This window comes from Mercurialis annua, linkage group LG5, assembly GCF_937616625.2.
Source record: "Mercurialis annua linkage group LG5, ddMerAnnu1.2, whole genome shotgun sequence".
Classification (NCBI taxonomy): domain Eukaryota; kingdom Viridiplantae; phylum Streptophyta; class Magnoliopsida; order Malpighiales; family Euphorbiaceae; genus Mercurialis; species Mercurialis annua.
The window spans coordinates 5753023-5890000 of NC_065574.1; the positions used below are offsets into that span (position 1 = coordinate 5753023).

Consider the following 136978-nt stretch of genomic DNA (forward strand, 5'->3'; position numbering starts at 1 on the left):
ACATGTTCTTACAGTAGGAAAACTGTAGGAAAATTCAACTAGTTTTCCTACTGTTTCGCAACAAAAACAGTAGTTTGAAAATTCAACTAGCCCTACTGTTTTCCTACTGTTTTATTAAGTAAACAAGTCTAGGTGAAATTCTTTTACTAACTTTATTGCTTCAGATAAATGTTCTTATTATAACTGAACTTTACTAAAAGTTTGAAAAAACCCAATCTTTCTAATGCAACGATCCACATTATTATATAATGTTTCAGTTAGTTTCAAAAAATAATAATATAATGTTTCAATTTTATCCAAATCAACGGTTTGTTGTTATCCTTTGAGTCCAAGGTTAAGGTTTTCCTAACGTTATATTGGATTACTACTGTTTTTAGAATCCTTACTCATGGGATTTCAGTTTCATATCTTTTGAGATAGTCTTTACTAAATCTCTGGGCAGCGGTTTAGTAAATGGATTAGCTAAATTATAGCTTGATCGTATATACATGACTGAAACGATCCCATCTTTAATCAATTTTTTCAGTAGATGTATGTTAGACCTATGTGTCTAGATTTCTCACATAAATGAAACCATATAGCCATATTTAAAAAAAAAACCTAAAAATGAAAAAATTCAAAAAATATAAGGTAAGCGGTCGTCGCCTCAGCCTATAAAGTTGGGTCAGCCCCTAAACACGAAAAAACATCTAATAAAAAAACAAAAACTATCAATTAAGATAAAAAAAAACATATAACTAATGACATAAAAAAAAGCTCGAAAAAATATATGAACAATCACTCCTTTCTTTTGTTCTTCTCCTCTATCATAGTTAAAAGGAAAAAAAAGAAAAATAAGAAAAAGAGAAGGCAGCAGAAACACATCCCAGCACACCTGTATCATATACACAAGACAAAATTAAAAGTAATGATCATTTAAAAACTTTGATTTAATAAACTAATCCAAATTAGCGAATCAAAAAGAAAAATTGTTAAACTTACAATCCTTTGCAAAGTCCTCCTCTTTGTTTAGTTTCGACTGGAGCAGAGGGTTGATTTTGTACGTTACATTCAGTTTCTGGACCATTTTTCATCGGGTAACCAACCGGAGGTGGAGATACAGCTGATCAAGAACGGCCCATCAATTTACATCTTAAATTATAAATTGCATAAATTTACTGAATTATTTTAGGACTTAAATGCAAATAAAATCATAAGGTATAGCATGTTTTGTAATTTCAATAAAATTGCAATTGAGAAATAGAAAGTTAAGTACCTGGAGATTGTTGATGGTTATAGTGACTCATTTTAATTTAAAAATGTAGAAATTTGAAAACAAAACTTTGGGAAGTGATACAATTGGAAAGCTAAATTTAGATAGTTTTTAAAGTTTGTCATTAAAATGAAAAAAAAAATGTAAATATATAGAGATAGATGGAGCATATGAAAGCAGGTGTAAAATTGTTGTAATAAATAAAAATGAATTAAAATTTGAAAATACTTTCCTTAACGAGGACTGCGTTTGATTTCATGCATACGTGTTTTCGAGTCTAAATTTTTGATTGGATGAATGCATACCGAATCAAAGACTTCGTCTTCTTTATTTTTCTTACTTTGATTTCCTTTTCGCATTTCAATTTTGCAAAAATGGAGAGTAGGAGAACAGAAGGTCTCTTTGCTTTATCATTTCTACGCACTGCAAAAAAGGTGAGCTAAGGGGACTAAAGTTGGGGAGCATAATATTTAAATGGTCCCTAAAAAGTTAATGTTCGAAAAATGGGGACTACTAAAAAACTTGTCCCAAATTCTTCTATTTTAAAATTATTGGGGATGAAATTTATCCAATAAACAAAGAACTTAAAAAAAGTGTATGAATACAAACCTTCAGAGAAAACCAGCGGCAATTAGTTTTTTTTTAGAGTAAAATTATACCATACACGTATTTTAAGAAAATAATAACACTGAGCATGTATAGATAATGTTTTTCACAAACTATACGCGTAAAAAATTTAATTTTGCAAAAACAAATTCCTATAAAAACTCATTAATTTATGGAAACTCATTAATTTAAGAAATTTAATAGTCGACTCAGTAATTTAAGAAATTTTTCCAGAATTTTCAAATATCTTTTATTTATTTTTTTCTATAAAAACTAGTATTATTCTATATTTCTTCTGATGAATAGTACTCCCTCCGATTCATAATATTTGTCGTATTTGGTTTTTACACCAGAACTAAAACAATAATTAATATGTATTAATTTGTAAATATTTTTACTAAGTTGATCCTACATTAAAACTTGTTTACATTTATAACTATTGTTTTTATTTGTTTATTATATTTTTTTAATAAATTAATGAGGGACAAATATGAAAAATAACATTCAATACTCTCTTGATTTGCCAAAGTGACAAATATTATGGACAATTTTTTTTTTCTCAAATATGACAAATATTAAGGATCCGAGGTAGTGGTATTCTATATTTATTGTATGTAAGAACGAATAATTCTAATCTAGTAATACATTTGAAAATTATAAGTCCAACTAATTCTTTTTTATAATTTTATCACAATTTTTCAATCTGGTATTTGCATCTGAGGTGGCTATCTGTCATTGGACATAATAAAATGACATGCTTTACGCTCAGAGGTGTAAACAGGCCAAGTCAAGCTCGAGCTCGAGGGTATTATACAGGCTCGAGCTCAATCAAATTTAATCTTAAGTTTGAGCTCGAACTCAAGTATATTATACAGGCTCGAACTCAATGAGGCTTAAATTCTTAAATTCAAGCTCTAACTCAAATAATATTCGAGCTACTCGAGTTCAAGCTCAACTTGAGATTAATGAAAATAAAAATAATCATTGAAAAAACATATTTGATGTATTTTTTTTTATTTTAAAAATATATAATTTAATAAATTTATATGAACATACTTAAATTTAAAGGTATAAAAGTTAATATAATAAAAACAATTTTATTTTTTTATTATAAGAGGCTCATTTAGGCTTGTAAAACTCACAAGTCTCAAAAATTGATACTCGAACTCAGTTCACAATTTTCGAGCCAATCTCAAAAGAAAATTAGTCGATTTTGATAACTCACGAGTGTCGCTCAACTGGTCTATGCCCCAAATAATACTCTGTTAGTCATGAAAAACACTAAAATTTGAAATGATGAATTGATGATATAATTGAAAAAAAAAAACTTGGTTTGATAAATATTTAATATGTAATTACTATTTCAAACAATATTTAAAGTCTAACTATATATATTATATAATAAATCCAACTTAATTAAAAAAATCATTTTTTAATACTGTTCTCTTAAGCAAAACATTGATTTCAATAATTGTAAGAAAAATTAAACTTAAACAGGTATGTATATGTTCTTATTTTACTTACTTTGATTTCCTTTTCGCATTTCAATTTTACAAATAGAATCTAATTCTGCCCCATAATTTAATTAAATTGTCAAATTATGTAAAAGATAGTAATTCTTGCGGAGACTCGACCACAGTCAAATAGAATCTAACCATGCAGCACTTGTTGTTCTATTGTCTAATGTTATAGTTACCTTCAATTTTAGGGTGAGGACACATCTAACTAGGAAGATGAGAAATTTGATGAACATAAACGGAGTTTGCTTTCTTCACTGATAATTTATAAAACAGAGTTTAGAATGCTTGTTGGACGTTGGTTGTCCGATGAGCATTCTAATGATAAAATTAATTTAAATTTTACGGATAGTTTAAGAGTTTGTAAAATAATAATTCAAATTTCCATCCCTCTCCTATTTGAAAATCAAACTATATGATTTTTTATTTTTGTTCTGTTAACAACTTATGAGTTCATTATATTTGTTATGTGTCATCCATTTAAATGGATTTGTGAAAATGAAAGAAATTTTAAAATTAAGGGGATCCACTGACTTCTTTTTTATTTCAGAAAAATTTATGTACTCTTTTGCATCTTTTCTTTATTTTTAATTTTCTGAACAAAAACTGTGAATCAAAACAAGTCGGTTTTAATAATTTATTAAATCATAAACCGGCGATTCCAAACTGAAACGCCCATTTATGAATTGTGGCCACTTTTTGATGAAGTTGTATTTAAAAAAGTCAAGTTCAATTATGCTTGAACTTCGGTTTATATTTAAAAGTTTAATTTTGTTGGACACGGTATAAATCTGTCAAAACGCAGTAGAAACAAAAAAATTACAACATATAACACGAGAAAATGTATTATTGTGCTTAGAAAAGAATAAAACTACAAAAAAATATCAATAAAAAGAAAAAAGAAAAACATAACACAAGCTCAAAATAAAAAAATATGAACAATCACTAAGTCCTCAAAAGCAAGCATCCAAGAGGCAGCAGCAACACATACCAGCACACCTGTATCATATACACAAAACAAAATTAAATTAATATCCATTTAGAATATAAATAAAAACTTTAATATATATATATATATATAATAAATTAATTAAAATTTGGAGAATTAAGAAGAAAAATAGTTAAACTTACAATCCTTTACAACATCCGCCTCTTTGTGTAGTTTCTAATGGAGCAGAGGGTTGATTATGTGGGTTATACCCGGTTTCCGGACCGTTTTTCATCGGGTAACCGACGGGAGGTGGAGCGACGAATTGAACTTTCGGTGGATGATTTACAGCTGATCAAGAACAGACCATAAATTTACAACTTAAATTGCATGAACTTAATGAATCAGTAAAAAGGACTTAAATGCAAATAAAATCATAAGGTATAGCATGTTTTGTAATTTCAATAAAATTGCAATTGAGAAACAGAAAGTTAAGTACCTGGAGATTGTTGTTGGTTATAGTAGTGACTCATTTTCTGGACAAAATTGAATGATAATGTAGAAACTTGAAGAAAAGATTGAGAAGAAAACTTTGGGGAGTAATAGAATTGGAAAGGTTTAGATAGGTTTAAGAATTTAGTGATTAAAATGGGAAAAATATGTAAATATATAGAGATAGATGGGAGCAGATGAAAACAGGTGAAGAGTTGTTGTAATAAATAATAATGAATCAGAGTTTGAAAATACTTTCCTTAATGTCTGCTACTTCTGATTTCATGCATTTTCTATTACGCGTTTACGTATCTATATTTCTTTATATATACCAAATCAGAAACTTCCTGGTCTTAATTGTAATTTCATCCTTTTCGCGTTTCAATTTTGCAAAATTGGGAAGTACGACTGAAGGTCTCTTTACTTCTAGATTTTTATTATTTCTATGTTCAAATATTAATCTAAACCGTATTTATGTGAAATGGCCAAATGCGACAAATATTATGGATCGGAGGGAGTATATATTAATTTAATACTATCATGTATGGAGTATTTTTTATTTATTACATCAATTAAGCCTAACTAAATGAACAATTAATAATTTTTGGTTAATCAAACAAAATTTTTTTGATATAAATATTTGGATATGGGTTGATTTTGGATTTTACTAAATTAAACTGAACTAAACTGATTCATATTCGTCCTTATTTTTGACTCGTTAATTTAAAGAAATTAATTAGGATCAAAATACGACACCATAATATATATTGTCGGTCACTTTTTTTAAAATCCATAGTAATTTTTTTTGAAAAGTTATTCGGTGTTGTAAATTGTGAAGATTAATAGTTCATATTTTTAAATTGTTAATTAATATTGAAAATTCATTCTAAAAATGTTAAATGCGTTAAATGTGATGATTTATTTTGTAATTATTTTTTTATTTAATGATTGAAATATGTGATTCACACTTTGTTGATAAAATTCAATATGCATTTACTATTTCATAAAATATTTGAAATATAAATATTCAATAATAAACCCAACTTATATAAAAAAAATACAGTTCCCTTATTTTAAAATCTGGAATAATTGTTCTCTTAAGCAAAACATTGAGTTCAATGGTAAGAAAAATTAAATAAATATGTATTGGAATTTGAAAGAGATGCATGTTCTTATTTTATTCAGAAATGATAAAAGTCTAAAGTCACTTTTGGATAACCATAATTCAATTCAACTGTCAAATTATATAACAGACTAACAGTTAAATTCTCTTGGAAACTCGACAATAGTCAAATATTTACAAATAGAATCTAATCAGCATTGTTCAAGTTGTTCTATTGTTTAATAAAACAATACTCTATAATATATACAATACCTTTTCTAGGTAACACTAATTTTCACATCATTTTGCTGTATGGTTTCATATGCCGACACATAACCAATTAGTTTTTTATTTTCATTTCCAGATTACAGTTTTTGTGTCATAGTTACATTTTAAATAAAAGGTATAAAAAAGTTCTCGTAATTTCTTCAAAAGGACATATTAACTCTCAAACTTTTTTAGGCACAACGTTACCCCTAGTAGTTTTTATATTGAACAATTAAACCCTTTAGGTAAACTCAACTAAATTTGGCATATGTGATAAATAAACCCTCTAGACAAGAATTTGGGTGAACTCAACTAAATTTGGCTATGTGATAAATAATTACAATTTTTAGAAAAAGTCAAGAACAGTAATGGAGCTCAATTACATCTTATTGGAACTGGTCAGCCACTGAAGATCTGCAGAAACGCAAAGCAAACTTCAAGTGACAACTGCAAATTGACAAAACAAGAAAAATTATGGGAATGATATTATTAATTGATGATTATTAATTAGAGACAAAAAAAACATAAAAGAAAATTAATTATAATGCCGACAAACTCAATCTTTTCAAATGGCTATGGTTCTGCTTATATTTGGACTCAGTTTGATGTTCTTGTTTCTTCATCGGTGGTAGTGGTGCCACTGCAACGTAAGCTTCTTGTTTGACATCTGCCAAAATCTCAATATATTAAATTGGTGAATGAGTTTAATGGCAATTTGAATTAATTTAATGTTTACTGGTTATTAGCAGTGATTACTGATTAGGTAGTAAAATTAATATTAGTAGTTAGCTACCTTCAATTGGAAGACCAGGTCTCTCTTACCACTAGAGAGACAGAGTCTTTCTCATTTCATGCATATATATATATCAACTCTGTTTCAGCATTCTGATTTTTTTTTGAAGGACAGCATTCTGAATTTAAAGGCTAGTTTTTACTTCAAATTATGTACTTATCCCAAAATTCTTCGTATGATAGAAATGTTTTTATTTAGCTTTGTTTAGATTTTGCCTCCTCCCTTGTATCAAAAAAATAATAATAGTTGTAATTCAATTTGAAAATGTTTTTATCTTTTAATTGTCCCTTTTATAACTAAAAAAGTCAAGTTTATTTTAATTTTTTTCGACAATTATTTCTCTAATAAAATTAAAATTGACCCCTCGAGTTTCCAAATAAGATGCACAAAATGAGCCAAACAAAAAACAATATTCCCTGGAAAATTTATTTTCCTAATTTACTTTGTTTGAACCAATCAAAACCTTACAAGGTGGTTTCATAAATTTTATATCAAATCTTCAAAATCAATACTTGTATTGTTCATGAAAAGAAACACAATACAATGAGGCAAGGATGTTATTATTATTATTATTATTATTATTATTATTATTATTATTATTATTATATATCTGCAATTATTAATTAATCAGCCTATTACAAGTTAATTAAATCTCCCTCCCCCATTTTCCATTTTCCATAATTTATAATCATAATTATAATTAGCTTCTTCCAATTCTTAAGGAAGAATCAACATCACTAGGTTTAGCAACTCCAGCAAAAAGCTTAGCAATTTCCAACTGAGTATTAGCAATAATTTCAGTTCTTTTCAAATCCATTTCACCTCTTTTAGCCTCAGCTTCAATTCTCATTTTCTCAACTTGTCTCATAGTCTCCATTCTTGCTTCTTCTGATCTTACAACAACTTCTGCTAGCCATCTCATACTATCCGCAATCTCCCATTCTTGATCTCTTCTTCTCGCTCTTTTCTTTTTCGGATTCTCCGGTTTCATCTTCGTCTTTTTTCCCTTTAGTACTTTCTCCTTTTCGCTGTACAATGCCGGTGTGCTACTGTCTGTCTCCATCCCCATATCGACGTTCTTGTCGTCCGAGACGTGCTCCAATAATTTGGTGTTGGTACCAACTCCATCTTCCTAATAACATCAAACAATGTTCATCATATCATCATATTCATTGCAGCAATTGAACGTGTGTGCACATCTAGGAGCTATTAATCCTCAAAAAAATTCGACATCATATGATATTATGATTATATGATACAATACAATGCAATGTGGAAAATAAAATTCATGTTATATAGATATCAATCCGTTTAATATTTAAGGTCAAACAAATCTTTAAATCTAAATTTTTGCTTCTTTTATCAATAATGGTCAAACTTTTTAATTATCCCATTTCATATCGAAATGTTTGTTGTAATTGTGTTCATCTTTGAATTTGAACTTATTTTTCTTTATATGCATGTATTGCTCAATTAGCAAAAAATGTTATTATTTTATTATTTAGCCAGTCTGTGCGGTCTTTAAAGTTGTTACTTGTTAGATTGAAATAAGATGTGACATGCCACGAAAGCAAAATTAAATCTTCAATTGAAAATGAACATAATTATAAGAAATCTCTCGATTTGGAACATAATTGTATGCATTAAAAATTTAATTATAATTAACAAAGGCCCCATTTGATTTTAATAAATAATTTATTTTAATTTGAGATAAAAAAAAATATAAAAGCTACCTATCAATTTAATAAGATCACATATTATTTCATGACCTTGCTATCAGACAATCATGTAAGTCCAATAAATCTCAATTATATAAGACAAGTAACCAACTAAACAATAGACTGACCAACAATAATTATTTGTTTCAAGAAATAGAAATAAAGTCTGTTCTAAAAATGAATATCAATTGGTCAATAAAAGAATCAAAACAAAAGCTATTAATTAATCAATTATTCTTCATCAGTCATCACTAACCTTAATGGTCCCCTTCTCAACACCATTGGACCCATACGAGTTCTGTGCTGTCACAACCGTCACAGGAGCAACGATCGCCGGTGGAGGAGGAAGAGGAGGAGGAGCTAAAGACACCACCGGCTGTTGCTGTGGCACAATATAACACGGCTCTGCCACCACCATCACGGGAAGATTATTCATATTGGTTACTGGTAGTGGCGGTGGTGGTGGGGTTTGCTGGTGGTTTATTGATGGTACCACGGTGGTAGCAGCACCAGAACCGCCACTTCCACGTAACAAAAGATCAAGACGTGGATATAACGGCCAAGAAGAGACATCAGAAGCAGCAGACTCCGATCTATACCGTTTCTTCATGGACTCAATCTTGTTCTTGCACTGAGTCTGAGTCTTAGGCGATTTAGAACAACTCGAACGTGACGAAACATACTGAGCAACGTCTTCCCAATCATGACCCTTAAGTTTAGCTCGGTTTCTCAGCACCCATTTACTTTCGTAAGCTTCAAGTAAACAAGAAACCGCCCCTTCGCTCCACTCATCTCTTTTAAGCCGATCTCCGCTGCCAAAACCACCGCCATTAGCACCCACTGGCTGTTTTCTTGATCCTTCTTCTTTGACGGAGTGAACAACCGGCGGGAGGAGAGGTTGGTTTTCTTGATTGGTTTCTCTATCCATGTCTAGACATTTTGATTAGCTTTTGTTAGCTGCCAGCATTTTTACAAAGGAATTCAAGAAAAGGAGAGAGAAAAAGAGACCACTAGCATTAGTGGAGAAAAAAAAGGGGTATAGTATAGAAGTAGTGGCCAACCAAATCAAAGAGACTAGCTAGAGAGTGAAGTGAACCACTAGCATTTGAAAAGTGAGAAAAGGGGTGATGGTTTGAGCAATAATCCAATTAAGTGGTTCACTTTTGTCAAATGTGTTAATCATACTAACCCTTAAATGTACGGGTAAGCATTCGGTACGTTCGGTTAAAAACGAGTAAAATTGATTGAATGTTTAAATATAAAATTGTCCGAATATAAATTCTTAATTAATATTAAGCCTGACCGGAAAAAAAAAATCAATCCTTATATAAATGACACCTTACTTCATATTGGGATGGTCGTTCAAACAAATTTACATTCTTTAAAATAGTTATAACAATTTTCTTTAAAGTGGGATATAGGCGGAAAGTAAGGGAAAAAGTTATTAGGAATTTATAAAAATTTCAAAATCAAACTGATTGATTAGGTCAGTAATTTGGTCGGTTCGGCTAAAACTAAAAAATAAAATAAAAAATTTCAAATTATTTTTTAAAAGTTGGTTAGGTGTGTACATAAGAATGTCTATAGGAGTTGATAGAGAAATAAATAGATATGAATTAATGTGTAGTTTGGAAATAGAAATTAGGTTAAGAATTTGGCAGTTAGCGTAGAAAAGAAGCGAACCAAGAAATGCATAGGATCGGAGAGTTTGGGTGGAGGATGGTGGTGGGACAGTCACGTGGGCGTGTCACCCACTCTTTACATATATCCAATCACCGTAGCAGCAGCAGCAGCAGCACCATCTTCACCACTCACATAATTTCTCCACCACTATATAATATATATGCTACGGTCACTTGACCCTCTCATATGGAGTACTTTTTATTTCATCTTTTTCTCTCCTTTTCACCTTTGTTTTTTCCCTTTTCCTAATTCATTACACCATTACAATATTATAAATATGGGTCTTTATAAAAATATTATGCCTTTTTCATTAGCTTTTTTCATCGGTCATTAGTCTGACCAAAAATCGAACCAGATTAAAAAACTGAATCAAACCGAACCGAACTTCGTTGTTTGATTTTGTTTTTTGGTAAATGATTTGTTTCGGTTTCTATTTTAGATAAAATTTGGTGCTCGGTGTTCGATTTGGTTTAGATGTTTAGAAACCGAAAAACCGAATAAATCAAACTTTAATATAAAATATAAATTTTTTAAAAAAATAATATACATATATATTTATATGTTTTTTATCTTTATATTTCAATTAGTATTGATATATGAATTAATAATTGTTATTTAAATATATGTGAAAGTTTATTAGACTCTAATTATTTAATATTTAAATTAATTTTAATATAAAAAATAAAAAAAAATCAAATCCGGTTTTAAACGAACCGAACCGTACTAAACTAAAATTTCCAATTCGGTACGGTTCAGCTTTTTGTCTTCAAAATAAAAATTGTTTGGTTCGGTTCGAAAAATTTTCAAACCAAAAAAACTAAAAGATTCCAACCCAACCAATCAAACCGAACCATTGCTCAGCTCTATTAGTGACAAATCATATTGTAGTAGTGGCATTCAGGACGAAATCAGGCTCTAGTCCAGACTGTAATTAAAAATTACATTTTTTTAAAAAAAATGTTAATTTTGTAATAGAATTAAGATGGGATGAAAATTAAAATTCAAACTGCCAGTAGAATAATGATAAGTTAACATTTAGCTTGAATTGGAAAAATATTTAATTTTTCCACTGGCAGCATTATGGGATTGATTAAGTGGTTATCAATTTTTTTTTCTTAATTAAGATTTGCATATATTGTCAAATTTCCATGACTGAACCGTAAACTGCCTAAAGTGAGTCATTGTTTGTTGTTAGTTAATTATATTAAAAAAAATTAATAAACTAAATTTCAGTTTAATTTTTAAATTATTTTTCACATAAACAAAAATTTACATTAATTTTTTATAAATTCAATGATTTGATGAATTTAATTTATTTGTTAAGTGGTTATTAATACTTTAAAATTTTAAATTTCTTTTTTGAAAATAACATTTTTACTTTTATTCTTTTTACTTTCAATAAGAGAAGTTGAAAAAATAAAAAATCATTACAGTAATTTTTTTAAAATTAGATTTGTTAAGATGTTATAATATCTCATAAAAATTTAAAAAATGTCCTAAAATTAAGTATACATGCAAAAAGACCAAAAAAAACAAAATGATTAGAAACCTTGAAACGCTAGAAGGAGGGGTTGAACCTCCGACCTTGTGGTTAACAGCCACACGCTCTAACCAACTGAGCTATTCCAGCTTGTTGATTGCTTATTGAAATATAAAATAGAATATACCAAGTAAATTGTGACAATATTATCCGTCATAAGCAGATAACCAATTACCAACTGACTCTCTGTACCTATTAAATCCCAAAGAAATTTTAATTGACAGTTTTCAATAATATTTTTTATATATTCATTGCGTATATATATATATCATTTGTTTCGCTAATAAAACTTTAACAAGTATTTTACTATTTTAATTTTTTTTTGAAGGGTATCTTTATAATTAAGACAACCTTGTACATAAAAAATTACTTTAGATCAGAAAGCAAAAACACTTTGGAACTAATTATTTTCAAAAAGAAAAGGACTAATTTGTTTAAGCAATTCCATCTGGTTGTACTTTTCTTAAAATTTCAGCAATTCTCTCTTTAATTTTTACTTTGGTTATTATGGATTTAAACAACAATAGAGAAATTAGTAAAAAAGTTGGGTAACTAATAAAGTTTACAAAGCTTTGAAAAATCTATGACAGCCATCTAGAAAGTTGACATAAATCGGTATTGAAATAACAAAAGGTTATAGAAACTTTATAATAGGAATCGAGAAAAAATAAACTAAAATGCATAAAATGTTATAAGCAAGCGTTTGAAAAGTAGTTGGCAAAGATAAAAAAAAAGCTTAATAATCGAAAAATACTTTATTTTTTTGACTTTTTTCATTTAGGCTCTCGAACTTTTAAAATCGTCAACTTTAACCAATTTTTTAATTTTCAGTTTTAGTTCTAGCCATTGGATTAAATTAGAGTGGAAGAAAGTACAAATATGTAGGGTGTACATTTGGTTAAACCGAACCGACCGAATTTTTTGTCTTTTTGAAAACCGAACTGAACGAATATTTTGAGGGAAAATAATTTTTCAAACTGAATATGTCGGTTCGGTTGATTTTTTGGTTCGGTTCAGTTTACGTCCAAAACTAACTGAATTTTTTTTAAGCTCCAAACTAAATTGAACCGAGCAACCGAAATTATTCTATAATTTCAAACCGAATCAAACCAAATTTGTCGATTCGATTTCAGTTCAATTTCTGGCAGTTTTTGCACACCGCTACAAATATTCCCTTAACGTTTAAAATTCTCGATGGTAGAATAACAAATTGAAACAAAATGAAGCAATATGAAGGACAAATTTAAACCTTTTTCTCACTTTAATTTGAGCAAATGTCTACAATTAAAGCTGCAAATCGAGAAATTGGTTAAAATTGATGGTTTTGAAAGTCTAGATCATAAACAAAAAGAGTAAAAAAAATGATATCTTTTTAGATAATTAAGCCAAAATATGAAATTCATTGGATTTAAACGACATTTCAAGATAATGATATACGTCCTCTTAGGGTTTAAGCTTCCACGCAGAACTAAAATCGAATTATTTTATTTTATTTTTTAGTCGAGCCGGGCGAACTATTTAAAAATAGATTTAACCCAAATTTAAAAAATGAAAAACCGAACTGATTGTATAGTCAAGTAATAGATTAAATTGATAAAAATATAGAGAATAATAGTTAAAAATAAATAAGATATAAAAATATTTGGTTAATTTGATCAGTAAATTTTTAAAAACTCTTAACCGTAACTGAATCAAAATCTTTCATTAACCAAAGTGAACCGAAATAGGTTGGTTAAACTGGTTTTGAGTCTTTTGACAGACGAAGTATAACGGTAGCTAGCAAGTATTGGAGAAGGTTTAGTGGTTGACAATTGTGGGATCTGACTATGCATTCATCGAATAAATTCCTAGCAAGCATAATTCATCACCGTTTCCACTACCTTATATAATGTAATAACTTATCTAATTCTCGAATGGACATTTCGAATATGAATTTCACACTTTTGAGACTTTAATTCACACAAAAGCAAATTATTCATTTCAAATGTGTCTACAACTAGTTTAACACATGATCATAGATGAACATAGATGTTGCATTGATACCTCAAATTGAGGAAATTTTCACTAATGATACCCGAATTTTACTTGCTCTCTACTATATAATGGGGTATTTAAATTATATTAATTAATTAAAAAACTATAATTTCGTTGTGGCAAATTAGTTTACATGAATGAATAGTTATTTTTACCAAAATATACTGATCTGACAATCACGTGAATGTCTATCTTATATAATTCTTTTTAATATGCCTTTTATAGTTTAGAAGAAAATGATGATGACATGTAGCAATTGTATGGCATTCATGCTGGATCTTATATGACGCCACGTGAAATTTTGTGTGATGTGTGTTTAGTAAAATTGAAAAATATCATATATATTGATATGACTATAACACTTGTTCATTTTGATAATAATAAAAAAAATTAATATAAAATATCTCGTGTAAAATCTTATATGACGTGTATTTATCACATTAGAAAAGAAGAAAGTTAAAATACTGTGATGAAATTTTTCTCTCAAACTGAAATGAATTATAGAATGTAAAACAGAGTTTATGTGGGAAATTAGAAATAGAATGTGGTGGAGTGTGTGTATTAAATTTTGATGGGCAAGTCAATATGGTAAAATTGTTTCTTATCTTCTTATTGCACTTGCAACCTTTTTAATGCTTTGATGAAAACAATTCTGTTTTGGGCAATACTGAAAATGATTTCCCACCTATTAGACAAATAAATTTATAGCAATTTCGTAAAATATTACCAATTTACCATTAATCGCTGCTTCCATATTTACCTCAATACGCCAAAAAAACAAACTAAATGAGGTATAAAAACAGAAAAATGAGAATAAGGACTCAAAAGGAAAAACTTTTTTTCTTTCAAGGCCTTGTATTGTGCTTACCAGCTACAAAATTGTCCCACTAAAATAAATCATAAACTAAATCTAAATTAGGATTGCTACTGCTTAATGATTTAGACAGTTACGGTTCACAGAGTTTGAAATGAAATTATGTGTTGGACCCAAAGCATAATCTTTATGCATCCGAAAGCAACATAGTGGCCACTATTTCTTACAGAAATGTATTGTATGACTGTCGTGTTATCTGTCAGTCGTTTAGTTCGGTAGTGTTCAATCTTATTAGACGTAATGGTAATTGGGAGGCTCACTCTTTGGCCAAACAATCCCTTAGTGATATTTAGTCTGGTTGTAACCTTCTAGCCCATATTGAGTGGTTAGAATAGTCGGCTTTTTCTCAATGAAATCTTATCTTTCGACAAAAAAAAAACTAGCGTATTCACTATTCGTGAATAGCCGAACTAACCAATCGAACTAAACCAAAATATTTAATTCAGTTTAACTTTCGGTTAATTTAGTTTCATTATGATTAATAATTTGAAACTTTTTGATTAATTTGGTAGAATTCATTTAAATAATTGAACCGACCGAATTAACTAAATTATATATATGATATTGTTGTTTTAGTTTTTTTTTTGTAGAATTTAAAAATCAATTTACCATCTATATATATAATTAAAAATTAACACCAATTATTTCTATTTATCTAATAATTAATATTAATGAAATTCAATTATTCGGTTAACTGAAATAGCCAATCGAACCAAATAATTATTTTAATTCAATTATAATTTAATTATATTTATTGTGGTTTCAGTTATGGTTATTTCAATGCGGATCAGTGGCTAAACTGATAAAATGCACAACCCTGCTTTAAGGTAGCCAAGACTAAAGACCATGAACGCTTTCTGACAAAAACCGAAACATCGGACCGGTCTGTTTTACAAAATAGAGAGCATAGAAGATAGTGGGTAATTGATTCTAGGGGTCACTGTACTTTTCAAGAATTGCAAAATGGTGACCAAACATCAAAACGTAACAAATTGGTTACTAAACTTTCAAATATATGATTTTGGAAGGTTTTTTAGTGTTTTACGGTCAAATTATACATACGTAGTAATCAAATCTTGATTATTTATAACAAATAATATTTTTTTTAGGGATTAACAAATAATATCTTATATTTCATATATACACTCAATCAACAAAAAATCGACTTGAAATAATTTTCTTCGGTAACCAAAAATCCTTCTATCTTAACATAACCAAATAGTATAGTAACTAAAATGTTACGTTTTGAAATTCGGTCACCATTTTGCAACTTTTTAAAAGTACAGTGACCTCCAAAATCAATTACCCGAAGATAGTAGAATCAAGTTTGCATAGAGAAGTGCAAAGAAATTGAACCAAATTCAGTTTGATTCCATTTGACATTATAACAAAATTCAAATTTTCAACTCAGCTTGATTTCGAACATAAAACAACTTCAGTTAGATTTTAACACAGAATTTTTTTTTTATTTTTTTTTTAGAATAGATTTTAACACAGATTGAACAAAAAGAATCAAACTAAAACGAACTAAAAAACCAATTAACTGGTTCAAATCAGTTCGTGATTATTTTTATTTTATTATAAATTCAGTTTGGTTTAAGAAAAAAATCAAAATTTCAATTTGGTTCAAACCGAATGCACACTCCTCTCCACATCAAATAAGGTACCTTTTTGAGAGCAACTCACTATTTGCAGGTAGCTGAAGCCAAGCTGGAACTGCACAACATTACATGCATTAACCGCACACAAAAAAGACGATAATTATGATTACATCAAAATATATCACTTCTACAAGACTCGCTCTGTTCTATTTATCTTTAGCATCAGTTGTCAAATGATTCAACATCAAAGACAGAATCAAGATTAGGGTGGCCGTACATTCCGATGACAATTCAATTTGCAATCCACAGATTCAACCATTTCCATGACAGTAAAAATAACCTAAAATTCTGATTTCTTAATTTGAATAATGCAATACACTACACTTTGATAAATATTCAGTATTTTCACAGACTTGCAAAATAAAACAGAAAGCACCAACTCAGGAAGAATCAAATTGGGAATTAAAAGGGGAAATTTTGAAAAAGAAAAACACTTTTGAGTTTGACGATTACTTGTCATTTAAATGCAATTACTCGTCGTGGAACAACGAGCAAGCTGCAAATCTATCAAACCTGAATACCTAATCAGCTATGACTATACTGAAAGTTCTCAAGTCCACTTATGTTTTAAAGCTACTATAGACAAGATCATCACATAAAACCAAATTATTTGGAACACAGCAAAACAAGAGAAGGATAGAATCCGACATAGAAGCCATAAGATTCCTTACAGTTAATGTCAAATTATACTCGCTCATAAAGTCATAATACCCCGCTTACTGAATCCATTGTTTACCCGATTTAGCCCTCACAGATCTCATATTGAAATTGTTTTATGGTTCAATAGTATAAATGGCTCTAAGATCCAAAAAGACAACGTGTGGAACAAAACAGAGTAGCCATAGAAAAAATAGTAAAGTTTCAGCAGAAAGCTTGTAGGATTATCATCCACTTGGTCAGTGCACCAGCATATCCTTAATTCCTTAAGATTAGATACAAAATGAACCGCCTTTTAGCACCATAAAAGAAGTGCATCATTCTAGGAATTGGTCAGAAAATTTTCTACTGCTCGTACAAATCCAGCATAAAGAAGTGCATCATTCTATGCAAGAAATTTCCCTAAGACCAAATTCGACAATCTTTAACAGGTAGTGATTGTCGACAAAAACAATTATGGACATTTGAAAAAACCACAAAAACATCACCCAAATTGCAGTCAAATGATTTCACCATACATACAGGACTCAACCGGTCAAATGGTTTACCACCCTGAAAGTTGTAATGGATCAGTAGAATCAGGCATGTTAAGAATAGCACAAAAAATCCCAACATTATCAAAACTCGGATGCAAGAAGAGCTGAAACAGGTCAAGACCTGGATCGATACAAATGAGAACTGAATATCACAATGCATTAAGTTCTGATCCTAGGACCCCAAGCGCTTGAATTTCTTTATCTATTATCTAATAAGCATAGGTCGAAAATAAACACATAACGAAATAAGGTAATTCTTATTAAAAAGTCAAATGATTTCTCACATAATAAGACCTAAGAGCAAGAGACAACAAGATGATCACACCATTAGAATGATTCATCAATAATCATATTATCCTAATGTTTGCAATATATTTCAAGAATTGTTATTACTTATTAGTAACACATTATGAATCCCTATTTCTCTATAATCATACAATTTACACAAAACAAATGTACAAAAACAAAACCCTAACAACAACAACAAAATCAAATATTTAACTAACAAATAAACTTATGTAGAATTTTCAAACTGAGCATCATTATAATAACTATTATGAAAACTTTCATTACTAAATTCACCTTCAATAACTTTCAGCAAAGCAACACCCTTAATTTTACCTTTACTGCCGCCATTCTCCGCCACATCCTTAATCCCTTCCACAACAACCGCCGCCATATCCCGAACATCCGCCGCAACATGCTCCCCTCCACATCTAACCAAATTCAACAAAGCCGACACTGCATTCTCCTTAATTCTCGGACTACAACCCGTCGCCAAATCTAATAAATCAATCAAAATTCCGATCCCGGAGAATCTCGCAAACTCCGCCTCACTCTCCTCACACCCCGCAATTTGCGCTATAACCGCCGTCGCGTCCTCCACTATCCCAACCCTACCGTCTTTCAACACCAGAGAAAAAAGCGGCGCTACCGCTCCGAGATCGATCAACGTTGATCTGTTCAACGGATATAAGGCGATTCCGAACATCGCTTTCAACGCGTCTTTAACCGATCGCGGCGGCGAATTAGGAGATTTTATTATGTCAATTAAGGAATACACAATCTCACGTTTCGATCCGATGATCGGGCGGTAGGAATCAACGACTAGAAGCGAATGCAACGTGGCGGCGGCTGATTGGACGGCGAGAGGAGACGTGGTGGAGGAATGGTGTGAGAGCGAGTGTGCTAGAGCGTCGAGAAGGCCGCGCGTGGACATGAGAGCTTCGCGTGAGGAGAGCGTGAGGTTGAGGAGAGTGGCGGCGGCGTTTTCTTGGGAGGAGTGTGAGGAGGAGTAGAGTGTTTCGGCTAAGTATGGGATTGCACCGGCTTCGGCGATTATCGGACGGCTGTCCGGATCTTGTTTGGTTGTTAAACGGAGCTCCGATAAGGCTTCGGATCGGGTTTGTTCGGAAACGGAGCTTAGCTTGGATACTAAAGAGCGCGCTGTTCTCTGTTTTACATCCATTGAATTCAATTGGTGCGATTTTGAAATCTGTTTGTGAATTCTGCAAATTAGGGTTTGGTTGAGTAGTTTTAGATAAGATTTGAAAGGGAAAGAAGAGCAGAAATGGTGGAAAAATCTGGGTTTTTTAATTAACACAGATTTGACTTTGAAAGCTTCGGTTTTATTATTATTTTCTTCACCAAAATGGAATCAAAGTGGTAACTGTGGCTTTCACACTGACTGTTTTCGTAAATTAAAGGGCAAAAAAATATCCTTTTATAGTTTCTTCAAAAATATATAAAAGTTTTTAAATTAATTTTAGGCACAATTAACTTTTTTTAATTTTAAAATAGAATAAATAATTCTTTTATTCCAACACGGTTAGAAACATTACTTAATTGCTGACATGTCTCTCATAACTATATAAAAAAAATTCAAAAATAATTTTAATTTTAAATTTTTTATCAAAAATTTGAGATACTAAGGGTCTAGTTGGATCAATGTTAATAAATTCATTTCGTTTCGTTTTATTTCTAGATGAATTTTATTTGAAATGGATTTTTTGTGTTTGCTTTTCCAAATTTTAAATATGAATTTAATTTTAAATAAAATAAAATAAATTAAATAGAGTATAAATATAAATTTAAATTGTGAAAATTCATTTGAACCAAACAAACCCTTAAATGTCCGAAAAATAACTTAATAGGGTTTAAATGCTCTTTTCAAAAAAAATAGAGGACTTTTTTTGCATAACATGGAGAGTTTAAATGGTCCAAAAAAGACTTAAAAAGCTTATGTGACCATTTGTTATTCATAAGAGTAATTTAGGCAAAAGGTAAAAAAAATATAATAGTTTATATTTAACTGTTTTTGAAAATAATTAAGCCACTTTATTTTTAAAAGAGAACAATTGAACCCTCTAAAATTTTAAAATTCACACAAATAAATCCATCCTTTAAATATGGAAGTTAACAAAGTTAGATTTATTAAAAAAATATTCAAAAATATCCTTAATGTATTTATATTATTTTTCAAACGAAAGGTTAAAATAAAATATAGGAACCTTTTTGTATTTTAACCATTAAACCCTAAAATCATTAAATCTCATTCTTCAGTTGCTGCTCTTCTCTGCTTCTCCACCAGTGCACCATCTTCCCCATCTTCTCCACGTCGTCACTGTCACATTGCTACTGCAACAGCTCTGGCGGACAAAAACACATATAGCACGTGTTGTTCTTTCAACAAGTTTTTAGGATGAACAGATGGAGATTTTATATGAAAGGTGGTGATTTAAAAAAAAATAAAAAATGGTGATTTTATATTACACTTTTTAAAAAACGTGATTGAAATAAAAAAATGTATAATTCTATATGAAATTAGCCTAATAAAAATGACATTTATTTTGTGTTGAAATATAAAGTAATTAATTTATTTGAAAATAAATATAAATAGATAGGTTATTAGATTTTAAATTTTAAATTTGTTAATCTAAAATAGAATGTGACTTATAATTTGAGACGTCGAAAAAAATAAAATAGCTTATCAATTTAGGACGGGAGAAGTAATTTTTATTTATTATAATTAGAGAATTTAAGTTCTTTTAGAAAAGAAAAATAAAATTGAAGTTTATTATTACTATGCCAGCAGAGAAGAAATTTTAAATATCAAAGGTGAAAATTCTTCTAAACTTCGATTTCAAATCTGCTTTGGAAATTTCTTATCAAATTATTGACATTCTTATCTATATATTTGCATAAAGTAATTAGATACTTGCTTAATTTTTTTATTTTTTTTAAAGAGAGAGTTGGTTTATTAATCTAAAGAAAAAATAACAAAGAATTAGGCATATTGAGTTTTTTTTTAAACAGAGACATATTTTATTAAAATACAACATAAATCAATTGAAAAACAAATAAAAATAATATAAAACCGACTCCATCAGAGATAAGAAGAGATAAGAAGTAGAGTCCCAAGGGATCTGCCCATTGAAAAGGATTTTCTAGTACTCGCCAAGTAAAAACCGGGCCCCACTGGGCTCGGCAAGGGTCCAATAGGGCTCGAAAAGGCCCTCATAGGACTTGGCCAGAATACACTCCGAATAAACAACATAAATCATATAAAATCTTATCTTTTCCGAATGCGGACTATTTATCCGTATGCAACTCTGCATATATTTAAAAGGTTATAGCATCATTGAGAAGGATCTTGAACCATTTCCTTACTCAAATTTAAACTACATCAACTGTAATATAAGAGTCTTAATCCTACTTGAATATGAGAATTTTAATATTACTTGAACATTACTAGGTGCATCTTCACCCTACTACTATAAAATGAGGTATGTTTTAACAACACAATCATTACAAGATTTTAAGCTAAAAACTGACCTAAGTTTTAGTGTGCTTGTCAAACAACAATCGTTCGATCAGCGTTTTAATTTCTGTTTTGTAAATTAACTCATCGAGAAGGCCGACTCCATTAGTTGATAACATAAACAAAGTAATTGAAAAATCAAACTTTATTCAGGACATAGATGACAAGTCTTTTTATTTTGCACCGTAAGATGGCAATACAATGGTGATAAGGAATATTTGATAATCTAATTAGGAAAAGAGTCCCCCTAGAGTCAATAATAACACTTAATGTTCAATATTCTTATTAATGGCACTTTTGATTTTTTTTTTAATATATTAACTGCATTCTTAATACACGTGCTTCATTTTATAACGTCGTATATTTAGGAGTGAGTGAAGTATCTTTTATGGTTAACAACTCTCTAAATTGAAACGACAGTTGTACTAAATGATAATACATCCCGTGATGATTGTTTTTGTGATTTATCTTATAACGTTTTTCAATATGATTCTTGGATTCTCCGTCCATTCTTTCTCTTTAGCCTTTAAAACCTTAATTTTTTTAGTGTTTTGTATGGACATATAAATAAATGCAAAAGTTTTCAAAAAAAAAAAAAAAAAATGCAAAATCTATTTGTGTAAGGGATAATCAAAAAAAATCCAAGCCAAATCTTCTTTTTTTTGTTCCATCTTTACTGCCATTTATGCATTTTTGATGTTTTGATTTATTTAAAAAATTTGTTCCTTTTTGATAAAAAAAAAAAATTGTTCCTTCATTTTCTTTGCATTTCTAGTCTCATTTTGCCTTTTTGTTACCTCTAGAGAAATTTATAGGACCCAAGGTAGATAAATCAATATCTGTTTTTACTTACTTTTTTATTTACTCTTAGAGGAAAGATTTAGATATGTATGTACTATATGCTAGTGACAAGGCTGACCTATCTATTTTGTTTTCTTTTTAAAAATAATTACAAACACTCTTTCTTTCATTTTATCATTCTTATTAATAGGAAAGGATGCAAAAAAATCCTAATATATAACATGCTTGTAAATTATAAACACTTCATATATTTCTATTTACACTGGTCCAAAATATTACTGTGTGCGTGGATCATGAGCTGAGTTGAGCTTATTTGGGCATGAGGCCCGTTCACCAAAGTAGATTACAATTTCTATTATTTAGTTCTTATTTATTTAGAGTTTTAGTCATATTATAGGTCTTCCTATTTTAGGAGGTTGTCCCTATAAATAGTTAATTTTTCATTTAATAAAGGTGACACGTCAATTATCAAACAAACCAAGTTCAGACTTTTTATCTTAATCTCCGAATTAAATTTATCTTAGGAGTAGATTTGACATTAATTTTGCTTGAGTTTTTTAGCCTCCGAATTAATACTTGTAACTTGACACTGATCCTATTTGAACCTAGATTCTCGGATTAATACCTACTTGCGAGTAAATCCAGTCTGAACTTTAGGTTCCGGATTGACTTATACCTGGACGTGATTCTTGGGTTACCCCTGGTGACTCGTGAATTATAACTTGTGACTTTTCAATCGAACTTAAGCACAACCAATTAAAGTATCAAACCTAAACGGAACCTACCTACAAATTCAAAGATTCGAGCTTGGAATTATTTTCACGCAAACATCTTTTGGCGACTCCACTGGGACATCAGTTTATAGTTAGCACAAAAATCGGTGACTTAAAAGACGATCAAAGGTATACCTGATCAATAAGCCGTTCATTAGCCGAAAGGAAGAAAATACTTTTTGACGGCATTGACCCGAACATTGAAGAGATTATGGCTAAGGATAAGAACGTACCACCATCAAACAAAAATATCGGGGGGTTAAGTTCCTCTAATCCTCTAAGCAAGGACTCGTCTCACGGGTTTGAGGACGATTCGGCCGATTATGTGAGGGACCTACCTCCAACTCGGCCATCTCTCTCTCTTGTCGATTTTACTCAGTTGAGGAATGAGATTGCCTCAGAAAATCGGCTAATGTTCGATGGAGTCATGAATCAAGTAGGGGTGACCTTAAAAAACTTGATGACTGACCACTCCATTGTTCAAAAAGAGATCAGGGAGAGCGTGGCTAAAATGGATAACTCCATTGATACCTTAGCCAAATTACTGACCGGGCAACACATCGCCGAGACAGCCAACAAAAGGGTTGATATCGGCGGAACCCCAGCTCGGATCGGCCATCGGGTAGGAGCCGATCAAGCTCCACAACATAACCGAACCAGCTTGCAGTATGGGACGGTCAGGATTTTAAACAGGTACGAGCCGAAGTCAAGTGCTGTAGGAGAATTTCCAGCCCATAGGCCAGGAAAGGAAGTAGTAACCGAGCCTCTTATCAACTTACAACAAAATCCACAACAAAATCCAACTCAAGAATCTTTCACGGGAGTGGAAGAAATGTCGAACCGAGATGAAGTTGGGGACTATGATCGTTCTAGGTTAGCTGATGAGCTAGAGAAGTTGGGAGTTGATGTACGACCTATACAAAGGCCGTCATATGTGAAGCCATATGTGGATTGGATTGACAAGTTGTACCCTTTTCCAAGAGGATATAAGGTACCTGAGTTCAGCTTGTTTTCTGGCGAGGAGAAGAGCCAGTCAATTGTAGAGCATGTGGCAAGGTTCTCAGCTCAATGCCAATAAGCTGGGACACATGATTTTTGGAAGCTGAGGTTATTTGCGAGTTCACTAACAAAAATGACTTTCACATGGTACTCCCATTTAACACCGAACTCAGTCGGCTCTTGGAAAGACTTGGTGAATAAATTTCATGAGGAATTTTATAGAGCACCGCCTGATGTTACTTTAGCCAACTTAGTTCGAAATTCACAGTTACCTAGTGAGACTGCTGAAAAGTACATAGCAAGGTTAAGAAACCTGAGAACTCGTTGCATGACATCTATTGCCGAGTCAGACTGTGTACTTATGGTAGTAAAGGGAATGAATTTTGCTATGAGAGAGCACTTTGAGGGACACCGATTCAGAGATTTGTTCGAGGTTACAAATAGTGTAATGAGCTACGAGAGGTTGCTAAAAGAAAAAGAACAAATGAGAGGTGCCTCAAAGGGAACTTATTATCGAGACCAACTAGATATAGCTGTGGTAAGTGACGAAAGTGATAGTAACGAGGAGTCTGATGAAGAAATTAATCTGGCCAAATTTTTGGGCAAAAAGCCTCAAGAGTGTGTAGCATTGAGGAAGCCTGGCTTTTCGAAGAAAAGTAAGAATTCGGCTATACAGAAAGATTATACTTTTGATCTCACCAAGGCAGATGACATTTTTGATGCTTTGCTAAAAGATGGTCAAATTGTCTTAGGTGAGGGGCATGTGATTTCACATGCTGACTAGAGAGCAGTCGAGATTACTGCAAATATCACAATTCATGGAGGCGTAGTATGAACAATTGTGTCAATTTCAGAAACGTGATACAGAAGGCTATAACCGAAGGAAAATTGTTGTTTCCAAGCAAGAAGGAGGCCGAAGCTAAATGCATTACCATAGGCATGGTTCGGCCAAACTTGGATGGAATGTTAGGAAGAGGTCAGGTGATGGAAATATGGAATCCAAAAAGACCAAGGCACCAGGTAGAGAATGAAGCTCATGGGAGGAGTAATGACCCAGTGGAAAGGGGTCGAAATCAAACACCTGAAGTAACTTGCCCTGCGTGTAAAACCTATTTTACAGTAGGTCACCCTCGAGAAGATGCAAAAACATTTAAGCCTAGGTCACCTACCAGAGAATGGCAAAAACATTAACCTAGGCGAGAGGTTGGAACTACTGTTTTAGGAGAATTTTTCGGCCAACAGAAGATCAGCCTCGAATGAGTAAAACTCAAAAGAGTAGAATGCAAAGGCTGAGACAAAGAATCTCGGTAGCTGGTCGATACACCAAAAGCAGAGAGTAAGAAACCGGTGGTGGAAGTCACATCAGTTCGAAGGCGTTTGGTGTTCCCAGGCGAACCTATCAAGCAACCAAACCGACTGGTATCAGTAAAAGCTGATAGGTCGCGATCACCACCTAAGAAGGTACGCAAGATCTGGGTTGAGAAGAAGAGAGAGGTGACAAAAGTTGAGGATGATCAGGTGAAACAAAACCAGGTTGAAAAGGAGGCACCGCTCCCTAATGTTGAAGTGATAGATAAAATTTAATATAAAGATGTAGTGGTCTCTAATAACAATGGGCAATTAAAGGCTAAAAGTTACGAGTGAGGTTAATGTGGTTACACTGCCCGATTCTTTTCGCAATAAGCCTGGCCAGAAATGCATGCTAGATGGTGATGTAGTGATGCCTGATGATGAAGAATCAGGAAGCTCAGATGTGGTGTCACTTAGTAAACCGCCAACTCGAATGACAAGACATATTCGACCATTATATATTAAGGCTGATATTAACAAAGTACCGGTCAATCGGATCTTGATCGATAATAGAGCAAGGGTAAACATTATACCTGCCCGTATGTTGAAGAAGCTCGGAGTTGAACGAGATCATTTGGAACCTACTGATGTCTACATGACTGACTTTGCTGGCGGAGAGATTCCAGCTGAAGGGTACATCACCCTAAAGGTGAAAGTAGGCCGAGTAGATACTGAAGAAGATTTCTTTGTTGTTAATGCAAGAAGTGGCTACAACATCTTACTCGGCCGTGACTGGATACATTCAAACATGTGCATACCATCCACTATGCATCAAATGTTAATAATATGGCATGACGATGGTGTGGCAGAGGTAGTACAAGGTGATCCAAACCCTTTTGGGGAGGATAGTAACATGCTTGAAGCTCTGCTGTACGATGGGCAAATCAAAGATATTCAGTCACTTAGCTCATAGAACCGCAATACTTCGCGACTCGTAGTCACCGCAGATCGGCCAATAGCAGTAACCCTTGGGGGCAAAGGCCGATCCACTATACTTTAAAAGTCTGATGATCAGTAAACATCAAGAGATTAGGAGTAAGGTTAGGGACCTAGAGGGTAATAGCATGGTGCTTTCAGCTGAGTGCATATATGAGGATCAAGAACAAGATCCAACCAACTTGTTGAAAGTAACTGACTTGCGAGTAACCTCAGGAAAATTGGAGGATGGCTTTGCTCGGGTGCAAGATGAGCTCAGATCACGATATGTAATTTGGGAACCTGGTGGTCTAGATCGGCACTTAAGTGTGCATTTTCAAAATTTGAACTTAACTTCGCCCAGGGATGAGTACCATATGCCGATCGCCGACATGCGAGTAGAAGGTGTGGCTGGACATACATCCTTAACGTCTTTGGATGCACTCATGGTACAAATCAAGTACCGATTGCAAAAGAGGACGTCTTCAAGATGGCTTTCCGTTTGTTCTGGACCGATTGGCGCTTATAAGTACGTAGTGATACCATTCAGACTTAAGCGAACATCTGGCCGATCGACGGGTAATTTCTTAGGTTTCTTGGTTCACCATCGGGGGGAGGAAATGGATAAGAAGAAGGCGAAAGCAATAATAAATATTGAACCACCTAAGACCAAGAAACAACTCTAGTTCGGATAAGTTGGCCGAATTTCTAAAGTTTTTGAACTTAAATACCCTTGTTTCGAAAGTTCCAGAAAAGAAAAGTTAAGTATCAAAGCCCACAAGATAATGTCAAACTAGACTATGCTAAAAAGATCGTTGATCAGCTTCCACTTTTCGGCGTACTCCTTGCAAGCTTCATCATACTGAGGTTGTTTGGTAGTGAGTTCGTTCTTGAGGATGGATCACCGTTTTTTCGGAGGTACACCTTTAGCCAAGCCAACTCCAAACCTTTCTTGGAGAGGGTTCAGCAATTTCACCCTTACAAATATCAATCTTGGGGGCAAGGTGAAATTCGACACTTGGGTGAAGTTTGACACTTAGGTGAAATACCAATCTTGGGGGCAAGGTCCTTCCCTTCATTACTCAAATTTTGGACTTGCTCATCTAGGAGGGTGGGTCTCTTCAAGCTTCTTGTCTTCATACTTGCGCCAAATATGACTTGCCGAAACAACAAAGTTTTTTACCTAGAGTAGGTCGGCATGTTTTTGCGTACCTAAGGTTAAATGTTTGGCACTTAGGTGAAATTCATTCCTAAGATTAAAATTTTGATACTTAGGAGAAATTCGACGCTAAGGTTAAAAGTTCGACACTTGGTGAAATATGGCACTTGGGTGAAGTTTGGCTTTTAGGTGAAATTTGTACCTTAAAATTTTGACGCCTAAGTGAAATTTGGCGTTTTGGTGAAGTTTGGCAATTAGGTGAAGTTTGATGCTGATGAGAAATTCCACAGCCTAAGGGTGTAATTTTGCAACCTAAGAATTAGCACATAGGTAAAATTTCGCAAGAAAAAAGGCTCGACCTAGGGGTGGTTTGGCCATTAGAGGTTCGACCAAATGGAGGTTTGGCCATGAGAGGTTCAACCAACATCATGAAGTTCGACACTTGTGAAAAATTCGACGCTTAAGTGAAGTTTGGAACCTAGGTGAAATTTGATATTTAGGTGAAGTTTGTCACTTAGGTGAAATTCGTACCTGAGGTTAAAAGTTCGACATTTGTGAGAAATTCGACACTTAGGTGAAGTTTGAAACTTTGGTGAAATTTGACACTGGGGTGAAGTTTGTCAATTAGGTGAAATTTGTACCTAAGGTTAAAATTTCGACACTTAGGTAAAATTCGGATTTTGGGTGAAATTTGGAACTTAGGTGAAATTTGTACTTAAGGTTAAAAGTTCAACACTTAGGTGAATTCGTACCTAAGGTTGAGAGTTCAACACTTAGGTGAAATTTGACATTTGGGTGAAGGTTGAAATTCAGGTGAAATTTATACCTAAGGTTCAAGATTTAAAGATCATACCTAAGGCTGGTAATTTTTCACTTAGGTGAAATTCGTAGCTAACATTAAAAGTTTGACACCTAGATGAAATTTGGTGCTTAGTTGGAATTGGTACTTTGGTAAAATTTGATAGTTTAAGGGTATTCCTTACAACCTAAGTAATTCGGCGAGATGGTTCAAGTTTGGTGAGGTTACTGAGGTTGGTGAGTTGATTGGTTCTGTGGGTTCGACCATTTAGCCTCATCTGAGTTCAGCAATTGGGTAAAATCAGTTCGGCAACTCGGTGGGTCAATTTGGCAACTCAGTGGGTCAGCTTGTTAACTCGACGAGTTAGTTCGTTAATTCGGCGAGTTAGCTCGTTAACTCGGTGAGTCAACTCGGCGAGTCAGATCAGCGAGTTTTATATAGGTAGGCTTGAGCTCGTTTTTGCGGTACCTCTGGTTCTGACAAGTTTCAGCACAATAAAAGCTAACTTGGATTCAACGATTTCAAAGATTAAAAAGTTTTAATGGTAAGTTTAGCACCAAGTTTGGCATTTTTTTTATATGAATTCTGTCTTCGACTTGGTTCGACAGCGAATTAGTGAGTTTGGCTCTGAGGTTCGTCTGATAGCAGGGTCAGTGATAGGTGCGGCAGCCCGGAGGTGGAGTTTGTTCAGCGACAAAATTCAGCAGGGTGGTTCGGATGATGAAGTTCGGCAAGGACAACCTCAAGTTAGTTCGGCAAAGCTTAAATTGCTTCGGCGCTATTGGAGTTTTTAGCGGGGTTAGTTCGGCAAGTTTTGCATTCGACTGAGGTTAATATTAGAATTTTGGATCAAGATTAAGCAAGCTCAATATTTTGAATATCAAGCTTGTTGGGGGCATTGCTTACACTGATCCAAAATATTGCTGAATTATGAGTGCGTGGATCATGAGCTGAGTTGGGCGTATTTGGGCATGCGGCCTGTTCAGCAAAGTAGATTAGAATTTCTATTATTTAGTTCTTATTTATTTAGAGTTTTAGTCATATTAGAATAGGTTTTCCTATTTTAGGGGGCTGTCTCTATAAATAATTAATTTTTCATTTAATAAAGGTGACACATCAATTATCAAACAAACCAAAAACCAAAGCGCAGGCTTTTTATCTTAATATCCGGATTAAATTTAAATTAGGAGTAGATTTGACATTAATTCTGCTTGAGTTTCTTAACCTCCGAATTAATACTTGTATCTTGACATTGATCCTATTTGAACCTAGGTTTTCAGATTAGTACCTACTTGCGAGTAAATCCCGCTTGGACCTTAGGTTCCCGAATTGACTTGTACCTGGACGTGATTCTTGGGTTACCCCTGGTGACTCGTGAATTATAACTTGTGACTTTTAAATCGAAATTAAGCACAACCGATTAAAGCATCAAATTTAAACGGAACCTACCTACAAATTCAAAGATTCGAGCTTGGAATTATTTTCACGCAAATAATTTCAAATCTCAAAAATAACTCTAACATTGTGAAAACATATAAAAAACACAAAAAACAAACAATGTTAAACGAAAATGTTAAAAAATATCATTTTGATATGTTTTCAAGACGTTATGGTCATTTTTGAAATCTAAAAAATGAGTTGCTTGTAAAAGACACAAATTATACATTAGGATAATTCTTTGACCTTTTCCTTTTTTAATTATAAATATAGACCTCATGTGGACCTCATGTGTGGCAAATATGTGAGGACCGACTTTTTATAGAAGATGGAACTCAATTGTAAAATGAAGAGACGTAATCATGTAATTTCTTCTAAAGGGATTAAATAACTATATTTTTTTAAAAAATAAAAAATATTTATATTAAAAAGAAAATTAGGGACAGATGCCCCCTCAAATTATACACCTGGTTCCGCCCCTGATCCTATATTCATACATACACTATGAACGAGGAAACAAATCCCGGAAGGTCCTACTCTTTCTGTATCATTTGGTTGCATTTTTTTTACTATGATTCAGATTATTATTATTTCTATTTTTATTTACTTTTCTTATGTGTGGATATGTAATTTTTCCTTGACGAGCTCGTAATTAATTTAATAGATAGCAAAAGCGAACTTACAACCCCTTTGTTATAAGTTTCTGATCTAATATTATTCTTTAGTTTAAGACACTCTCAAATCATATGAAGGCTTTATTTTATTTTTTTAATTACGTATTATGAATATTGAAATGTAATATAATGCCGTCCACTTGCAATATGTTTAGTGCTTGGTCCTCCATTCCCTACACTAACAAAACGACATGTTATTAATTATTTAATCTATAAAGCCATTTATTTTATAAGATCAATCATCATATCTATTACCATAACATTTTAGGACATAACTGAGAGAGCACTGATATTTACTGATTAATCCAATTTTAACTATAACATATTGAAAATTCATGCTTTAAATTGTAAAAATTATGTTAAACATCATAAAATATTCTCGATCTATTTCATTTTAAAAGCGTCATTTTAATTTAACATAAAAATTAAAAAAACATTTATTACTATAAAGTTTTTTAAAATGTAACTTATTATACTGTCATTTCATAATTTAGTTTGTTACCTTTTCTTTTAGAAGATTCTAAATATTACTACTATGAGTTAATATAAACATGACAAGATTTAAATATAATATAAAAAATATGCTAAATTTAGGGTAGTATTGATTTGACCCCAAAGATAAAAACAAACATTCACTGAAAATTACACAAATGAGTGGATGTGTGGATCATATGTTAACACCCAAATGCTTAATTTTTGCTGATTAATATTATGCTCTTTCCACATGAACAACACAACATCACGCCTCTATTTATCTTCCCCCCTCATTATTTTCCTTGACACCTTTTATTTTTCTCTCAGGCATTAAATCAAACACCATGACTGCATTAGCTGCTGCTTCATCTTCCCCATGGATTCTCAGAATTTCTCCCTCCAAATCTTCAAGATTCCAATCCTGCCCTTCCCCTCGTGTGATCTGCCGTGCAGGATCTCAATTCGAATCGCAACCCGAATCGAATGACCTGAATTTTATTCTCCATGATGCATTAGATTCATCAGGGATTAACACCACAAGTGCTAGAGTAATTTAATTAAACTGAATAAATTCGTTGACTTTTGAGATTCTTTGATTAGATGGTTTAATGGGTACTTGTTTTTTTTTTTTGGGTTTATGACAGGATGCAAGAAAAGGATTCATGGCACAAATTCAGAAATTAACTGCTATAGAGAGGGAGACAAGTATTTGTATTAATAGACGTGTGGATTTGGCTAAAACTGCACTTTGTATTGGAGCTGAAGATGATTCATTGATTTCACATTCTTCAGTTCCACTGCCTGTTGATGCTTTTGTTGACAGATTGTATGATCTTTCAATGTCTTTTTGTTCCGACTCTGGCACTTCACTCAGTGCTTCTCCTGAGAAGTTTCTTGATTCTTTGGAGAAGTTTTTGTTCATCAAGAAGGTATCTTTTCCAACTTTTTAAGGTCAAAGCTAGGTAGCACGGGCACTTCGTTCGATCAACGTTTCCCGTTTCTAAAATGTTTCGGACACGAAACTTAATTTATTACATAAGAAACATTAAAATAACACCGTTGTCTATGTCCGAGGGTCCCGTTACCCTGTGTCGTGTCCGTGTTACCCGTCAAAGGACTTTTTTTGATCTTTTTTAATTTATTGAGTTTTACTAGTTGATGACTTATTTTTCCTTGATCTGCTTGTTTCTTGATCAGGGTTTTAGAAGAAACAGTGGAAAGTTTCAGTTAGACCAGCAGGCTTTATATCTTCATTCTGTAAGATACGTTTTTTTTATAGTTATTAAGCTTTTAACTTGGTTGATGTGGAATATGTTATCTTGAACTGACTTTTTGTTTGTTTAAATTGATATATGGAGTAGGTTCTGACTCATAGAACGGGTTCAGCTGCTATGCTTTCGATTATATACTGTGAAATCTTGAAGCTGCTCAGAATGTGGTCTCTAATAGAATTCGACTGTGAACTTTTCTTTCCTCGTGATCATCTTGGTCTACCTAAAGGATACCATAAGCTGAAAAGTGCAGAGTCTGATCACCCTCATATAATGACTACGCAAACTTTGTTGGAGGAGGTATGTTGGAGTGGTTTTTGTGTTAATTACCTTGATAGTTTCTATTGTCTATCTTTGAGTCTGTTTTAGTTTTACTCAACAGTTTCTGTGCAGTGGTCATTCAGGTTATATGCGACTATGAGGTGTTCATTACTGAGTTTTATGATATTCTGAAATTAGAAGCGGCTTAATCAATTGGGTTTGAGAATCAATTACGGATTGAATATGTGTTATGTTCCATTCTCTATTTATATGTTCATTTTAAAATCTATCAAAGATGGTAGTTGATGCTGTATGTGATAATGATGCAAAAAGGAAAAGGAGAGCAATGTAGATACAGAGTAATACAAGGATTATTCATAAATTTGCTACCTTGGTAATAGTTATCCTTGGACATTTATGAGAAAGCATAGAACTCGGAATTTGTCTTGTTGCACAAGTTTAAAGTAATCCTCTTTGTAACTTTAAGTAGTACCTTTTCAGCAATATACTTCTTTACTGATATTAGAACATTAATGTTTACATCAACGATTCGCCGTACTTATTTACTGATATTAGATCTTAAGTAAATGCATTTTAGTTTAGCTTTTATTTGAGGTATAATGGTAGGTTTCATTGCATGTTGTTAGCATTTGTGATTTTTGTTGTGCTGTATTTTTCTGCCTCAGGTTTCCCATCAAATAGTATGTTCGCGGTTCCTCCTAGCTTTTTTTCCCCTGACGATGGTCTTTTTTGTACAGATTTTGGGTACTCTGAAGGAGACTTTCTGGCCATTTCAGCACAATCACTCTAAGAGTCCATTTTTAAGGGCAGCAGATGCTGCCAATTGTATTGACAGATCAATCACTGCTGAACAAAGGTATGTAGTTTGTGCTATTGATTGTGAAGACAGAAGATCAACATTCTTGATGTAGTTGAGCTAACATGTAAATCATGCAAACATTTTCCCTCTTGCAGTGGGTTTCAGCTGGCTTCTGCAAAGGCGGCCCAGCACAGGCTAGATCGCGGTGTTTGGACCAGTGTACGCTTCGGTGATATGAGACGTGCTTTATCTGGTATCTACAAAATGACATTATGCTTTATTTGTTTCGCTTGCCTTTCGTCTTTTGTTGGTAACAGACTTGATTAGAGGAGATTACCTGCAATTGATTTCTTAAGGGAACTCTTCATACTTTTTTTTGCTGCAGCATGTGAACGACTAATAGCCATAGAATCTGATCCAAAAGAATTAAGAGATTACAGTGTTCTTCTCTACCATTGTGGATTTTATGAACAATCTCTGCAATATCTCAAGTTATATAAAGAAAAAAAGGTACTTTCTGCACAGCAAAGCTAAGAACTTGTATATGTTTTCCTGAGGTTACTTCCGAACTTGTATACGGAAAATAAACTGGATTAATTTTGTTGATTAATTGCAGAGTTCTTCATTACAAAAGCTACCATCTAATGAGTCTAGCATTCTCGAGGAGGATGCTGTGGACAAATTGATGATACGCCTTACCTTGATATCAATGGAGGAAGGTTGGAGCAAGCCTTCACAAGTTAGAAATTTTCTCGGAAATATTTCTGACCCGTGGTAGACTTATACTGTTTCAGACATAACAAAAAAAGCCTTATGCTCTGTTGTCTCTAAGCGCAGTTTAAAACTCAATCATGTGAAGTAGAAAAAAGTAATCTCCGAAAAGGTTGAAATTATAGAGATTACCGGCAATAGCATGACCGGTTTCAATGGATGTTTGCATACTGAATTTTCTTGGGAGTGGATTTGGATCGCACGGATGGAAGTATGTTTTTGATTCTTAACAGCCTCCTTTTGTCTTCTCTTTTGCAGAAGCTCAAGATGCTAAGCTGGTAATGTTTAGCATTATTTGTAAATAGTTTGTATGTGTAAGGTATAACAGTACCTTCTTATATGACACTGTAATGAAGAAAAAATGTAATAACAATAAGTTAAATTAATCCAGTTTATTTAATATATTTAATATTTTTTGTGTTCCTTATTTAATATATTTTTTGTTAATTTTAATATGTTTGTTTTTAATATCCTAACCGTGGCTTTTCACACGCTATGAAGAATAGACGTGATTGGATTTATTTTTAAGAGTTATAAATTAAATTATTAAAATAGGTCAAGTTTGATTTATTTAAATCCATTTCATAAATTCAATGACCGTAATAATTCTTTGCTCATTCTTAAACCCACCATTCAATGTTTCATGGCTTGGAAGCATACCTATCTTTAAAGAAAACCCCAACTCTTTCCATCATTAAATTGAAAATTACGAACCTGAAGATAAGCAAGGAGTATCCGTCTTTCTAATAAACAAGATGTATTGAAGAATTTTTTTAAACTGAATCGAAATAACAACTCCATAGCAGAATGAAAAGAGAATCTCTGCAAAATATAAAATGATTCATTTTCAAATTTCTGCAGCCTTTATGAAAGTTAAACTTTTGTTCGGAGATAGAAGCAAGACTGCTGCTCAAAAGTTCCATGGCTAACACAGAATGACAGGTGGCATAAGAGAACTCACACATCTCATAATAACCAGATTTATGAAAGCATTAAGAAATTAAAATTTTAGGATACTCATCATCTTGTGACATTCTACTGCCTGACGCTTATACCATATCAACATAACTTGTTGGTTAATGTAAACAAATTTAAGTAATTTATAATGCTATCATTAATTAATTAAGATTTGATATCTGGTGCAATTTGAATCTGAGATCAGTCCTGGCATTGTAGAGTTTGATTAAAATATATAGTATTTAAATTTAATCTCATTTATCCAAAATTTATGTAATTTATTTTGATAGTTAAATTTTCTTTTTCAAAAATTCCAGTGAACCGTAGAAGAATATATATATATATATATATATATATATATAGAAAGTAGACATAATTATACATTTATACTAAACATTGCTAGAAATTGGAAAATCAGCGATGAATTTTAGCAATGAACGAGAATCTTGAGTTGATAATGATAGATATGAAGTAAGTTGAATGATTTATAAGGGCTTGACCATCATTGAAGTTTTAAATTCTTTCATTTCAGTCACTGAACTATTTTAAATAGTTCAGTGACTGAAATGACAAAATTTAAAACTTCAGTGACCTTCAGAATCAATTACCCTATTTATAATCTTAAATAATTAATTATCCTATTTATAATCTTAAACGACTTTTGAATTTTGCTAGTTATTATACTTTAAATATTTATCAGACGTATATAATTTTATTTTTAAAAGAAAATTTTAGGTCAAATTATGCAAACATGATAAGTTTTTAGGTGGAAAAAAAATAAATTCCGGCTGCAATCTAAGTATTTTTAGCCGGAAAATATCAAAATAAAAATAAATTGAAAATTCAGTGATAAAAAAAATTCAATGACTGGAATGAAAAAAGTTAAAATTTACCTTCAAAATCGATTATCCGATTTATAGCCTTAAACAATCAAATAATGTAGATTTTTTTTTAAAATTCAACTTCTTAAAGCACAACGGAACCCACTTTCTATCATAAGTTTCGACCAATTCACAAGGCAAGAGTATATTACTATCCACAAACCATTTTCCAAAAGTCGGTCAATGCAAGACTTTCCATACTTTCAATTTTGTGTGGCTTTTGGAAAAGATGCATTGTTTATATAGCAATGCATATCTTTCATAATTTGGATAAATATTGCTATTCTTTCGGAAAATTTATTCAATGTAACCATTATATCATATTATTTGTATAACAAACTAATTATATGTTAGTTATATAAAAAATTTAATGATTAAAAAAATAAATAATAATTAAAAAATTCTCTATCATAAATAATAATTTACTTGCTGTAAATATGATATGGCACAACCATTCTTTTGGTAACCAAAATCTAGATTATTATCAAGGATATATATATATATATATATATATATATATATATATATATATATATATATATATATATATATATATATATATATATATATATATATATATATATATATATATATATATATATAATATTTAATTAATTTGTATGTTTAATATAAATTATATTCTTTGCATTTCTAATTAAATGTCGTTTTAAAATAAAACGCAAATTAAAAAGATGAGTTAATACATAATAAAATTACTAGATTATTTTTATCAATTATTGTTTATTGATTACTTGTTTTGTACATTTTTAAAAAATGATTTATTGAGAAGATGAAAAAAATAAAAGAAAAAATATAGAAAATCTTCATAAAATTAATTATATCATAAATAATTAAATAGATAAAATTAAATGAGACTATTTTAAATAAAAAATAATGTTGCACCTTGAAATTTTTCAAAAAGTTATAAAATATTATATCTGTAAAATTCTAAAATGATATACTCACTTCGTCCCGTTTAAGAAGAGACAAATGAGTTTTTTGCACTAACATTAATAAAATAAGACAACATTTAATTTTATTATGTGTGTCCCTATTAACTAGTGCAATATCGCCTAATAGAATAAATGTATTGTAAATTGAATTACAATTAAAACACATTAAAATAACTAAAGAGATAAAAATGAAAATTCAATATAAAATAGCATAAAAAACACAATATGGTCTTTTTAGACGGGACACATAAAAATAAAATATGTCTCATCTTGAACGAAAAGGAGGTAGTATATCAAGAATTGGAGGGAGTGGTCGTTAATAATAGGTCTTTATTTGGGAATACTCCAAGACTTGAACAATTAATGAATACTCCAAATTCCAAAGACTTGCCATTATTCCAAGTCTTCAGCATTCTTTCAAAATTTGTATATAAATAGCTTTATACTTGATGAAATATACCTATCTCTAAAGAATACCACAAACCTGAGGATAAACAAGGATTATCCGTCTTTCTATTTTGTGTGGCTTTTGGAAAAGATGCACTGTTTATATAGCAATGCATATCTTTCATACTTTGGTTAAATATTGCTATTTTTTCGGAAAAATTATTCAATGTAACTATCGTATCGTGTCATTCGTGTAACAAACTAATTACACGCTAGTTATATAAAAGTTTTAATGATTAAAAAAAAATTATAAAATTTAAAACTTCAGTGATCTTCAGAATCAATTACCCAATTTATAATCTTAAAAGATCAAATAATTTAGACTTTTTTGACGTTCAACTTTTTAAAGCACAACGGGAACTTAATTTCTATCATAATTTCGAACAATTCACAAGCCAAGTGTTAGCGCAGCAGAAAATAAATAAGAAAAGAGAAAAGAATCACACAAGATTTTTTACGTGGTTCGATCAATGCGATCTACTCCACGGGCAGAGAGAGAATTTATTCTATATGTTTGTTGTGAGTTTACAATAGGGTCATCACCTCTATTTATAGTGAACCCTTAAGACACAATTTAAGTCCTAATCCAATAAGGAACTAGACTATAAATCCTAAAAGGAAAACAATGCTAAACAAAGGATTAAGTATCCTAATCTAAATAGGAACAATATATCCTAATCCAAATAGGAACAATATGAGCCATAACTCAACAATCTCCACCTTGGCGAATACATCCAACAAGATTAATCTTGAAACCTTCTTCAGCAAATCACAAAGGCCACCAAATTGCATCACAGAATAAACTCTCCACCTTGACTTAAAATTACTCCAAAGTCAAAGTTAACCAAGACCAACTCTCTCTCTGCCATCCATGCCCCTTAAGGGCCTCATGCACTGCGTACATTGACCAAGTCCAAGCTGAGCTTGAACTTTTCAGTAGGCAACGGCTTTATCAACATATCCGCTGGATTAACTGCAGTGGCTATCTTCTCTATAAGAAATCTCTTGTCTTCCACGACATCCCGAATGAAGTTCATCCTCACATCAATGTGCTTTGATCTCTCATGATACACCGGATTCTTCGCCAAGCACAAAGCACTTTGACTATCGCAATAAATCACAGGCTTCTGAACTTCTAAACCCAAGCTATCAATTAGACCTTGCAACCACATACCTTCCTTGACCCCTTCCGTCAATGACATGTATTCCGCTTCAGTTGTGGACAAAGCAACTGTAGATTGTAAAGTTGCTTTCCAACTAATAGCACATCCATATAGGGTGAAGATATAACATGTTAAGGACCTCCTTCGAATAAGATCTCCTCCATAGTCGGAATCTGTGTAACCCACAATTCCATCAGAACCACCACTAGAACCATAAACCAGACATATGCCACTCGTTTCCTTCAAGTACCGCATAATCCACTTGACCGCCTCCCAATGAGTCTTTCCCGGATTACTCATAAATCTGCTAACCACACTAACAGCATGTGCTAAATCAGGTCTTGTACAGACCATTGCATACATCAAGCTCCCGACCGCACTCGAATACGGAACATCGCTCATGTATTCCTTCTCAGCATCAGTACTAGGTAGTGCATTAGCATCAAATTTAAAATGCGATGCCAAAGGAGTACTTACTGGCTTAGAATTCTCCATTTGAAAAGATTGCAGCACCTTCTCAATATATTTCTGTTGAGAAACATACAACAGGCCTTCTTTCCTATCTCTCCAAATCTCCATGCCCAAAATCTTCTTGGCTGCACCCAAATCCTTCATCTCAAACTCACTACTCAACAAGGCTTTCAAGTCATTAATTTCAGCTTTAGACTTAGCTGCAATTAACATATCATCCACATATAGCAACAGATAGATCAAGGAATCATCAGACAGCTTCCTAGAGTAAACACAGTTGTCAAACTGATTTCGAACATACCCATGAGAAAGCATGAAAGCATCAAACCTCTTGTACCACTGTCTAGGAGACTGCTTCAAACCATACAAGGACTTTTTCAGCAAACACACATAGTCCTTGTGATCAGAATCAAGAAATCCCTCCGGCTGTGACATATAAATCTGCTCCTCTAAAGTCCCATGCAAGAATGCTGTTTTCACATCAAGTTGTTCTAACTCAAGATCCAACGCACTCACCATAGATAGAAGAACCCGAATGGTTTTGTGCTTCACAACAGGTGAGAATACTTCATTGTAGTCAATTCCCTCCTTTTGTGAAAAACCCTTCGCTACAAGTCTCGCCTTGAATCTAGCTGATTCAACTCCAGGAATACCCTCTTTCTTCTTGAAGACCCATTTGCATCCTACCGGTTTCACTCCTTTTGGTCGAGGTACCAACTCCCATGTACTGTTCTTCTCAAGAGACTGCATCTCCTCATTCATGGCAATTAACCATTCAGATGCTTCTCTACTCTGCACTGCCTCTTTATACGAATGTGGCTCATCAAAATCAATGATCTCACTTATTGCCAAAGCATAAGCCATAGGATTAGTATCAACTGTATCAACACAATCCACATATCTCATTGGTGTTCTGATTTGCCTTCTTCCTCTCCTTGTTGCTATACTCTCTTCTACCACTTCTTCATTAGGCTCGTTTATAGGATCAGTAGTAATCCTATTTGGAGCTACAAACTCCACCTTCTGGCTAGCACCCAGATCAGTTTTTCCTGCAAGATCACCAAGTTCCTCTTTCTGGCCAAACATAGTAGATTCATCAAAGGTTACGTCTCTACTAATAATCAGTTTTGGAGTTCTATCCATCTCTGTACACCACAGTCTGTACCCTTTAACTCCAGTCGCATACCCTAGAAATATGCATTTCATTGCCCTCGCCTCAAGTTTACCATCATTAACATGAGCATAGGCAACACAACCGAAAACACGCAAGCCAGAATAATCAGAGGGTTTACCATACCATACCTCTTGAGGTGTTTTCAAATCAATTGCAGTAGATGGCGATCTATTCACCAGATAACAAGCAGTGTTAACTGCTTCAGCCCAGAAACGCTTTGGAAGACCCGCGTTTAACCGCATGCACCGAGCACGCTGTAGTAGTGTTTGGTTCATCCGCTCTGCAACCCCATTCTGCTGTGGTGTGTACCGTACAGTGTGATGCCTCACTATACCTTCCTTTCTACAGAAGTCATCGAATGGTGCATTGCAAAACTCTAACCCGTTGTCCGTCCTGAGTGTCTTGACCTGTCTTCCAGTATGTTTTTCAACCATGGTCTTCCACTCCTTGAACCGCCCAAACACTTCATCCTTCGATTTCAGAAAATACAACCACACCTTTCTCGAGTAGTCATCGATAAAGGTCACAAAATATTTGAGTCCCCTGTGGGATTCAACCCGAGCAGGACCCCATAAATCCGAGTGAATATAATCCAGGATGCCTTTAGAAGTGTGCCTTCCAGAAGTGAATTTCACCCTGCGTTGCTTGCCAAGAATACAAGTTTCACAGAACTTCAGCTTCCCCGTTTCCGCTCCTTCTAACAACCCTTGTTTACTCAATATGGATAGCCCCCTCTCACTCATATGACCTAACCTCTGATGCCACAACTCGGTTTTACCATCATGTACCTCCAAGGACCGAGCAACCGCCACAGTTCCCACTACTGCACTCCCTGTGAGAATATAAATGCCGTGTTGTAGTACACCCTTCATCACAGTCAATGCACCTTTAGAAATTCTGATCTGTCCATCTCCACCTGAGTGGTTGTACCCTTGCTTGTCAAGTGTACCCACAGAAATCAAGTTCTTCCGCAGTTCAGGAATAAACCAAGCATCAAATGTTCTAACCATACCATCATACATCTTGATCTGAACAGAACCACTACCCTTGACAGCAAGCTCCTTATCATTCGCCACCTTTACAGTGCCATTCCACTCCTTGAAAGAATTAAACAATTCCTTTCTAGAAGACATATGATAAGATGCACCAGTATCTAGGACCCAGGTACTATCAGAACTTGATGTACTCACAGTCAAAACATCACCGCTTTCTTCCTCGTCGGAACTCTCCTGTACCACAGCTGAATTTGCATTACCGCTTGATTCCTTGTTTTCGTCACCCTTTTTCAGCTTCGGACAATCTCTTCTAAAGTGCCCCTTCTCCTTGCAGTGATAGCATCGTCGTCCATTAGACTTCGATTTGGAACGCGACCTGTTTCCTTTCCCACCATCTCTCTCATGACTCCTGCCCCGACTCACCACAAGACCAGAAACCGATTCCTCCTCATTAGAGTTAGAGACCTTTTTCTTTAGTTCTTTGGATTGCAAAGCATCCTTTACATCACTAACAGAAATCGAATCTCTACCATATAACATTGTATCAACAAAGTTTTCATATGAACTGGGCAAAGAACATAAAAGAATGAGGGCTTGATCCTCTTCTTCAATCGAAACACCAACACCTTGTAAATCTATAACAATTCGATTGAAGTTATTAACATGATCTCTTACCTGAGTATTTTCCGTCATCCTCAATGTATACAAACGTTGTTTCTGATACAACCGGTTTGTAAGAGATTTCTTCTGAAACTTGCTCTCCAACGCTCCCATAAAGCATCAGCAGTTCCTTCACCGATAACCTCTCTCAACACCTCATCAGAAAGACTTAATAGAATCGTACTATGTGCCTTTGACATAATATCTACCTTCTCTCCCACAGACAAATCTTCCGGTAAATTGCTTTCTCCTCCTAACGCCGCTACGCATCCTTGTTGAACCAAAACAGCCTTCATCTTGACTTTCCACAAAGTAAAGTCATTCGAACCATTGAATTTCTCAATATCAAATTTATGAAGCGACATCTTTAATCAACAAAATACCTAGAATCTCAGATTTGAAATCTAGGCTCCGATACCACTTGTTAGCGCAGCAGAAAATAAATAAGAAAAGAGAAAAGAATCACACAAGATTTTTTACGTGGTTCGATCAATGCGATCTACTCCACGGGCAGAGAGAGAATTTATTTTATATGTTTGTTGTGAGTTTACAATAGGGTCATCACCTCTATTTATAGTGAACCCTTAAGACACAATTTAAGTCCTAATCCAATAAGGAACTAGACTATAAATCCTAAAAGGAAAACAATGCTAAACAAAGGATTAAGTATCCTAATCTAAATAGGAACAATATATCCTAATCCAAATAGGAACAATATGAGCCATAACTCAACACCAAGAGTGTATTACTATCCTCAAACCATTTTTCAAAAGTCGGTCAATGTAAGACTTTTCACACTTTCTATTTTGTGTGGCTTTGGAAAAAATGCTATTCAACACGAATATATAGTACACGAAATACACTATTTCTAATAAAGTGGACAATTAATGCTACAAGGTTAGTGCTTACCTGTACATATGTCTTGCATTTTTTTATCCAGTAGATAGATATTGATCTTGCATTCACTTTCAAAACAAACTCTTAATTAATCTTTTTTATCTTCTTTTCTTATTGTTATTTATATCAATTTTTTTTTCTTTTATATTTTTATTGCAGATTTTTTAAAAGTTTATTTTAAAATGTTTATAAGGAGCTTTGCAGATTTTTTTACCTTAAAAAAGTGATGTCATTTTTATTTATTAAAATTTAATTAAAAATATTAATTTTATTTATTTTATAATTAATAATTTATAAAATTAAATAATTAGACGACTAAGTGAATATTTTCTTAAATAAAATTCCACATTTATTTTAAAATAGTAATTATCAAAAACAAGAAATTAAAGTCTGATAGAATAATAAAAAGAACTGCAATGCAAAATGATGAATTGCTCTTCTAAAATATAATGGAAGAGTAGAATCTGGGCACTTCTAATGAAAATATGTTAAATAAAATAAAAGATGAATAGAGAAAAGAAACTGAAGAGCTTTATCTGATGTAAATAAAAATAAAAAAAGAAGATAAAAAATGAATTAAGAATTTATTTTGAAAGTGAATACAAAACTAATAGATACAGGTAAGCCCTAAGTAATTAAGAGACTTTTAACCATATAGCATTAATTGTCCACCTTACTAGAAATAGTGTATATCGTGTAGTGTATATTCGTGTTGAATAGCATTTCTCATATACCAATGCATATTTTTCTTACTTTGGTTAAATATAGATATTCTTTTGAAAAAATCATTCAATACAACTATTACGTCATGTCATTCGTACAATTAACTAATTGTGTATTAACATGTAAAAAAATTTATAATTAAAAAAATAAAATAATTAAAAAGTTTCATATCACAAATAATGATTGGTTTGTTGTAAATATGATATGGCACAACCATTGCATGAGATAAACATTCATTCTTTCGGTAACTAAAATCTAGATTATTATCAAAGGTATATATAGTAATATTTATTTAATTTGTATGTTTATAATATAAATTATACTCTTTTCATTTCTAATTATATGTCGTTTTAAAATAAGACAGACATATTAAAAGGGTGACTTAATACATACTAAAATTACTAGATTATGCTTATCAATTATTGTTTATTGATTACTTGTTTTGTACATTTCAAAAAAAAAAGATTTATTGAGAAGATAAAAAAAATTAAAGAAAAAACATAAAAAGTCTAAAACATTGAATGTCTTCATAAAATTAATTATATCATAAATAAATGGATAAATTAAAGGGTTAATTTCATATAAAATCACCATTTTTATACGTATTTTCATTTTAATCACGTCTTTTAAAAAGTGTCAAATAAAATTATCACCTTTTATTTTTTTGCAAATCTATCACGAATGTGAAAATTCGGTGTATTTTTGTTGACTCGACAACCGGAATCAACAATAAAAGAGTAAGGAATGTATTTTGTGTGTTAATAGGGTATTAGTCAGATTAAAATATTTTTTTGGGAGGAAAAAGACATCGAATTTTACTCATCGATGATAGATTTGGAAAAAAATAAAAGGTGGTGATTTTATTTGACACTTTTTAAAGGACGTGATTAAAATGTGTAAAGGTGGTGATTTAATATGAAATTAACCCTAAATTAAATGATACTATTTTAAATAAAAAATAATGTTGCACCTTGAAATTCTTAAAAAGTCATAAAATATTATATTTTTAAAACTCTAAAAAGATATATACTCCCTTCGTCCCGTTTAAGAAGGGATTAATGAGTTTTGTACTAAGATTAATAAAATAAGACAATATTTTATTTTATTTTGTCTGCCCTTATTAATTAGTGCAATCTCATTTGATAATAGAATAAATGTATTGTAAATTAAATTACAAGTAATGCACATTGAAATAATTAAAAAAATAAAAATAAAAGTTAAATATAAAGTGACATTAAAAACACGATATGATCTTTTTAGATGGAACACATAAAAATAAAATATGTCTCGTATTAAACGGAAAAGAGGGAGTATATTAAGAAATGAAGGGTGTGATTGTTAATGATAGGTCTTTATTTGGAAATACTCCAAGACTTGAACAATTAAAGAATACTCCAAACTCCAAAGACTTGCCATTATTCCAAGTCTTATTATTCTTCCAAAATTTGTATAGAATTAGCTTTATACTTGATGAAATATACCTATCTCTAAAGAACACCGTACAAACCTGAGGATAAGCAAGGATTATCCGTCTCTCTATTTTGTGGCTTTTGGAAAAGATGCAATGTTTATATAGCAATGCATATCTTTCATACTTTGGTTAAATATTACTATTCTTCGGAAAAATAATTCAATGTAACCATCGTATCGTGTCATTCGTATAACAAACTAATTATACATTAGCTATATAAAAGTTTTAATGATTAAAAAAAATAATTAAAAAATTTTCTCTCACAAATAAATGATTTACTTGTTGTAAATATGATATGGCACAACCATTCGTTCGGTAACCAAAATCTAGATTATTATCAACAATACATATATACATATATATATATATAATATTTAATTAATTTGTATGTTTAATATAAATTATATTCTATCCATTTCTAATTATATGACGTCGTTTTGAAATAAGACGCAAATTAAATAGATGAGTTAATACAAACTAAAATTACTAGATTATACTTATCAATTATTGTTGGCTTATCCCCTTAAAAACCCATCACCTTTTACCCCCAATTCGTTTGCACCCTCACGTTGCAAAACCACCAAATATACCCAAATTACGACCTTTCACTTTCAATTGCACCCTCAAGCATTAAATTGATATCTTTTCACTTCAAAAAATAGGTTTATTTTTGTTTTAAATAAAATATTAAGTCCTATTTTAAAATATATGCTAAAATTTAAAGTATTGATTTGAACATTTTTCAAGTAAAAAGAGGTCAATTTAATGCTTGAGGGTACAATTGAAAGTGAAAGGTCGTAATTTGGGTATATTTGGTGGTTTTACAACGTGAGGGTGCAAACGAATTGGGGGTAAAAGGTGGGGGGATTTTAAGGGGATAAGCCATTATTGTTTATTGATTACTTGTTTTGTACATTTCAAAAAAAAAAGATTTATTGAGAAAATGAAAAAAATAAAAGAAAAAACATAGAAAATCTTCATAAAATTAATTATATCATAAATAAATAGATAAAATTAAATGAGACTATTTTAAATAAAAAATTATGTTACACCTTGAAATTTTTCAAAAAGTCATAAAATATTATATTTAATTTTATTATGTGTGTCCATATTAATTAGTGCAATCTCGCCTAATAATAGAATAAATGTATTGTAAATTGAATTACAATTAAAACACATTGAAATAACTAAAGAGATAAAAATAGAAGTTCAAAATAAAATGGCACAAAAAACACAATACGACCTTGTTAGACGGGGTACATAAAAATAAAATATGCCCCGTCTTAAATGAAAATGAGGAAGAAAATGGAGGGAGTAATTGTTAAGAATAGGTCTTGAACAATTAATGAATACTCCAAACTCAAAAGACTTGCCATTATTCCAAGTCTTGAGCATTCTTCCAAAATTTGTATATAAATAGCTTTATACTTGATGAAATAAACTCATTCAATCAAACACAAATCTTCTCTTGCTAATTAATTATTTCCCATTTCTCCTTTCCTAATGTTAAAAGAAGTTACTCCAGTAGCTTGTTGAGAGTACTAGGAAGATGATGATTAGTAGAATCTTTATCATTCTTTTCATTTGGTTTCAGTTCCAAGGAATCTTTATTCATTTCGTTTTCTGCTGCATCCCTGGTGAAAGAGAAGCTCTTTTGCAGTTCAAGAATGAGCTCACCGATCCTTCAAACCGGCTGGCATCTTGGATTCACGATAGCGATTGCTGCAGATGGAGCGGTGTCGTCTGCCATAACGTGACTGGCAATGTCCTTGAGCTCCACGTCACAAGTAATTTCTCACTTGATGAAGACTTGCTGTATGGAACGATATCAGTGTTTGGAGGTAAGATCAATCCATCTTTGCTGAACTTGAAGCACTTGAAATATTTAGATCTCAGCTACAATAATTTTGGAGGAATTCCAATCCCAAAATTTCTGGGCTCTATGACAAGTCTAAGATACCTTAATCTTGGTGCAGCAGGATTTGGAGGAATGATTCCCCATCAACTTGGAAATCTCTCAAATTTGCAGTACCTAAATCTAAATGATTACTTTTATGTTGAGAGCTTACATTGGATTTCTAGTCTTAGATCACTAGAATTCTTTGACCTGAGTCATGTGAACCTTAGGAAAGCTTATGATTGGCTACACGTCTTAAATACGCTTCCTTCACTTGCGGAATTACACTTGTCAGGCTGTGAGCTTTATCCCGTCCATCTTCCCTTGGTTAACTTTTCATCCCTTGCAATACTTGATTTAACTACTGCTTTTCAACCTCAGGAGGTCTTAGTGCCCCATTGGATTTTTGGCATTAAAACTTTGACTTCCCTTGATCTTTCAGGGAATCATTTCCTTGGACCTATACCATCTCATATTCAAAACTTGACCTCGCTGATACAACTCGGTTTAGCATCTAATGAGTTCAATTCTTCCATACCAGATTGGTTGGATGGTTTTTCTCAACTTGAGTTTCTTTACCTTCAATCGAATCGGTTAGAAGGTAGAATTCCAAGTAGCATCGGAAATTGCACTTCCCTCGATTCCATTGACTTGTCCGATAATTATTTCCTTGGACCTATACCTTCTCATATTCAAAACTTGACCTCGCTGATACAACTCGATTTATCATATAATGGGTTCAATTCTTCCATACCAGATTGGTGGGATGGTTTTTCTCAACTTGAGTTTCTTTACCTTCAATCCAATGGGTTAGAAGGTAGAATTCCAAGTAGCCTTGGAAATTTGACTTCCCTCAATACAATTGACTTGTCCTATAACAAAGAACTTGAAGGAGGAATTCCAGCATCATTCAAAAATCTTTGCAATTTGAGGTCACTTAATCTAGGGAACAACAACCTGAATGGAACACTTCCTGACAGTTTTGGAATGCTTGAAAATTTACAAAACATAGATTTATCACAAAATGCATTAGAGGGTAAAGTTTCTGAAACTCATTTCACAAAGCTCAAAAATCTAAAGAGCTTCAAGGCATCTGGGAACCGTCTAGTTCTAAGAGTTAACCCTGAATGGGTTTCTCCTTTTCAACACATTGAAGAATTAGAGTTAGGGTCGTGGCATGTCGGCCCTTTATTTCCGGCATGGCTTCGTCCGCTTAAGCACTTATACAGTCTCGACTTGTCCAACTCAAAAATTTCAAGCACCCTTCCTATTTGGTTCCTTAACATGTCTCTCTCAGGAGTTAATATCAATCTTTCTCATAATCAAATGCATGGAAATATTCCATACATCAATTCAGACATTGACTTGAGCTCAAATCATTTCGAAGGTCCACTGCCTCAAGTGTCTTCCAATCTCAGACTTTTGGATCTTTCCAACAATTCATTTTCAGGGTCGATATCTAACTTCTTATGTGGTAACATGCGTACGATAAATGATATGTCAGTCCTTAACCTTGGGAAAAATCGTTTATATGGTGAGTTACCCAATTGCTGGGAGAACTGGAAGAATTTAAGATCCCTCACACTAAGCGACAACAATTTCAGTGGAAAATTCCCTCCATCAATCGGAACACTAAGTGAAATCGAGTTTTTGGACATCCACAACAACAATATGTCTGGTGAAATACCATTGTCACTTCAAAATTGGAAAAACTTAATTGCACTTGACTTGCGCGACAATGAATTGGGAGGAGACATTTCAACATGGACGACAGGAGAAGCTCATCATTTAGCAATTCTCAATCTTCGTCGAAATAAATTTCATGGTCAGATATCCGAGAAACTATGTCACATGGCGCCTTTACAAATTTTGGATCTTGCCGATAACAATCTCAGTGGATCTATACCGAAATGTATCAGTAATTTGACTGCAATGAAAACAGAAGGGGCCAGTGGACAATGGCTCCGTCCATATACGCGCGCAGTGATGATCTATATAGTGAGTGCTACCATTATGAGCAAGGGAAGAACAATGGAATACGACAGAATTCTTCGTTATGTGAGGAGCTTTGACCTTTCAAATAACAAGCTATCTGGAGAGATTCCTGAAGAGATAACAAGCCTAGTACAGCTACAATCTTTGAACTTGTCAAACAATCTTTTAGATGGGAGAATTCCAGAGAATATAGGTGCTATGCAATCACTGGAATCTCTCGATTTTTCTGAAAACCAGCTTATTGGTGAAATCCCACAAAGCATGGCAAGCTTGTCATATTTGAACTACTTAAACTTATCCTACAACAAATTGTCAGGAAAAATTCCTGTAAGCACTCAGTTAGGAAATTTGGAGGCCTCAAGTTTCATCGGCAACAACCTTTCTGGGCCTCCGCTTACTAAGGACCCGAGAGACACTCATACAGTTCAGATCGAGAAGAAAAGCGGAACAGCAGACGAAGAAGCTGAAGTGGTGGATTTGTTCTACTTGTATGTGAGCATTGCTCCAGGATTTGTGGTGGGGTTTTGGGCTGTAGTGGCTCCTTTAGCTTTCAACAGACGCTGGAGGCATTTATATTTTGCTTACTTAAACCAGCTGTGGAACAAAATTTGTGAATGCTTTTAGTTGTGGGTTATGATAAATTAATATTGCAGAGCAATAAATTAATATGCTTTACTTAATTTTGTTTTGTTAGTAACATACTTAATTAAAGGTTCCAGGTTAATGATGTTAATCTTTCTTCTACTTATGTCTTATGATTTTTATTTCTATTTCTGCAATGATTGTTTAATTTCTTGCTGGAACTCTTTCTATTTTGTTTTTCTGCAGCATGTGAAATGTATGTTTGTATATATGTGATCTAATTTGTCAATTTAGCCCGTAAATCTCCAGAAATTATACCAAATATATTTACTCGTGTATTTTTTAAGTGTAGAAAAATAAATTGTGAATATATTTTTATTCAATGATTTTTATTGATTTTGATATATTTGTTTTTGATTTAATATTTTTTTTTGTAAATTTTAATATGTTTGTGTGTAATATTTTCATGGTTGCTTTGTACTTGCTATGGAAATATATAAGAGGTGGTGATTTAATATATTATAAAAAATTATGAATTATATTATTAAAATAGGTCAAATATGATTTATATGAATTCCTCCAACAAATTTAGAAAACTTTAATGACCCTTGATAGTTTCATGGCTTATAATAAAATTGACAATATATAGTATCTCCTGCAACTGCTTTTGAAGAATATACACCTCTTTGTTTCATTAAATTGAAAACCGTAAACCTAACGTAATTTTAGCAAATTATTCTGATACCTTTGGCTTTTATATATGATGTAATTTACAATTTCATCTATTTTATTTAAAAATCAAACGATATGGTTCATCATTTATATTTCTATCAATATCGTATTCCTTTCGTCAATTTTTAGTGTTATTCAACTAAGTCATAAGATTTAACTAAAACAAATTAAATTTAAATTTACCTTAAACCTATTTTTGATATAAATAAAAATAAAAATTAGATTTCAGGAGATTTAATAGATTAATAAATCTAATTTATATTTTTCTTAAGTTTTTTTAATTTTCTTACTTTTAAAAAGTTACACACTAATTTGTTTTTTCTAAAATAAAACATAAATAAATATATAAATTAATTAATTAATAGTTAAATTTGAATAAAATATTATTTTCATTTATACTTATATTAATAATAAATTTAAGGACTAAACTAAAATTTAATTTTATAAATTAAATCCTTTATCTTAGTATATTTACATAAAAAATGAACAGAAATAAAAAAGCCTATTCACTTAGAAACCTAATGTTTGCGATTTGTGTCAGTTATAATGAAACATTTTCAACTTATCAGATTTAGTCATTTTGGACATACTCAATTTTTTTTGTAGCAAAAAACAAAATAAACCGGATTTTGGCATCCTCGCAGCCTTTACTTGTCAAAACGTCGTCGAATTGAGAATGACATGGTACAATTTGATGAGTTGAAAAAGTTTGGCTATAACTGACACAAGTCGCAAATGTTTGACATTTTCAGGTGAATAGACTATTTTTAAAACCAATAGCTAGTTAATTAATTATATTGTTTTATAAAATTCATATGTATTTGAAATAATTAATATATTCTAATTAACATTATTTAAAATTAACTAAACCTAATTAACTCTAGTAAATTTTAATTAGTAACAAATAGAAAATAATAATTATTTTTAAATGTATGTGAATTTTATAAATAATATAATTAACTTAACAGCTATTGAATTTAAAAATTAGTTTGATTTTAAAATCAAGTATATTCACCAAGAAATATGATAGGAGCAGAAATTCTCCTATCACCAAACGTTTGCTACTTATGTATCAGACTTTTTCAACTCCCCAAATAGTGCCATGTCATCCTAAATTCGACGACATTTTGGCTAGAAATAGCCGACGAGAATGCCAAACTGCCAATAAATCCGGTTTGGTTCGTTTTTATTTACAGAAGAAACAGAGTGCCCCAAAATAGCTAAATCTCGTTAGTTGAAAAAGTTTAACTATAACTGACACAAGTCGCAAACGTTTGGTATTTTTACGTAAAGAGCCAAATAAAAATAAAAAATTATATCATTTGGTTTTTGAACAAGAGATCATTTCAACTTGGCACGTAAAAAAAGTTCAAGTTTATAAAACCGGATCAGTTTCCCTCCTCCACCCTCGTCCACTCTCGCCCGCGTTTGAAACACACTTTCCATAAAAAAAGGTAAAAAATCTAAAATAGTCTTTAAATTGTTTTTAATTCTTCAATTTAGTACTTGAAGATTTTCAAAATAAAAAACAATTTCTACAATTTTAAACATTCATCTATACTATATATAAAAGCACGGATGGTGGGGGGGGGGGGGGACATGAAAATTTACCGAATAATCCTTTTCAGTTTAGTATTAAATAAAGGTTTTATAGTCATTACCTAATTAGTTATTTAATTAATCACTATTGTAATTAAAGTCCTAATTAGAATAGGTAGCTAACTTATCTCCAATTTAGTTTTAATATGTAAAAAATAACTAAATTGTCTCCAAATTAGTAGGAATACCTATCTTTTAGTTTGATTGAACTACAAAATTAAAATACTGTATTTGGTCAATATATTATTATTTAAATTTCTATCTTATTATTATTTTTAAAGATATTATTAATAAAATTAAATTAATTATTTAATTATGGTTATTATAAAATCAAAATAAGAATAAATTCAGTATGGAACAAATTTAATAATCGAATATATTATATTTACTTTTACAAAAATTCTTAACTAATTTAATATTTATTATAAATAAAAAATTGATATAATTATAATAAATTTACTAATATGTTTATTGACGTGTTACGTTACGAGCCACGTGCATAGCACGTAATGCGAAACTAGTATATTAATAAACAATTAAAAAAATTATAAAGACTTTATTATACTTTTCCATCTCTCCACCTCACTGCCGCCGCACATCCGCCGACATTTGCCGCCACCTCTGTCCGAGAAGGAGGAACTGCTTCTTCTCGGGCGATGGCAGATGTGATGGTGGCGATATTCGGTGGGTGTGCGGCAGCGGATTAATTAAAATTAATTTGTATTAAATTAGGATGGCTGACGGTGGGTTAGGATGGCCGACGGCGGTCAGAATGGAGACGGGTTAATTAAGATTAATTAGTAATAGATTTTGATTTTTAAACAAAAAGGCTGAAACTGTAAATTATGGTACATATCATGAGTGTTTGGGTAATTTGATTTTTGAGCAACATAATTAAGATTGCAATAGCACAATGAAAAGAGATTCTCTGCAAAAAAAAAATCAAATGTCGATTCATTTTCAACTTATTGCAGTCTCTATAAAAAATAAAATGACAAGAGACCTCACACAATCTATAACAGCTAAAGCCTTTAAACTTGATCTTGTGAAATCGAAAAATTAAGGAATAATTTCGCAAAGGGTTTCAGTTTCTGTGGAGATTAACAGCAATAACATGGGAAATCGATCAATTAGAGCTGCCTTATATCTGTGAAACTGGCTTATTCGGATGGAGATGGAGATGGAGGTATGTTTTAATTCTTAATTTTATCTTCTCTATTGCAGAAACTCTAGATGCCAATATTTAATGCTATAATTGATTTAGATTATACTTATATTATAAAGAATAATTTGGATCTAAAATTTAACTGTTTTTAAAGCGCAATGGAAATCATATTTTTTAAAGAAATCTTTAGGCAACTCAGTCTACCACTGAGCCAATCATTTTAGAACTACTGATGGACAAATAATATTAAGAATTTCTCTAGTTTTGAAGGTCAAATCTTTATAGAAAAGTTTAGAACTACTCAATGTAATTTTTCCATTATTTTATTATAGGATATTTGAGAACAAAAATGAAAACTAGAGTTTACGTGGTGGACGGAAAAAGCTTCGTATGTTGTATTCACAATGCTATTAGTCATCGGCCGGCGCCGGTTTTACTTTACGGCTAATACCCATTAGACAAAACATTACTTTACACCTAGATTATTAATAGAGCAATTTACTTTCAGATTTCTCATATATGTCATAATTATTAATGCTTTGTCCTTTTTTTAAAAAATCAAATGATGTTTTTTTTCTTCCAAAAGTTAAAATCCATTAAAACAAGATTAAAGTACAATCAAAAAAGTCATATGACAAGTTTTAAATCTTTCCACTCTACTTTATCAAAGATTTAATAAACAACAAAGGAATCAAGCAAAATTAATCGAAAATGAGAAGACTCAAGCCGTGGATCTCGCTAAGGTTGCCAACTTCGGCCACAAACGATGAACAAAGTCCCGTTGTGTGCGAGGGTCTTGATTATGAAACACTTCCGATTACACCTTCAAATCGCTAGATCCGTTGAAGTTTAGTATTTTCGATCATCTTGTCAATGAGATTCTACGAAATTAGATAGATAGCCCTTCAAGATTTTAGATCTACAAAAAGTTGACTATAAATCCCGAACAACCGCTATAGATTCTTGATAGATCTACGAAGACAAACCATAAATAAATAAAAAACCATAAAATTTCAACCAAAAAACGATAAGATCCATCTCAGAAAACTACTTAGCGGAGAATTTTTATTGAAATAAAAAGTAGATCTATAAATTATTTAGTATTTATGGGTGGAGAGGAGGTGATTTTCGATCGAAACCGAATAATCACCTCCTCCCACCCTTTAAAGGATGAAGATGAGAAGAAGTTTTTTTAGAGAGAAGGAAGAGCAAGGGTTTTAGAGAAAGGAGAGAGATAGCGAGGAAGTTTGAGTAAAATCAAACGATGTGATTCTTTATTTTTATTTCAGTTAATGCTTTGGTATTCCCATTCAGTAAAGGTATTAATCAACTTAATTAAAAAACTTGATTACAAAAAATTAAAATTCAATTTAATTTTTAAAGTAATATGTATAAATAAAAATTATATTATTGTAAACAAGTTTCTATGCTTCCCCTTTTATGATTACCTTTCCTACTTTGTCCCTAGGTGTATATTACCTATTGTGTTTCCTATTATATCTAATAATTTTTCTCCATCTATTATACTGAATTATTTTTCCTACTCTTCTTCTCCGTAATGTTTTTTTTTTGTGACGAGAACTCACTCTACTGAGCCGAAACTCAATATAATTGTCAAATCCCGGGATGTGGACCGCCCGCAATCCTACATACCTGGTAATTCCGCGCTATATGGCCAGCAGTTCAACCTCAACCGCTCCATATTAAGAAAGGACGTAGCCTGGATTCGAACCCGCGACCTTTTGGCGCCCAGATGGCTGTAACTTAAACCACTAGACCAAACCCGTGCGGGCTCTTCTCCGTAATGTTCTTCCTCCATTAACTTCAATTTTTTCACAATGATTTTCTCCATTTTCTGTATAGTGATTTGGTCTAGGTCGGGTCTGATTTGTCCGGTGATCGGACCATTGCGGGTTAACTACTGGTGGTCGGACCTCCAATGGTTGGTTGCTGGAACATCATATCTATAGTTTCCGATAGCCGCAACACCGGACTGCCAGTGCAACTCGTTGCATCGATACTTGTTACAACTGCTCTTATTCATGCCGTCATTGGAGATTCCCATGGAGTAAACATTTGAGTTATTTAATTTGATTTGTGGCTTTCACGGGATTGCTCAGTTTTTTCTCTACTGGTTCTGTTGTTCATTTCTGCACTTGCACACATGTACCTGCCAAAAGAACAAGATATATCAAAATGGTATAAAAAGGTTGTCAAGTGTTGTTTTAAAATTAATTTGATTCTTAAATTTCTAATGTTATCATCACATCACACTTAAATTTAATTAAGAGTTTTAATGATGAATTCTAATTTTGGATTTTAAAAATATAAAATTATTAAATATATCAATTTGTAAAATAAAATAAAAAAATATACATATATCTATATTTTGCACTCTTTATTAATACATAAATAAGACTAATAAAATATTTCACTTGTTAAAATTGAAAAATATAGTAGTTTGGTGGTCGGACCCGAGGTAGTCGTGGTCGGATACTAAGGGTGAGCACGGATCCTGGATATCTCCAAAACCGAACCGAAAACCGAACCGAAAATATACAAGACCGAAAAATATCCGTTGACCATTGACTTTCTCCGAACCGAACTGAAAATTTTATTGGTACGATTCTGGATCTTTGACCGTACCGAGAACCGTACCAAACCGAAGAACCGAACTTATAACCGAAGAACCGAAATTATATATATATGATATTTTATTTTTAATTTAATTATTTATATTACATTTGAATTACTGATTATTAAAATTGTTTTGTAACCTTAAAAAATATAGTAAAAATTATAACTAATTTAATAATGATTAAATAAAACACAATCATATAATTATAATAATTATAATAAATCTAATAAATTTAATTAATATTATAATCTCTAATTATCTACTAAAAATTACATATTAATCTAATTGATTTAGAATTCTAATTAAACTGAACTATATATAACATAATTAAAATAAACTAATATATTAATTAATTGACTATTAAATACCTAAAAATTAAGTTACTCTACTTCTAATTTATATATCTATACTTATATAATTGAAAGGACTAAAACAATATTCTCATGAGTTTCCAATTTAGATAAAACACTTATTTACTTTTTAAAATTATTATTAATATATAATTCTTATTAATATCCTAATTTGAATAAAATACTTATACTAAAAGAGCATTTTTATAACTTCTAAATTGAATTATCCAATGTTTATAAATTAATTTATCTAAAAATACATATTACTATAAGCTAATGAATGTACTAATGACAAAAATAAAAACCGTATTAATAGATCAATTAATTATTATAATTAATTTAAACCATAATCAATAAAAATCATGTCTAATATAATATTTTTATTTTAAGATAAAATAAGTATAACATACTTCTATAATGAAAAATTTAAAAATTAATATTAACCTAATTCCGCACAATGGCGCGGATATACGACTAGTGTTATTAAAATACTCCACCTATATTATAAAGTTGTGAATAAAACTTACTGCTTATACAATTGTGTACAAAATTTATGGTTATTGATTTAATTTCATCACTATATTTTCTTACAACGGTTAATAAGTTTTTAATTTCATTAAATTTATATCTATATTATATATAAAAATATGGAGGAAGAGACATACTTTTACGTTAATACATTCAATTTGTTTTAAATTATTAATATAATTAATTAAAAAAATTAATAATCTTAATTCAAGTTTAGATCATAAAAATTGGTGTTGAAATTGTAAAAAAGAATAGAAAAAATAATATTATAGATAAATTAATATCCGTGGTCCTAACGATATCCGTACCGAACCGCACCGAACCGTTAGAACCGAATCCCCGTACCTAATCATACCAAAAAATAAAATCACCAGACCGAACCGAACCAATTATTGGTACGGATCCGGAGCTCCCATTTTTGATATCCCTAGTTTTTAGTTTGGTTCCGAAGATTTGCCGATCCCCGGATTCCCCCACATCATGTCCACCACATTCTCCATCTTCCCAACAATACGTAAACCACCACATTCTCCATATTTTTATTTTTGTGTGCTGAGCTACTTAATTGAAGTATTTTCTTTTCTTTGTACTGTTTTGACATGATGTGTTAGTCAGTGGCGGATCTAGGATTTTCATATGGTGGGGTCCAAATACGTATTGAAAAATTAAATTATAAAAATAAGTCTACTTTAATTAATAATAATAACAAAATAAAATATTTTTGTTACAATTATTATCGATGAATTTTTATATTATGAAACTATGAAATATTTACATCGGTATTTATGCTATTAAACAATTTATTAATTTTCTTTAGGATAACGTGTAAAAACATTAAAATCAACTTTTTTACTATATTTTGTTGAAAAGTTTGTGCTGTATTAAAGTTTATTTTTTGAATAGTATTTTTTTTTATTTTTTTATATATAGAGATAAAGAATTCAGATATTAATAAATCATTAGATTCAAGTGTAGATAAAAACTATCAAAAAGAAAGTGTAGATAAAATTTACCTTTTTATCTTAATTAATTTGGTTTACTATATATATAAAAATTAATTATAAATCATTAAATATGCCGTAATATTTAATTGAATAAATATGTATTTTTAAACTTTAATAATATAACAAATATAAATATGTATATCTTAATGAATTTATCAATTTAATTGTTTATATTATTCACTTCAAAATTCAAGTTACAATATGTTTAATAACTTTAATATTAATTTGAAGTTTGTAATATACAATAGTTGTCATTAATTTTAATATTAAGTTTGTATTTTTAGTTACATACTAACACGTGGTCCAATTAGCTAGTAAACACTGTGGTAATCTCAGATTTTGGTTAGTACTACTGCAATTAGTTAGGACTTAAAGACTTTAAAATTAGAGGTTTTTTGTTTTTAATTTTAATTTTATAATATATATATATAGGTAAGAAAAATTATTTTAAAAAAGGTGGGGTCCTTGTATACATGCATCCGCCCCTGGTGTTAGTGATGGCGTGTCAAGCTGCGGCCAACATTGTTAAATCTTCACTTGGTCCTGTTGGTCTCGACAAGACAAGGTAATTCGGTTGATTAATTTAATTCACGACATCCACACACTGCACTTGTTTCATGGTTTTTAAAATGGGCAGTGATTTTTGAGGGATTTTGGGTGATTTTTGCAAAAATCTAAAATCACTTTGGGAGATTATTGCCAAAAAAAATATCTTGAGGTATAAATATAATGGAATCCTAATTTTGAGGGAATCCTGATTTTTACCCAAAACAATTAGCAAAATCATAAATTTTTATATTAAAAAAAATAAAGGGTAAGAATTAAATAAAAAAATTAAGTGGAATAAGATTGACAAATTTGACATGTGCATTAAGACAAAAGAATGTTTTGAAAGAATGTTGTGGGCATTTGATTCCAATATTGATTGTTATTAGTAATGTGAATCCTGCCTTTGAATGTGAATACAAACCCCGCCCATATTTTGTTTCTTGTATTAATTACAACAAAAATCATTTTACACTTTTTACCACCAGAATAACATGAATTTTCAAACGTGCAAATATAGGCACAATCTTTCATTGGCCGTTTTATTTTTATTCTGGAAATTGAGTTCCCACAGACGGCGACAAATGATGGATCCGGATGTTGAGCGTATGTCCTCGAAAATAAACAAAAAGGCAAAATATTAACGGAAAGAAAAGTGAAAATCATACTGTTTTATTATTATCCATACTAATATAGATCCCGGCCACATCATTGAGCTAATCAAAGAGCAAAACAAATTAATTATGATCTCAGCTAAAGCGTTTTTGAAAAAGATGCAGTGTCTATATAGCAATGCGTGTATTGTGTGGGTGTAGTACTATTGTTTCTGTAACCATAGTATTTTGGCTGTCACAATATAATCTATATTATTCCCATGTTAAAACAGGTTACTCCAGCAGCTTGTTGAGAGTAGGGAAGATGATGATTAGTAGAATCTTTATCATTCTTTTCTTTTGGTTTCAATTCCAAGGAATCTTTATTCATTTTGTTTTCTGCTGCGTCCCTGGTGAGAGAGAAGCTCTTTTGCAGTTCAAGAATGAGCTTACTGATCCTTCAAACCGGCTGGCATCTTGGTCTGGCGACAGTGATTGCTGTAGATGGAGCGGTGTGGTCTGCCATAACGTGACTGGTCACGTCCTTGAGCTCCGCGTCACAAGTTTTTCTGAAGATGATTATAATGATGATGATGATGCTGCTGCTCCTCATTATATGAAACCAGTGTTTGGAGGTAAGATCAATCCATCTTTGCTTTACTTGAAGCACTTGAAATATTTAGATCTTAGCAACAATAATTTTGGAGGAATTCCAATTCCAAAATTTCTGGGCTCTATGACAAGTCTAAGATACCTTAATCTTCAGGGAGCAAGGTTCGGAGGAATGGTTCCTCATCAACTTGGAAATCTCTCAAATTTGCAGTACCTAAATCTCAGAAATGATTACTTTTACCAACATCTCAATGGAGATGATTACCTTTATCATCCTAGATATGTTGAGAGCTTACATTGGATTTCTAGGCTTCGATCACTAGAATTCATTGATCTGAGTAATGTGAACCTTAGTAAAGCTTATGATTGGCTGCACGTCTTAAATACGCTTCCTTCACTTGCGGAATTACACTTGTCAGGCTGTGAGCTTTATCCCGTCCATCTTCCCTTGGTTAACTTTTCATCCCTTGCAATACTTGATTTAACTACTGCTTTTCAACCTCAGGAGGTCTTAGTGCCCCATTGGATTTTTGGCATTAAAACTTTGACTTCCCTTGATCTTGCATGGAATTATTTTGTTGGACCTATACCTTTTCATATTCAAAACTTAACCTCCCTGATACAACTCGATTTATCAAATAATGGGTTCAGTTCTTCCATACCAGATTGGTTGGATGCTTTTTCCCAAATTGAGTCTCTTCTCCTTCAATCTAATTATTTGTTAGAAGGTAGAATTCCAAGTAGCATTGGAAATTTGACTTCCCTCGATACCATTGACTTATCCTATAATGATAAACTCAAAGGAGGAATTCCAGCATCATTCAAAAATCTTTGCAATTTGAGGTCACTTAAACTATCATCTTTGCCCATGTTCCAAGAGATTAATGAGGTTCTTGAAATTCTGTCAGCATGTCTCTTCCGCAAGCTAGAGTCACTGGTTTTGAATTCCTGTAGCTTATCAGGCCATCTTCCCACTGATCATCTTGTGGAATTGAAGAATCTAGTCGAATTGGATCTTAACAATAATTCAATTTATGGTCAGATTCCAGAGAGTTTAGGGGAGCTGAAATCTTTGAGTCACCTCTACCTAGGGAACAACAACCTGAATGGAACACTCCCATACAGTTTTGGAATGCTTGAAAATTTACAATACATAGATTTATCACAAAATGCATTAGAGGGTGAAGTTTCTGAAACCCATTTCACAAAACTCAAAAATCTAAAGAGCTTCAAGGCATCTGGGAACGGTCTAGTTCTAAGAGTTAACCCTGAATGGGTTCCTCCTTTTCAACAGATACAAGAATTAGCCTTAGGGTCGTGGCATGTCGGCCCTTTGTTTCCGGCATGGCTTCGTCCGCTTAAGCACGTAATCAGTCTCGACTTGTCCTACTCAAAAATTTCAAGCACCCTTCCCACTTGGTTCCTTAACATGTCTCTCACAGTAGTTGATATCAATCTTTCTCATAATCAAATGCATGGAAATATTCCATACATCAACTTCAGTGCTGGCGATCTCTTAGATTCATACATTGACTTGAGCTCAAATCATTTTGAAGGTTCACTACCTCAAGTGTCTTCCAATCTCAGACTTTTGGATCTTTCCAACAATTCATTTTCAGGGTCGATATCTAACTTCTTATGTGGTAACATGCATAAGATAAATGATATAGTTTTTCTTAACCTTGGGAAAAATCGTTTATCTGGTGAGTTACCCAATTGCTGGGAGAACTGGAAGCGCTTAATGGTCCTGACACTAAGCGACAACAATTTCAGTGGGAAATTCCCTCCATCAATGGGAACACTAAGTGAAATCGAGTTTTTGGACATCCACAACAACAATATGCATGTCAGGTGAAATACCATTGTCACTTCAAAATTGGAACAACTTATATGTACTTGACTTGCGTGACAATGAATTGGGAGGAGACATTTCGACATGGACGACAGGAGAACAACTTCCTCAGTTAGTAATTCTCAATCTTCGTCGAAACAAATTTCATGGCCAGATATCGGAGAAACTATGCCACATGACTTCTTTACAAATTTTGGATCTTGCCGATAACAATCTCAGTGGAACTATCCCAAAATGTATCAGTAATTTGACTGCAATGAAAACAGAATGGGGCACTGGAGAGTGGAGGCCTGACTGGAATATTGGTGCAGTGAGCGTTACAGAGAGTTCTGCCGTTACGAGCAAGGGAAGAACGATGGAATATGACAGTATTCTTACTCTTGTAAGGAGTTTTGACCTTTCAAATAATAAGCTATGTGGAGAGATTCCTGAAGAAATAGCAAGCCTTGTACAGCTACAATCATTGAACTTGTCTAAAAATCTTTTAGATGGGAGAATTCCAGAGGATATAGGTGCTATGCAATCACTGGAATCTCTCGATTTTTCTGAAAACCAGCTTATTGGTGAAATCCCACAAAGCATGGCAAGCTTGTCAAGTTTGAGCCACTTAAACTTATCCTACAACAAATTGTCAGGAAAAATTCCTGTAAGCACTCAGTTAGGAAGTTTGGAGGCCTCAAGTTTCATCGGCAACAACCTTTCTGGGCCTCCGCTTACTAAGGACCCGAGAGACACTCATACAGTTCAGATCGAGAAGAAAAGCGGAACAGCAGACGAAGAAGCTGAAGTGGTGGATTTGTTCTACTTGTATGTGAGCATTGCTCCAGGATTTGTGGTGGGGTTTTGGGCTGTAGTGGCTCCTTTAGCTTTCAACAGACGCTGGAGGCATTTATATTTTGCTTACTTAAATCAGCCGTGGAACAAAATTTGTGAATGCTTTTAGTTGTGTGTTATGATAAATTAATATGCTCTATTTACTTTTCTTTTGTTCAGCAGCTGTGGTTTGTTGCGGGTAGCTCCAAATTCAGTTAACGATTTCATTTTTATTTGGAAAAGTTTAAGCAGAAGTCTTTACCAGTGGCGGAACCAGGATTTTTTTCCAGCCCGGGCTAAAATTCACACGTTCTTTCTATTTTAAAACTGTGGTCGAATTGTCGTCTATATCATAAAAGTGAACTTTTTTTTATGTTCTAAAAATAAATTTACTCATACCTTAAAATTGACTCATTATACTTTTAGTTAATTTATTTATCTAAAATTTACATATAAATTTGTAAAATAATATTTCATAAGATATAAACAAAGCAAAATTATTTATGGATAAAATAAAATTAATAATCAACAACATAAAAGCAATTATTAACATAAAAACAACTATCATCGTGATTAAATAAAATTACAATAATTTAAAAAGTTAGTTGTAGTCTAATCAAGTTTTTTAATTTTTAAGTAAAAAAATCAATTTAAATAACTCAAAAATATGTGTTTAGTATTTTTTTCGTTCTTTTAGTAGTCCATTTAGCCAATTTTATTTATCTATAAATACTTGTCCATTTATATATTTAAAGTGATTTTAATTTTTATTTTCCAAATATACCCATGCCTAATAAATGACTATATGTTATATATTAGAAAGCATTTATTAACTAATAGAGTTATACTAGTTTTTTTTATATATATAATTTAAGACAAAACATCGTTATTTTGATATGTACAGTTTATCTAAATGAACAACTAAAAAAACGGAGGGAGTATTATTTTTGGATAAATGTATATATCAAATTATAGACTAAAGAACGACGAGTAAAAGTGGTTTGATTTTTAAGAGAAAATATTAGAGAATTGTTAGAATTAGTAATATTTTTATTGAAAAGTTTAATTTGATTCTGAAAGTGAAAAAAATTTCAAGAGAAGGTTCAGAAATTTGTAAAATTAGGTTAAATTTTTAAGAAAGAATTTTAATTAAAGACCACAAGATAAATTTGATTGATGAATGATAATCAGAAATATTATAACTAATGAAATAATTGATTTGAGAGTTTAGAAGGCTTCCACGAAGCAAACTGCTGGGCCAAACTATTTAAGTTTTTGTAGGCCAAATCAATTATTAAGTTAAACAAGGGTACATTAGACTTTTCACAATTTCAAAAAGGACCAAACTAAACCTAAAAAGAAAAGACGACTTCATCTTCTTCCTCTGATTAAGCTACTGCAGCCCGGGCTAATAGTCTAAAACAGAACCGCTTCCATTGAAATTCCACCGGACGTCCAGCGATTCTCCGGCGGCAGCTCGGGCTTTAGCCTACCCGAGCCTTCACGTAGTTCCGCCACTGGTCTTTACAATGATCTTTGGTTAGCAATTTGACTTTTCTCGTGTTGGAAAATTTGGAAAGCGAGGAATAGAAGGATTTTCAGAAATGAAAGCACGGATATTATGTTCTAAGTCAATACAAGCATTACAAAGGCGGTTGGTTTTTACAAGTGTGTTCATAGTCAATTTCCATATTCGGGGATCGATGTTAACCGTAATCTAGACTCTTTGTTTTTTTTAAAGTAGTCTAGTTTTCTCGGGTTGTATCTTTTGGATTTTTTTCCTTACCGCTCCTTGTGGCTTTTAATAAAATCCATAATTCATAAAAAAAAAAAAAACAGACTTAATTGAAGGTTTCATGTTAATGATATTAATATTATCTTCTGCTGATGCCTTATGATCATCATCATCTATTTTTTCGATAAATTCTTCTGCAATACTGATGGTTTAATTTCTTGCGGCAACTCTTTTTATTTTGTTTTTGTGCAGCATGTGGAATCTGATCTAAAATAATTTAGAGATTACAATGTTCTTCTGTACCATTTCGGATTTTATGAACAAACTCAGCAAAGTTCAAAACCTGTATATATTAAAACTCACCTAAGTCAATTAGTACTGAATTCTTTTGTGAAGGCTAAACTTTAGAAAAGTCTCCAAGTCATAGCTAATGATAAGATAATATTAGTTTGTAAGTGGGGGTGATTCTCTCTATTTTGAAAAATTATGAATAATATTATTTAAATATGTTCAAATTGCATTTATATTAGTTTCCCACAAATTCAAAAAGTGGAATACCCTCTAGGAATAAAATTGGAATAAAGGATCACTTTCGCGTCAAAAGTATCAAAAAAGTCCAAAACTGGAAAACCGGATCACTTATACCCTGAACTTGTGTAAACCGGCTCAAAAAGCCCCTTATACTGATGTGGCATCTTATTTAGAGAATGGGCTTTTAATTAATATTTTTTAGGGTTTTTTTCACAAATCCCCTAAAAATGGCATGGTGTTATGTTTTTACCTCACAATATTGGTTTTAGCAATAATCTCTCAAAAAAATAAAAAACTTTCCACAAATCCCTTATAACCCAAAATTAACTCAAATTAAGAAAAAATATGACACTTATAACCCTCCACCTGCTACTTCTTCTTCTCCATTTCTCATAACTACCATTATCCTTAGAATTCCACCGATTCTCTCCTCCAGATCATCATGGGTGCTGCTACTTGGCTACGTCATGCATCGGCGTCGCTGTATATTCCTCCTCATATGTTCACTGATTCTCCTCCTCTTCCCTTGCTCTACTTCCCTTATTCTCTGCGTTTTAGAATTTTGATCAATAGAGACTTGTTGGATCTGTTGCTATTGTATGATTGTGTTGATTTTGATAATGATGATGATCAATTTGAATATATTGCTAATTATACCGATAGTTTTAATTTTATAGCTCCTTACTAGCTTAATTTTCTATATATTACACATTGTGTATTTGTTCCATTGGTATGTGATGATTGATAATATGTCGAATACAATTGACTCGGTTTAACAATGTTTATTTACTATATTCTCTTTGTTAATTTGGCAGGGTGAAGTTTGTTTCAAGAATCTCAGAAGAGAAAATTTGAGTTGCAAGCAGAGTTATCACAAGTGAAAAAGAATGGAAGATTGTTGGAGCTTGAAACAAAAAAAAAAGTTAATGAGTTATATGAAAGAATTGGGATTTTGGAGTTTGAAAAAGGTGTTATGTGTGAGCAAGTGGCAGAAATGTGTTTGAGTTCAAGGAAAAAGAATGGTGGAGAGGGTAGTTATAATGGTTTGATGGAGAATTTAGAAATGGACGTTATTGGTTGAATAAAAAATTACAGATGAAAAAGATGAATTTTTCTTATAAAATATCTTATTTGGAGACTCAACTCGCTTCTTTTGCTAAGTCTTCTGAAATATTGCAGAAGGATACCTCAATTAGTTTGGTATATTCAAGTTTATGTAAATATTCTCTAATTTTTTTTAAATGGAAATAAAATGAAATTTTTTTATATTCTAATTTCAAGTTAATAAATTAACTTATTTAACCTAAGAAAAAAATAAATTATAAAAATATTTGTACCCGATCAACATATTCCTTACTAATAGCTTTAATGGGATATAATTTTTTTATCTATTGCACCTATCTTGTTGCTTCATCTCTCACCCTTAAAGTAGAAAATATATATATTACACTAAATTTAAAAATTATTTTTGTTTATTGTTATATTGTTCTTTAAAATTGATTTTTTACATATGTTTTGTAATGTGAAGTAAGAAAAAATAGTTCAGTATGTGGTATTATTTCAGGTTCACATACGATTCATACTTTTTAATTTTATAGATTGTCAATTACATTTTTCACTTAAATGCAGTTATTCAATTCTTATAATAGTCTCCAAGTTCTTTCTATATAAAATTTCAGATGTGATTGTAAAAAGCAATAAAACAAAACTTATTAAAAATTAAATTAAGATTGTTCAGTTGATATAGGTTCATATCAGGTTCACATCGGGTTGATTTTTAGTTTTATATACTATCAAATATAGTTTACTTAGAAGATATATTCAATTTGCATATTACATTAAATCTCAAAATTCTCTCAATACAAAATGTCAGTTAAGATTGTAAAGAGCAGTAAGACAAATTTTATTAAAAGTTGAATTAAGATAGTTCAGTTGATATATGTTCACATCAGGTTCACATAAGGTTCACATCAGGTTGATTTTCGGCTTTATAATCTGTCAAATACATTTCACTTAAAAGAGATATTCAATTTGTAAATTACACTAAATCTCAAAATTCTCTTAATATAAAATGTCAGTTAAAATTGTAAAGAGAAATGAGACAAATTTTATTAAAAATTAAATTACGATAGTTCGGTTAATATAGGTTCACATAAGGTTGATTTTTGGTTTTATAGTCTGTCAAATACATTTCACTTAAAAGAAAATTAGTATATTATATTAAATATTAAAATTCTCTCTATATAACATGTCATTTAAGATTGTAAAAAGCAGTAAGGCAAATTTAATTAAAAATTAAATTAAAATAGTTCAATTAATATAGGTTCACATTAGGTTGATTTTCGGTTTTATAGTCTGTTAAATACACTTACTTAAAAAAGATATTCAATTAGTATATTACATTAAATACTAAAATTCTCTTTATATAAAATATCATTTAAAATTGTAAAAAGCAATAAGATAAGTTTAATTAAAAAATTAATTAAAGTAGTTCAGTTGATATAGGTTCACATCAGGTTCACATCAGGTTGATTAACTGCTAAATACATTTCACTTAAAACAATATTCAATTACGCTAAATCTCACATTTTTCTATATTAAATGTCATTTAAAATTATAAAGAGCAGCAAAATAATTTTTTATTAAAAACTGAATTAAGATAGTTTAGTTTTTATAGGTTCACAACAAGTTCACATTAGGTTGATTTTCGGTTTTCTAAACTGTCAAGTACATTTCACTTAAAAGATATCTTAAATCGTACATTACGCTAAATCTCAAAATAGAATCACAAATAGAAACATATAGTCAATAAATAAAATAGACATCATAAATAATTTATTTTTAATTGACAATTGTATTATTTATCAATTTAATAACAATTTACTTTAAATTATTTTATTTTAAATTTACATCGTTCAACACAATCGGAGACCTGACCACAGTAAAAAAAATTAGAAAATTTAATGTCATTATAGTATATTACGCATCTAATATCAGTAACAAAGCAAATAGTCATTATCACAAATTGAAGTCCAAACATTTCAATGATTGTTGGTAATTTTCAAATAAAAATACTCAATTAATTATTATAACCTCCAACATACCATCCCATGTACAGTAGGTAGACATGTACAAATTAGTTAATCAAAGATAATTATCTCTCTACGTCATTCTTTTTAATTACTTCAACAATAAAAAATATTGAAACATTGCTCCACTGCTACTTTTCTTTATGCAGGGTATTAAGTTCTTGTGCTCACTTTTATAATCTTCTTCATCTTCTCCATTGATTTAATTTTCAACCTCCACCTACCAAAAGAACCAACAACAACAACAACATGACACACCAAATACCAATCTCACCATTTTCATTAAATACCAATCTTACTTTATACCAATTTTTATCATGAATTTGTAAGTAACTGTTACTTTGAGATAGCAGCATAAAGAAACATTTTTATCATATCTTTAGATACCATATCCAATTCAATGTACGAAATAACAACAAAACTCTAACAATCTAAATTGAAAATAGATTCAATATCCTCATAAATGAATTTCCAAAAACCAATTAAATTACCAATTTCTCTATCTAAAAAATACAACAATACCAGAATAATTTTCTTTTGTGAAAAGACAACAGTAAAAAAACATCAAAAAATGGCATCCTCTAAAATCAAAGCAAGAACACCAGTAATGAATCACAATTCGTATCATTTCAAAATTCGCCGGTAAACCGATACGAAAATTACAAATCGCCGACAAATCGCCTCTTTTTATCAACAGAACCACCAAAGATTTAGCGCGGTGACACCATCTCTGATCCTGTTGCCGGTCATTAGAGTATAAACAGCCGTATTTGACCGTCGTCAGAGCGGCGACTATGAGTGGCAACAATAGATGAGTTTACAAGGAATGAAATTAATTGATATCAAGGCTGGGTCTTTGGTTTTGTGATGCCGGACTGAGTTTAATGAATATTGAGGGTAAATAGGGATTAAAATTATATTGAGGTAGTCTTGCAAATAACTTTTAAAAAAAGAGAGATTGTTGCTAAAAAAAAATCTTGAGTCGCTAACGTAAAGATTTTAAAAATTGAGTGATATGGTGTAATTTTCTCTATTTTTTATCCTAATTAATCTCAATTAAATCCTAATTAATTGCAATTAAAACCTAATAAATCACAATTAATCCCTAATTAAATTAAGGGTCTTTTTAGCCTTTTTATCAATTTTTTTATTTTTTTTGTTCCGGCGAGGAGGAGGAGGAGCCTCCTCGCCGGAGCTGTTCTTGACAGATCCGTAAGGATCTATCAAGAACAGATCCTCACCTGAGACTCTGTGACCCGTGGGTCTGGAAGAACAGACTCGCGGGTTTGTATTTTAAAAAAAGTTTAATTTTTTATGTATATTAAAAAATTAGGGTTAATTTGTTAATATTTTAATTTTGTGGGTTAATTAGTTAATTCAGATTTTAATATTTGGGGATTAATTTGTTATATACTATAAATTAGAGGGTTAATTTGTTGTTTTAAATTTTAAAATAATAGGGATTAAATTATACTTTTTTAATTATTAGGTCTTAATTTGTAATGTTTAAAAAAAATTAGGACCATTTTAAGCTTTTTTTAATCAAAAACCACCCTCGGCAACAAAACCACTATGAAAAACCGGAGAGTGTAATACTCTCTCTTAGGTGAGAGTGGGGAGGGGGGTTTTTGACCCGTTTTACACAAGTTCAGGATATAAGCGATCCCTTTTTTTAATTTTGGACTTTTTTGATACTTTGACGCAAGTTCGGAGGTGAAAGTGATCCTTTATTCAATAAAGGCTTAATACATTTGCGTGTCCCTGCACTTTTCATTTTTTGCACATAAGGTCCCTGCACTAAAATATTCCATCATTAAATCCCTACACTTTAATTTTCATCATCCCAAGGTCCCTCTGTTAAGGCGAGTGTTGACGCCGTTAATGCACTTTCAATTTTTTTAACTTTAGATCCCTGCACTTTTAGTTTTTTAATGTTACGTCCCTGCACTTTTAGTTTTTTAATGTTACATCCCTGCACTTTTAAATGTAGAGATTGTGTATAAATATACATTAATTTTTAGTTTAATAAAACTAAAATTAAGTATAAAATATTAAAACTTATATTTTTTAATGGGTATGAATTTAACATAATTAAATAATAATAATAATGTCAAAATTTCTATCTTTTAACTATTATTTTATTGAATATTTAAATTATTCTTACTAAATGTTTAATTTATTGTTATTCGTCTATAAATAAAAAAATATAATATATGAATTTTTTCATTATGTTGAAAAATAAAAGTGAATTTAATTTTTATTTTAACAATTAAACATTAACTTAGAGAAATAAAACTAATTTTAATATTTATTATTAAATAATTAAAATAATATTCTATCCCGATAATTTTTTATTTTTTTTAAATAATATAACAACATTGCACTTCAAGGTGTAAACGGACGTTCATCTTGATAGATGTCAACTTCGAAGTTAAGTATGTTATATAAGTTTACAAGTATGAGCTGTCTACTTCCATTTATAGAGGAGACATATCAAGCGGAAATCTAAATGGATTTCTAATCTCTTAATACTTTTTTATGTCACCTTTAATTTTTTTTAAACTAATTTTGAATATTTTTTGAGTAAGGGCGTCATTCATGAAACGTACTCTAATATTTAAATCATATTTATTTTGTTAAAATGATCGTTAATATAATTTTATTAAATTTTTAAATTATTATTACTTATCTTTAAATAAAAAATAAAATTAATTAATTTTTTTATCATGTTAAAAAATAAAACTGAACTAGACTTTTTATTTTTTAAAAGTAAATATTAAGTCACATAAATAAAACTAATTTTAATATTTTTTATTAAAATATTAAAATGATATTCTATACCAATGTTTTTTTATTTTTTAAAAATAATATAACAACATTGTACTTACAGGTGTAAACAGACGTCGATCCTCATATATGTCAATTTCGAATTTGAATGTGTTATATAAACTTAAAAGACAAAACTGGCTACTTCATATTTTAGAGGAGACATATAAGATAAAAGTCTTAATGAAATTCTGATTTTTTTATTAATTTTATCTAAGTTGCCTTTAAAAAAATTTAAAATTAATTTTGAATATATTTCGAATAAGGATCTCATTTACGATATATACTCTAATATCTAAATCATATTTATTTTTATAAAGTGGTCGTTAATATAATCTAATAAATAAAATAAAAATAAATTTTTCTTTTTTATTTTATGAAAACAGTTGTAGGGACTTCGTTTATATAAAATCAAAGTGCAGGGACGTTATTTGTATAAATTAAAAATGCAGGGACCTAAAATTAAAAGTGCAGGGACCTTATTTGTATATATCAAACTACAAAAATGAATTCTAGTCTCATTAACGGCGCGTGTGCTACACGCGCTAACAGAAGGTTAACAGAGGGACCTCAGGATGAGGGAAGTTGAAGTGCGGGGATTTAATGATGGGGTATTTTAGTGCAGGGACCTTATATACAAAAAGAGAAAAGTGCAGGGACACGCAGATATATTAAGCCTTCAATAAAACTGACAGCAGTATCTTCTGGAACCACCTCTAAAAAATACACAACACATTCTTTCTTATATGATATAACTTATAATTTCTTTCATTATATTTGAAAATAAAGATGTGATTTTGGATTTATATTTTCATTAATATTTTAATTATTTTGTTCCGTTTTAGTGTTATTCAACTAAATCAAAAAAACTAATAAGTATAGATATTAATTATATATTTAAGAGATTTAACCAATGAGTTATAACTTAAATGATATAAGTACTCCCTCCGTCCCATTCTAATTGAACACTATTTCTTTTTTGGGTGTCCCATTCTAATTGACACTTTCCATTTATAGAGTAGTTTTTACACTATTTTTCTCTTTATACCCTCTTCAATTAATGCATTTAGAAAGCATATTTTTGAAAAGTTGTGATGCATTTAATGTAATGTAAGGATATAAAAGTAATGTTACTAAAATTTCTTAAATAATGTGCAATTGAAATTTTCTCAATTAGAATGGGACGGAGGGAGTATTTGGAAACAATCTGCAAGGTTGTTGGCTCAATTATTTCCACAAACGCTCTCCCTCTCAAATTATGTAAAAAAAAAATTATGAGATTTAATATCTTAGTAGTTTTAATTTATATAAAACTATTATTTAATAAATAAATAAATTAAACCATTAAATTTCATAAAAATATAATTTTCATTTAAATTTACATTAAAAATAAGTTCAAAATTAAATTGAAATTTAACTTCGTATGAAATATAAAAAAGGTTCAAGATCATAAAACCGGATCACTTTTTCTCTGTACTTAGCAAACCGAATTGGTTTCCCTCCTCCCCCTCGTCCACTCTTACCTGCGTTTAAAACACACTCTCCATTAAAAAAAATGGTAAAAAATCTAGAATAATCCTTAAATTGTTTTTAATTATTCAATTTAGTACTTAAAGATTTTCAAATAAAAAATAATTTCTACAATTTTAAACATTCATAGATTAAATAATTTTTAAAAAACTTATGAAGACTTTATTATACTTTTCCATCTCTCCACCTCACCGCCGCCACACATCCACCGAAATCTGCCGCCACCTCTATCTGAGGAAGAGCAACTGCTTCTTCTCGGGTGTCAGCAGATATGAAGGTGGCGATGTACGGTGGGTGTGCGGCGGCAGATATATTAAAATTAATTTGTATTAAATTAGGATGGCTGACGGTGGATTAGGGTCGGCGGCGGTAAGAATGGAGGCGGGTTAATTAAAATTAATTAGTATTAGATTTTGATTTTTAAACATAAAGGATGAAACTGTAAATTATGGTAAATATCATGAGTGTTTGGGTAATTTGAGAAGATTGCAATGGCACAATGAAAAGAGATTTTCTGCAAAAGTAATCAAATGATTCATTTTCAACTTACTGCACTCTTTATGAAAATTAAAATGACAAGAGACCTCACACAATTCAGAAATCTTGTGAAGTCGAAAAATTAAAGAATAATCTCGGAAAGGGTTTCAGTTTTTGTGGAGATTAGCAGCAATAACATGGGAAATCGATCAATTAGAGCTGCCTTATACCTGTGAAACTGGCTTATTCGGATGGAGATGAAGGTATGTTTCAATTCTTAATTTTATCTTCACTATTGCGGAAACTCTAGATGCCAATATTAACTGCTATCTTATTAAATTGATTTAGATTATTTATTTTAAAGAATAATTTGGATCTAAAAATTACTAACTGTTTTTAAAATCAACTTTTTTAAAGCGCAATGGGAACCGTATTTTTTAAAGAATTTTTTAGGTAAACTCAGTCTACCACTGAGCTGAGCCAATCATTTTAGAACTACTGATGGACAAATAATATTAAGAATTTCTCTAGTTCTGAAGGTCAAATCTTTATAGAAAAGTATAGAAGTGCTAATGTAATTTTTCCATTATTTTATTATAGGATATTTGAGAACAAAAATGAAAACGAGAGTTTACGTGGTGGACGGAAAAAGCTTCGTATGTTGTATTCACAATGCTATTAGTCATCGGCCGGCGCCGGTTTTACTTTACGGCTAATACCCATTAAACAAAACATTACTTTACACCTAGATTATTAATAGAGCAATTTACTTTCAGATTTCTCATATATGTCATAATTATTAATGCCTTTGTCCTTTTTATTTAAATATCAAACAATGTGATCCTTTATTTTTATTTCAGTTAATGCTTTGGTATTTCCATTCAGTTAAGGTATTAGTCAACTTAGTTGAAAAACTTAATTAAAAAAATTAAAATTCAATTGAATTCTTAAACTAATATGTATCTATAAAAATTATATTATTGTAAATTTAATGGTATTAATTTAATTTTTTAATATTTATTGACATTTTAATTGTAAAAAAAATTAATTTTTTAGTTTTTAGTTTTAAAAAGTAAATAAAATAAGAATATTAAATAATTAAGAACATTTAAATTATTTAAAATTTGAATATAAAAAAGTAAAACAAATTAAATAGGCATTATTAAGTTATTGAATCTTATAAAAATATAATTTTTATTTATACTTGTGTCAAAAATAAGTTTATGGACTAAATTGAAATTTAATCTTTTTTAATTAAGTCTTTTGACTTAGTTGACTAATATCAAAAATAAACAGAAGACTAAAGAATTATCGAAATCAAAAGTGAAAGATCATATTATTTGATTTTCATACAAGAAAAACAAAAACGAAAGTGTGAATTATATGGAGAGTGTTTATTCAACATAACGATTATGTCACGTTATTTTTACAACAAGTCAATAATCATTTGCGATGGTGGAGTATTTAATCATTGTTCATTTTTTTCAATTAAATATCCTACCGTTACAAACATCTCATTGATTTGTTGCACAAATGACGTTACACGATCGTTACATTGTATAATTATTTATATGTGGAAGGTGTGAGTAATTTAGTCTTACATATGTCATCTATACTAATCTAGAACTCACATCATTAGTCTTATAGATAACCAAAGCAAATTAGCCCATATACCAAAAGCAAAATATACAATGACAGCAGTTCTGTCATTTTCTATCATTTATGACCTCAACTCATTTCCAAAAGTCGGCCAATGTATGACTTTTCACACTTTCTATTGTGTGTGTGGTTTTTGTAAAAGATGCATTGTTTATATAGCAATGCATGACTTTTCATACTTTGATTATATATTACTATTCTTTCTGTAACCAAAGTATTTTGGTTGTCCTTCCTTCACAAATAATCTACATTATTCCCATTTCTCATTTCCTAATGTTAAAAGAAGCTACTCCAGTTGCTTGTTGAGAACGGCAGATGACGATTAGTAGAATCTTTATCATTCTTTTCTTTTGGTTTCAGTTCCAAGGAATCTTTATTCATTTTGTTTTCTGCGACGGAAGCTGCATCCCTGGTGAAAGAGAAGCTCTTTTGCAGTTCAAGAATGATCTTACCGGTCCTTTAAACCGGCTGGAATCCTGGTTTAACGATAGTGATTGCTGTAAATGGAGCGGTGTCGTCTGCCATAACGTGACTGGTCACGTCCTTGAGCTCCGCGTCACAAGTTTTTCTGAAGATGAATATTATGCCAGTTATGATGATGATGATGATGCTCCTCATTATAGGGAGTATGCAAAGAAATCAGTATTTGGAGGTAAGATCAATCCATCTTTGCTAAACTTGAAGCACTTGAAATATTTAGATCTCAGCTACAATAATTTTGGAGGAATTCCAATCCCAAAATTTCTGGGCTCTATGACAAGTCTAAGATACCTTAATCTTGGTGCAGCGGGATTTGGAGGAACTGTACCTCATCAATTTGGTAACCTCTCAAATTTACAGTACCTAAATCTCAATGGAGATGATTACTTTTATCATCCTAGATATGTTGAGAGCTTACGTTGGCTCTCTAGTCTTAGATCACTAGAATTCTTTGACCTGAGTTATGTGGACCTTAGTAAAGCTTATGATTGGCTATACGTGTTAAATACGCTTCCTTCACTTGCGGAATTACACTTATCAGGCTGTGATCTTTATCCAATCGATCATCATCTTCTCTTGGTTAACTTTTCATCCCTTGTGATTCTTGATTTAAGAGGTGCTTTTCAACCCCAGGAGGTCTTAGTTCCCCATTGGATTTCTGGCATTAAAACTTTGACTTTTCTTGATCTTGCAGCGAATGATTTTCTTGGACCTATACCTTTTCATATTCAAAACTTGACCTCGCTGATACAACTAGATTTATCATATAATGAGTTCAATTCTTCCATACCAGATTGGTCTGTTGCTTTTTTCCAACTTCAGTTTCTTCGCCTTCATTCTAATCTGTTAGATGGTAGAATACCAAGTAGCATTGGAAATTTGACTTCCCTCAGTACCATTGACTTGTCGAATAATTATGGACTCAAAGGAGGAATTCCAGCATCATTCAAAAATCTATGCAATTTGAGGTCACTTAAACTATCATCTTTGCCCATGTTCCAAGAGATTAATGAGGTCCTTGAAATTCTGTCAGCGTGTCTCTTCCGCAAGCTAGAGTCATTGGTTTTGGATTCATGTAGCTTATCAGGTCATCTCACTAATCATCTTGTGGAATTGAAGAATCTAGTCAAATTGGATCTTAAGAATAATTCAATTTATGGTCAAATTCCAGAGAGTTTAGGGGAGCTGAATTCTTTGAGTTACCTCGACCTAGGGAGCAACAACTTGAATGGGACACTCCCAAGCAGTTTTGGAATGCTTGAAAATTTACAAAAGATAGATTTATCACAAAATGCATTAGAGGGTCAAGTTACTGAAACTCATTTCACAAAGCTCAGAAATCTAAAGAGCTTCAAGGCATCTGGGAACCGTCTAGTTCTAAGAGTTAGCCCTGATTGGGTTTCTCCTTTTCAACACATTGAAGAATTAGAGTTAGAGTCCTGGCATGTTGGCCCTTTGTTTCCCGCATGGCTTCGTCCGCTTCAACATTTAAACACTGTCGACTTGGCCAACTCCAAAATTTCAAGTCCCCTTCCTATTTGGTTCCTTAACATGTCTCTCTCATCCTTTGTTATCAATCTTTCTCATAATCAAATGCATGGAAATATTCCATACATCAATTTGAGCTCTAGCGGTCCCATTGATTCTGAAGGTTCATACATTGACTTGAGCTCAAACCGGTTTGAAGGTCCACTACCTCAAGTGTCTTCCAATCTCACAGTTTTGGATCTTTCCAACAACTCATTTTCAGGGTCAATATCTAACTTCTTATGTGGTAGCATGCATGAGATAAATGCTATGGCTTTCCTTAACCTTGGGAAAAATCATTTATCTGGTGAGATACCCGATTGCTGGGAGAGCTGGAAGAATTTAAGAGTCCTTACACTAAGCGACAACAATTTCAGAGGAAAATTCCCTGCATCAATTGGAACATTAAGCATAGTCGAGTTTTTGGACATCCACAACAATAGTATGTCAGGTGAAATACCACTGTCAATTCAAAAGTGGAGCTACTTACATATACTTGACTTGCGTGACAACCAATTTACAGGAGATATCTCAACATGGATGACAGGTGAACAGCTTCATCAGTTAGTAATTCTCAATCTTCGTCAAAATAAATTCCACGGTCAGATATCCAAAAAACTATGCCACATGACCTCTTTACAAATTTTGGATCTTGCCTATAACAATCTCAGTGGAACTATACCGAAATGTATCAGTAACTTGACTGCAATGGAAACAGGACAGGGTAGTCAAAAATGGATCCATAGCTGGGACATGGGTGCATTGAGAGTTATAACGAGTTCTGCCGTTATGAGTAAGGGAAGAACAATGGAATATGACAGTATTCTTACTTATGTAAGAAGTTTTGACCTTTCAAATAATAAGCTATCTGGAGAGATTCCCGAAGAAATAACAAGCCTTGTACAACTACAATCTTTGAACTTGTCGCATAATCTTTTAAATGGGAGAATTCCTGACGACGTGGGGGCTATGAAATCACTGCAATCTCTTGATTTTTCTCAGAACCTGCTTATTGGTGAAATCCCACAAAGCATGTCAAGCTTATCAAGTTTGAGCCACCTAAACTTATCCTACAACAAATTGTCAGGAAGAATTCCTGAAAGCACTCAGTTAGGAAGTTTGGAGGCATCAAGTTTCATCGGCAACAACCTTTTCGGGCCACCGCTTACTGAGGAAACGAGAAACACTCGTACTGTTCAGACTGAGAAAGAAAGCAGAACAACAGGCGAAGAAGCTGAAGTGGTGGATTGGTTCTACTTGTATGTGAGCATTGCTCCAGGATTTGTGGTAGGGTTTTGGGTTGTAGTGGGTCCTTTAGCTTTTAACAGACGCTGGAGGGATTTATATTTTGCCTACTTAAATCAGTTATGGAACAAAATTTTGGAATTCTTTAATTGTATGTTATAATAAATTAAAATTTCAGAGCATAAAATCTGATTTCCAGGTTAATCATGTTAATATTTTCTTCTACTGATGCTTTTTGATTATTATTATAATTTCTTCTAAATATTGATGGTTTAATTTCTTGCGGGAACTCTGTTTATTTTGTTTTTCTGCAGTATGTGGAATCTGGAGCTTGTATATATCCAATAAACTGTGAAAAAACTGGTTTCAATGTGTGTTTGTATATGTGATCAATTTTGTCAATTTTGTCCCTTGTGTATTTTCAAAGTGTATAACTGTATAGAAACAAATTGTGAAAACATATTTATTTAATAATTTATATGATTTTGTATTATATACTTATATCAATTTTTGTATGTTTGTGTTTAACATTTCCATAGTTGCTTTGTATATGCTATGAAAATATACAAGTGCGGATGTGGGGGTGATTCAATATATTTTGAAAAATTATTATTAAGTAGGTCTAATTTGATTTATATAAGTTTGTCCCACAAATTCAATAAATGGAATGGCCCTTTGATAGTTTCATGGCTTAGAATATAATTGACATGGGAAATGGGTCGATTTAAAACATGATCTTGTGAATTATCAAGGCCTAATCACTCAAAAACCGCTCACCTTTAAACTTTTTTTCAATTCCACCCCGACATTGAAAATTTGTCAATTTTACCCACTTTTGAATTTTCCGTTTTCAATTGTACCCCAATATTTTATTTTTTGTGAATTTTTTTACTCAAATGATGAGATCATTCAATTAATTAAGTTTAAACATGAAATTAAATTCTTTTTTATTCAAAAAAGTACAAATAAGTCCTTTATTTTTAAAAACTAACTAAAAACCATAATCAAATTAACACTAATTTAAATTCTTAATTAATTTAACTAAATTTAAATAAATTTTAAAAATATACAATTAATATATGCGAGACATGGAGAATGTTTTAAACAAATTTTCAAACGCAAAAGACGTTAATTTAATTTTTCAGGGTACAATTGAAACAAAAAAATGCAAAATAGGGTAAAATTGACAAATTTTTAACGTCGGGGTATGATTGAAAAGGGGCTAAAAGATCGGGGTTTTTTAAGACATTAGGCCAATTATCAAAATAGAAGATAATCTCGGGAAGGGTTTCAGTTCTTGTGGGTTCAGTAGCAATAACATGGGAAATTGGTCGACTGGAGCTGGTTAAAGTTTCCATGGATGCTTATGCATGTTTAAACTTGCTTATTTGTTCAAGCAGTTGGAGGTATGTTTTAAGTATTAATTTTATCTTCTATTTTGCAGAAACTCAATATTTGTAAAGAGTCTCATGTGTAAGGTATAATAGAAACTCAATATTTGCTAATAGTTGCATGTTAAAACCTTATTGATCAATGCTAGCGGTTTTCGGAGTTACATTATAACTGAAATAGTTGTCTCATCCTGATTTCAAAGAAATGTTAGCAAATGCTGAATATCTGTTTAAGTTGGAACTGTCTTGGACTTGATTATGCTGTCACTATAGGTTGTAATAGCTTCGCCTAGGCCGTGGATCGTACAATTTTATTCCTCCAATTGATATTTCTGTGCATGTACTAATCAGATTTCCATGTTAGTTTTAATTACTTTATACTGAATGTTTGCATTTCTTTTCTTTACAGCTTTATGCAAATTTGAATGCACTTCATTGCCATACAACAATTGCGAGACCATCAAAAAACACTCTTGCAATAGATTTACAACAGTTAAAACTTCCAAGCAGCTTATTCGTCATCTGACTGATCTAGAAATTCTGTTCCCCAATTCATTCAGAAAGATGAAGTACGAATGTCTCCATCTTTTCTTAAACAGCAGAGGACCTATTACTCCCCAGAACCCTATCACAAATCCAGGCGCAACGCTTATATAGAAGTAAGACCAGTCCACTGCTCCTTCAGGTTCATTCCAATCATCTTCTGTTGCTTCTTTCTCAATATTGTCAGGCTTTGCATGATCATCACCGCTGCAGTTCTGAGTGAGAGGAGGCCCACAGAGGTTCTCGTTGCCCCTGAAACTAGATGAATCCAAACCTCGCAATTGGGTGCTTGAAGGAATTCTTCCTGATAATTTGTTGTAGGACAAGTTCAAATTACTCAGAAATGTCAAACTTGACATGCTTGGTGGAATTTCACCAGATAGCTGGTTTTGAGAGAAATCGAGAGATTCTATGCCCTTCATAGCACCTATATCCTTAGGAATTCTCCCTTTCAAAAAATTGTGTGACAAATTTAGAGCTTGTAATGATACAAGTGTTGTAATTTCATCAGGAATCTCTCCCGATAGTTTGTTATTTGAAAGGTCTAGACTCCTGACGAAATTGAGAATGGTGCTGTATTCGAATATTCTTCCATTTCTGACAATTGAGGAACTCTCCTTATATGTCAATGTAGGACCATAAGCCGAAGAGATAGTCCCGTCATCCAGACCACTTGTTCCACTGATCATTGCTGTCAAATTATTAATACATTTCGGTATGGTACCATTGAGTTTGTTTTCTGCAAAGTCCAAGATCTGTAAATTAGCCATATTGCAGATCTCTTTAGGTATGAGTCCGTGAAACTTATTTCCTCGAAGATTGAGAATACTAGTATGTTGAAGTTGTTGCCCTATCCAAGTAGGAATCTCACCACTCATTTCATTTTCACTCAAGTCAAATACATTTATTCGTGTGCAATTCTCGAGTGAAACTGGTATTGCTCCAGAAAGATTGTTGTTCCGAAGATTCAATATCTGGAGGGAACTTAAAGTTCCGATGGACTCTGGAATGTTTCCCCTGAATTTATTGTTGCTTAATCTTATCACACTTACATAACCCCAGTTCATCCAACAATCTGATATATCTCCTGAAAACATATTTTCTCCCAGGTTAAGAACGTCTATAGTCCTCGATTTGTTGCATAAAAAGGTAGTTATTGATCCAGAAAACGAGTTGTTTGAAAGATCTAGCCCAAATGGATTGGAAAAGATTGATGGCATAGGACCCTCAAAAAAATTTGAACTCAAGTCAATCAATGAGTAATCAGAATCATCTATGGTTAAATAGGGAATGCTTCCATGCATTTGGTTATGAGATAAAGTATATTGATAAAGTCTGGAAGAAAAGTCATTGAACCAGACGGGAAGGGTACTAGAAATTTTCGAGTTAGAAAAGTCGAGATATGCTAGATATTTCAGGGATTGAATCCAAGTGGGGAAGTCAGGACCAACTTGCCAGGATCCCATTTTTATGGTTGAAATAAGTTGAAAAGGAGGAAACCAATCAGGACTAACTCTCAGGATCAGCCGATTACCGGATGCCACAAAACTTACCAAATTTGTGAGGTTTGCAAAGTGAAGTTCAGAAATTTCACCTGCCAATGAATTATCAGAAATATCTACATCTGCTAACTTAGCCAGCATCCCGAAACCTACCGAGACAGTCCCATTCAGTTTGTTCTTCCCAAGGTCTAATTTTATCAAGGAATTCAACTCTCCTAAGTTCTCTGGAATTGTACCAGCGATCAAATTATCATTAAGATCTAAGTAAGCTAGATTCTTAAATTTCAGTAGATCGTCCGATAACTGACCTGATAGTTGAGTAGATGGCAGAATCAATGACTCAAGTTTGTCAGAACCACATTCCGATAGAATTTCGAAGACCTCGTTTATATCTTGGCTCAGTTTGGTTTTTGACAGTTTAAGGGACCTCAAATTGCAAAGATTTCTGAATTCGGTTGGAATTTCTCCTTCAAGATCGTTATCCGACATGTCAAGGCTGGTGAGAGAATCCAAATCTGAAATGGCACTTGGTATTCCTCCTGAAAATCTGTTCTGTGATAAGTCAAGGAATTTGAGGGAAGTCAAATTTCCGATGTCGCTTGGAATTTCTCCTTCAAGAGAACAACCCGACAAATCAAGACTACCGAGGGAAGTCAAATTTCCGATGGCACTTGGAATTAAACCTTGTAATTGATAATTGGAGTCAAGGTGTAGAACCTGAAGATGTGTAAAACCATGTAGCAAGTTGAATATGGAAGAATTAAGGTTGCATCTGGATAAGTAAAGTTCTGTTAGAGTGGTTATGTTCTGAAAACGAATAGGAAGTGACCCATCAAAACTATTCCCCGAAAGATCAAGAGAAGACAGAGTCGGAAGACGAAAAACCCAACTCGGAACTTGAGGGTAGTAATTGTTTGACAAATCAAGAATGGCAAGGGATGAAAAGTTGACATTAGGAAGCAGAGGTATGGAATCATCAAACACACATGCTGATAAATGCAATTCAACTAGTGAAGGCATTGTGTTTAACTCATCTAACCAATTAACTGCTCGACTAAGATTCGTGCCACTCAAGTCGAGGAATTCTAGGGATCTAAGACTAGAAAGCCAATGCAAACTGTCAACATTCAAAGAAACTTCTTGTTTTAGATTAAGATATTGCAAAGTTGTAAGATTTCCCAATTGATGAGGAATTGTTCCTCCAAATCCTGCATTGGAGAGGTTAAGATATCTTAAACTCTCCATGGAGCCAAGGAACTTCGGAATCTCAACTCCTTCGAAATTGTTGTTGCTTAAATCGAGATAATTCAAATGCTTCAAGTCGAGCAAAGACTCGCTAAGCTTACCTCCAAAAGAAGTCATGTCGAAATACACATCATAGAAATAGTAGCCCACGCCAGCAGCGGAGGAACTAAACTCTTCCGAAGAAAGAATTCTGAGATGGAGCTCCGTGACATGGGCAGTCGAGTTATCACAAACGACTCCGAACCATCTGCAGCACTCCGCGTCATTAGCAGCCCAAGAAGCTAGTCGGTCCGAAGGATCTATAAGTCCGTCTTTGAAATTCAAAAGAGCTTCCCTTTCGATGTGATTGCATCCCAATACGGCGGATGCGAAGAGAAACCAAAGCAAAGGAAGTATAACAGAAACAGCCTTCATTTGAAAAATATGAAATGAACTTTTCTAAACTATAGATATAAATATCAATAATTGTATGTAATGTGATGCATGGAATAGTCAATGGAACAAATATTAAAAGTAATCTATAGCTGTTGGATTTAGCTTATAGTTTTGATATGCATTTAACTTTGACCATTTACTAAATAACAAATAGATATGTGCTGTTGAATTGACATTCAAAATTGATGGCAACGAAAAAAGAAAAAATATATTTTGCAACTGAATGCATTTCAGGTTTTGGATAATAACATTTTTTATTTACTTAGAACAGACTGCATACCGGGTTCAAAAAATTGGGAAATAAAAATAATTATTTGAAATTTTAATAATGCATTAGCACTGAGTTAGCGGTGTGTTTCGTTTGTTGGCTCGTTTTCTATCAAATTAGGCCTATAAAACGCAAAATTAGCACGCTTAGAAGCTGAGCAGAATTATGATAATACAACTAGACTGTATTTTATATTTTAACATTAGGAAAGGAGAACTAGGAATAATATAAATTATTGGACAGTAATGACAGCCATATTTTAATACTACTTTGCATACATAAAGAATAATAATAAAAGCCTAAAAAGTCATATTATGCGTTGCTGTATATATGTATAGTATAAACGCACACAAAATAAAGTGTAAATCTGAAAAAAAAAAAAAGGCTAATCCCCTTAAAAAAAAACCCCACCTTTTAATTTCAATTCAATTGCACTCTCATGTTGCAAACCCACTAATTTTACCCAAATTACGACCTTTCGGTCTTAATTGCACCTTCAAGTATTAAATTAACTTTTTTTCACATGAAAAATATTCTAATCAATATTTTATATTTTAATATATATTTAAAATAGTGCTTAATGTTGTATTTAAAACAAAAAATATTTCTTCAAAAAAATGAAAACTTAATAATAATTTTTTATTTAATATAAATAAACATTCTTAATAAAATTAAATTTTCAAATTTTTTAATATGTCATTTTTTCGGGCAATTTTTTTCTAAATTTTTTCCCCGCTCCTCTTCGTCGGCCCACCGTCCAATAAAAAAAATATACGCTTTTTTTTCCGAGAAACATGTCGGAAAACAGGTCGGTCCGAAGAACGTCCTGTTCTTCTTCAAAAAGAACAGTACCTGTTTTTCTTGAAGAACAGGTCGGGCAATCTGTTCTTCATGAAGAACAGATCGCGGATCTGTTCTTTGAAGAGCAGTACAGATCAGTTCTTAAAGGAAGAACAGATCATCTGTTGTTTCTTGAAGAACAGGTCCGATCAGAACGGACATGTTCTTCCTTCGAAGAACAAAACGAGAAAAAAATCGGAATTTTCCGATGATGTGATGAGTTTCTAATTTGGGTCCTTTTAAATTCCAATAAAGATTCTTCCTTTATACTAATTCTGATTTGAGTTTCAAAATTTTTGGTGCCAAAGTGGAAAGTTTAAGGCATGGGTTTCTGTTTAAGCAAAGTAAAAAGGTTTCAGCAATACCAATATAATGGTGCTGCTCGTGGGTTATAAGATCACCATCATCATCATCAAAAAGAACCCGTGGGGCTTACTGATAACGTAGCACATCTAATAGGGGCGAAGCAACCTCGCCAGGAACGAACATCGCTAAATCAAGCATTTCACCGACCTGGTAACAATGTCCGACCTTCTTGAAATCATAGATCACATGACTTGGGGGGTCACCGGATCGATGGGAATTCAAGCATCATCCGAGACATTCATGTCTGATAAGGTCGGACCCAGGATTCTATCCGGGCTCTGAGTTATAGTCAACTCGGATCCAGGCCGAGCTCCGAGTTCATAAACCCTGAAGATCGGGTCGCATGGCCCGAGCTTCGAGATACCCTCATTAACCAGAACCATGATAACTTGGTCCCCAAGTTATCCGGGGTTCAGGGTTTAACCGGGCTCCGAGGTCTTGCCCAGAAGCACACGCTCGTGTACCAGATCCTGGGACCACAAAAGATCTTCTGACAGGTACGCGAGGAATGTTCCCTCTGACACACCTAACAACCCGTGCCTCCCGCAGGGATATTCTGCCACGTCAGCATAACTGATTTCTGGGACCACTGGGCTCACAGCCTGCCAGCAAGGCAGGTTTGTCCTTAAACTCTAACTATAAATATAGGGTTTAAGGACAAACCCTAGGTAATTTCTCTTTTCCACTCTAAGAATACTCTTTTTCTCTTCTTCTTCTTTCTCTACCTCAAACCCTTACTTGAGCGTCGGAGCGAACGTCCGGTGACCCCCACCGAAGTTCCTTCTGACCTCTGTTTGCTTGTGGTGTGCAGGTCGTTAAAGCTCGGATTCAGTTTGGTGATTTATCACTTGGCGCCGTCTGTGGGAATCGTTTTGTATTCCCCTGTTCTGCTCTGGTTCTTTTGACGTTACTGATCAGATCTTGACAAGAAACAATGGCTGATGATCCTGTTTTGAACAGGGTAGACCCTCTGGGAACTACGGTTACCGACACTAACGTGGTTGGTGGAGTGTCAGCTAGTGGTCGGACCTCTGTGATCACTGGCTTAACTCCTCCGGCTAATGCTCATGTGGGAGGATCCAGGGCCTCCGGCAGTGGAGCTGGATTTGTGCCTTTGTATGGATTGGAAAACTATCCTAGGGCAAACCCTTTTGCTTCAGATGCAAGCCACACAAACTTATCCACCCCAGGAACCACCGTGCCTCAGAGTTTCCTCCACAATACCTTGTCTCCCACTCAACTCAACTTCCCGGTAGACGCCACACTGGTGGCTACGGGAACAGGAACAACTTCTGGGCAAGATATACCTCCGGCGGTCTTACAAGCTCAAGAATATTTAGAATACATGGCTCGCCAACTGCACCAGGCCCGGCAGATGCATTTTGCAGTCATGTCTCAATATTATCCAAGTTACAATCCCTCGGCCACCCCCGTGGCTCCTACCCCCCGAGCTGCTGAGTTTCAGGATGGTCGTCCTCCGAGAGAAGAAGGTCGGAACGATCACCCACGACCAAGACCTAGAGGTCCAACAGAATATCAAGCGCCGAGAGGCGAAGATCATCGTGACACTAATATGCCGAGAGACGAAGGTCGGCACAATCATCCTCTGCCGAGAGACGAAGGTCGGCATGATCGCCCTCTGCCGAGAGACGAAGGTCGGCACGATCGTCCTCTGCCGAGAGACGAAGGTCGGCATGATCGCCCTCTGCCGAGAGACGAAGGTCGGCATGATCGCCCTTTTCCGAGAGACGAAGGTCGGAATGATCCTCCTCCTCCTCGAAGAGAGGGGGTGCAAGATGAGAATCTACCACCGGGGACACAGCGCGGTGACGCTGGCTTAGGGAGGGGAGACCCAGACCCGGAGGCAGATCCTCTGCGGACCGCGAGAGCAGGAGTTCCACCGGTCAGAAGAAACGGGGCAGAAAGTGTTCCCAGCTCGGGTGCAGCGTCACAGCATCAGAAAACTTTGTGTGACGAAGTTACTCGTCTTGTCCAGGCCGAGCTGGATAAGCATAAAGGGCATAAGGCAGAATCTCGACCTTTCACTACCTGTGGCATTGCAAGTCTCTTGTCAAAGGCTATATGGGATGACCCATTTCCAGATAAGTTTAAATATCCGCTCATCGACAGATATAACGGTAAATCCGACCCGATGACTCATTTAAGTTGCTTTCAGGTTGCCATGGGAGTCCAAAGTGTCTCAGACGCCACGGTGTGCAAAGTGTTCCCTTCAACGTTGAGCGATGCAGCGCAAAAGTGGTACCAGAACCTCAAGGAGGGCTCTATTACTAGTTTCAGGGAGCTCGCCATGGCCTTCAAAACTCACTTTGCTCCGAGCATCGAGCGAAAGAAAAGATCCAGTGATTTAAAGAAATGCTTTCAAAAGCAGGGAGAAAGTTTGAAAGCTTACATTGCTCGGTTCAATGCCGAGGCGATCATGATAGAAGACTTGAACGATGATACTGCCATCGATGCTATGAAAGATAACACCAGCATGCAAGTTTTTCGAGACAGCCTGATCACCAACCCGGTTGACACTTACACCGAGTTGATGGACAGGGCTTGGAATTATATCAATCTTGATGAGGAAAGGCAGAGGAAGTCTTACGGGATGGCTAGCCCGGTTCCTAGTAAAACGCAGAATACTCAGGGATCCAACCGTAGCCAAGATCGGTACCGGCCTCTGAATGAGACTTCGGGGTACAGGGGTAACAAGCCGTTCAATGCTCAAACCAGTCCGCCAAGCACGGGGCCTGGTACTAAGCCAAGTTTCAGTATTGGGGGAGGAACTGAAGGATACGTGGACCGAGCAGGAGTGCCGAGACAATATGTACCACTTAACACTCCAAGGGAGCAGATTCTATCCTGGATCAAGCAGAACAATGAAGAAATTCGTTATCCACCGAGGCTAGTAAAAGACGGAGACCGATCCAAGTTCTGTGATTTTCATGATGGTTATGGCCACGAAACAGAGGAATGTGGACGTTTGCGAAGTGAGATAGACAAGTTGGTCTGCCAGGGGCGATTACAACATTTTGTTGTAGCCAAGGAGGGCCAAGATCGAGGAAATACGAGGGTCAACTCGGTCAGGGGGGAGCAGGGAAGCCCAATCCCCATCAAAGAAAACACAAGTCACGGGAGTGATCAACACTATCTCAGGAGGAACTTTAGAATCCGAGTACGGTCGCAAACGCAGAAAGAAAAAACAAAAGATGGTCATGTCGGTGTCTACGGGGTCGCCATGGCCTAACATTGTTTTCGGGCCAGAGGATGCGAAAGGAGTTGATTTTCCTCATGAAGACGCTTTGATTGTATCCGACATCATTGGATCGAAATGGGTGAAACGATTGCTGATGGACGATGGTAGCTCGGTTAACTTGTTGACTCTGTCAGTCTTTTTGTCGATGGGAGGATCCAAAACTGATCTTAAACCTGTGAACATTCCCCTCCTGGGGCTGGGAGGAGCCCCGGTCACCCCAGAAGGCATGGTCGAGCTAGACTTGGAGCTCGGTATCGAAATACCTCAGGAGGACGGAACAGAGGGAATCCTGGCGGAACTAACACGGAAGGTACGTTCACTGTTCATGATAGTTGACATGCCTCTAGCATATAATGGTATCCTCGGTAGACCTATGTTGTATATCACAGGTGCAGTGACTAGTATTCGTTACTTGATGATGAAAATCCCAGTGGAAAACGAGGTTATAACTATTAGGGGAAATCAAACCCTATCTAGGCAATGCTACATGGCAACTATGGGCAGCACGGTGGAAACGATGAACATCGACACACCGGAGCTGCTCCTCAGAGAGAAGAAAGCTCAGAAACCCCGAGAAAACTTAGAAACGATTGAACTTACAGAGGGATCCGAGATGTGTGTAAAGCTGGGGGTAGATTGGCCAAACGAGCACCGGGAAGCTATTATAGTTCGATAAACAGTGGCTGGAAGAGCTACCGAAGGTCATATGGGCTTACCGAACCACCCCAAGGGCAGGCACAGGAGACACCCCGTTTTCTCTGACATATGGGTGTGAGGCAACGATACCAGTGGAAATCGGGATGCCAACTCTAAGGGTCCAGTTCTTTGACGAGGCTAAGAACGAGGAAGAACAGAAGTTATGCCTAGACCTGTTGGAAGAGCGAAGAGAGCAGGCAGCGCTGAGAATCGAAGCATACAAGCAAAGAATGGCTAAGTATCATAACAAAAGAGTTAAACCCCTGAGTTTCCAGGTCGACGATCTGGTCCTGAGACGGGCAGACATTGCTAAGGGAAATGCTGGAGTGGGAAAGCTCGAACCCAACTGGGAAGGCCCATATCGAGTCACTGAGATCGGACGAGCAGGAGCTTACAAGATAGCACGCATGTCGGGCAGGGTGCTCCCGAGAACTTGGAACTCCCAGGTTCTTCGGAAATACTATCAGTAGTCACTTGTTTTCATTTTCGAGGTACCTAGGGGTTTTTTCACTTATGTTTGAGTTAGGCTTTTGTAAAACTCAAATATAAGTTTTTCCCCTCAATGAATAAAAAAGATTAAAAAGAATTCATGTCTTTTTCAAAACCCGAGCAATCTACTCGGTAGAAAATCACGGGCTATGTGCCATCTACGGGCTATGTGCCACCAGCGGGCTATGTGCCATCCACGGGCTATGTGCCATCCACGGGCTATGTGCCATCCGGGCTATGTGCCACCAGCGGGCTATGTGCCATCCACGGGTTATGTGCCATCCACGGGCTATGTGCCATCCACGGGCTATGTGTCATCTACGGGCTATGTGCCACCAGCGGGCTATGTGCCACCAGCGGGCTATGTGCCATCTACGGGCTATGTGCCACCAGCGGGCTATGTGCCATCCACGGGCTATGTGCCATCTACGGGCTATGTGCCAACCAGCGGGCTATGTGCCATCCACGGGCTATGTGCCATCTACGGGCTATGTGCCACCAGCGGGTTTTATGCCATCCACGAGCTATGTGCCATCTACAGGCTATGCGCCACTAGCGGGCTATGTGCCACCTGCGTTCTACGAGCAATTTTGACCCTGAGCAATGACAACCCCGGGTTATCCAGAGACGACAGGTTATCCACGCCGAGCAACTTGTTTAAACTTGATCTCAGAATAACAAAGAACCTATTCTAGCATTTTTTATCCCAAGTCTGAGTCAAGAGCCCATGAAAAAAGCTAGGAAATTCACACTGCTGAAACCAGATCGGAAACTGAACTAAGTTAGTCATGAAAACATGTTGTCACGTACTTAGTCAAAATCTCCAAAAAAAACAAAACAGGGCAAAAAGTTCATTCAAAGAAAACAACACGGATATAACAAGAAAACATAGGCATTCAGACAAGTAAAAATCAAAATATATACACAAAAAATTGTTCAAGCCTCGATATAAAAAGAGAGCCCAGAGCTCAGCGTTCAAAAAATTACAAACTTAGAGAATGAAAGCAAAAAATTGTTCAAAAATTACAAAAAAACAACTGCCTCAGTTCGGGCCCTCGCCCTGATCATCAGCCAGATAATCTTCAATATCTGCCGGCATATCACAATCCTCGGGCAGCTCCTTGGCACGGCGATGCAACTCAAGCACATCCAGCTTGAAATCCGAGACATCGACGTCAGCCCCAAACCGGCCCCTAACGAACTCGCCAACTTGGACCTCGCCGACATACAGCATCTTCCGGAAGTCCTCGTACAAATTCTCCTCTCGGGTTGCGCCCTCCGCGACTTGGGCCTCAGCTTTCTCGGCTCGCCCCACGGCCTCGGCCAGCTTTTTATTTAGGTCCTCCACCGAATCCCGGAGCCCCTTGGAAGCCAGCTCATTCCGACGAGTAACATCAGCGAGTTGCTTCGAGAAATCCTCTTTCTCAGCAGCCTTCTCAGTCTCCAGACGAGTGACGTCACTTCTCAGCTTTCCCAGCATCTCCAGGTCTTCCGACCTTCGATCCTCGGAATTCTTCAGTTTATCTTCCAGCTGAGCCACCAGAGAAGCTCCGTCCGACGCTCTCTTCTCGGCCTCCGAGGCCCTTTTCTCGGCTTCTCCTGCCCTCTTCTCCGCGTTGTTGGCAAATAATCGCAAGTGTACGATATCGCTCAAGTAATATAACTTGGAAGACCAAGTATCGATCCCACAGAGACAATGGACTTAATCACTAATTTCAAATATTCTTTAATCGGCTAGCTAGAAAAATCAATAGGGTTTTGTAATTTAATTAAACTAATATAAACTGAAAACAAATAATAAAATAGGGTTTAAAACAATAAGATTAAAAAGTTCAAGGATTGATAATCCCAAATAAATAAGTAAAGGAATGGATTTAAGATTTACTTAGTGATTTTATCGCGAATCGAGCTATTCTAAAGCATCGAATCCCGCCCTCTCAAGCCTCAAAGATCCGAATAAAATCACAACCTAATTAACTAACCAATTATTAACTCGCTCTCACGATATTAAAACTGAATTAAATAATCAAATTATAATTATTAAGCAAACTCAATGACTACCTAAATTCCAACCCGCTCTCACGGCGTTTTCCTCTAAGTTCTTAATTATCTATGTCTATTTAATTAACAATATCTCAATTAGTTAACTAAACACAAACTCATGAATTAAGTAGCTAATTTAATCCAAGCAATAAGATTAATAATTAAGACACGAATTAATACTAATCCATCCAATACAAGTAATTATCAATTTATAAGTTCATATCAACCCTCGAACAAGGGTTTTAGTTATTCATATTAAAACTGAAACAAAACAAGAAGGATGATGAAGAATTAAACATAATTAGAACAATAAATACCGGAGTTGTCAATTTCGGAAAGAATCGTCTTGATTAAACTTGAAATCTTCAACAATCGTCTTGCAGAAACTAATTATAAACTACTTATAAACTGCTGAGAAACAGAAAACTAAAACGCTAATCTAAGAGAAAATAATTAAAACTAATGTATTCTAAATTATTCTACATATTAAATTGAGTCTAGTACAAGGTCTTTATATAGTAGGAGAAGTTCTGGAGTCTTCTAATTCGTATTACAAATCAATTTGTAATTGTGATTTGAGAAAGAATTTCAGTCCAATTCAAAGTCTGTTGCACGCGTAATTTTCTTCTTTCCCGTTCGGGAAGCCATAGTCCCGTTCGAGACATGCCCAGTTTTAACATGGTTCCCAAACGGGAGCCTCGTTCACGTTCGAAAAAACGTGAACCGAGAGCATTGCTCTCGTTTGGTCCTTTGTGTCACGTTCGTGAGATGTTGATTTCCTCTTGAGTCCCGAACGAGACAAGGCCTTCTCGTTCGAGACTCATGCTCATTCTGCATGGTTCCTGTTCGAAAAACCTTTGTTTCGAACGGGAACAACCTATTTTTGCTCAATCTCGTTCGTGAAACTTCAATTTCTTCGTCCGCAAGCTACGCTTTTACTCGTACACGCAATCCACCATAAATTTTCCCCAAATAGTCGTTTTTCACCTAATTTCCACTGAAACACTAACAAACACTATTAAACATAAAAACGCCAAATAATGTATAAAAATAATACTACGCATGATGAAAACCGAGTAAAATAGACCTTAAATATAGGAGTCCTCGTACAAATCTGAGACATCGACGTCAGCCCCAAACCGGCCCCTCACGAACTCGCCAACTTGGACCTCGCCGACATACAGCATCTTCCGGAAGTCCTCGTACAAATTCTCCTCTCGGGTTGCGCCCTCCGCGACTTGGGCCTCAGCTTTCTCGGCTCGCCCCACGGCCTCGGCCAGCTTTTTCTTTAGGTCCTCCACCGAATCCCGGAGCCCCTTGGAAGCCAGCTCATTCCGACGAGTAACATCAGCGAGTTGCTTCGAGAAATCCTCTTTCTCAGCAGCCTTCTCAGTCTCCAGACGACTGACGTCACTTCTCAGCTTTCCCAGCATCTCCAGGTCTTCCGACCTTCGATCCTCGGAATTCTTCAGTTTATCTTTCAGCTGAGCCACCAGAGAAGCTCCGTCCGACGCTCTCTTCTCGGCCTCCGAGGCCCTTTTCTCGGCTTCTCCTGCCCTCTTCTCCGCGTCACGAACCTTGGCCGCCTCAGACAACATAAGCCTCTTGGCCAGCAGAAGGTCGTCCTCAGTCTGGCTAGCATGCCGGTCAGCCCGGTAAGACATTTGAGCCGCCTGAAAACAAACACAAAGTTGCTTAAAACAACAAGGAAAATAAATCAAGTAAAACAAAAAGAAAAAGTCGAAGAGATTACCTGGATACAGAGGGCAGAGACCGTCGCTAGCAAGTTCTCCGGCTTGTAGGTCTTATAATAGGCCTCGTCCTCGGGTAGCGTAGTCACCCGAGCTATATCCCCAGCGATGGGCAGCTCATGAATCGATACCCGGACGCCCGGGTTGTGCTGCCCAACCCACTCGGCAAATCTTGCCCGAGTTATGCCCTGCTGACCAGAGGCGGTAGTACTGGAATCCGAGGAAATGTCCGGCAGATCCGGCATTCGAGATCCAGCAGCACGGGCGCTTGGACCCCCGACCTCGGGGGCAGCCCGTTGAGGAACCTCCTCGGATTGTCGAGGCCCCATCACGGTTTTCGCCGAACCCAGATCAACGAAGGGAATGTTCCCCATTGGCTCGGCAGTAGGGGAAAGCTCCACCCCGTCAGACCTCTGAACTCGGAGAGGAATGGCATCCAACCCCGTGACTTGAACACCTTCCGGAACCACTGGAGACTTGGGAGCAGCCGCAGTCTCAGCAGCGGGAGAAGGCCGTGGGACAGTCGAACCCGTAGCAGGCGCAGGCTGCGAGACAGTAGGGGTAGCAGCTCGGACGGCTGGCCTCTTCCTTTTCTTCCCAACCAACTTGGCAGGGTCCAGACTGTTCACTGCAATCACACCAAAGCATACCAGAGTTAAACATAACACAACAGTAGCAACAATTTCACATAGCAGACAGAGGAACAGCCAGAAGCAAGGAGCAAAAAAAAAAACAAACAAACAAACAAACAAACCAGCACTAGCTGAAGCCGGGCTTTTCCAATAATCAAAAAGGAGCTTAGGACACAGATCGTCGGCCTGTGCTTTCTCTCCGGCAGGAGCAGCGTCTCGGAGCTTCAGCATATCGGCTAGCTCTAAAGGACCAGGGACGTGAAACCACCTGTCGGGCTTATAACATTTAGCAACCCAGGTGGTCACCATCCCCTGGAAGGCAGTGGGGTGAGAAACTTGAAAATAGTCCTCCTTGAAATCCCTCAAGGAGTCGGTTATCCCTGACACCAGCCCCCTGGCCAAATATTTCCTCTCACCCCGAAATCGTAGATAGGCGAAATGGCTCTGATCCTTCAGCGACATCAGGTACATGCAACAGAAAAGTCGCATACTGTCGGTCACCCCATTCTGCCGACACAGCTCCAAGAAACAGTAGTAGTGCCGAACTCCGTTGGGATGAATCTGGGATAATGGCACTTCGAAGTAGTTGCTTAACCTCTTGTACTGCTCGGATATGGGAAACCGGACGCCGGATTGGAGGTGCTCCAGGGTGAGCATAATTGTGTTCTCGGGAGGAGCGTCATTCAATCTCTTCCCCGCAAGAATTATAGACAGCTCGTACTCCTTCGGGATGTCGAAAGTTGCTCGCACGGCCCTCAAAAAACCCAATGTGCATCGCGACGTCTTGATATCCCGATCATCAGGCTTGTCACCGGCAGCCTTTTTCTTTTCTTTCCCTTTTCGGGAAGGGCCAGCAGGTATTGAGGTCCCCACCTCTTCCACCTCGGGAGCCTCATCATGTCGGGGGCGAACCACATAAAACTCAGTCGACGGCTCATCCATACCCATATCGTTATCATCGTACCCCATTCCCTCTTCACGTTCTGATGACTCACCCGACATGCCTAAAGACAAGGAAACAAGCTCGGATGAGGCAAGTCTCACTAGATAAACACAGTAAAACGAAAGAAAAACTAAAACTATGGATCAATGAGGGTTTCCTAGGGGGTGAATTCATCAGAACATGAAGAACATCAAACGAAATCTCCAGATTTCTGGAGAAACGCTTCCCAAACAAAGCCACAGCAAACTCACAGCAAAATCACAGAAAAACAAAGGCATGAAACATGAAAGGCAATAAAATTCTGGACATTAAAACAACTCTCAGAAATCGCATTAAAATCAAAAATCATGGCAAGGAGAAAAGAGCATCAGTTTCTGGAAAAACGTTTGAAGCAAACAACACAGAAACCAGTCACCACAAACACAGCATTCAAGTCATCACAGGCACAAAGAACCAGAAATCTATTAGATAAACCAGAAAACTTACTGGTATATGAAGCAGAAAACCTCCAAAGAACAATGGAAATCCCTTCGGCGCAGACAGCAACAGGAACCGGAAGCCTCAAAAACACAGGATGATCCTTTGCCAAAGAGAGTACAGGAAATCTTCAAACTCAAAAATGTGAGGAAGACAGAGAAAAATCAAAGCACACAAATCTGTTCTTTTTTTTAGCGCAGAGAGAAAACAAGAGAAACGAAGATGAAAAGTTTAAACTGATTTTGAAAAATGAAATTTATACCTGAAAAGAGAGGGAAATTGAAAGGACACGCCTTTAATTTTTCTCTCTCTCCCCACTCAAAACGTCTCCTGGGAAAGCGCTCACGCCATAACTACTAGACACGTGGACCCAGCGTAGACAACAAGCAACCGCCACATAGGACAGCGGCTGCAACAGCTGTCAGACAGGACATCTCGACAGTCACGTCTTTTCACACAGCCATATCAGCTCACCTATCTCTCTGACAAGCAGCTCGGTGTCAGAGACCATCCATAAACGAACCAAGCACGCCAAGGATCACGTGACTTGATAACTCGGATAACAATACCATCTCGGACATAAATATCCGACACACTGGGGGGGACTAGTGATAACGTAGCACATCTAATAGGGGCGAAGCAACCTCGCCAGGAACGAACATCGCTAAATCAAGCATTTCACCGACCTGGTAACAATGTCCGACCTTCTTGAAATCATAGATCACATGACTTGGGGGGGTCACCGGATCGATGGGAATTCAAGCATCATCCGAGACATTCATGTCTGATAAGGTCGGACCCAGGATTCTATCCGGGCTCTGAGTTATAGTCAACTCGGATCCAGGCCGAGCTCCGAGTTCATAAACCCTGAAGATCGGGTCGCATGGCCCGAGCTTCGAGATACCCTCATTAACCAGAACCATGATAACTTGGTCCCCAAGTTATCCGGGCTTCAAGGTTTAACCGGGCTCCGAGGTCTTGCCCAGAAGCACACGCTCGTGTACCAGATCCTGGGACCACAAAAGATCTTCTGACATGTATGCGAGGAATGTTCCCTCTGACACACCTAACAACCCGTGCCTCCCGCAGGGATATTCTGCCACGTCAGCATAACTGATTTCTGGGACCACTGGGCTCACAGCCTGCCAGCAAGGCAGGTTTGTCCTTAAACCCTAACTATAAATAGAGGGTTTAAGGACAAACCCTAGGTAATTTCTCTTTTCCACTCTAAGAATACTCTTTTTCTCTTCTTCTTCTTTCTCTACCTCAAACCCTTACTTGAGCGTCGGAGCGAACGTCCGGTGACCCCCACCGGAGTTCCTTCTGACCTCTGTTTGCTTGTGGTGTGCAGGTCGTTAAAGCTCGGATTCAGTTTGATGATTTATCACTTACCAATCTAAATCTCCTGTTTAATCCTCTTATCAACTACCCTCATATTATGCAGCATTTGAGTGGACAACCTAATATTGTTGAGTTTAAAGGGGCTTATGAGGATAATAAATTTAATTGATTTATATTTAATAAAAAAATTGTGAAATTTTAGAGAAGATGAGATTTTTGTTTTAATTATAACCTTGAGGATTATTTAGAATATTAATTAAAATTGAAAGTATTTGGAAAAAAGTTAATTTGATGCTTGAGTGTGTCATTGAAACCAAAAGGTGTGGATTTTAATATTTAAGGGTGCAATTGAAACCGAAAGGTCATAATTTGGGTAAAATTGGTGGTTTTACAACATGAGAGTGCAATTGAAACCGAAAGACTCTGATTTGTATGCCCAGCCTCATAAACTAATGCAAGTGTAAGGAATATTAATTGACCAACTTTTGAAAATTACTTGGCGATTGTAAGATAATTAATGTATTTGATAAAAGGAACTTTCAAAGAAACCATAACTACACTGTGAATTAACACATTTTTAGTTTTGATCACAATTTTTTCAAAAAAGAAACAGCGATGGGAGGATTCCTATTCACATTTAAATCTAGAGTTAACAAATTACTAGTCAATTAGATTGATGTCTGTGTGCGCGTTTTACGGATGAAATTGAATAATTTTGCATTCTTTCATTTTAAATTTTAAATTTATCTTTGTATTCCTAGCCTCATAAACCAATGCAAGTGTTAGGAATATTACTGACCTAGTTTTGGAAGTTAATTGACATAAATAGAAATTTATCACAATATATAAATATGATATTTTAACAAATTTATTGAAATTGAGTATATAAAATAATATAAATTCAAATAAAACAGAGATGTTGAATATATAGAAAGAAAATACTTTGCACAATATAAAATAAATAAATTATAATCTAATTTAATTTATTGATTTAATTTAAAATAATTATCTATATTCAATTACTAATAGACATTAATAATAAATTAAAACTTTTCAAATTTTATAACTATGCCACTTAATTATAGCAAAATTCTTCACATTCCATTACTTATAAATAGCACTACATATTCTTCAAATTTAAAAAACCAAAAGAATTAATTTTTACAAGTTTAAACTTTAATAAAATTTAATTAACTATTAGTAAAAAATTAAAATCATATTCTGTAACTTATAGATGTCAATAACTTAATAATTTAAAAAAAAAAGATTTATGATGAACAACTTTCTAAATTTTGTACAAGAGTATTATTTTTATATTAAATTAGAACACATTTTTAAAAACTGGGATTAGCTAGAAACCAATTGCATGTCTAATTAAAAGCAAATATTAAACAGGAAATACAAAGCAAGAAAGATATTGAAGAACTCTAAGACTAATCCGAGACCGAGGATGTATTGGCATGAATAATTATCCACTTTGATTGAGATGAGTTTACCATTTCCCCATGAATTTAGATTTTTAAGCTTAAAACACCAAACACATACATTTTAAATAAATATAGAAAATTACAAACTAAAGAGACAGAATATAAAAGAGAAAACACAAGTTCAAGTACATTCTTATCAGCATATGGCTCTGCAATTTTAATTTATCATAACATACAATTACAGCATTCCAAAATTTTGTTCCATAACCGATTTAAGTGAGCAAAATATAAATCCCTCCATTGCCTATTAAAAGCTAAAGGACCCACTACAACCCAAAAGCCTACCACAAATCCCGGAGCAATGCTCACATACACGTAGAACCAATCCACCACTCCAGCTTCTTCGTCTGCTGTTCTGCTTTCTTTATCGATCTGAACTGTATGAGCGTCTCTCGGGTCCTTAGTAAGCGGAGGTCCGGAAAGGTTGTTGCCGATGAAACTTGAGGCCTCCAAACTTCCTAACTGAGTGCTTACAGGAATTCTTCCTGACAATTTGTTATAGGATAAGTTTAAGCGGCTCAACTTAGACAAGCTTGCCATGCTTTGTGGGATTTCACCAATAAGTAGGTTTTGAGAAAAATCAAGAGATTGCAATGATTGCATAGCACCCATATCCTTTGGAATTCTCCCACTTAAAAGATTATTTGACAAGTTCAAAGATTGTAGCTGTACAAGGCTTGTTATTTCTTCAGGAATCTCACCGGTCAGCTTATTGTTTGAAAGGTCTAAACTCCTTACATAAATAAGAATGCTGTCATATTCCAACCTTCTTCCCTTGCTCGTAATGGCAGAACTCGTTATAACGCTAACTGAACCTGTAATCCAGCCAGTGGTCCACTGTCCACTGCCCTCTCCTGTTTCCATCGCAGTCAAATTACTGATACATTCCGGTATAGCTCCACTGAGATTGTTATCAGCAAGATCCAAAATTTGTAAAGACGTCATGTGGCATAATTTTTCGGATATCTTGCCGTGAAATTTATTTTCACGAAGATTGAGAATTACTAACTGAGGAAGTTGTTCTCCTGTCGTCCATGTTGAGATATCTCCTCGTAATCCATTTCCACGCAAGTCAAGTACATATAAGTAGTTCCAACTTTGAAGTGACAATGGTATTTCACCAGACATATTGTTGTTGTGGATGTCCAAAAACTCGATTTCTGTTAACATTCCAAACGATGGAGGAAATTTCCCACTGAAATTGTTGTCGCTTAGTTTCAGAAATCTTAAATTCTTCCAGTTCTCCCAACAATTGGGCAACTCACCGGATAAATGATTTTTCCCAAGGTTAAGGAAAGCCATAGCATTTACCTCGTGCATGTTACCACATAAAAAGTTAGATATTGACCCTGTGAATGAATTGTTGGAAAGATTCAATTGTGTGAGATTGGAAGACACTTGAGGCAGAGGACCTTCAAAATGATTTGAGCTCAAGTCAATGTATGAACCTTGAGATTCAATGGCACTGCTAGAGCTCAGGTTGATGTATGGAATATTTCCATGCATCTGATTATGAGAGAGATTGATAACAACAGCTGAGAGAGACATGTTAAGGAACCAAATAGGAAGGGTGCTTGAAATTTTGGAGTTGGACAAGTCGAGACTGTTTAAATGATTAAGCGGACGAAGCCATGCGGGAAACAAAGGGCCAACATGGCAGGACACTAAATATAATTCTTCAATGTGTTGAAAAGGAGGAACCCAATCAGGGGTAACTCTAAAAACTAGATGGTTCCCAGATGCCCTAAAGCTCTTTAGATTTTTGAGCTTTGTGAAATGAGTTTCATAAACTTTTCCTTCTAATGCATTTCGAGATAAATCTATCCTTTCTAAATTTTCAAGCATTCCAAAACTGTCTGGGAGTGTTCCATTCAGGTAGTTGTTCCCCAGGTTGAGGTAATGTAAGGAATTCAGCTCCCCTAAACTCTCAGGAATGTGACCAAAAATTGAATTACCGTTAAGATCCAAGCTGACTAGATTCTTCAATTCCACAAGATGATTGGTGAGATGACCTGATAAGCGACAGGAAAACAAAAATAACGACTCCAGTCTGAGGAAGGGACACTCTGACAGAATTTCTAATACCTCATTAATGTCTTGGAACATTTGCAAAAAAGATAGATCAAGTGACCTCAAATTGCAAAGATTTTTGAATGATGCTGGAATTCCTCCTTTGAGTCCATTATTATAGGACAAGTAAATGGTATCGAGGGAAGTCAAATTCCCAAGGCTGCTTGGAATTCTACCTTCTAACATATTGAATTGAAGGTAAAGAAACTCGAGTTGGGAAACACCATCCAACCAATCTGGTAGGGAAGAATTGAACTGATTATGTGATAAATCAAGTTGTATCAGCGAGGTTAAGTTTTGAATATGAAGAGGTATAGGTCCAAGGAAATAATTCCTTGCAAGATCAAGAAAAGTCAAAGTTTTAATGCCAAAAATCCAACGGGGCACTACGCCCTCACGAGGTTGAAAAGCAGTTCTTAAATCAAGTTTTGCAAGGGATGAAAAGTTAACCAAGGGAAGATGATGATCAATCGGATAAAGATCACAGCCTGACAAGTGTAATTCCACAAGTGAAGGAAGCGTATTTAACACGCGCAGCCAATCATAAGCTTTACTAAGGTTCACGCTACTCAGGTCAATGAATTCTAGTGATCTAAGACTAGAAAGCCAATATAAGCTCTCAACATATTTGGGATGATAAAAGTAATCATCTCCTTTGAGATTTAGGTATTGCAAATTTGAGAGGTTTCCAAGTTGATGAGGAACCATTCCTCCAAATCCTGCTCCACTAAGATTAAGGTATCTTAGACTTGTCATAGAGCCCAGAAATTTTGGAATTGGAATTCCTCCAAAATTATTGTAGCTGAGATCTAAATATTTCAGGTGCTTCAAGTAAAGCAAAGATGGATTGATCTTACCTCCAAACACTGATTTCTCTGCAAACTCCCTGTAAGGAGGAGGAGCAGCGGCAGCATCATCATAAGTGGTATAATACTCATCTTCAGAAAGACTTGTGACATGCAGCTCAACGACATGGCCGGTCACGTTATGGCAGACAACACCGCTCCATCTGCAGCAATCAGTATCGTCAATCCAAGACGCCAGCCGGTTAGAAGGATCAGTAAGCTCATTCTTGAACTGCAAAAGAGCTTCTCTTTCACCAGGAATGCAGATCCCACAGCTGATAAAGCTCACATTACAAAAAACAAAATTAATCAAGAAAAGAATGATAATGATTCTACAACTGCTACTCATTATCTACACTTAGTAGAAATGCATATGAACTTAGCTATATTTATTATAAATTTCTTCACTTAGGGAAAGGAGAAATGGGAGATAATTTATAGTATTGGTGACAGTAAGGACAAGTTTTGGAAGTGAGTAGAGACTGTAAAATAATGTGAATTAATAAACAATTAGGGTTGATCACATGGTTTTTAAACAATTAAACAATGATGGGCGGGTTCTGATTCACATTCAAAGCCAGAATTAACAAATTACTAATCAAAATTAGAATCCAATAGCCATAAATGTTCTTCATAAAGCATTCTCCTATTTTAATGCAGCATCACATTTGAGATTTGAATCAATTTCTAACTTTATAGCGATCAAAATTTTGTTTAATAAAAGATTAGATCAACAATTGACCAAAAAAGTTCATTACCGGCCGAAAATAAGCAAGTACGGAAGTACCCGGCAACCACCTGGTACTGCTCTCTGAGTGACATACTCCCGTTTAATTATGGATAAGCAAACATGTAGGTAATGAAGTTTAATTATATTAATTGGATTTGTTTGTAACATTTTGACCTTTGTAATTTTGTCTATATCACCCTAATTCGCACCTTTCGTTTCCAATTACACCCTAAAATATTAAATTAATCTTTTTTACTAAAAAAATGTCAATTTAATTTTTTATATTTAATTTATTTTCTGAAAAGTATTTAATCTATCTATCTATAACTATACTATAAGAGCGAAGGGGGGGACAGGCAAAATTACAACATTAGCCTTTAATAATTAAAAAAAATTACAAGTTAAATATAAATTTGATTTTAATTGTAATTCTAAAGTAATATACGTAAACAGTAAGAGGTTAAGTGAAATTGTAATTCACTATCTAACAGTAACATTGTTTGCAATATAACTCTTAATTAAAAACAATATTATAATTCTAAAGTGATAAACGTAAAAAGTAAGAGGTTATGTGCAATTGCAATTCTCTAAATTCACTTGTGCTAATCTCTAACAATAACATTGTTTGCAGTAATATGGAACAAATATAAAATACTAAGATAATTTAATAAAATTATTAAATTAAAATAGTATAATTAACAATTTTATTAATATTTAATTTATATAACGAGTCATATAAATATCACTCACATGCTAGAATTTTAATAAAAAATAATTTTATAATAATTTATTTAAAACTGAAATATTATATTTAATAATTTAAATAATATTAAAATAAAATAATATTAAAAATAAACAACAGGTCATAGATAAAATTACAATATTAGAATAAATAATAGTTAAATACAAGATATAATTAAGGTTTAATGGCATAAAAATCATAAATTTTAGCGTGTTTTGCAAATTTAACATAAACTTTCAATTTTGGCAAATACACAAACTTTTGATTTTTTGCAATTTTAGCACCGATCAATTTTTCTTCAAAAAAATAGAGAAAAATGCTGATGTGGACGCCGGAATAGTGGTTATTCCGGTGTACACATCAGCATTTTTTTCACGAAAAATTGATCGGTGCGAAAATTGCCAAAAATCAAAAGTTTGTGTATTAATTTGCCAAAATTGAAAGTTTATGTTAAATTTGCAAAACATGTTAAAGTTTGTGACTTTTACGCATTTAAGCCTATAATTAAACAATAAGAGTTTAATTTCAGTTAAAGTAAACTACTACTTTTATCACGATAATAGGATAAATAAATACAAGATATAATTAAATAATGTAATTTTAGTTTCAATGGAAGTAAACTACTACTTTTATATAGTACAATTTACTTATATAATTGAGTAAATTCCAAGTGAATAATTAATCTTCCTACGTATAATTATTTTCTTTAACAAGATGTTTGAAGGGCGCTAAAACTTCAAAGGCCATAAGATGTTAACAATCATAATCAAACAATCTAAAATCTAGAAACCACTTTAGTTGGAAGGTTATGTTACAAAGCAATGATCAAGAGTTTATGATGGTTCTAAGTCGCTTTTAATGGCTATTAAAGTTCAAATCCACGAATCTCTTTTCAAGGTAATTTTTTTTCTCATTATCAGTTATTAATTTATATATATTGATGATGATGGTTGTTATGAATAGAGTATATCAAATGACAAATGAAGAAAATTTATCATAGTCAAAATTATCAAAGGTAATGTTCGTAAATTGTAACCAGCCGTAATTTTTGCTATTGATATTTTTTTAAAATTAGAAATTGGATTTTTGGTCCAAATACACATCTTTTAAATCTTCATGATTTTCCTTTTCTGTGTTGTAATTAGAAAATGCTTTTCTTTCTCCGTTTCTGTGTTGAATTTGCAAACTTTTGAAATTAGAAAATTAATTAATGTGTTTAAACTAATCGGACTTTGAGAAGCAGTAGAGTAATGGACAATTCTCCAATAGTCTACTATTAGAGTTCATAAAAATAAAAAGCTTATTATTAGTGTAGAGTTCACTGCCAACTTATGCACATAAAGGTCGCATGGTTGGGAATAATATTACATAGTGCTTTATTTATTGAAAAAATAAATTAATTAAGGAAATAGTAAAATATTATATTTAACAATTTAATCGAAATTTTTTATAACTAAAGTCTTTTTTATTTAATTCATAAATATCAAATATAATTTTAAAAAATTATAAATATATTGTATTTTTGAATAATTTTTATATATAACGACAATATGTAGAGTTTCTTATTTCTTCGTTATTAAATTATTTTTTTCTCTTAGTTAGGACCCGTTTGGGACACGTCATGTACCCTGTATCAATTTTTTTTTCTCATAGTTGGTACCCGTTCGGGACAATACTATAAGAGCGAAGGGGGGGGGACAAGCAAAATTACGGTAATAGATCTCATTAAGGGTATAATTGATATTAAAAATATAAAGTTAATAAAAGATTAATTTTAAATGATAATACAATATAGTAGGGATTAGTGTTTAGTTAAACTTCAAATACTAGACTTCGGTAATCTGAGAATTAGTAATACAATATAAAAGGGATTAGTATTTAGTTAAACTTCAAAAACTAGACTATGGTAATCTGAGAATTAGTACAGGAGTTAAACTTTAAATATTGACTATAGACTATAGTAATATTATCTTGTATAATTACGGAAAAAAACCCCTATAAATAAAGCTAAAGGAAAAAGAAAAAACGGAGTACTGTTATTCATCAAGTAGAAGACGAGCACATTAGACATCATTTGTTTGGTGAATTTGTTCCCTCTGCTAAACAAGTTGACCCGGCTAAAGTGGTATGTTTAGTTTTATTTTTTTATAACTTATAGTAATTATTATTTTAAATTTATGATAAAATTATACAACTTTTATGATTTTTTTTAATGATTAATTTTTAATTTTATGTTTTTATTATATTTTACAATGCATGTTATATATATTATAATGTAAATTGACTTCTGTAATAGAGGAGTAATATCTCATCAAATTAAAAAAGTGAAAAGTTATTTCCTTTTCTTTCTTGATTAGTTTCCTTAGTAAATAATTATACCAACAACTATAAAACCATCTACGTTGTGGGTAAAAAAAAAAACCTTTAGTTAGGAAATATGAAAATAATGAATTTGGCTCATGTAGCCTAACAAAGAATCTTCCTGGAAAAATCAAGTTCTTATGTTATGGTCATAAAATCTAATTTTACATCTCCAAAAAACTAATTATAATTAAATAAATAGTTAACGTGCCATAATTAATAATTTAATTAATTTTAATTATATAACGGGTCACATAAATATTATTTATATTCTATAATTATATAACGGGTCATTTAAATATCGCTCACGTTATATATTAATAATTTCATAAAGAATAAATTAACTAAGAGTAAATTATTTAAGAGTTTAACTTTAGTAAGAAATTAAAGTCTACATGAGACAGCAAATGAAAAAAAAATTACTTTTAAAAATAGTAATTAATTAAGAGTTCAACTTTATTATGGAAAGGTAGTTTAATTACAACACAATTATTTGGTTAAGAAATTAAACAAAAATATATTATTATACAATATTTTAAATATGGGCAATGCTTCAATAGGCCTTTATACTCCATAATATTTTCATAACTATTACTCCATAATATTTTCATAACTATTACTCCATAATTATAGGATATATATCTATTGAAAACTTCAGGTCATTGTTATCCTAGCTTAAGTTCGATAGTGTGGAGTTTCCTTACTTTCGGTAATCTAATCCTATTGTAACTAAACTTATATTTAAACTTAAATTGGAGTAACATTTAAATTTGATAGTCTAGAATTTCTTTAGTTCAATATTACTCTAAGTTTTAATGTTTGTGTTGAAGTTAGATACTTTATAAATAATAAAGAGTTTATTATATACTTTAATTTTTGTTATTTAATTTTTTATATTATATTTTAATTTTAATTCTAATTTTATTTCTAATTTTTATTTTTTGATAGAAGGAAGTATAGAGGCGGTATAATGACAGAGCTGTTAAAACTAGCATTGAACAAATTAGAGGCTGTTCAGGTATATATGAATTAAAATTATGCTATGTGACGATATTATTTAAAAATAAATTATTATATTTAATAATATAATAAATGTTAAATTTATATAACGGGTCATATAAATATCACTTATATCGTAGTTTTAATTTGAATAAAAAGTTACAATAATTTAATAATATTCAATATAAATAACGGGTCATATAAAGGCCGCTCACGTGCGTAGCACGTGGCGAAACGCTAGTACTATATATAAAAGCACGGATGGGGGGACAGGCACATTTACTAAATAGCCCTTTATAAATTATTACTAATTGATTAGTTAATTGAAAGTTTTATGGTCTTTATCTAATTTTCTAATAAATTAATATAGATAATGTACAATTAGAGTTCAATTTGGATACTAAAAATATAACCATTAGAAACATGGCCACAACTCCGTGAGAGTCTTTTATGCATATTAAACCTACGAAATAATTTTAAAGATGCTCCTGCAAGCAGGTACTAATACAACTAATAAACATATAAAAACGAATTGGACCATTTGTTTTTGTTGAGAATAAACGAATTAGACCTATAAATTGATTGCTATATACTAAAAAGTGTACATGATAAATTATTAATCAAAATTTTATACGTTTTACATGAAATAGAACATAATTCAAAAAAGGATAAAGGTATCATACAAACCAAATTAATATTAATCACATTGTCTATTTCTTTTATTTAATATATCACTATTAAATTTTAAAAGGACATATTCATCAAAACAATAAATTATGAGGACATTAAAATGGACAATATTGTATTTTTTCTTTCTATTAAAAATATTTTAAAATACTAGCTAAAATTGACTATTTTAATATTTAATAATTGTTATTTTATTTATTATTTAATCATCTATAATTCTAATTAAGAAAAATTACTTCTAATAAATTAATAATTTAATTATTATTCAATATTTTTTATTTATATTCTATATAAATAAGATAGACTACTCCTAATTAGTTATTTAATTAATCATTATTATAATTAAAGTCCTAATTAGAATAGGTAGCTAAATTATCTCTAATTTAGTTTTTAGTATGTAAAAAATAACTAAATTGTCTCCAAATTAGTAGGAATACCTATTTTTTAGTTTGATTTAACTACAAAATTAAAATAGTGTATTTGGTCGATATTTAAATTTATTATCTTATTATTTTTAAAGATATTATTAATAAAATTAAGTTTATTATTTGATTATGGTTATTATAAAACCAAAAGAAGAATAAATTCAGTATGGAAAAAAATTTAATAACCGAATATATTATATTTATTTTTACAAAAATTCTTAACTAATTTAATATTAATTATAAATAAAAAATTGATACAATTATAATAAATTTACTAATATATACATTGACGAGTTACGTTATGAGCCACGTGCATAGCACGTAATGCGAAACTAGTATACTAAAAATAAAGGATCAAATTGACATTTTATACAAAAAGTAAAGGATCAAATTAGCTTTTTTTCTAGTAAAAAAGGTCAATTAATTGGAAACGAAATGTGCGAATTAGGGTGATATAGACAAAATTACAACGTCAGAATGCAAATAAAAAGGGCTAAAAAATCGGAATTTTTTATGATTAAACCAATTGCTATAAAATTAAAAGTTACTAATTTATTTTACAAATACCCCTAATATATTTGATAGGAGAATAGAAATGTTGGGTACCATTATAAATTTCAAACCAATAAACATAAATAGTCATCAAAAAATTTTCTCTCCCTTCTCTCTAAACAACTTCCTCTCTAAATTATTCTCTTAAAGGGTGGGAGGAGGTGATTTTCCAATTTCAATCGGAAATCATCCCCTCTCCGCCCATACAATTTAGTTTTTTTATAAGCTTATATTTTATTTCAATAAATTTAACCATTTGATAGTTTTTTCGATGTGATTTTTAGTGTTTTTGGGCTTGATAATTTATATTTTTATGATTGTGTGGTGTGTTTTCTTAGATCTCTCAAGAATCTCTAGTGATTGTTCAAACTTCATAGTCAATTTTTTGTAGATTTAAGATTTTTTGGATGGGTGTTGTTCTAATTTTTTAGAATTTCATTGGGTGTTGTTCTAATTTTTTAGAATTTCATTGAAGATGAGGATCGGAAATACTTAACTTCAATGGATCAAGCGGATTGCTGGTCAAATCAGAAGGACAAATCGAAAACCCGCTCCAACAGAACTTCGCTCTTAAGTTCTCGTTCGATTCTTCATGCGGAATCGATGTTTAGATTTGCCTTATTTCGATTTATATTATACTTGTATTTTGGGTTATTTGTTAGTATTTTAGATCAAAATTGAAAGATCATATATTAGCTTTATTAAATGACTTTCCAATTGTAATTTACTCTTCATCAATGAATTCTATATTTGGTTAAAAAAACATAAATAGTCATTAGGAAAGCCTTTGATATTTTTTTTAATTCTAACTGATTGTACCCTTTCACTTTCACTCTTTTTTATTTGGCAGGAAAAAAATCCTCGACTTTTTTTTAAAAGTATAGATCAATTCTTTTATTTTTCTCTGGGTACAATTAAACTCTCGTATTTTTAATATTAAACAAATAAATCCTTATTATTTTAAAATCGAACAAATAAACATTTTTAGTTTATTTTTGGGACACTTATGCCCAATTTTCAGTAAATATTTTAAATATTAAAATTATTTTTAAACTTTTTTCCTATATGATTATGATGATGCTGGATCAAAAGAATTATTTGTTCTATTTGAAAATATTATAAAAATTACGATAAATATTTATACCTTTTGCCTATTTATTTTTGAAAAGGTTATATTATTAATGCCTAAACTTTTTAAGATTTGCTATTTTGCTATTTTATTTTTTTATATCTTTTAAATTAACATTTCCATTTTCAAAAACTAGATAAATACAACATGCTAAAAAAATTAAAAATAAATCTCATATATATAAATTTTATTGTAACATTAGTTAAAATGATGATGATAGTATGCATAAATAATACATTTGTCTTTTGTGGAATGAAAATAACTAATCCTATCAATAATTTTATATTTTCTTTGTTAGTAGACCATTGACTGGTAAAATAACGAAATGCACTACAAATGAATTGTAGCTCAAATGGTAAAAGCGTTGAGCAGCAAACTGCTAGGCCGTGAGTTTAATTCTTCCCACAAGCGCCCCCCTCCCCCAATTATAAAAAAAAACGCACTTGTTAAAAAATTAAAGCAGTAATGATATTAATTAAAAAGAAATAAACATTAGAGCATAGAAAGTAGATTTAGAAAAATTCAAGCAGTAATGATACAATTTTTCTTTTTTAACATTTAGTAAGCTCTCTAATAGAGCCAAATTATGCCATAAATCACAAATCCGACAAAACCATAACATCACAAGACACATCTAATAATATAAAAATAAGGTACACTCAGTCACAAGCTAGCATGACCAAATTCAACAAATACTTGCCATAAATCAACAAAAATCATGTGCATGGCTCACGGGCCACACCAATTCTTGAGTTCGGCACATCAAACAGTATCCTATGGTTTTGTTGTTGCATATTTGCTATCACATTCAGCACCGAATTCACATTGTCCGGAGCAGCAGCCATGGCCAAACATGTGATGCCGCCGGCAGTGCTGTGGATCAGTAAGTTGTCCGGCGGTAATGTCACGTTCATGCCGGAAAACATGAATGTTATGGTGGGGGAAACAATTGGTACTGTGTAACAAGTGTCGAATCCGCCGAGGGTTGTCACTGTAAAATTGCCAACTCTTTTACGGAATGCGTCACGGACCGCCGTGTAGGCCGGAATCGCCAGTCTGGTGAATACAGTTCCTGTAATGTAGGACATGAAATTATTAGAGTTTTTTCTTTTTTCCATAAACATATAAAGATCAAACACAGTATGAAGCAATAATGTTTGGACATTCTTGACCCACTAGAATTATTAGCCCATGCCTATCTAAACAATAATATTATGTCCTATTGTATTTTGCTTTTTATGTTGTCCACATTGACATGTACCTATATAGGGGGTCCATTTGGTTTGAACCAAATTGAATCAAACTGAAATTTTATTTTTCAAAAAAGAAGCAAACTGATTTTTTAAGAAATATAAAAGTTTCAAACAGAAACGAACTAGCAATTTTGGTTGATATTTTGACTCGGTTTGGTTGTTTTATTTCAACTTGCATTAAAACTTATTTGAAATTTTAATATGTCCAAAACCGAATTTGTCTTCATTTTAGTTCGCCTTTTACACACTCATATATCTATATATCATAGAAATGGAAATGCTAAAATAGAAAGACGTTGAAACGGGAAACATTAAAAATGTCGAAATGAGAAAACCAAATGGTATTTTATCTTTTTGCATTCATAAAAATAGAGTTTAGAAGTTTCATAACCATTTTTGGAAAGAAAAAAACCCTGAAATGTATGATAGGAAAAGTAGTAGCAAATGCACTTAAATTGTAATCTATGTACTATAGGAACAAAATGATATAAATAAAAAACGCTGAACAGAAAAAATGTTGAAACAAGAAACAAACCCCCATGGTATTTTATAAAAATAGAGTTTCAAAACCTTTTTTAACGCCGAAATGTAAGATTCGAAATGCACTTAAAACCGTATTAATGACAAGAAATCGATGCAAAAAATTTACCAGAATCAAAGATGGTGCCAGCACCAGTAGCCGGATTAAATGCGAGAGCAGCAGGAGGAATATCAACAACCCTTCGTCCAACTCTAATAGCAACCAAATTAACATAATAAAGTGAAGATCTTCTAGGGTTCTTAAGCAATGGTGTAGTCTTAATCCTCTTAGGCTGACCAGTAGGTCCGAGCCTTAATGTCCCAGAAAAGTTGAGGGACTTAAAACTAGGCAAACAGTAAGAAAATGTAGATTGGTATAAATTTTGGGTTTGGGATAATAGAGACAAGGGTCCTCTGCCTAGACCAAGCAGCCCTTGTGGTGGAGCTGAACTGCCTGTGGTCTTGGTTATGCAGCCGAATGTGTAGTTTGGGATTGGGTCAGTGGCTAGAGTCACTGTGTCCTGTGAAAGGTTGGCTGCTATGGAGGAGCCGCCGTAGGTTAAATTGAATGCGCACGCGCTTCCACCGCATGTGGGGTTGGGTACCTGAAATAATTTCACATGTAATTTAGTGTTATGTCATATTGTAATCTTGTGAATCTGTGATAAGGATGATTCCCATATTTTGGAATTTAGCCTTCTATAGTTTCTGACAATTTGAGTCATACACATAGTAAAATTTGAAATAAACCGAATAATATAACACAATTTATAAATTTGGTTTTAAATTTGGTTTGACTAGATTTAAAATTATAAAAAAATCATTTTTTAATACGGGTCGATATTAGTAAACGTAAAGAAAATTTTAATACAAATCGAATCTATAATCAAATTGAACCAAAAAAATTGACCAAATTGTCAGTTTTTTGTTTGAATCAAAATGCATTTTGCTTAAAATTAATAGGCAAAATCTTCAATTTCACAAATATACCACGATTTGAAATGGTACCGATTTGATGCATCATTAATTCGAGATGTACTGAATATATCCACGCCTTTTTAAAGTATGATTTAGTTTTTCAAATTGCAATATATATCATCCAAAATGGTGTCTTTATGATACTCCAAAAGAGTTGTAAGTATATTTGACATATATTAAATAAATGATGGATTAAACTGGTACAATTTTAAAATTATGGTATATTCGACTAACAAATCATAGTTATGGATATAAAAATATTGCCTTTTTAATTTGAAGAGAAAAAAAGATTTAACGGATAAGCTTTCATTAGTTTAGCTAGGGGTGTAGATTCTTGTAAAATCCATCAAATTAAAATTTATATTTTTTATTTTCATAATCAAACCGAATTAAAATTACATGTAATCAAATCATTTTAAACCGAAATAAACTAGTTAGTTCGGATGATATTTTAGTTTATGTGATTATTTCGGTTTAATTTGCGCAAAAATTTAACTAATCTTTCTTATTTAACATTGAACCCAACTAAAAAATCAAATTCTTTATCATATCAAATCAAACCGAATTAGTGAATTCGGTTTGATTATTTGGTTTGGTTCAATTTTTTCCATTCTACTATCCGTACTACAGTCTATCAAGTTCAAATATATCTCAATACTATAAAAAACAGAGCACTAATAATAATAAAAAAATAAACAAAACTCAAATAATTACCTGCTTGCACTGAGGAGCGCCACAGCCAACAGATTTAAAAGTAGTAGATTTAACATTATTAAAAACAGTCGAAGAACACCCCACACAGGCGGTGCACGGAATCCAAGCAGCGTCATTACTAGTATCCACCGCCATCAGCATAGTCTGCGCCGGAGTTCCAATCTTAGCTCTAACAATATAAGTAGGGCTCTGAATAATCTGTCTGCCGGAAGCAATCGGCACAAAAGATTTCCCGGCCACCAAACTCGACAGAAACTGAAGCCTAGCTTGGTCCTTGGCCTGCATTTGTAGCACACTCTCTTCCCACGAGAGTGGCTTTGCAGGCCTAAAAGGAGAGCAGGGACTGTAAATATGGTAAACTTTAAGGTTTGAGCTTTGGTCTTGGATGCTACATTTTGGGTCTAAGTGCATGCCATGGACTAGGGCAAAGAAGAAGAAAGCTAGAGAAAAAAGATGGGTTTTCATGGCTGTTTGTAAGCAGAAGAAAAATAATGAAGATTTGAAGGTTTTAATGGTTGAGAGTGGATATTTATAGAGAGGTGAGTAGTGGAGTGAAATTATGTAGACTGTGAGTGGGTATTTTGCTATACCAGACTGTATTCCATTTTCTTTTCTGGGCTGGGCCTGTGGGCTTTGGTGGTGGGCGAGCAAACGGTCGGTTCAACTGAATTAATCGGTTTAATTAGTTTATTTATAAGTTTTAATTAATTCGGTTAGTTCAATGATTTCTATCTAGTAAATAATTTTTCTGATTTTTTTTTTGTTTAAAAAATAAATTAGTTAACCAAATATTTTTTTTGTTTTTAGTTGTTATTATTTGTGTTTTTATCGGTTTAACCAGATTAATTTAATTGATTTAATTTTATAGTTTTTGAAATTATGGTTAATTTGATTAATTTCACTTAGAAATAATAATTAAATTCGTCAGTTAAAGAGATTAATATTTCAACTAATTTAATTTTGGTTAAATTAAATTATGCAGTTTTAATTGAACCGACTATTTGCCAATTCTTACTTGTAAGTATGGAATAGAAAACCAAATTAAATTGAATAACATAATTAACCAACTCAATAAATCCAGTTTGTTTTTATTTGAAATTATTAATAAATTAATTTTTGATTTAATTTGATTTTAAAAGTAAAATAAGTTTAGTTGGCTTTTCATACATATTGTTTTGAAAAAAGTTAATCGAACCAACTAAGTTTAGAACAATTTTAGTTCACTGATTCGATTTAATTTAAAATACATTATTTTATAGTATAAAATTATTTTGATTTGAATCCAATGTTACCCTACTTGTCCATTATTGACTAGAAGTGGTATCCTAATCTTGCTATTTCTAATTCCTATGTACTTTAATTGTATTTCAATTTGGAATGATTTAGGTTAAATTAGGAGATCTAATTAATAGTAATCAAATAGGTAGTGGGTTATATAATATTCCAAGGGGTTGAACACTTGTTTCAATAAATACTCTTTTAGGCTATCACCGCAAATAATCATATGGATTCACCTTCTCATGTTTGTTTGCTAATTCATCAAAAGCTTCTTTTAATTTAATCAACACAGTCAAAAAAAAAGGTAAAGGGTTGCTATTTTCTTCTATTTTTTTCATTTTCCACTGTGAGGTCTTAATAATTTGTAGGGCATATGATTAAAAAATGTCAAATTTTTTATAAAAGTTTAAATTTTTCAATTTTATCCAATTTATCCTGAAACGTATGATTTTGTTTCAATTATATCCAACTACACAATTTTACTTATGTAGTAGTACTGATGTGTGGCACTGCCACATCAACACCACATAGGCGCAACATGAATAAAATTACATAGTTATACATTATTGAAAAGAAATCATATGTTTCATGACAAATTGGATAAAATTAAAAGATTTAAACCTTTATAAAAATTATAAAAAAATTAGTCTTTTTTTGATCATTTGACCTAATTTGTATATTTGTTTCATGATATAATAATTTGCTTAAATAATGATGTAGGGTCTAATCAAGAAATCTTCTCAATGATTCTCTTATATAGTATGAATTATAAAAAGAAATAATTATTGCCTGCATGAGTCTAGTTCCAAAATATTACTTTCTCTATAAATTTTAATAATTTATTATTTCACCCTAACATTGGTAATTTATATAACTGAAATCCCCTTATAAATGAGGGTTTTACTTAAAAAAGAACTAAACATAAAGGGAAAAATAATAATTTTTAAAATTTATAAAGAAGACTAGTTCGGACTTAAACTCATAAGATAGTACTTAATTATTACTTGTTTCTAACTCGAATTTATATACTACAGCATTCATATGTTAATTATACGAGAGTTTATCACTAAAATGGCGAGAGTAAAGTAATGAATTACTTCATACACATAACGTCAATGAATAAAATAAAAAAATGAGGTAGGGTAAAAGCACATTTATTGTAAGGATTATGTGAGCTAAATTTAAGGATTCTTTGCAGCAAAAAAGCCAGAAATGCTGGAGAAATAAATGGGTGGCGCAAAGATTATCGAGATAAAAGGTTATTTTTGTTTCACAAGATTATTTATCTTTTACTACAAAATAAAAGAATAATAATTTTATTAAGTAAAATATACTTACTCGTTTACCAATAATTCTTAGTGATCACTTGGAGATATTATTTTGAGGCGTTGGTAAATTGATAAAACGCTCCAATGATTTAAATAAAATAGTGAGTTCAAGTCATACTCATATATGCAGCCGTTTAAAATTTAGAGTCAGAACTTATCTCCCGTAAGGCACTTACGTACCCGACTCAAATAAAAATTAATCTAGACATAAAAGGCTTAAATGTTGTTGTATCATGCAAGTTCAGTCATGATACCTCGTACACCTTGTACTATAAAAACTAGAAATAGTATCATTATTTTCTTTAGCTACTGTATTTATCTGTTCAAAAATTAATATCGGTCTCTTTGATTTTTTATTTTAAAAAAGAAAACTCAACTATATTAATTAAAACATCCAATAATAAAATAGGACTTAGAAATGCCGGAACAAACAAACTCTAAATAATTACACCAAATTAAAAATCAATTGCTCGAGCTAACAAGTGAGCTACAGTATTCTCTGATGTTCTGATAAAAAATAAAAATAAAAACTATTATTTATTTATTTTTGATAAATAAATAAAAACTATTATTATAGTCCTTCTGAATTCTAAAATCTCACGTTATTTTAAACTAGTGATAAAAATGTACCTTAATCTTCTGAACTGGATTCAAATTTACTTCTCCACCAGTACTCTAATTGAAAAAACGTAATATGTTAAAGGCAATCAGATTCTAATGCAAATTAGAGATGTTAACGACATTGGATTCTTTTACAAATTTGAGTTGCATCTTGAGGAGAATACCATTAACATAAAATAATCTCAACCTTGTCAGACATCCAATCTTAATAAAGGACTTGTTTTCATTAAAAAAGTGACTTAAATATTAATTCGTCCTCTCAATTAAAAATACTTTTATCAATTAGCATAACAATCAATATTAGTATCAAATTAGTCAGAATATTGTTAATTATTAGCAATTTGCCTCCTAAATTCCGGGCATGTATTCTCGTTGAATTTATATTTTTACTAATTTGATAAAAATAAACAATTTTTGATTAATTTGATGATAAAATTATTTTTTTACTAATTTCTTAAAGCATGTATGTTGTTGAGGAACAAAATTGGTATGTAAATTTTTTTTAAAAAAAAATTAACAGGCACAACAAACGTCACCGTTTAGGTGCAATGGGATTTGAGACCTAGAATAGTGAACCAATAAGTAGAGGTAGGCATAAAATACAAAAGCAGGTGCAATGATAGGTATGGAATTGTATGGATTAAAAGAAGTCAAATAAATAGCACACAAAAGAGGGCAGTACTACTAAGTCGAGGCTTGCCATTGATAAATGCTTTAATTTGTTCTAATTTTGTCATAGATTTTGCACATAATTGTCAGCTTTCAATTTTCCATGGCCGTTTTAGGTTTATGTAAATGCATCGATTTGCAATGTCACTCCAAGTAATGATGAAACAAGTGTCATTTTCATTGCTCTAGCGTGCATTAGAGAGGGGGAGCAAAAATACCGACCGGTTCGACTTTGATAAAAAAATATGATATTTTTCGATTGAGATTTAATATAAAGAAATCAGATTTTTGTTAACGTGGAGTCATTTGAAGAATCTAAATTTGACGCATATATCTATTTATTTTAAAATGAGCTATAATTGACTCAAATACTGTCAAAACGGGCTAAATGAGATTTTAAAAGATATGATTAAAATTGTCTTTAAAAATACAGATTTAATATGTTACGACATTATATAGACCTTAAATAATAATAAAAAAACTAAAACAAAGTGTGGAAGGAAATTTAATTACAATGAAATATGTCAATTATTAAGATTCTATAACAAAAAACAAAGGTGACGGTATTATTTATCTAAGATAGAATGAATATAGAATAAATTAGTTTGAAATGAAACCCAAATCTTGATTGGCTTAATACATCATTTGACCCCTAAACTATACCATTTTATTCTCTGCAACCTCTAAACTAATTTCATATTCTTTTGGATCTCTTAACTATTTTTTTTATTCTATTTAACCCCTCATTCGGAATGTGCACACCACGCGCGATGACGTGGATAAAATTGCTGACATGGCTTTGCTGACATAGGGTTAAATAGAATAAAAATAATAATTAAGAGGTCCAATGGAATACTAAAATAGTTTAGAGGTCATAGGAAATAAAAGGGTAAGGTTAGGAGTCAAAAAATATATTAAGTTTAAATATTTTTTTTAATTTAAAATAAAAATGATGTACTTTACATATTATTTGAAAAAATTATTTAAGACATTAAAAATCATGAAATTTAGTGTGTTTTTCAATTTTATACAAATTTTAAAAATTTAGAATTGATTTGAAAAGTTTGAAATTGCAAATTCGTGAAACACACTAAAATTTTATAATTGGAAATTCGTGAAACACATTAAAAATTACAATTTTTTAAAAAACTAGTCTTTTTTTAAGATTATCACAGTATACTAAATTTATATATTTTATAATATCGTTAAAAACAGACAAAACTTCTTTTATCATTATTGAAATGTAAATAAATATTTACATGTACAAGAAGTTATATTATGTAATTATTTGACTAAATTTTAATATTTTTTTATTTTTCTAGAAGATTAAATGGATGAAAGTTAAATAATTATATTTTTGAAAAGGTTAAATGGGTAAAAATTAAAAGTTTGAAGGTGCAATAGAAAAATAAAATAAGTTCAGGGGTCAAATAGAACAAAATAGTGTAGTTCGGGGGTTTAATAGAATAATTTATGCATTTTAATTATCCTTCACGCGCTTCAAAACGCGTTTTTGCCACGTTAGATGAAAAAGGTCAGATCGGCAAAAAAGTTACAGTTGACGGGTTAAATAGAACAAAAAATAAAGTTAAGAGGTCCAATAGAATATCAAATTAGTTTAAGAGTCTCAGAGAATAGAAGTGTATAGTTTAGGGGTCAAATGATATATTAAGCCAATCTTGATTTGTTTAAGAACTCAGTCACTTGGTATCATAAAATTAGGTTAGATGGAGTGTCAGTGAAGCATTAAGGAATTATAATAATTCTCCCTCAAAGACAGACACGTACGATGCACAAATACGAAGAAATGTAATATGATTCCAACAAATGATTAATAATTAAAAGTAAATATGGTGATCTGATACATTAATAAACTAATTCTGAAAGGGAAAGAAGATCGGCTTTATGTCCTGTCATCTATTTGTTTTTCTCTACATTTTATTTCTTCCTTTTATTCCTATTCCTATTCCTATTCACATTCAAATATCTTCATACTATATGATAAAATAAAATAAATATTTAAATGGACCGTGCATGTAGCTCTCCTCTTCTAAACCCTAGTCGCGCACTTCTCGTGGGAAGTTGATTTTGACCATTAATTTTGATTAAAATTCAGCTCTCCACCCCCAAATCTCTTAACTTTTACACCAAAAATGATTTTTATGATGCGATCAAAAAAATGTTTTTTTATGATATATTATTATTGGCTTAATTTCTTAAAAAAACTCTTACCTTGCACTTTTTGTTTATTTGTACCATAATCTTATAAAAACACAATTAATATCCAATTTTGAGTTTTTAAATTTCATCTCTACCTAAAACTAAAAAGCATTAAATTGTACTCTTTTTATTTGAAAAATAATTTATATTATATTTTTCTCTATTTTAAAAAATACAAACAAGTCCTTCAACTTAAAATATTCAAATACATCCTAATAATTAATTAATTTTTTTAATTTTATAAAATAATAAAATAAAATGAAAATATTTTAAAAACAAAAAATCCGGAACGATCGCTGGCGTCGGAGAAAGAGCGACGGCCGCTCCTTTTCCAAAAGTGGAGAAGGAGTAGCGGCTCCTTCTCCGATGAAAAAGAGCGGCGGCGGCGGCGGAATTTTTTTAAAAAAATTAAAAAGTTATTATTATTTTTAATTTTTTAAATTAAATAGTATTTTTGTACTATTAATAATATTAATATCTAATTGATATATAGGTTAAAATGAAGGATTGTTTTGAACTCTTTTTCAAATGAAAAGAGTACAATTTAATGTTTTTGGACAAGGATGAAACTTAAAAACCCAAAATTGGGTACAAATGGCGTTTCTACAGGGTCAGAGTATAAACGAAAAAAAAGTGTTAGGTGAGAGTTTTTTAAAGAATTAAGCCATTAATAATTAGTTGTATCTTCATTTTTCTTTTTGAATTTTAATGTTTTTTCCTCTACATGGGTCTTTTTTTCTTCTGTATGTGTATTAGTGAATTATTTCTTCTTGATTTTTACTTAAGATCTTAAAATTTTATATTCTAGATTGTACTTTGGCAGTACATTATTTGGAAATCATTTACAATATGAGATTTTCTCGCATTTGTTTGGAATATCAATTTATAAATTTAAACCCTATACAACTTGATTTTTGTTCTTTAAATTTGCTATAGGTCTATACTATATTTAATTATTGTAATTATTTAAATTAGTAATTATTGTGCCTATTTAACTAAATTAATTTTTAAATTTTATTTAATAGATCGTTTTTAAGTGGCACACTAGATAGCCAAAAAATGTTATGCTTTAATATATACTTTTTTAATTTAGAAGTTGCTGAAATTGACATTTTTACAGTCAATTTATCATTACTAACAACTTTTCTACTGTTAAAAAATTATAAACAACAATGCTCATCAATCTCAATATTTCTGAATAAAACTAATAATATTATAATATATTTTAGTAATAGATGTTCATCAATCTCAATATTTCTGAATAAAACTAATAATATTATAATATATTTTAGTAATATCTTATAATATTATTGACTATGTGCACAAATAAGATCACAAATAGGATGTATATAAAACTTTATGGATAAATAAATAGTAGCAAATTAAGGTGAGCTCTGTTAGAGTCAACACTTACAGGTGTTAGTTTTTAACTTCTTTTTTGTTGTCGAATACTAATAATATGGAATTGCATGTGACTCCATTGGTTAGTGGGAACTATATAATGTGAGTGGAACAACCAGAAATCTACTAAAAATTCCATACTTTTGTTTCTTTTGCACCTCTCCTTGTCGGTCACAATTTTTTTTTTTTTTTGCTTAATCTCATAAAGGAAAAACTTCAAAAATATAAGGATGTAGCAAAATGTAATAGATTCAAGAAGGTTAAGTTTCTTTTAGAAGCTCCTAGGAAATACAGTAAAATAATTAAATAGATAATAGAATTATATTTAGATTTCAAACCCTATAAGTGAAGCCGACTAAGAAGAAAAGGAGGGAGAAGTATAAAATTTAGAATGAATGAGTGGAGATTGTATAGGAATTTGTAGTTAATAATTTATAACATTAAATTTATTTCTATATTAACTATTATTTAAATTTATTAATTTTTTAGTTAATTCGATTTATAATCTATAAATCTAGTTTTTGATTAATTAATCCCTTATAACTATTTTAAAAAATTAATACATTTAATCTAATAGATAAAAATATACTAGATGTTTACAAGAACTAATTCAAAAATTGTTTTGATAATGATAATAATTATCTATTTCATACTAATGTAAAAAATAAATCGATAGTTGCATTAATAGAAAATATATTTAGATTCTTGACCGAAATAAAAATAAATAAGGAGTAGTGATGATATAAAAGTGAGCAATTTTTTTACATTTTCTCAATTTTCATTTCTCTATTATAATTTATTTTAGCTATTGTCACTCCAACTTCATTTTCATTATAATTTAGTAAAGTGATAGAAAGTTTGAATTTCATTTGAATTGATATAAATTTAATATTGTGGTAAAATGCTTGCTTAACACTCATTATAAAAAGAGCACCATTGTATTATTAAATTTTGACAAAAACAGGCTGGAGTTGTGTTAGGATATTCTTGGTATAAAATAAAAATTGAATAATAATAAAAATACTTATAAATTAAAATTAATGAATAATGGTAAGAGAAGGACAAAATTTGAAGGACAATGCATAAAAATTACCCTGCAAAAAAAAAGAAGCATATTCATTGAGTTGATGAGAAAGAAAAAGACGTTAGGAATAGTTATTTAGGCATGTGAATATGATCAATCATATTTGCAATCTCGTGAACTAATTGTCACACTCCCAATAAAATCATCACCTAAAGCATGATGCAATAATGCTTTCTTTTTCTTTTTCGTTATTTGATGCAATGTTTTATCATTCTACATATAAATATCTAATCACATAATTCCACTTTATTCATTTATTATTAAAAAATATACGACTTTTTAACAAACTTTACAATTTAATTATACCTCAAATGGTATAAGCGCTGGCAGCAAACTGCTAGGTCGTGGGTTCGATTTCTCCTACAAGCGCTCCCCCCTTTCCAATTATCAAAAAAAAATATTTTTTTATTTTTATAATGTGTTATGTATTTATTTTTCATAATTTTATCTAATCTGGTTATCTGAAGCTAATCCGGTCATCTAAATCAAATAATGCACACAAAATTTCTTCTAATTAGAAACATTAAGATCAGATGTATGAAAAGGAAAAGATCATGCATAAAATTGTACTATTAAAAATTAAAAAAATAATTTGGTTGAATTGAGTGACAAAGTACGTTAATGATGTAACTTTGAATTGTCAGGCGAGATAATAGAGACGAAGAGTATACTAAAAAGTTGCAGAATAAAGCTCCAAGTAAATTGGGGAAAGTAAATGAGGCTGTTAAAAGTAAAAATATGTATTGTACATGCAAAATAAAGATAAATAAAAACTGCATCCATTTCTGACTTTTCAGTAAATAATAGTACTAGAAAATATTTTAATGTAATATAATAAAATAATGGAGTCACGTGATGAGGTGGTTGCATGTTCATGGATGATAATGGAGCTTCCGCTTCTTTGCCGACAACTCTTCACGCCCTTTGTTTGTGCGTTTTGACGTCATTCCTCATCACATTACCATAATCTTTCTATGTTTATTCACAATTTGTACTAAATTACCAAATCTAATAAACTCATCATTTCCATAAACTTCTAAAAAGAGGTTTACTTATGATTATAAAAAGTATGATAAATAATTAATCACTATATTTAAAGAGTATTTGGTGTACTACTAAATTTGTTAATAAAATTTAGGATTAATTTCAAAAATAATTTCAAATTTAGCATCATTTGCAATTATAATATGAACTTTAAAATTCGACTATCAAATACATCAAATAATATTTTGACAAAAAAACAATGATACGGCCGTTGTAACTGTGCATTTTCTAGTGTCCATATTTGCATTCTTTTATCGAAAAATTATTAAGTGTTTTGAATTGTAGAAAATTAATAGTTCGTATTTGACATTACTAATATTTAAATTTTATGTTGTAATTATAAGCTTAATCACCAAAAATCCCCCCACCTTTTAGCTCCTTTTCAAGTGCATCCTGACGTTACAATTTTATCAACTGCCCCCTAATTCGCACCTTTGGGTTTCAATTCCACCCTCAAAATCAAATTGGATTTTTTTTCACTTGGCAAAAATTTATAAACCCTTATAGAGTACTCGTTTGATCTCTTTTCCACACAAAAAGTTAAAAATGGATAACTTATTTTAACTTTTTCCAAATGGAGAAGAAATCAATTTAACACTTGAGGGTCGAATTGAAAACCAAATGTGCGAATTAGGGTGCAACTAACAAAATTGCAACGTCAGGGTGCATTTGAAAAGGGATTAAAAGGTGGGTTTTTTTTTGTGATTAAGCCTAATTATGAAACAAGCTAACTTTGTGACTTAATTTACTTTTGATTAATTCCAGCAATATAAATAATAATAATAATAACAACTAATTCAAATGAAAATTTAACATAAAGTTTAAGTTATTAATAACACATCACCTTATGAAAAGCAAGAAATGGTCGGGTTTTTCGGGATGAAACAACGGATATCCATACTTTGGTTTTCAAAAGCATTTGCAAAGCGGTTAAATACCATCGAGATCAGAAGCATGATTTCCCTTATTTTGGATATCCATACGTTTATCGCTCTATAGATTTTTTCTGTAATTTCTATTAGACGTTTTTTCTGTCTCTTTTGCCTTCCACTGCTTTGTGGTTGAGCTAATACACCGATCATTTATCAAAAAAAAAAACACATCACCTTATATTACTATTCACAATAGTAAATTACGAATCTTTCAACTTTTTTTATCAAGAACATAGCGAAAAGTCGCGTTTCTCAAATTACGAACGACGAGATTTCAACTTGTAAAGAATTATGGAAGAACTAGAAAAAGAAATCTAGAATTTGTTTTTTTTTTTAAAATATGTTCTTCTAATTCTTTGACCTCCATGTCGCTTCATATAAGAGTATCGAAAATATAACAATATAATTTTGAAGTATCAAATATATAATTGTGATATCGACGAATTATAACACAAATAGAATAAGTGTTTAGTAGCATTCTATGGAGATTCTGTATTCAATTCCTCCATGCAATAAGTGATATTTTAGATAAAGATAAAATTCTAGCTTAAAGTATATTTTCAAAATCAATGAGCATTTTTGGATAGTTTATGAATTTTTCTAGAACTTGCTCATAGTGCAGAAATGAAGACGCATGTTAAGTAGTGTAGTCCTCACTACACATGAGTCACGAGGCCTTGCTTGAATTACAAGGAAAGAAATGTTATGGGCCAATTCAAAAGTATAAGATATGGAGATGGTCCTGTGCAGCAAATAGCTTTGAAACATGGCCATGTCTACCACTCACATCAACCCATCATCTTTTCTATAAATCAAGGGACCACAACACAATTATGCTAAAAATTTGAGGCTGAGCCACTCCTTTCAATTTACTCATGCTCTGTTTTTGTCCAATTTGGGCCTAATCATCAAAACCAGACTCTACTCAATGGGTCCATAACCAATGCACTTCAGAACATCACATGACCTCCCATCTTATTTTCAGAGATGCCCATTATTCCAATCCAATAAAACTAAAAAAATTATTTTATTTAAATCCGATCTTAACCGATTTTATAAAAACAAGGGAAGTTTACGTATTTACCTCAAAAATAAAAATAATTCTACTTACGAATTGCAAACGCCTAACTAAATCATCTGTCAGGAATAAGTAAAGGGAGACCATAGAATTCTTAGTAAGGGAACTAATTCTAGATTGAGAAATGAAACAACTTTCATATTTTACATCTATATTTCTCTATTCCTTAATGAAAATGATTAACCTGAGGTTTCTCAAGAACTAAAGATCAAAATTTGAGCATCTAAAAAATGAAAGTTACATTCACCTGGGGCAGTGATAAGTGGCATCAACTATGTGTCCCAATTGGGAATGTTGGCAGTAGCTTCATTCACCATCTTTACAAGAGTCACCTATACATATGTATGACCACCAAAACAAAACAAATTAACATCACAATTTCACATAGAATTAACTTGAATATTTCATTTGCACTCTATATTCCAACAACTAAAATACAATCAGCATAAGAAGAGGTGACAAGTCGTGCACTAAACTGTGTTTTTACTAATATTTTTAACTTTTTAGGTATTTTTTGTAAAGAACTAGAAAAAATAGCCTATGTCTTTCGGCCAAGCAAGGAAAGCAAATTTTTTGCCCCCCTAAGTAAGAACCCTGGCTCTGCCACTGTATATGACTGATAAGAAAGCTTAAATTTTGTACACTAGAAAATAACACATAAATTTCACAACCATTTTCCAGTTGACATACTGTATCTTTTAAACAAGCAGGAAACAAAGGGAAAAGTAATATCTAGTCAACTTGATTCATACCACACTTTCAGGAACCCCTGGAGGGGGCAACGGGATATTCTTCGGGGGAGGTCCGCGTAGATGGGATCTCTTGTCAAATCGCCACTCTCCGATTTTACCATATGTTAGCTCACCCTGGACATTAAGTATACCTCAACATGTTATAATACCAACAAAGATAAACTATGTTATAGATGTAGGTTTTTAAAAAAAAAAATTACAGAAAAAAACAATGAGTTTAATATAAAGGAATCAGAAGCTCAATAATTTTATAATTTTTTGGCATCTCTTCACTTCATTTACCTTTAAATTGTAGTCACATCCATAAGTATAATGAATGATAAACTTTTTTCCAATTTCCAAATCCCAAGGGGGCTGCATTTAAACCATTGAAAATCTTATAATCTGCTTTACGAAATAAAACTCATGCCGCACCTAAAATTTCAACAGAACAGCCGAAAGTACATACTAAATTCAGCCTGAAAATCAAACCTGCAGCATAAAGTCTTTCCGGAGAATGTGCTGAACGCCATGCAAAGCTGACGCTACAGCATATGCATACCTTAATTCACCAAGATGGAAGAAAAACAAAAAAACAACATAAGTATATTAATACAACAACTGTTTTCTAATTTTCAATTTATAATCAAAATTTAGCATGTAGTTGATTGAAAGTCATTTCCTCATATTCTTACATTTCCAGCACCCAGCCAAATGTTTTATCAGTCTCTTGGTCATTTTTCATTTGCAGAGAAACATTCATCCATGTAGGCGCAATTTTCTCGAGCATTTCCTGAATAGTTAAATGCCAACTGTGATTCATTTTCTTTTCTCCCAATAGAAACACGGGAAAAAATAGCAAAACTTAAACTAATACCCAAAAAGCACTTATACATATGTAAATAATGTATTCACTAATTAGAACCCATTACAGGGTCAAAACAGGAGATTTACCTTCTTGATAATGACAGGAGAATTGCCAATGGGATCAACATTTGTAACAGGGCCTTTCTCTGCCGGGTAATACTTCCTCACCGTCTCTTCATTCTCAGCAGGTTTAATGTAAAAAAATGGGAAAGCGGCTGGATACTCTCCATGTGCTAAATTCGGAAGAGGATTTACAAATACGTGATCAGGTTCTGCCATCAGTATATATCTGCATCAATTGCATGACAACATTCAAGTAGAGAGGAGGAGGTGATAATTGAATCAACTAACTTAGATGTGAAAAAAGCTCACTCTTCCTTAATTGTAGCCTTTTCCAGCCATTGCACAAAAGCCCAAGGTCTGTTTAAGACTACATAACCCTGGATACAGATTTCAAACCCACATCACAAGAAGTATCATTAAGACGGATTCATATGACGAATAAACTGAAGTTCATATAGAAAATGCAGGAGAATTGAAACAGAAGAGAGCACTGTAGAGAAGTTACTCGTGATTGGTGATAATGGAGTCACTAAACAAGCAAGCCATTTAACCATACTTGAGTTTCAAAGCATATACGAAGAAATTGAAAGCTAAAATTAAGTTCCCACAAAAAAAACTAAAGATAACTTAAGCAAGCAATGTAAATAGTTAGTTTCTTGTTCCTCCACTCAGTAGCTAATTACAACACGCAAATGGTGAATAATTTGTATCATAATGAAATGAAAATGAACAATTTCATTAAAGATGAATCAAAGTACTTCCCAAGTTTCTTCAACTTGTTTCTAACTAGCTTCCTAACAAAAATGATTATATAAATCTCCGAGGTAATACCTGACTGTCCATTCTAAAGAATAGGATTACGACAGGGCTCAAACAAGAAAATCACGAGCAATTAGCTATCCTAATAAAACTATAGCATTTAGAAAAACAAGTAAGTCTGGTTAGGAACTCTCAGCCAACAAGGAAGGAAGTAGGGTCTTACCCTATCAAGGCCGGCTGGAAGAGGATCAACTACAAAAGTAGGAATCTCATCCATCAAATTGTCAGGTTTTCCCGAGTGCAAAATCCGTGTGAATCCCCCCATGTCCGAACCAGGAAGTTCCTTTTTCTGCTTATACCAGTAATACATGATGCGGCATTGCCATTTGCTGTAAGGAGCATCAGTAGCTGTTAAGGCAACATGAAATGGCATTTTGACATTTGTTGATTTCTTGGCATCTTCAGGCCTTTCAATAACAGGATCAATAAACACTTCACGATCTGAACCAACATCCGTCCATTTTCCAACATATCTATTTTGCATCATCATGGTAACTAGATTATACGTGGCAAAGAAAAAGCCGAGAACCAATAAAACAAAAAGCAATGGTGAAGCACGCCCCATTGCCTTTCTCTCGATCATCAATGACTGTCAAATAAAAATCCAATATCCTTTACAACTAGTACCAAATCAAAATCAAAATCCAGCAACCTTATTACCACCTAGGATCTTCTAAAATTAACCAGACACCGTAATAAACTAAAAGTTCAAGACACTACATTTATCTGATACAAACTCGTAGTCAATTGAGGAGATAACAATGGATAAACTCCCCAATAAGTAACCTGCAAATCAATTAGAACCTACATCAAGAACATAATTATCAAGGATTAGACCATCAAAAGATATAGACCGTTACACAGTGACTAGAAGCACACAAAAACAATGCCACCATAAACAATCATTGACAAAGTTTCCAACTTTTTAAAAATCTAACTGGTAGCACAGATACAGAGAACAGAACTCGAACATGGCCACAGCGAAACAGTGTTATTTCAAAATAATTTATGATAAAAATGAAGTTTCATGTCCGAAAAGCAAGTTTCTGACACGTTTTCGATTCGGGAAACATCAATTGAATGAGTTGTTCTGTACCCAAACAGAGAAAAGAAAACAAAAAATCACATCAAATTCATTCCATAAAATCTCTTAAATCATCCAATGAACAGTTCAATATATAATACAGCACAGCCATAAACACACGAGTTTTAAATACTATTTAAGCCAACCCATCAAATCTCAAGCTCTCAAGTTTGAGTAACAGTGATTAAAAAGTCAATGCTGATGATTCAGATGAATGCAACAAATTGACATGCACAAAAGAAAAACAAGCCGAACAATCTATCAAAACTCCCATGCTTTGATGATTTCAAAAATAAATATGATGAGTGTGAGTTTAGAAGGAAATAGAAAACGTACCATCAAAATTTCGGATTCGTATAAGCTTTGTTTTGATCAACAAATTAAAATACAGATTCTAACAAGTCGGTTTCTTTTCTCTTCTTTTAAAAAGAAAATCTGTCTTTTTCTAATACAAAGTACAAACAAACTCAGTAGCAATTCTTTTCTTTTTCTTTTCCGATGTGTGAATATAACAGTTTTTTTATATATATTTTTTCCGAATTAATTTTTTTCTTTTTTTATAATTTAAAAGACTCCGCTTTTTTCTCTTTTTGGATAAAAAAAGACGTTTGTGAAAATAACTGAACACTCGACTTTAACAAAAAAACTGTTAAATAGTAAATAAATTATACAAATTAATGTATAGTTCATGCGTATTTTTAAATTAATTTTGAAATGATTTTTCTGGATTATGTTTAGCTTTCATTAGAAGAAATTTATGTATTTCATTTTAAAAAATTAGCTCAAATTATATTTTTATTATAAAATATAAAATAAAATAAAATAATTATAAAAAAAGTCAACTAAAATCTGAATTTTATAAACTTATAAATATTATAATCTTCCATTTTTTTATTACTATATGACTGCATTTTTAGTTGTCTTGGCACATTTTCCAATTTTGTGAAGGTGCATTCATGTTTCTTAATCAAGTTAATGAACTTTGGTCTTATAGAAATTGAAAATGCTTAGTATTAGTAAAAGAAGTGTTATTTCTGTAATTGTTGTTGAAAATGGAAGATTAGATAAAGAAAAAGGAAATAAAGAACCTACAAAGGGGAAAATGTATAAATAAAAAAACAAATTCTGATTAACTATTAAGAAGAGGAAGCAAACAAAAAAGAAAGCAAATCAAGGCAAAATCGATTATATACACACAATATGTGTTTTTGTTAGAGCCACTATGAAAAATATTAACAATATAAAATATTTCATAGGACCTATTATTTTTTTGTATTATGGTATATATGAGAGTTCTGAAGACATTTTTAGATTTTTAATATCCAAATTATTTTAATAGGATAAGTCTTTTACGTAAAATAAAATTTTAAACTTAAATTTTAAATAGTTGAATACGTGAATATAGTGCGACCTCACATAATTAAAGAGTTCATTTCCACTTAGAGTTCCTCTATTATACTTTAAATGTTTTTTAGCAAAATAATATTGTATAATTTTAATCGTTTTGATAAATATGTTTTTTTTAAATAATTTAGATATTATGATCCGATTAATTTTATAATTAAATCTAAATTTTAAAATTACAAATAAATTTTTAATTTCAATTATTAATTTTTTTTATATGTGTGGTTTGTTCGAAAATGGTATTTAGAAAACAACAAAGGGAGTAGTTGCATCTTTTTTTTACCATGGATGGTATTAAAACAAGGAAAAGTAAGCAAAATTAAATATAAATCAAGTTGTGTATTAAGACAGCTTTTCTTTTTCATCGTATACATTCAAACATATAAAAATAAAACCTTCAAATATAGAACAAATCTGAACAGCCATAATTGAAATTGAACAAAGCCGCCTCCCTCAATCAATAGACATTTTTTTCTTTCAAATATATAGTCTTTGTTTATGTAACTCGTTACTTAAATTAATCTCTAATTGCGGACTACTACATGTGAATGTTGAATAGGTTTACAGAGATTTCATTATTATGATACTTTTTAGGTCAAATGTTGTAAAAAGGCCAAACTTTTTATAAAAGTTTCATAAAAGTCCTGACCTTTCAATTTTGTCGATTTTGGCCAAAAACAAATTATTTGGTTTCAGTTGTAGCCAATTCTCAATTTGATTTCAATTTGCCTATGTAACGCCTATGTGGCGCCTATGTGGCGCCTATGTGGCATATCAAATATTGAAAGGTCAAGACTTTTGTGAAACCAAATAATTTATTTTTGGCCAAAATCGACAAAATTGAAAGGTCAGGACTTTTGTGAAACCAAATAATCGGTTTTTGGCCAAAATCGACAAAATTGAAAGGTCAGGACTTTTGTGAAATTTTTGTGAAAGTTTTGACCTTTTTACAACATTTGGCCTACTTTTTTATAAAGAGTGGAGCTATTTTAAGAAAAATAATTGATAGAGAGGGAGTATCTATTTTTATTTTTATAAAATTATCAATTTTTATTGATTAAAACAAATAAAATCAGATTAAAAGAACATAATTTTGTTAATTTTTTTATTCATATTAATTTTTGAAATGGTTCCGATTAATATTACTCCGAAAGTGTAATGTTTAATATTAATATTTAATCAAACATCGAATCCGGACTTAGTTCGACAAACTAACAGTGAGCATCTATTATTTCATTCACTGAATTCCGGACTCGTTTTTAACCGGCCGGTATTAAATATTAAAATTAAATTGAAAAATTGGTCTTTTTTCGAAAATTTAATTAAAATGGATTGATTGTGATATTATTAGATTCTTCATTCTTTAGAAATGAATTATAGAAGTATTTTCTTATAAATTTTTTTCTTTTATATTTTTTTATAATAGAAATAAGAAATATTTAGTTATTTACGTTGTTGGAATTAGAAACCAACAAATATTTATTTCGCCTCTTGAACTTAATACAAAAGATCAAATAAGACCTAAATTCGCGATTTTGAAACAAACACCCTAAAATTTGTCATTTTAGCTCATTTTACTCCTTAAAAGAGATGATAGAAAATGAATTAACATAAAATTATTGAAAAAGTTAGAGGAGAAGAGATAAGACGAGACATTTTATTAAATTTTAGAGTATTATTGTTTTAAGGTCATTAATTTATCTTATTTGATATTTTATGTCAAATTCACGAACAAAATGGTCTTTTATTCAATTCAAAACTATAATATCAAACTCAAACGATATTTTTTTGTCAAAATGCATAATTTTATTGTTGAGAAAAACAACTAGAAAAAATTTCAATTCTATCTTAATATTTGGACAAAAATTACAATAAATCTTAATTGAATGCTGCTATGCTTTTGGCTACAAAGAGTCATATAACAAATGATGTAATACATTAAATTCATAAAAATTAAACTTAAATGGATATTAAATGGAGTAAAAATAATAAAGACGGAGAATCTAAAGAAAGTTATTTGATTGGTAAAATATTTAAATGAAAAATTTATAAGAAAGATATAAAAAACTTTTTTTATATACATCAGCAGAAAAATACATAAATTATTTTAATGTTGCCATTGAGATGAAAAATGACTTAAAAGGTGCAAAAATTCCCCTCAGTTTAACATTAAAATTTAATCATATGAGTTTAAATTTTAATTCTCAACACATTAGGGTCATTTTTGCTCTTTAGTGGCAATATGTGGATCCTAATTGAGATTCAAAAAACATAAAGGGTCATGTGAAATTTTGGGTAAACATTAGGGTCGTTTTTATACCTTATCCCAATAAATCTATAATAATAATTTTTGTTTCTATAAATAAAAATGAACCAATCGGACATACTCGCCCAGCACTCTTCAACGGCAGCAACCGGAGAGAACTATGGAGACAACAATCGGAACCGACCCGGTGATTAAAGTCGCCGCTCTCTGTGGTTCTCTCCGCAAAGCCTCCTATAATCGCGGTCTCATTCGTTATGGTAAAATAAAAACCCATTTCAAATAATATTTGAAGTGTTGTTTTTGATTTTATGTTGATTTGGTTGATTTTTGTTTGAATTTGAAGCGATTGAGCTAACCAAGGAGTCAGTGAAGGGAATTCAAATCGATTACATAGACATTTCGCCACTGCCTATGCTTAATACTGATCTTGAAGGTCCCGCCGGTTCTTTCCCGCCGGTTGTTGAAGCTTTCCGGCAAAGAATTCGTGAAGCTGATAGCTTCATTTTTGCTTCCCCTGAATATAATTATTCTATCACTGGTACATTTTTTCCCTTCTTTTCATAATTTATATGCTCCTATGCCAATAATTATTGTTCAGAATTTACAATTTTTTACTATGTGATGATTAATCGTGCATAGAAAAGGAAATTGAAATGTTAGAATACGGAAATGGAACTCGATTAGTTTTCGAAGATGGAAGCTAATTACTGAAATGTAGTACTTGATAAGTTTACAATATAACTTGTTAGTAATATGTATGTTCACAAACTGTTGCCTCGGGATCAAATTGATCCGAAAACACAAGTTTTGGGTCTAATTGACCCAAAAAGTTAAAATAGACTTATTCGATTTCGAGATAAGTTTGAGAGCCGCGTTGACCCTTTGTTCAAACTATTATCATTAAGAAGAGTACTTAAGCAAGAAGTGCCTTGTCGTTCGGACAGTAGTTAAATAGGCGGAGCGTAAATTTGCTGCTAATCTTTGGATTACTAGTTTATTCAAAAATACTGGCTGTTTTCAGCATTGCTTTAACTTCTCCCCTGGTCCGTTCCTAACAAAGTTTCACAGTAGCTGCAGAAATTTTTCTGCAAGTTTGTTATTATCTAGTTTGATTTATCACAACAGTTGGAGTAGACAATGGGATGCCTCATTTATGTTTTATGTTAACATCTTTCTCATTGCAAATTGGCCTAATTCCTCACGAGTGTATCTGATCTATGTTGCATGGAAATTTATCAAGTCGCATGTTTTAGCGTTTTGTTTTTAAAAATGTTTCTGAAATAACTTATACTTTTAAAAGATATCGTTTTACTGTTTTCGAGTGTCAGTTTTTCCATTTTAATGTTCTATTTCCATGAAACATAGGTTTTGAGTCTTTTGACCATCATGCTATAAGTTGTTATGGTGCCGGTGTTTTTCATTTCAGACTATACTACTCTATTATAATCCCCTCCACTGCTAAGCATTAATGTTTTGAATTGTCAAAAAGAGAGAGAGTGCAGCCTTGAACTCGAAGATTGAGAAAGTTCACGACACAGTAGGATTATTTTCTGCATTGCTTCTATAGATTACTTATATTATTTTTTAAAATTTCTTTTTCTCATTTATTTTGGTATAGCTCCATTGAAAAATGCAATTGATTGGGCATCTAGATCGCCAAACTGTTGGGCTGATAAAGCCGCTGCAGTTGTGAGTGCTGGAGGAAGTTTCGGTGGTGGTCGATCCCAATACCATCTTCGCCAAATTGGAGTGTTCCTGGACCTCCATTTTATCAACAAACCTGAGCTTTACGTGAATGCATTTGCGCCTCCTACAAAATTCGACAGTGATGGCAACTTGATTGATCCAGCTTCAAAGGAGAGACTAAAACAAGTTCTCCTGAGCTTATATGCCTTTACTTTGCGACTCAAAGAAAAATGTTAAGTTATGCTGTAATATAGGCTCATCCATTTATGCCAATCAAGCAGTTATTTGGTTGGTATCTTCACTTGTGATAGTTTTAATTTGTTGAAGTTCTAAATTCGAGTTTCATATGACTAATAATTCATATAATTAGATGAGAATTTGTCACTTTTATGGTGAATGAGAATGTTCAGATTTATTTTCTAAAATGAGTACGTGTTTTGTAATTAATACGAATTTAAATAATAACACTATAAGTAAATAAATATGTCTTACTAATTGATCATCTTTAGCAACGGCGATATTCAGTCAAAGACACCATGGCTGAAGGTGCGATGAACCATAATTCAAGACAAGATGCCCGTCATTGAAACTTCAACGAGGCTAATATGGTTTCTGTTTGTAATTTTTTTATTAATCTTAGTAAACAAATTTACTTAACAACTTCGAATAAATCGCAAAAATCTACCTAATTGTCAGTCCAACGTCATATTTTATTCCAATGACAAATATTTTTAGTACGTAGCCAATATCTTTTAGTGACGTCTTATGAAGCTAGATTAATGCAATTAACCCAATAAGAAAAGCACATACTTTGTCTCACTTAATGCAATTAGACTATCATTAGAATTAAATACTTTCAATTCAAGTTAAAATTGATAAAAATAATATTTTTTACTAGAGTTGTTAAAAGTCGGCAGTAGTCTAAATTTTCTATAGAATTACACTTTTTTAATAAAAGAGGAAGTCCACAAATATTTTGCAATTCTGATACGAACTTTCAATTTTGGCACATTACGGTATTCTTATTCAATTTGGAACACCAGATATTTTTTTTATAAGAATGACATGGACATTAAAATATATATTCTACCTGCATCCATCCATATAAGTATTATTTTTATTGAAAACATGTTTGGTGTTTTAATATTATAAAAAGAATTAATAATTTATATTTAAAATGCTAAAGTTAAAAATTCATTTAAAATTTCATGGTAATTTGAAACACCAAATTATATAGTAATTCGTAGTTAAATATGTAATTAAATAAAATAAAAAAGGATTTATTTCTTAAAACTTTTTTCTTTTAAAAAACATTTCTACATAGGATAAAAATTTAAATGTATGCTATATTTTCATTAAAAAAAATCCGTAACCGTTAACGTTAGAAAAGACGCACCCTTTTTGTTCAAAATTTTATAAGTAGGTTATAATTAAAATAAAATGTCAAGAATTTAAAATATTTTAGATCAATACACCTAAAAAAATCAATAAATGAGATTGATAGTTGGTTGATTCATTTATGGCTCAACTCATTCTAAACTCCTTATACTATTATCTTTTATTTCAATTAATCCCCAAAAATTTTTATATTTTAGTAGTCTCTTAACGATTCATTCTGCACTCATATGGTCCCCTTATACAAAAAACGTCGTCGTTTTATGCCAATTAAAACAATTATGTTTTTTTTAATGTATAAAATAAATAGTTGATAGACTACTAAAATACAAAATATTTGTTAGGGATCAAGTTAAATAAAAACTAAGTAGTCTTCATTTATTCAAACTTTTGATAGACCAAAACAATAAAAAAGGGTTTAAGAAGACGAAATTTTACAGGGCAGCTTTAGCTCTGCTGCTATTAGAAAATAACAACCAAGTATGACGGCTGTTTGAACTTTCTTGACCATCTTACCAGTTGATTTTTTCAGAATCAGTCCTTCATCTTTCTTTAATTCCTGAATTTACTTATATATAGAATACTGATACATTCTTCTCCACATACAAATAAAAAATCAGAACAAAAATGGCACAAGCGATTAAAGTTGTAGCTCTTAGCGGCTCACTCCGAAAATCTTCCTTCAACACAGGCCTCATTCGTTCCGGTACACTTAATCTCTTTAATTTATTCTTATAATAATTAATCTTGGTTTAATGCAATGATTTGATTTTTACGTTTATTGTTTGGATTTAGCAATTAAGCTTTGTAAGGAGTCTGTGAATGGTATCCAAATTGAACACGCAGACATCTCTGAGCTACCGATGCTAAACACCGATCTTATTGTCGACGGAGCTTATCCGCCGGCTGTTGAATCTTTTCGCCGAGCAGTTCTGATGGCTGATTGTTTCCTTTTTGCTTCTCCTGAGAATAATTACTCCATTGCAGGTAATTTTTTTCTTTCTTTTCGCAATATACTCCTACTGCATTTGAAATTTTAACTTTTGTTTAATAGGGTCCTCCAACTTCAATTTTGTTTAATTAGATCCTTAAACAGTTAACAGCCACTGACTATGAGAAACAGCTGAACCGAATAGATATTTTTTAAGATTTGCTTTTCGTTTGATGACAGTTCCTTTGAAGAATGCAATCGACTGGGCCTCTTTGGCACCTAATTGTTGGGGTGATAAGGCAGCTGCCATCATCAGTGCTGGAGGAGGATTTGGCGGTGGAAGATCGCAGTACCATCTTCGCCAAGTCGGAGTTTTTGTGGACCTACATTTCATCAACAGACCTGAATTTTTCTTGAATGCATTCCAATCTCCGGCAAAGTTTGACAGTGATGGTAACTTGATTGATGCTGAGGCCGAAGAGAAATTGAAAACAATACTCGTTGCTCTTCGTGACTTCACCTTGCGGCTTAAAAACTAGCGAATCAACAGTTAATAGTATTAGTTTTTGAAGAGTGTTGTGACATTTTAGTTAAAATGTTTTGTGCAGTTTTTCTTATGGAAATAGCGCAATGATATAATAAAACTTTAATTTTTTCGTAACTTTAATTTATCAATCATAATAAAAGAAATGATTTTATCAGTTTTAAATTTAATTGAAGAATTATGTTCTAGTTATATTTACGTGGATATCATGTTATATGGTTGTCATTAAAAATAAATAAATAAATCGCAGTTTATGATTTGAAGAATTTAAACAAAAATTAATATATTATTAGTATTATTTAAGTTATTTTTTGCTCTATACATTTTCTATTATATAAGATAAAAACCCAAATAAATCTATATTTGCATAAAATAGATCCAACGGTGCATCCACGTCAACAAGAGATTTAAATAATTATTCACGACCAAATAGTTAACTCAAATAGTAAGAATATTCTTTTGAGTCGTTGACACTATAGGGTAATAGTGAAATACTTTAAAGCACCATTTGAATTGAAGAAATTTGAATGGTCAAAATTCATACACTTTACACAATTTTATAGATTTCAACAAAATTTGTTGTATAGCATAATAAAAAGTGACGAGAATCTATAAATTGTCAAAATCCATCATTTTTTAAAAAATTCATGTATTTACCTATTAAAAGGTAGAAAAATTGAAATTCGCCATTTTTTTATAATTAAAAAGGAGGAGCGCTTGTGGGAGGAATTGAATAGACGACCTAGTATATTTATGCCAATTGCTACCATTTGAGCTGCAGCTCGTTGATAAATTCACCATTTTTTATACTTATAGATTGTAGAATATTTTATTATTCAATATTATCTCTATAAATCCGTTGATTTCAGGTTCTATCCGAGTGTATAAAATGTCAATTTGTGAATTTTACATTCTATAAATTTTATTAAATTTATAGATTTTAAAATCATCCAATTCAAACGGTGTCTAACAATTTTCTAAATAATCAAAAGAAGAGAAAAGTACTTATTTTTATTCCAATTGTTTTGATTCATTATTCTTATTCCTATAAAATTATAAATCATATCCAAAAGAAAACGAAAGAATCAATAAAGGAAGAGACCACCATTCATTTATTCGAACAACAACAAAGAAAAAATACATTGAGAAAACTTTCTTACATATTATCGTACGCAGCATTCGAGCATGTTATCGGTTGTAAACATGGCAGCAGCCGCTAGTCCAGCGGCGCCGGCGGTCGAAGTTGCAGCTCTTAGCGGGTCACTCAGCAAATCTTCCCTCAACACAGGCCTCATTCGTTCTGGTACAATCTAATAGTATCTTTTTATTCTATAATGTATCTTTGATTATTTACATCTAATTTATTGTTTGGATTTAGCAATTAAGCTTAGCAAGGAGTCTGTGAATGGTATCCAAATTGAACACGTGGACATCTCCCAGCTACCAATGCTAAACACCGATCTTATTGTCGACGGAGCATATCCGCCGGCTGTCGAATCTTTTCGCCGAACTATTGTGAAAGCTGATAGTTTCCTTTTTGCTTCTCCTGAGCATAATTACTCCATTACTGGTAAGTTGTAACTGGCAGCCTTCATATCTTCTTTAATATAAATAGGCTAAAGCACCAAAAAACCCATCAAATTATTTAGAAAGAGCAAAAAAGTTATTTTAGTTATTTTTGCTTCTTAAGCCCTTAATATTTTTATATAGTGCTCAATTTTTTTAAAAGAACATTTAAACCCTTTTATTTATTTTTTAGACACTTAGTCTCTCATATTTTTAGTTATTTATGTGGGGGGTTTTAAGTTTGCACCATTTAAAAACATTAGGAGCTTAAATGGTCCGAAAAAATCAAAAAATATTATGTGCTTTTTTTAATAATCTGAAAGATTTGTACCTTCTACCATATTTATACATGCATACATATATTTAGGTATTTTCATCCAAAAAGAGCACATTTTTTAGATTTTTAAAATACCGATTAAATCTTTTAATTTTATTAATTATAGCTTAATTTTGATAAATATATTTTAGTTATAGCTAAGTATCCAATTTAAATACTTATTTATTCAAAAAAGGTTAAATTATTTTAACTTTGTTCATATAAAACCAATTTTTTTAGTTTTATCAATTTTAGCCTAACTTTGATAAGTGTCTTACTATTGGCAAAAAATTTAATTTTGATCAGAAATGAAAAATCTAAAAATAAGTGAATTTTTTTCCCCTAAAGATAGAATTTATTGATAAAGAGTAAATTACATTGGAAAGTCATATAACAAAGTTAATATATGATCTTTCAACTTGATCTAAAATACTAACAAACAACCCAAGATACAAGCAAAAAATAACTCGAAATTAAGAAAATCTAGCATCGATTCCGCATGAAAGGACCAAATGATATGACTGTTTTTTTTATTGCATAGACCATAATGTTTTTGATAATAATTCAAAAAATATATGAATTATATATTGTTTTATTAAATGAATGAACTAATAGTCTAATACTATTAAAAAACTCGAATCAAATAAATAACATTGAAAATGTTAAATATAACATTATTCCTTAATCATAGCTAATAAACAAGTTAATGCATTACCTACAGTAACAAAACATCAATTTTGTAATATTAATTTTATTTTAGAATAAACAAAATATGAAAAAAAAAGAGAATATTAATTTTGTTTATCGACATGACAGCACCTTTGAAGAATGCAATGGACTGGGCCTCCATGGCACCTAACTGTTGGGCTGATAAGGCAGCTGCCGTGGTCAGTGTCGGAGGAGGTTTTGGCGGTGGAAGATCGCAGTACCATCTCCGTCAAATCGGCGTATATCTGGACCTGCATTTCATCAACAAACCTGAATTCTTCTTGAATGCATTCCAGCCTCCGCCAAAGTTTGATAGCCATTGTAACTTGATTGACGTTGAGGCCGAGGAGAATTTAAAAGTAATTCTTGTTGCTCTTCGTGACTTCACTCTGCGCCTTAAAAATTAGTGGATCAAACAATTAATTCCGTCTTAAAATAATTGTTTATTTT

The 136978-nt window shown here is 32.3% G+C and overlaps 14 protein-coding genes, 1 long non-coding RNA gene, 1 other non-coding gene and 1 pseudogene across 21 annotated transcripts; 8 read left to right on the forward strand and 9 right to left on the reverse strand.

Moving 5' to 3' along the window:
- Positions 1 to 643: 643 nt before the first annotated feature.
- Positions 644 to 1663, reverse strand: LOC126680392 (protein CYSTEINE-RICH TRANSMEMBRANE MODULE 9-like). Of its 2 annotated transcripts, none has more exons than XR_007641130.2 (3): positions 1558 to 1663; positions 982 to 1102; positions 644 to 874 (listed from the first exon to the last, which is right to left on the reverse strand). XR_007641130.2 is itself a non-coding variant. In XM_050375520.2 (3 exons), the coding sequence occupies exons 1-3, from the start codon at positions 1284 to 1286 to the stop codon at positions 778 to 780; spliced, it is 249 nt and encodes an 82-aa protein (XP_050231477.1). In that variant the 5' UTR covers positions 1287 to 1551; the 3' UTR covers positions 644 to 777. The 2 variants fall into 2 exon arrangements, 1 of the variants encoding a protein (XP_050231477.1); XM_050375520.2 differs by lacking the exon at positions 1558 to 1663 and adding an exon at positions 1256 to 1551.
- A 2531-nt stretch (positions 1664 to 4194) lies between these two features.
- Positions 4195 to 4961, reverse strand: LOC126682480 (protein CYSTEINE-RICH TRANSMEMBRANE MODULE 6-like). The gene is made up of 3 exons (XM_050378195.2): positions 4803 to 4961; positions 4507 to 4654; positions 4195 to 4374 (listed from the first exon to the last, which is right to left on the reverse strand). The coding sequence occupies exons 1-3, from the start codon at positions 4834 to 4836 to the stop codon at positions 4329 to 4331; spliced, it is 228 nt and encodes a 75-aa protein (XP_050234152.1). The 5' UTR covers positions 4837 to 4961; the 3' UTR covers positions 4195 to 4328.
- Positions 4962 to 7415: 2454 nt separating this feature from the next.
- LOC126682908 (trihelix transcription factor ASIL2) lies at positions 7416 to 9796 on the reverse strand. Its single transcript, XM_050378677.2, has 2 exons — positions 8932 to 9796; positions 7416 to 8089 (listed from the first exon to the last, which is right to left on the reverse strand). Exons 1-2 carry the CDS (start codon positions 9601 to 9603, stop codon positions 7658 to 7660), a joined length of 1104 nt encoding a protein of 367 aa, XP_050234634.1. The 5' UTR covers positions 9604 to 9796; the 3' UTR covers positions 7416 to 7657.
- Positions 9797 to 11914: 2118 nt separating this feature from the next.
- On the reverse strand, positions 11915 to 11988 carry TRNAN-GUU (transfer RNA asparagine (anticodon GUU)). Its single transcript has one exon. It is a non-coding gene; the product is annotated as a tRNA-Asn (tRNA).
- A 4330-nt stretch (positions 11989 to 16318) lies between these two features.
- Positions 16319 to 19348, reverse strand: LOC126683002 (U-box domain-containing protein 4). Of its 2 annotated transcripts, XM_050378812.2 has the most exons (2): positions 18282 to 19348; positions 16319 to 16522 (listed from the first exon to the last, which is right to left on the reverse strand). In XM_050378812.2, the coding sequence occupies exons 1-2, from the start codon at positions 19126 to 19128 to the stop codon at positions 16461 to 16463; spliced, it is 909 nt and encodes a 302-aa protein (XP_050234769.1). In that variant the 5' UTR covers positions 19129 to 19348; the 3' UTR covers positions 16319 to 16460. The 2 variants fall into 2 exon arrangements, with proteins under 2 accessions (XP_050234769.1, XP_050234768.1); XM_050378811.2 differs by lacking the exon at positions 16319 to 16522 and having other exon boundaries at positions 17899 to 19348.
- Positions 19349 to 31024: 11676 nt separating this feature from the next.
- Positions 31025 to 34395, forward strand: LOC126682996 (uncharacterized). The gene is made up of 8 exons (XM_050378805.2): positions 31025 to 31409; positions 31506 to 31790; positions 32059 to 32118; positions 32223 to 32432; positions 33152 to 33270; positions 33369 to 33466; positions 33599 to 33723; positions 33830 to 34395. Exons 1-8 carry the CDS (start codon positions 31206 to 31208, stop codon positions 33989 to 33991), a joined length of 1263 nt encoding a protein of 420 aa, XP_050234762.1. The 5' UTR covers positions 31025 to 31205; the 3' UTR covers positions 33992 to 34395.
- Positions 34396 to 46140: 11745 nt separating this feature from the next.
- On the forward strand, positions 46141 to 49412 carry LOC126679953 (receptor-like protein EIX2). Its single transcript, XM_050374977.2, has one exon. It carries the CDS (start codon positions 46326 to 46328, stop codon positions 49290 to 49292), a length of 2967 nt encoding a protein of 988 aa, XP_050230934.2. The 5' UTR covers positions 46141 to 46325; the 3' UTR covers positions 49293 to 49412.
- Positions 49413 to 58672: 9260 nt separating this feature from the next.
- LOC130015458 (receptor-like protein EIX2) lies at positions 58673 to 61944 on the forward strand (annotated as a pseudogene).
- A 2249-nt stretch (positions 61945 to 64193) lies between these two features.
- On the forward strand, positions 64194 to 65214 carry LOC130015595 (uncharacterized). The gene is made up of 2 exons (XR_008790799.1): positions 64194 to 64431; positions 64764 to 65214. It is a non-coding gene; the product is annotated as an uncharacterized LOC130015595 (long non-coding RNA).
- An 8471-nt stretch (positions 65215 to 73685) lies between these two features.
- LOC126679954 (receptor-like protein EIX2) lies at positions 73686 to 76994 on the forward strand. 2 transcript variants are annotated; one of them, XM_056106055.1, is made up of 2 exons: positions 73686 to 76137; positions 76255 to 76994. In XM_056106055.1, exons 1-2 carry the CDS (start codon positions 73845 to 73847, stop codon positions 76941 to 76943), a joined length of 2982 nt encoding a protein of 993 aa, XP_055962030.1. In that variant the 5' UTR covers positions 73686 to 73844; the 3' UTR covers positions 76944 to 76994. The 2 variants fall into 2 exon arrangements, with proteins under 2 accessions (XP_055962030.1, XP_050230935.1); XM_050374978.2 differs by having other exon boundaries at positions 73688 to 76994.
- A 1588-nt stretch (positions 76995 to 78582) lies between these two features.
- Positions 78583 to 81896, reverse strand: LOC126679952 (receptor-like protein EIX2). The gene has a single exon (XM_050374976.2). The coding sequence runs from the start codon at positions 81874 to 81876 to the stop codon at positions 78691 to 78693; it is 3186 nt and encodes a 1061-aa protein (XP_050230933.1). The 5' UTR covers positions 81877 to 81896; the 3' UTR covers positions 78583 to 78690.
- A 14695-nt stretch (positions 81897 to 96591) lies between these two features.
- On the reverse strand, positions 96592 to 100100 carry LOC126680200 (receptor-like protein EIX2). Its single transcript, XM_050375255.2, has one exon. It carries the CDS (start codon positions 99751 to 99753, stop codon positions 96655 to 96657), a length of 3099 nt encoding a protein of 1032 aa, XP_050231212.1. The 5' UTR covers positions 99754 to 100100; the 3' UTR covers positions 96592 to 96654.
- A 7421-nt stretch (positions 100101 to 107521) lies between these two features.
- LOC126682274 (aspartyl protease AED3-like) lies at positions 107522 to 111032 on the reverse strand. Its single transcript, XM_050377883.2, has 3 exons — positions 110494 to 111032; positions 108932 to 109406; positions 107522 to 108101 (listed from the first exon to the last, which is right to left on the reverse strand). The coding sequence occupies exons 1-3, from the start codon at positions 110956 to 110958 to the stop codon at positions 107746 to 107748; spliced, it is 1296 nt and encodes a 431-aa protein (XP_050233840.1). The 5' UTR covers positions 110959 to 111032; the 3' UTR covers positions 107522 to 107745.
- Positions 111033 to 122078: 11046 nt separating this feature from the next.
- Positions 122079 to 126186, reverse strand: LOC126679813 (hydroxyproline O-arabinosyltransferase 3-like). 3 transcript variants are annotated; one of them, XM_050374808.2, is made up of 10 exons: positions 126049 to 126186; positions 124792 to 125414; positions 124119 to 124186; positions 123834 to 124035; positions 123575 to 123672; positions 123372 to 123441; positions 123183 to 123254; positions 122901 to 123014; positions 122396 to 122480; positions 122079 to 122207 (listed from the first exon to the last, which is right to left on the reverse strand). In XM_050374808.2, exons 2-9 carry the CDS (start codon positions 125209 to 125211, stop codon positions 122421 to 122423), a joined length of 1104 nt encoding a protein of 367 aa, XP_050230765.1. In that variant the 5' UTR covers positions 125212 to 125414; positions 126049 to 126186; the 3' UTR covers positions 122079 to 122207; positions 122396 to 122420. The 3 variants fall into 3 exon arrangements, with proteins under 3 accessions (XP_050230765.1, XP_050230761.1, XP_050230762.1); XM_050374804.2 differs by lacking the exon at positions 122079 to 122207 and having other exon boundaries at positions 122240 to 122480; XM_050374805.2 differs by lacking the exon at positions 122079 to 122207 and having other exon boundaries at positions 122240 to 122480; positions 124792 to 125432.
- Positions 126187 to 129481: 3295 nt separating this feature from the next.
- Positions 129482 to 131465, forward strand: LOC126679845 (NADPH:quinone oxidoreductase-like). Its single transcript, XM_050374852.1, has 3 exons — positions 129482 to 129639; positions 129726 to 129920; positions 131001 to 131465. The coding sequence occupies exons 1-3, from the start codon at positions 129543 to 129545 to the stop codon at positions 131303 to 131305; spliced, it is 597 nt and encodes a 198-aa protein (XP_050230809.1). The 5' UTR covers positions 129482 to 129542; the 3' UTR covers positions 131306 to 131465.
- Positions 131466 to 132944: 1479 nt separating this feature from the next.
- On the forward strand, positions 132945 to 134108 carry LOC126680069 (NAD(P)H:quinone oxidoreductase-like). Its single transcript, XM_050375111.1, has 3 exons — positions 132945 to 133169; positions 133259 to 133450; positions 133635 to 134108. Exons 1-3 carry the CDS (start codon positions 133091 to 133093, stop codon positions 133931 to 133933), a joined length of 570 nt encoding a protein of 189 aa, XP_050231068.1. The 5' UTR covers positions 132945 to 133090; the 3' UTR covers positions 133934 to 134108.
- Positions 134109 to 135007: 899 nt separating this feature from the next.
- Positions 135008 to 136967, forward strand: LOC126680068 (NADPH:quinone oxidoreductase-like). Its single transcript, XM_050375110.2, has 3 exons — positions 135008 to 135241; positions 135317 to 135508; positions 136637 to 136967. The coding sequence occupies exons 1-3, from the start codon at positions 135124 to 135126 to the stop codon at positions 136933 to 136935; spliced, it is 609 nt and encodes a 202-aa protein (XP_050231067.1). The 5' UTR covers positions 135008 to 135123; the 3' UTR covers positions 136936 to 136967.
- The last annotated feature ends 11 nt before the right edge of the window (positions 136968 to 136978 follow it).

Excerpts from the sequence above, each read along its gene's own strand:
- LOC126680200 (XM_050375255.2), bottom strand. The coding sequence starts at position 99,753 with ATGAGTAGCAGTTGTAGAATCATTATCATTCTTTTCTTGATTAATTTT.
- LOC126682996 (XM_050378805.2), top strand. The coding sequence starts at position 31,206 with ATGACTGCATTAGCTGCTGCTTCATCTTCCCCATGGATTCTCAGAATT. Across the intron at positions 31,791-32,058 it reads AGTTTTTGTTCATCAAGAAG|GGTTTTAGAAGAAACAGTGG; the intron begins GTATCTTTTCCA and ends TTTCTTGATCAG. Across the intron at positions 32,119-32,222 it reads AGGCTTTATATCTTCATTCT|GTTCTGACTCATAGAACGGG; the intron begins GTAAGATACGTT and ends TATATGGAGTAG.
- LOC126680069 (XM_050375111.1), top strand. The coding sequence starts at position 133,091 with ATGGCACAAGCGATTAAAGTTGTAGCTCTTAGCGGCTCACTCCGAAAA. Across the intron at positions 133,170-133,258 it reads CACAGGCCTCATTCGTTCCG|CAATTAAGCTTTGTAAGGAG; the intron begins GTACACTTAATC and ends GTTTGGATTTAG. Across the intron at positions 133,451-133,634 it reads GAATAATTACTCCATTGCAG|TTCCTTTGAAGAATGCAATC; the intron begins GTAATTTTTTTC and ends GTTTGATGACAG.
- LOC126679953 (XM_050374977.2), top strand. The coding sequence starts at position 46,326 with ATGATGATTAGTAGAATCTTTATCATTCTTTTCATTTGGTTTCAGTTC.
- LOC126680068 (XM_050375110.2), top strand. The coding sequence starts at position 135,124 with ATGTTATCGGTTGTAAACATGGCAGCAGCCGCTAGTCCAGCGGCGCCG. Across the intron at positions 135,242-135,316 it reads CACAGGCCTCATTCGTTCTG|CAATTAAGCTTAGCAAGGAG; the intron begins GTACAATCTAAT and ends GTTTGGATTTAG. Across the intron at positions 135,509-136,636 it reads GCATAATTACTCCATTACTG|CACCTTTGAAGAATGCAATG; the intron begins GTAAGTTGTAAC and ends TCGACATGACAG.
- LOC126682908 (XM_050378677.2), bottom strand. The coding sequence starts at position 9,603 with ATGGATAGAGAAACCAATCAAGAAAACCAACCTCTCCTCCCGCCGGTT. Across the intron at positions 8,090-8,931 it reads TTGAGAAGGGGACCATTAAG|GAAGATGGAGTTGGTACCAA; the intron begins GTTAGTGATGAC and ends TGATGTTATTAG.
- LOC126683002 (XM_050378811.2), bottom strand. The coding sequence starts at position 19,128 with ATGGATGTAAAACAGAGAACAGCGCGCTCTTTAGTATCCAAGCTAAGC.
- LOC126682480 (XM_050378195.2), bottom strand. The coding sequence starts at position 4,836 with ATGAGTCACTACTATAACCAACAACAATCTCCAG. Across the intron at positions 4,655-4,802 it reads TAACCAACAACAATCTCCAG|CTGTAAATCATCCACCGAAA; the intron begins GTACTTAACTTT and ends GTTCTTGATCAG. Across the intron at positions 4,375-4,506 it reads GGCGGATGTTGTAAAGGATT|GTGTGCTGGTATGTGTTGCT; the intron begins GTAAGTTTAACT and ends TATATGATACAG.
- LOC126682274 (XM_050377883.2), bottom strand. The coding sequence starts at position 110,958 with ATGAAAACCCATCTTTTTTCTCTAGCTTTCTTCTTCTTTGCCCTAGTC. Across the intron at positions 109,407-110,493 it reads GCGCTCCTCAGTGCAAGCAG|GTACCCAACCCCACATGCGG; the intron begins GTAATTATTTGA and ends AAATTATTTCAG. Across the intron at positions 108,102-108,931 it reads TGGCACCATCTTTGATTCTG|GAACTGTATTCACCAGACTG; the intron begins GTAAATTTTTTG and ends CCTACATTACAG.
- LOC126679845 (XM_050374852.1), top strand. The coding sequence starts at position 129,543 with ATGGAGACAACAATCGGAACCGACCCGGTGATTAAAGTCGCCGCTCTC. Across the intron at positions 129,640-129,725 it reads TCGCGGTCTCATTCGTTATG|CGATTGAGCTAACCAAGGAG; the intron begins GTAAAATAAAAA and ends TTGAATTTGAAG. Across the intron at positions 129,921-131,000 it reads ATATAATTATTCTATCACTG|CTCCATTGAAAAATGCAATT; the intron begins GTACATTTTTTC and ends ATTTTGGTATAG.
- LOC126679813 (XM_050374808.2), bottom strand. The coding sequence starts at position 125,211 with ATGATCGAGAGAAAGGCAATGGGGCGTGCTTCACCATTGCTTTTTGTT. Across the intron at positions 124,187-124,791 it reads TTCCAGCCGGCCTTGATAGG|GGTTATGTAGTCTTAAACAG; the intron begins GTAAGACCCTAC and ends ATCTGTATCCAG. Across the intron at positions 122,481-122,900 it reads CAGGGGTTCCTGAAAGTGTG|GTGACTCTTGTAAAGATGGT; the intron begins GTATGAATCAAG and ends ACATATGTATAG.
- LOC126679952 (XM_050374976.2), bottom strand. The coding sequence starts at position 81,876 with ATGAAGGCTGTTTCTGTTATACTTCCTTTGCTTTGGTTTCTCTTCGCA.
- LOC126680392 (XM_050375520.2), bottom strand. The coding sequence starts at position 1,286 with ATGAGTCACTATAACCATCAACAATCTCCAG. Across the intron at positions 1,103-1,255 it reads TAACCATCAACAATCTCCAG|CTGTATCTCCACCTCCGGTT; the intron begins GTACTTAACTTT and ends GTTCTTGATCAG. Across the intron at positions 875-981 it reads GGAGGACTTTGCAAAGGATT|GTGTGCTGGGATGTGTTTCT; the intron begins GTAAGTTTAACA and ends TATATGATACAG.
- LOC126679954 (XM_050374978.2), top strand. The coding sequence starts at position 73,845 with ATGACGATTAGTAGAATCTTTATCATTCTTTTCTTTTGGTTTCAGTTC.